This window comes from Acanthopagrus latus, chromosome 11 (genome assembly GCF_904848185.1).
Source record: "Acanthopagrus latus isolate v.2019 chromosome 11, fAcaLat1.1, whole genome shotgun sequence".
Lineage (NCBI taxonomy): Eukaryota > Metazoa > Chordata > Actinopteri > Spariformes > Sparidae > Acanthopagrus > Acanthopagrus latus.
The window spans coordinates 31,182,765-31,321,781 of NC_051049.1; the positions used below are offsets into that span (position 1 = coordinate 31,182,765).

The following is a 139,017-nucleotide window of genomic DNA, read 5'->3' on the forward strand; positions in this document are numbered from 1 at the left end:
ATACATTACCCCAGCAAATACTGTACTTCTTCAATTATAGACAATCTAATATAATAACTCGTGCCTAATTTGAATAGCAGAATTACTGAATACATTAGGACAGCCTTACCTCCTCAGAGGAAAACAGCGCAGGCCATCTCTCCTGGACCTCAGATACCATAGGTTGACACTCTACGACCTCTCTCCGCCTGAGGGAAAATGTCAGCGCCATCTTCTGCTGTATGACTGTCATGTTCTTTTGTTTCTTCTTCATTTCATCGACCAGAGCAACTCTTTCCTCTTCAAGAGTAGAATCATCGTGGTGTTGTGGATAATCTGGGACATGATTGACCTCTCCACGTTTGGGCTTTTTAAGGGTGAAAGGACTACCCTCTTCATCTCCCCCTTTTCTTTTCCTGTTTACATTTACCTCATTGCAACCTGCCTTACGAAGCTTTGATCTGTAGTTTCCAAGTTTGTGCTTGATACTTGCTTTCCATCCCTCGTAGCCTGTGATGCTACCTGGCTCCTTTAAACATGGATACTTGAGAACCAGTGCAGAAGCTACTGACTCAAGCTCATCTTTCTCGGGGTAGCCTTTAATTTCAAAAACTGCCTCTGCAATTTTATCCAAAATCTCAGTTTTCATGTCTCTTGTCACTGCAAGGCCCTTCTTAGATTTTTCATATGTCGCATTAGCCTTACACAATTTCAGTTCAACATCGTATGAAAACTTGGGGATAGGAAATGGAGAGGGCCACTCTGAGACACGCCTTAAGTTCATCTGGATAGAATCGGTCCAGCTAGGCCCAAAATCTTCAGAGTAAACACTTGCTGTGTCCTCGGAAAAGACTGAAGCAGAGGACACTGAAGAAGTGGATTGGTTAAGTGGAGATGAATCACAGTTCCACATTATATGCAGGACTGCACGCTCAGCTGGTAATTCAGATATTGCCGTCAGGTTGCATAGTGCATTTCCAAACTCTGGATCCTCAAACTGTAGTGAGAAATCACCTGGGAGTTCGAGCCTCTCTTATATCAATCAATTGCCCCACAGATGCTGGTACTTCAGGAAGCTGGACTCGCCGGGCTTCTCTGGAGGAGAGAACTACCCGAAGTAACAAAGTCTGAAAAGAGGAGAGAGAAAAGGTGGGAGAAAATGAAGTCAAACCTGATTAGAAGACAGTTGACACCTTTTTCCAGGTTAATCTGCTGATTACGTTTGATTTGCTAATGATTTAGTCTACAAATGTAAAAAAAATAAAAATAAATAAAGCTAAAGTCTATATCCAGGTTTTCATTTCCTTGAATCACTGTACTCAACTGGCCTATACTTGGGAAAGGCCTTCAATTCATTCAGCACAAAACTAATACTTAACGAGTAGAGAAGAAGCGAGAAGAAGAGTAGAGAAGGAGCGAGAGTGTGAGAGGAGAGAAAAGAGAGGAGTTGGTGAGGAGAGGAGAGACAGGGAGGGATGAGTGGGGAGAAGAGAGATAGTAAGGAGATAGTAAGATAGTAAGGAGAGGAAAGAAAAGCGTGGAGAAGAAAAGAAAGCAAGAGGAAAGGAGTGAGGAAGGGGAGCAGAGGACAATAGAGGAGAGGAGAGAGTTGGTAAGGAGAGGAGAGAAAGTGGGTGGATGAGAGTGGAGATGAGGAGACAGGGTGGAGGGGAGAGAACATACCATTTTTGAGTTGCTTTAATGGAGAAGGAAGTTGCTTTAATGGAGAAGGAATATCCTTGGGGTCACCATCAGCTTTCCACCAACTGTGTATGCTGTTAGAGGGTGGTAATCCGTCAGCACATCTGGATCCAGGGCAAGAAGATCTGCACAGGTGTCTTCAACAAGCTCATAAGATCTGAAATGTTCAATGTACCAGGAACTCAGTCTTTTACAAATGAATGTCACCTCCTCTGCATTGACAAGAATGGTCACAATCTTATGGAATTCTGGGAGGCCACTGCATTGCCCAGCAGATAAAATCATGCCCGCCACATACTGTGTCCCACACAGGTGAATCGTTTTAGACAGAGACACACTGTCTAGATGAGGGTACTTCTTCTGTATTTCACACTTGAGTGATGGATCCAATTCTGAAACCTTGACCACTTTCACATTTTCAACATAGAGTTTTGGCTTGAAAAGGTTCCCACTATCCAGATGGTATGCCATCATCTGCTGGTGTTTTGAGGAAAGAGTGAGCAGCACATTTTTCCAGTTGTGAGTGTCATGGACCACCTTTTTAAAGAAGCTATGTTTTGCTTCGAATCTCATCGTCCACAATTCCACTAAAGGCCCATAGCAACGTATAAGATGTGGGTAGTGGTCAATGAAGTGGTGTTTTGGCCTCAGTCTGAAGTCCGGAAAGGTACTGGTGAGCAACAGGCGATGATCCAGTAGTTTGCAAGATAAATAACACAATGCTTCCTCAGAGAGTCTGCTTGACACAACAATGTCAACAATTTCCTTGAGGTCCATTAAAATCTCCCATGCTGGCTCCTGTTCTGGTATCTTACATCCAATTATAAAAGGAAGTAAGCGCAACAGTGTCCAATTTTCATGTCCATTACCAGCCACTGTTCCTTTTTCAAAGCTTGCTTTTGGAATTTTTTGAGGCTTGTTTACTTTGTCTGAATATTTGTAGGGAAATGATTTTATGAAGTGGTTTAATGCATCAAATGTAATGAAACCTTTTGAGATCAGATTTTTCAAACATAAGGACAACTCCAAAGGGATGACGCCTTCAAAAAGGTCATGCAAAACATCTGGAGGAAATCCGGTTATTGGGTGAAAGAACAGTAGATGTTTGCCCAGTACACATTCCCTTTTTACTCCATTAACACTTTGGAGATTGTCAGTCTGCCTAAGCTCTTCCAGAAATGTATTGTGTTGATCAACACCCCTCAATTGGAAGTCATTAACTTCAGTGGTTGCAATTTGGTCCCGACTTATCAAACAAAAGCGACAGAACTTGTCAACAGTAAAACTTTCATGAAAGCCTGCCAGACCATGTGCACCAAGGTTATCAGCACTTACACAATATACAGTGCCCTAAACAAACTGACCCACAACTTCCACAAAAATTCCCTCTTGTTCTAGACACCTTATATCTTTAATCAATGGCTCAAAAAACTTTTCATAACCATACTGTTTGACATCCACACTTTTACCTAAGAGAGCTAGCTGAAGTGAACTGAGATCTGATCGGAATCTGGCCGGTAAATTTAAAACTACCCAATATACTGCAGTAATCTTATGAAGTTTTCTAGAGGTGCCCAGTGGGTTACAGACTTCAAAATTATCAATATATAATGCCAAACTGATACATAGGTTCTGCTGTCCCAGTAGCTTATTGTCCTTGTAATACTTGCCGTCTTGAAAAGACTTAAGGTGTCCAGATAAAGCTTCTTGATTAAATACAATTTGGTCCAAAAAATCTGCCCGTCTGAGTAAAGTCTCAAGTATCTTAGTGACAGATATATAAACAAAAGAGTTCTTATGAGCTGTGTTGTACAGATATTCTGTGGGTTCTACAACAGAAAAGTGGTCTTTGAAATATATATTTCTTCTGTGATCTGTAGATAGGGAACCTTTCTCCGATGTTGTTAAAAGGAGTGGATTTGTTTGAACTATAGCATTAGAAATTTCTTGCAAAACAGAATCATTTACTTCAATTTCATGTTTTGAAAGTATCTCTTTGACACTGTTGAGAGTATGAATGTTAGAGAAAGAGAGCAGGTTACGCAAATCCTCTACAATCTTTTGTGTTGCAGCTCGAGAAACATGCAACACTGTTTGCATACACAGAAAGAGAGAAGCCAATTTATGTTCAAGGGTCTCACCATCCACATCCTCTACATTCTCTTCAACTTCATCTGGTCTCACAATATTATAAGCTGATGTTCCAGCTTCACTATCAGATTGCTCACTTTCAATTATCTCATCTTCAGGAACAGTTCTTGCAATTGTTCGAAAATCCTCAAGTGTACAATTTTTATGGTTTCGACTTCTGTGAGAACTGAAGGTTGGGCGAATGTTTGTTTTAAAGGTACACCTTAGAAAGGTACATTGTACAGATTCTCGGTTCTTTAAATGATGTCCAAGATGGTTCCAAAAAGTTTTTTCACTGCAGATCTCCTTAAAATCACACAATTCACATTGAAATGTTGAATTTTTGTGGATTTTAACTATTGAGTGTGATCTTGAGAGGTGGGATCGTAATGCTCCAGGTGTTTTAAATACACATACACAGTCTGTGTGAATGCAAGGCCAATGTGCACCTTGTCCGTGATGAAGGCGAAAATGTTTCAGAAGAGTCTCTTGACTGGAGCTTGTGAATTTGCAAAATCTGCACTGCATGAAATCCACCCCTGAAACACAAGAGACACACAGGACACAATCAGTTTTGCTAAAAGCACTTTTACAACAGTCCCTGTAATTTGTAAACATAAAATCACAATACAGCTCTAATTCCCCAACTTGTGATGTTCCATGACTGGATAGGCAATATCCAGGGTGAATTTGTCATGCAGGGAGAAAAGGCCAATGTAATTTTCCTAACTTACCAGACTGTCCTTGCTGTTCTATTTTCCTTTAACCATTTAGTTGTTATATCCATATTACTGATGATTACTGATTTTAAAGTCTCATTATGTCCATAGTTTGTGAAAGCACCAACTGTCATCACTACAATATTGTTGCAATATTGATAAAAGTATTTGGTCAAAAACATTTTGATATATTCTGAATGTACTTATATGAAAACCTAAAAGTTTAAAGAGACTTTGAAGTATTACATATTAGACTATTAGATTAAACTTACTGTTGGGGTTGAAATCTCCTGATATGAAAAAAATATACTGTATATATCATGATAAGAATTTTATCAATATCGCCTGCAGCCCTACTTGCCTGAAATCTAATTGTAACAGCCATTATGGGATAAAACATCCATATATAACACACAGAAGGAATCCCTAGATGCAGGAGCTGAATACATAAACAAGCCAAAACCAGAGACAACACGAAAAAAGTATGTAGGGAATCATATTAACATATATATGACCACTCTTCTACTATATCTTCAACTATATCAGGCATATAATTGATAACATACATGGCATGTAACATAAATTCAAATGTGAATTCAAACATTTGTCTTTGCTACTATGATAAATATTCAATAACTATGAAAAAATTAATACTATCTGTAATGTGACATCAACAGCACAATTATTCTTCAAATATTCTGTCTCCTTTCCCATTATGTAAAAAGCTCTGAAAATGTAGCAATCTTATAACAGAGCATAAAGCACAACTTTAATCTGTAACTTGCACTATGTACAACATAGGCTCGTAAACATACTTATGGTGTATACTTGTATGGTGTTGTCCATGGAGTTTTTGATATACAGTATACAAACTTTTTACTGCACAGCACTGAACTGTACCATTTACCATTCTTCACTCTTTAGCTTTACCTTGTTCAGGTCTTGCTGTCCTGCAAAGCTGTGTGTGTGTTTCTACACAGAGATTAATGTAAATTGCAGTCTAATGACTTGTGTGTGTGTATACACGCATGGCCACTTAAGCAGATTGTGATTGTGAAGCTTTGTGTTTCCAGGCAGCTGATGTCGGTGTCTAACGCCTCCCTTGTTGTGGGTGCACATTATTCCCCTGTTCTCATGACTTTCATGCCATGGTCAGTCACATGGGTGGATGTCTCCACATAGTCCTCACACAGGCTATGAACGCGACTGTATAGGTTCCTGTGGTGGTCCTGTGATTGATTAGATAACTGTCTAGGGTGCCACAGAGCATGCTAGGACTGGCTACCATCCCCTTCACCCTGACAAAGGAGCAGACTGTCCCGCCTGAATGTGTGCTGAGCTGCATGTTTCTGTCAAGCCTCCCATGTACACTCCTTTTTATTTAACATGAATGCATCACCACTTTAACCAAGTATCCCTCGCTCTCATTCGCATCAAGAAACTACTATCAACAAAACAATACCGGAAGTTAAGGGATAGTAACTTAAGAATAAAACTGGCTGTTAACGTTCTGCTAGGCCAAAGTGTATTTTTCGTCTTAACTTCGCAATTAAATGAGGAGAGAACTGAATATTTGAGTGGTACCTTCTTCTGACTGACTGACTGATGTGACAGTGTCACTGTTGTTGGAGAAAAACAGGATCACGATGGAGGACATCCTTCAGTCCCCATGTTGCTCTTTCTATGTCTAATTTATTTTATATTATTACATAGGAACACATGTATGTAAAGAGGTAGATAAGACCGGCATGAATCATTTCTAAAATGATGTTTTGAAAATTCGACATTAAAGAAGGCTATCAACCAGAAATCGTGAATTAGGTTTTACAAATAGACATTTAAATGCTGGAATGTTTTTCATTTGATTTATAACGACGTGTATCCTAAATACAGTCAAATAATCTTGTTCCAGGTATTCATTGAGCTAAAAGTTTTGCAAACAAGTCTGTCGTAGCTGATTGTGATCAGTCATGTTTATCTCCGTTTGTCTACAGAATGCATCTCATTTCTAGGCTCTCCAACGCAGAAGCTCTTATTGTGAAAGTTATGAGCGGATGTGGTCTGGTTCACAGTTGGCACATTGACTGTGGTCTGGGAGGAGTGACTCGTTGACTGCGGCGATCGCAATTTCGGCAACATGGGAAACGTTGTGGGATTTATAGTGAACGGATTTTAAGAGCTGTCGGGAAAATGGCGGAGAGGTGAGTGTAACACGAGAAAGCTGTGTTTGTACTGTGATACAGCTCGCTGAGTGATATGATGCTTCACCTCGGAGCCGAGCCGAGCGGAGGGTGGCAGCAGCCCAGCGAAGAGGCTAACAGCGCTTCGGTTGGTCGCCGTGCTGTTAGCTAGCTCGCCACTTATTCGCTCACACGATTCAACAATTTTCATATTGAGGATGATATGTATGAATCCTGGCCTGCTCTCTGTCTGCTCACTGGGCTGGAGTTTAATGGCTCGGGCAATTTCCTCTGGACATTTGTCAAGGTGGAAGGAGCGATAGAGGAGGCTGAGCACGGCTGCATGATGGTGATGATGATGATGATGATGATGCCACTGCTGTTGCACCTGTCGGTCTAAATTGCCGTCTCTTCGCTGGAATGCAGCTAACCTGCACTTCTAGCTTGATGCTAGCAGAAAATCCAGCTGTAGAGCCATTGTCAGTGGGAGCTAACTCTCGGCCAGCCAGGATATCCAGAACCGTCCACGCAGCATCCCTCATCCTCATGATGGATGGAGGTACCTCCCATGAGAGGAAGCACTGGACATGGAGAAGTGTGCCAGCGTCCACATAGCTTTCTAACACCGTCTTATTTAGCCTTGTAGTTGTCAAGATGTTGAAATACCTCTTGTACAGGGTCCAAATGAGTGGATATGCGTCACGCGTAGAGAAAACGCATCGCCAAATCCCTTATACATATTTCACTTTCATGTTAACTAGCTTCCCGGCACATTCACATATTTCACGACACATAACCTAACAGCCGTTTTTGACAATGTGGTCCCCCATTAGAAATCCGGCATGAGTATAATCTATAAATGAAATAAATGATTGTAGTAAGATGTCCATTTTCAGAAGTGCTCCTCACTGTTCGACATGACCTCCCACTGAGATGGTGAACCAACTTGTTTTGGTTTAAGACTAACTTTGTTTATTGGATAATTCTCATATTCTGGAGGATAATTTTCCACCTTGTATACCAGACAGGTGAACTCGCCAATGATCACTGAAGCAATTAAGAAACATTTGAATTGGGTTTGGCATTACAGCAGCAAACTAAATCAGACGTTATCCTACCCAACCCTTCTGCAGCCACACAAAGCAGAGGATGGAGAAATGTCATTTTTAAAGTTTATTGACTGTAAAGTGAGGATGTCTGCTGCACCTTGAATATAGACAATAGCAACATGCATGTGTATATGACTGAGTTAATTATTGATGGCTGTTAAATTAGTATTGCAGGGGTCATTGGGCCTCAGTCCTGGTGAGAATCAGTCCTGCAAGTCTGGCCCGTGGCTTGTACAGCTTTATCTAAATCACAGCATGCTAGAGTCACATCAGAGGCTGTGCTCACTCATGACTGAAGAGACAGCTTAGGTCTTATTATCAGATGACATGTTTTAGAAAACTTTAGATGATAGATTTTGGATTATTTATGCATTTAACACACATTTTACACGATCAGAGAAGAAATTGTCACCTTTCAACGTCTTCCATGAGGTCATGTATATAGTGGTTGTTCTGAGACTACAGCAATAATCACAGTTCTTTGTGGTCAGTCAGTCTGACTGTGACCATACTGCTTGTGTCTGGGTTGAGGTTAGGTCATTGTATATTTAAACTGTTGTGTTGACCAGTCATGGTCAAGGTTTAGGAATTAACCAAATAAAGCTTTCTAGAGTTTCCTTAGTTCCCTTGTGTTAGCAGACAGAGCCACTGCACAGATTATGTTCACAGGCACTGAGGTGAAGGAAGCGCTGTGTGTGTGTATGTGCTCTGCACCATCTGTATTGAGATGGGTGGGGTGGAGGATGGAGGAACCTGTCACACTGTGCATCTTGACTTCTGTCTGTGGTTAGGTTGTCAAGTAGGGATCCCGATTTTTTACCCCGGTCCCAGTACCGAGTCCCGATCCGATACTCAGCCTTAATTAATATTTTCCTGGTTAATACAGCTGCATTAAGAAAAAAAGTCATCTGGCTCTTTCTTATTCGGCATATGCTATTCCAACATTGGCCTCCACCTTCCTTGTGTTAGCAGGTGAGTCTGTGATGCTGCACTGTGACAGCAGACCCTCGTGCACAGCCAGCTGAAGTGTGAGATCAGATGGTAGGGCATACTGGGGATTCAAAAACTCCAGGTGACAAAGAAAACCCTGATCCTCTACCACGGAGATGAGATGGGTATCCAGAGTGATTAATTTAATTACCGTCTCTGTAATATTTTATCGTACGAGCAGTATTAAATGCAACTGCTTTGTTTCCCCTCTGTGCAGAGGTCGTATTGCAGATGTTACATGTCACTGTTGGACTGCTTTTGCTTTCTAATTTAAGTTATTTCCACACTGCAGACATTTTATTCACAGGTTTGCCAGAGTAACGTTACGTGTGCGTCCTGCCACAATTTGTGCTGTGATGTAAAAAAAATAATCAGACTTGGGACCATGCTCAAAATTTCTGATCCTGATCAGTGGAAAAATGCCCATATCAACTCCGATCCCGCAGACCGGATCAGTACATCCCTGTTGTCAACGTTAGGTCTGATTATGTTTCAATAGATATTGTTTGTCTTGTGCACTGTAGACTGTTTCCTATATTCAACTAGAATGGCACATAGTTGAGTGCATACCTCTGCCAAAGCCCACTATTAGAACAGATGTGCCCAAATTAGGGTAGAGAATGGAATGGAAGTATTTGAGCCATTTATTCACATGATTAAAACAAAATGCAGTGGTTAAAATATTCATATCGACGTGCTCAAGCCACCAAGCTGCTGCCATATCTGTCACATATATTCATGTTGTATCCTGCTCGGGGACTTAAAGAGGCCAGGTATTCAATATGACTGTGTGCTGAGGGTGCGGGGGGCTGGGGACAGCCCAACAACAGTAACCTGGACACAGTTTCTTCCCTGACCCACCTGATCTCACTGACTGATGAGCCATTACTAACACTGTGACATTATATAAAGAGCAGTTATAATGGAGGAAATGATTGTGAAAGCAGCCTGCTGAAATATTTATAATACGTATGTCATTATAAGTATGTCATACAGAGCTTGTATATAATTATTGTTATGACTTTAAAACAAAGCCAGCTCACATTATGACCCCCAGTGCCAGGTATTTACATGTGATCTGCACCTAGATCATCAACATAATGATATGTGATTGAGGGCCTTTTCGCTACAAAGGGACATATGAACTTTAGTTTTCTAATAATGAGGAGTCCTCAACAACCCACTGAAAAAAGTCTGCTGTGGCTCTGAGGAGGTGACCCACATCAGTCTAACGCTGATGACATCATTCTAATCCTGGTGACTAGGGTCTGGTACTGTTCACATTCAAACCTATTCCTGTTTGGGAATTTTGAGTCTGCGTCCTGACCCCTTGAACTTGCTGTAGCTGCTCAGTGTTGAAGGTACAGCAGCAGATTGAGATAGTTATGTGAAGTCAACAGTTATTTGTTTCCATAGCATATTAATGTGAATTAAAACTTATTGTGTATAAATATAATTTTATGACAGCAATAACCTCTGCATTAATTGGAATTCCTATTATGGGTTTGAATTAGGGTTGGGCAACGTCTGCAGTGAATCATTGTGATGGGTGACGTCATCATTGTTATTGAATTTGAGGCAGTGTGTCCCCTCAGTGTTGCTGTAAGGCAGCAGTCACATATAAGCTCAGCAATGTAGCAGCTGCTGTTTCTAACCATTGCTCTGACATGAATCTCCAACTGTCTCATCATGCAGAGGAAACTGTCTCTCTTTTTCACCAACATACATCCCTGTGGCAGGTTTAAAAGTGTCCCCATCTCTTCGCACCACATGTCCGTCACTTAGCTTTGTTCAGCCTCATATGCATAAAACAGCGTTGGCCGACTAGCAAAGAAAGCTAAGCTAAAAAAACATGTATAAAAACGGCACGACTGAGAGAAACATCAGCCACAGGAACAAACACTGCTGCCACAAATTTGATTTAGTGTCTTGGGTTCTCCTAATTGAGCGGGTTTAATTGTTTGGTTGGTTGAGTGCTTGTTACATAAAATTGTTTTGGGACCCAAAAAAAGTCAATTTTGATAATTCCTAGTAGACAGTATGAGGTTCACATACTGTTGGTTTCATACTGAGGTTTCGACATATTAATAAACATGCTGTTTTAATAAACTTAACAGCATGTGGGTAAGGGATTTCAGATGCAATCACTAGCTGAGTTTTAGGGAGATGTCTCACTCTGTCTTTCTTTCTATAACATTACAGTAAAGATGCGCTCTCAGGTACTGAGTTCAACAAAGTTTCTGTCAGATTTGATGGCCCAAAGGCAGTAAGACATCATAAATGACAGCTGATCCGTGATCACTGTTGTTGGTTGAGTCTATAGGCAGGAACTTGATACCGGAACTCCATCTTTGTCTTCCTCTCTTCCCTGTCCGCTGAGCAGGAGCCTGTCTGCACAATATTCAGGTCCAGCCCTAATATACGAACATCTTAAGATTTAAAGTGCAGGTGTGAGATTATTGTGTAGTGTGACCTTCTTAAAGCTAATAAATTGACATTCACAGAGGCAAAGATTGCCAAACTCCAGTGTCACTGATGGCTCGCTTCTTTCTCTAGTTTATTTCCTACACACGTGTTTGAATGTATGAGTGCGTGTATTGCAGGCAGGCAGCACTTGATGTTTGTGCTGTGGAAAAGTCATTCAGTGAGCAGCAGCACACCAGGCTGTTGGCTTCATAAAATGTTGATTTGCAGCCCTCCACCAACCTGGTGGGGTGGGGAGCTGTTGAACTTGACTGGGGATATCGTCGGGTGATGGAAGGAATACTTCAAGGATCTCCTCAATCCCACTGACACGCCTTCCATAGAGGAAGCAGGGACTGGGGACTCAGAGGTGGATTCATTCATCACCCAAGCAGAAGTCACTGAGGTAGTTGGGAAGCTCCTCAGTGGCAAAGCACCGGGGGTGGATGAGATCCGCCCTGAGTACCTCAAGTCTCTGGATGTTGTGGGGCCGTCTTGGCTGACACGTCTCTGCAGCATCGCGTGGCAGTCGGGGACAGTGCCTCGGGATTGGCAGACCGGGGTGGTGGTCCCTCTATTCAAAAAGTGCATTCGGCCGTGTCCCCCGTGGCATTCTGTGGGAGGTGCTCCGGGAGTATGGGGTCGGAGGCCCTCTGCTAAGGGCTGTACGGTCCCTGTACGACCGGAGCAGGAGCCCGGTTCGCATTGCCGGCAGTAAGTCAGACCTGTTCCCGGTGCACGTTGGACTCCCGCAGGGCTGCCCTTTGTCACCGGTTCTGTTCATTATTTTTATAGACAGAATTTCTAGGTGCAGTCAGGGGCCGGAGGAGGTCTGGTTTGGGAGCCACTGGATTCCATCTCTGCTTTTTGCGGACAATGTTGTCTTGTTGGTTCCCTCGACCTCCAGCATGTTCTGGGGCGGTTTGCAGCCAAGTGTAAAGCAGCTTGTATGAAAATCAGCACCTCCAAGTCTGAGGCCATGGTTCTCAACCGGAAAAAGGTGGCTTGCTCCCTCCGGGTTGGGGCAGAGTTCTTGCCTCAAGTGGAAGAGTTCAAGTATCTTGTAGTTCATGAGTGAGGGAAGGATAGAGCATAAGACTGGCAGGTGGATCGGTGCAGTGGTTGCAGTAATGCGGTCGTTGTATCGGTCTGTCGTGGTGAAGAGAGATCAGAGCCGAAAGGCGAAGCTCTGGATTTACTGGTCAATCTACGTTCCTACCCTCACCTACGGTCATGAACTTTGGGTCATGACCGAAAGAACAAGATCCCGGATACAAGCGGCCGAAATGAGTTTCCTCTGCAGGGTGGCGGGGCACTCCCTTAGAGATAGGGTAAGGAGCTCTGTCACCCGGGAGGAGCTCGGGGTAGAGCCGCTGCTCCTCCACATCGAGAGGAGCCAGCTGAGGTGGCTCGGGCATCTATTTCGGATGCCACCTGGACCCAGGACACGCTAGAGTGACTATGTCACTCGGCTGGCCTGGGAACACCTTGGGATCCTCCTGGAGGAGCTAGGGGAAGTGTCTGGGGTGAGGGAAGTCTGGGTGTCCCTGCTCAGGCAGCTGCCCCCACGACCCGGCCCCGGATAGGCGGAAGAAAATGGATGGATGAATGGAAATATTCTGATGGGGTGAGAAATATGAAGCGTGCACTGAACAGACAAAAAACTCGACTAGAATGATCCTGATACCTACCTTATGTTGTTGCTGTTGTTGTGTACTCGCATAAGCCTAACTTATAATGCATGAGATGTCATTTGCAGTAAAGCTTCAACTGCTCCATCCATAAGAGTCAGTCCAGTGTGTTCCAGAGGTGTGAAGGTCATCTGTGGTCTCTGTGATTGGCCTGCTTATCTGACCTCTCTGCACTCATGAACAGAGAACCCAGAACAATGATAATGAGTGGCACTCAACCAGAACACACAGTCATTCTAAGAATATTTACCAGCTATGGCTCCCATTTCAGTCACAAAACTTCACACCCAGGGCTCTAGACTGCGACCAAAAGGACGCATTTTGTGGCCAAAATTTGAGACAGTACGACTAATGTGCGACCAGTGAATTTTAAATATTTGTTGTTATGTATTATTTTTTTTTACACTGCAATGTGGAAAGGGCGAATTAAAGTCTCTGGAATGACAGGTGACAGGCCAATGTGTGTGAGGGGCAGGGAATGGGGAATCGCACTGTAAGTGGCTAATGTGTGGAGGGGGTAGGGCTGTCAAAATTGCTCCAAAATGACGTTCAAATATTCGCTCTAAAAAAACCACATAGGTTCGAACCAATCAAATATCTATATTTGCGCATTATGGCAATAACAGGAGTACAAACCAATACAACGAGACATAACTATTTGTATAGGTATTTTTGGGATACGGTATCTCAGTTCCAATTCTTGACAAAACTCTCTGAAGCCCATGCCATCAGCGATACCGATTGGCCTCATGTCCTTGCATATGAACGAAGCCTCTTGTATTGCTACAGACAAAGAGCTTATGGTGGTTGGTGAAAAATCGTCGAGACGTGGCTTTTCAGTTGCAGTTCTAGACATCATGGCATGCTCATTTGGGTGCACATTTTCAAGATGTGCCCTCATGTTGCAAGTGGTGGAATGGTAAGCTAACTGTAGCTTACAAAGCTTGCATACAACTTTATTTTTTGGCTCCGCATTTTTGTCGTCTACTGACCAAAATCCGAAGTATTTTCAAACAGGGCTTTTTAGCCTAGCCACTCTCTCTGCTGCCGAGCTGGGCTCTGAACTCTCTGTTTTTAAGTTTTTCTCTCTGCCATCTGCAGCTGCCACAGTTTTTGTTGTGTCTCACTAGCCGTTTTTAGACAGAGCACCAAGCTGCCAATTTGCCCGCCCTTTTGGTGGCTCAGGCCGCGGTTTTAGACAGAGGGTGGCAAATTTGGGGTCTGTTTTGGTCCACTGATTTTCCGCCTTGGAGGGTACACTTATTTCCGCCTCACCTGCTATCTAAAAACGAGGCTTCAATGTGCCGGCCTATGCCTGAGGTGGGCGGAGGTGTCAATGACCTGCACTGTTGTGTGACCCACAGCTGGGAGTTTTAAAACCAAGAAACAGCTGATTGCAGCAGTCAGTCCATCACTTCATATGTGGACATTAAGATGAGCAACTGGACAGCCGCAGAGATCCAGGAGGTGCTAGCGTTTCCTCGGTCTCTGTAGCTGTTTGTGTTAGCTTGTTGTTGTGTCGGCAAGCTAAGGACGGTCGCTAAGAACCCAGTTCTAAACTCCAATGGGGTGCAATGTAAAGCTCTTATTTTGAAGACAAATTATATGTCACTGTTCACAGCCCAACTTCCAGCTTCACGTCACGTCACATGTTTACACCTACCCCAGAGGCGGCTTTTGGGAAAGGAGGAATATTACACCTCGGTTTTAGAAAGACAGGCCGGCACATTGCCGCCTTTACCTTGGAGCAACCGTGCAGCCTTTTCTATCTAAAAAGGGCTATTTTCAGCAGTGAGTGACACTGTGCAGGGGTAACTCCTATGACCTGTCCCTGACCTGTCATGCCGTGCACCCACTCACAAAGCAGCCACTGATGTGTTTTTTTTCCACAATCCAATATTAATTTTCACAATTGAATCTCCGTTTTTTGAAAATAGTCAAATATATATTAGAATTTAGAATATTCGTTGACAGTCCTAGGAGGGGGAGGGTCTTAAAGTTGTTCAGAGTGCGGCAGGAAAAGGTTTCACTTTCAGCCAAAAATGGTGAAATGAACTCTTGGCACTTACCCCAAGATTCCATTAGATACGTGTCCGCTGTGTTACTGATTCACTTTAGTCTTAACTTCCACCAGGTCCTCTGCGCTGCGTACGATAACAAACAACATATCATCCGGTTACTTTTCAAAATAAAACACTCTGTTGATGCCAGACTGTTGGGTTGCTGGATGGTGGACGGCAGAGCAAAACCAGATTAGAGCTGTAATGCAGCGGACATGTATCTGGTGGAATCTCTGGGTTATTTACTCCAGTAGTTCAGTAGTGTGCCAGAGTGAAATCCTAACTCAGAGGATGAGTCCGAGTCTGAAGACAGGTTTAACACAGCATTTTTCATTGCCAACCCTTTACCAAATATAAAGACCAACTCGACCTGCAAAGAAAGAACGGCATGAAACTGAAGTCAACATATAGAGCTGGATGCTCATTGACATGTCACAGAGGTCCTCAGATTGCACCACCTAATGTGAAATCAGTCTCATTCATTAAAGTGAAACTCTCGCCAAAATACAACAACAAATACAAGCTTTATTTGTGATTGAATATGCGTCAAACCTTTGTGAAAAAGCATAATTACAACAAAAGAGGCACTTTTAAGATTTACCGTAGTTTCGTTTTCGTTTTTGGGTCAAAGTCATTTTCAATGGGAGTGCTATGGGCAACTTTAGATTAGCATCAAAATTGCTATTTTTGAAACATTAAGTAGGTTCGACACAACATGAAACTTAGCTTGCAGTATCACCAGGGTCTCTACACATGAACACGAGCATTGAGAACACTGTTTGTGTACACAGAGTTTACTAAGAGAGTTTTTGAACAACTCTCCTTAGCAGATGCTTGTTCCGCTCGCAGCCGTCCTGCCAGTGGAGAAGTATCGATCTCTGAATGCGACTTAACTCGGGTACATTTACAAAAAAAGCCTAGGTTGCATTTAGGCGAGAGTTTCGTACAATACCTGTAAATAACAAAAATCCTTTAAAATTGCACACTAAATTCAAAATGGCTGACATGCTTTTGGGTTAAAGTCAGTTGGTCTCCTCTTCAGTGGATGTCTATCTTGTCCACAGCTGCACGTTTAAATATGCTCGGAGGATGGAGCTAACTGAATGCCGATCTGCAGTTACACATCAAATTTATTCCTATAGATCCCTTCACTTCATGTCATATTTTATGTGTCATTAGGGGTGTCACGATTCTCCAAATCCTTGATTCGATTACATTTTTGATTGTAAGGTCACAGTTAGATTAAATGATCTATTTTTACATTTATTATTTTTAAATCACAGGTTGCTATGCCATTGTTAGACTAGACTTTTATGCAATATAATATCTGACCTTTGTTTGCAATGTACCACACTACATTGTCAAATTTAAAACATTTATTAACAACTTCAGTGAAAGAGGAGGGGGTTCAAGTTCTGTCGATGGGTCTCCGGCATCTGCAGTTGCCATTGTTGTAAGAGTGCCGTCGCCCCTTTCAGGAATAGGGAGTGCCTAAGGTGTGTGTGCGTAAGGTGTGAATGAGCGAGTGAGAGGGAGCGTGCGTATGTGCAGACAGTAAATGAATGGGAGAGGAAGGAGAAGTGAAAGGAGTATCAGTAGTAACGACAGCAATAAAGTGTACGGTATAGGCTGCAGTTTGGCTGTGAATAAAGGCGACAGCTCCACCAGATACATTAAAGCTCCCTGGTATTATTTCCTGACCAGCTTAACACGTCAACATGGTTCAACCCGAAGGTAAACACAAACTTTGGCCCTGGAGGAAATCATCTCCCCTGTGCTTCCCGACCACGGTACAGGAGCCAAACAGGAATAGTGTAACACCGTGCTACCGTTTGACTGGCTGTAGCTAATGGCTACTGATTTAGCTAGTAGCTAAGTTAGAGGAGGTTTACTCAAAACACGGAAAAACGCAGCACTTCAACACAAGTGCTGCACACTACACACTACATTGTCAAATTTAGAAGCAGTCAGAGCAGCATGTTGCCTCTGTTACTTTGAGCCTGAACATGAATGTGACACAGTGTTGAGCTATCGAGCTTTCTGCTGCTATTGTTGGACACTGATTGCTCATGGCTGCAGAGAAGCCTGTTTGAATTAGAAAAGGAGAGAGAGCAGAGATAGCAGTGTATTGACTGACATTGGCAGTGGATGGAGGGGAAGAGGGAGGGTTGGGTGAGATAGAGGGAGTATTGATGGATGAAGGGAGCAAGCACTTTCTCCCCCTAATAGGATTATTGTGTGAATATGTTTGTCTGAAGGGCTGCCCCAAGAGGCTGTGTGTGTGTTAGGCATGTGTTTGCGTGTGTGTTAGGCATGTGTTTTTTGTGTGCGTGTGTGTGCGTGCGTGTTAGGTGTGTGTGTGTGTGTGTGTGTGTGTGTGTATTAGACGTATGTGTGTGTGTGTTAGGCGGTGTTTGTGTGTCTGTGTTAGGTGTGTGTGTGTGTGTGTGTGTGTGTGTGTTAGATGTTAAGTGTGTGTGTGGGCCCACTTGTTCTGTGTATAAAATTACATTTTGTATTGCCTTCTGTTCTTTGCACTTAGCTCAAAGCACCTTTGTGCATGACTACAGTCTCAGCCTCCAAAGTTAAACAAAAAACAACACAGCATAGTTTGCCATAGCCTGTAGTCGCACTTTTTGATTTGACACGAAAAGCTGTGACTGCATCGAGGTGGTGACCATTTGTCCTTTGTTTGCCTCTTTTTAACTTAATAACAACTTTGAAGGCTCTGAGAATTTTTGTTTGTGTGTTTTGTTGTGAATTAAACTGTTTGGGAATACTTCCCAGACATCAGGAGAACTCTATCGTGAAAAATGACAATGACACCACCATCATCGGCTGTATTATAAACCACACATCAGAGAACAATCAACAGCAGAATATCAACACAACCATGGACCAGATTTTTGATTTTAGAAAGGAGCTGAGATGGAGCAGGTGAATAGTTGTATGTTCCTAGGAATTACTATCACTAGGAAGGCTGAATTCTAGAGTAGAGGCCGACCGATAAAGGATTTTTATGGCCAATACTGATACAAATATTTGTATATTCCGATATATCGGACGATATGTATATAGAAAAACAAAAAAACTAAAAACAAATGCATAAAGAAAATCATAAACAGATTTCCGTTAATTATTTGTAGTTATTTGCGAGTCCTCACTGAAATAATATGATAATGCAGTTTGAAAATAACCTTGTTTGTTTTATTGTCACAACAGAACAGAGGAACATCAAAATATATTATAGGGTTTGTGGCGTTCTAAACATGAGTGTTGCCAACAGGGACGTTGTAGAGCAGGGATGCCCACACTGTTTTAGCTTGTGAGCTACTCTCCAACTGATCAGGTCAAAATGATCTACCTACAAAAAAAAAAAAATACTAAACATCTATTTATTTATACATACGCTGAGTATACTTGCAATCCATTGCAATGCCTAACTGATATTGAGAGAGTAATTTAACCCTTGGTATTACACATAAAAATTGACAGCAGTCATCGGTGGTCACTCGCACTCGAGTATGACTGTCCTCCTGATTGGTCCTTGTGGGTCTTCAGATGAGCAAAGACTTCTTATGCTTAATGATAGAGTGACTCACCTGTAATGATGCTTCAGTGGCGGCCTTTGCTTGTGAATTCCACTGTGTGAAAAATTACTGTTGTCTGATAACTGTGATTTTAGTTCCTCCACCTTTCTCAGCTCACTTTTCAGAGGGAAGTCAGGCGTCTTACACAGCAGCTAAGTGTACCAAAAATTCTAAAGTTTGGGAGCATTTTCGCCTGGATATTGAGAATAAAAATTTTACTTGCAAGGTTACACGCGGATATTCCTGACCACAGTGTTTCCACCAAGGGTTTCCACACTGTCCGGGCTGACAGGGACTGCACTCTGAGTGGTAAGCATAAAGGTGGGGGGCTTGCTGTTTATGTGAACAACAGGTGGTGCAATCCTGGTCACGTTACCATCAAAGACCGCATCTGCAGCCCAGATATTGAACTATTAGCTGTGGGCCTCCGTCTGTACTATTTACCCCGTGAGTTCTCGCATGCTAGAGCAGTGGCTGTGTATATTCCCCCGTCCGCTAACCCGACGGCAGGTGACGTCACCCACTCGACAATAGCCAGACTACAGACTGCACGCTCGAGCGCTCTCATTATAGTCTCGGGTGACTTCAACAATGTCTTCATTAAAAAGACAATCCTGAAATTCACCCAGTATGTGACCTGTAAAACTAGAGAGAAGACCCTGGACCTGCTGTATGCTAATGTGAAGGACGCATATATCGCCACCTCCCCGCTGGGAAGATCAGACCACAACTTGGTGCTTCTCACCACCTGCTATGTGCCTGTAGTGAAGAGGCTGCCTGTGACCACAAAGACAGTGAGGACATGGACAGAGGACTGCTATGAGGCACTGCAGGGTTGTTTTGAGGTGACAGACTAAAATGCACTCTGTGAGCTGCATGGAGAGGACATCGATGGGCTTACTGAATGCATTACAGACTACATAAATTTCTGTGTGGACGACATTGTCCCAGCAAGGACCGTGCATTGTTACCCAAACAACAAGCCTTGGGTAACTAATGACATCAAAGCCATTCTCAACTGGAAGAAGAGGGCCTTCAGAGACCAGACACTGTTTTCACCACTTCATGTAAGGAGACAACTGAGCAAACTTCCTGCCGGTAAGGCTGCAGGCCCTGATGGTGTCAGCCCACGGGTTCTCAGAGCCTGCACCGAACAGGAGTTGTTCACCATGTCTTCAACATGAGCCTGAGCCTCCAGAGGGTCCCTGTGATATGGAAGACGTCCTGCCTCGTTCCACTCCAAAAGATTCTGCAGCCTAGCGGTCTTTTGGACTACCGACCGGTGGGACTACGTCTCATATCATGAAGACGCTAGAGAGACTCGTCCTGGAGCAGCTCAGGCCTATGGTTAGTCCGCACCTGGATCCCCTCTAGTTCGCCTACCAGCCTGCTGATCTGTGTCTATGCCCACCTGGACAAGCCAGGGAGCACTGTGAGGGTCACGTTCTTTGACTTCTCCAGTGCTTTCCATACCATCAGGCCTGCTCTACTGGGTGACAAGCTGACAGCGATGCTGGTGGATCCTCCCCTTGTGTCCTGGATTGTGGATTACCTCACTGGCCGACCACGTTCGCCTGCGGCACTGTGTCAGATACAGTGATCAACAACACCGGAGCTCCACAAGGGACTGTCCTCTCTCCTTCAGAATCAGAATCAGAAATCCTTTAATGTCCCGCAGACGGGGAAATTTGCTTGCAACAGCAGCAACATAATATTACAATAAACAGAATCATATTACAGTAACAGGAACAATAGCAAAAATAAGCAATGAAATTAAAAAGGGAAGAATTAGACACATATTTAAATGATGTATTGCAAAATTAACAGCAGTTTTTGTTTTGTTTTTTGTTTTTGTTTTTAAACGTATATTTCAAATACAGATAATAAATATGGAAGAGAAATGAGAGTGTCCTGCAAGGGATGGGACTCCTACACCAGCAGCGATGACAGCTTGTCCATCATCCTGCTCTCTCCCACCACCTGCACTGAGTCAAGAGGGCATCCCAGGGTGGAGCTGGCCTTCTTGGAGTTTATCAAGTCTCCCCCTGTCTGCTGCCGAGATGCTGCTGCACCAGCAGACTACTCCATAGAAAATGGCTGATGCCACCACAGAGTCATAGAAAGAGGTCAGGGGTGCCCCCTGCACCCCAAAGGACCTGAGCCTCCTCAGCAGATAGAGTCTGCGCTGCAGTGTGGTCAGTCCAGTCCAGTTTATTGTTCAGGTGAACTCCCAGATACTTGTAAGATGTCACCATCTCAATGTCTGTTTCCAGGATGTTCACCTGTGTGTAGGGTTGTTTGTGCCTGCAGAAATCCACCACCAGCTCTTTGGTCTTCCCGGCATAGAACTGGAGGTGGTTCCGCTGGCACTAGTCCACAAAGTCCTGAAAAAGTTCTCTGTAGGCTTTGTTGTCCTCGTCCCTGTTGAGGCTGACGATAGCAGAGTCGTCAGAGAACTTCTGTAGATGGCAGTGAGGGGATTGGTGGTAGAAGTCTGCGGTGTACAGGGTGAACAGTGAAGGGGCCAGGACTGTTCTCTGTGGGGCCCCTGTAGTGCAGGTTATCGTGTCCAACACGTAGTCCCGAGTCTTCACATAATGTGGCCGGTTAGTGAGGTAATCCAGGATCCAGGATGTTAGGTGTTGGTTCACCCCTGCCGGCGTATAGTGTTGAAAGCACTGGAGAAATCAAAGAACATGATCCTCACAGTGCTTCCAGGTTTCTCCAGGTGAGACAGTGATCTCTCCAGTAGGAAGATAATGGCATCGTCCACTCTGATGCCGGGTTGGTATGCAAACTGGAGAAGGTCCATAAAAGGACCCACCAGAGGGTGGAGATGGATGAGGACCAGCCGCTCCAGGGTCTCCATCAGGTGTGAAGTGAGAGCAACTGGTCTGTAGCTGTTGAACAATTTAGGGTGAGGGATCTTTGGTACAGGTACCATGCAGGTTGAGGATATTCCACATTCCTGCACAGCTGATATGCACGGGACTTGAGGAGCCTCGAGCTGATCCCATCTGGACCTGTAGCCTTCTTCACCTTCATCTTCCTCAGCTCATTTCTCACCTGGAGAAACAAGAGGGACAGAGTGGAGTTGGGGGGCTGAGTGTCGGATGTTGGGGAGGGTGAATGTCAGGGGGGCTGTGGGGATAGTCTGTCACATGAAAGCCATGGAAAGGGAGGTAGAGGTGATGATGGGGCAGTAAACGGTGTGGGGGTGGAAGAGGTGGTGGTAAGCAGCAGAGATGACTCGGCTAGGGGAGGGGTGGGTGTCAGGTCAAACCTATTGAAAAACAGGTTCATGTCATTCACCCACGTCTGATCCCCCACAGCCTGGGAGTCTGGGGTCCTCGGCCCTGAGATGGTTTTAAGGCTTCTCCAGACTCCACTGACGTTTCTCTGCAGCTGGTTCTCCATCTTCCTCCTGTAGCTGTTCTTCCCCGCTCTGATCTTCCTCCTCAGTTCCTTCTGCACAGCCCTCAGCTCCTCCTTGTTTCCTGACATAAAGGCCCTCCTTTTCTCCTCAAGAAGGGCCTCTATGTCTTTATTAATCCAGGATTTGCTGTTAGAAAAACACTGTACAGTCCTGGTGGGTACAGTGTTATCAACACAGAAGTTAATGTAGTCCGTTATGCAGCTTGTTAAACTGTCAGTATCCTCCCCATGAGAAACACATAGTTCTTCCCACACAGTTGAGTCAAAGCAGTCCCAGCTACCAGACAGAGTCTTGCAATCTTCAGAAGTTTTCTGATGACTCTGCTGGTGTTGGATGTATCAGCAAGGGTGAGGAGGCTGAGTACAGAGCTATGGTGGACAACTTTGTTGTATTGAGCTGCAGGTAGTTCAACTCACACCATGAGACAAAGACCAAGGAGCTGGTGGTGGATCTGAGGAGAACCAGGATACCAGTGACCCCAGTTTCCATCCTGGGACATAACGTGGACATTGTTGAACATTAAAAATATCTGGGTGTGTACATTGACAATAAACTGGACTGGAATAAGTACACCGAAGTCCTTTACAAGAAGGGACAGAGCCGCCTCTATTTTCTGAGGCTCCACTCCTTTAACATCTGCCGGACGATGCTGAGGATATTTTATGAGTCTGTGGTGGCCAGTGCTATTCTGTTTGCTCTGGTGTGCTGGGGCAGCAGATTGAGAGCAGACGATACCAACAGACTCAATAAACTGATCAGAAAGGCCAGTGACGTTGTGGGGGTGGAGCTGGACACTTTTTCAGCAGTGTCAAACAGGAGGATGCTGTCAAAGTTGTGGGCGATACTGCAGCATGTCTTTCACCCTCTCCACAACGCTCTGGTCGAACAGAGGAGCACCTTCAGCCAGAGAGTGATTGCTCCTAAATGCACAACTGACCACCACAGGAAGTCATTCCTGCCTGTGGCCATCAACCTGTACAACTCCTCCCTCTGACGATCAGACTCATTTGGCTATTTATAAAACAAAACAAACAATATAACTATACATTCTCATTTAATTTATAACGCTACAACCATTTCATTGTGTATTGTAAATATTTCAGTTTGTATACTTTACTATTTTCTTATTTATTCGTATTTTATTGCCTACTTTGATATTTTATTTTATTTTAATGTCTAATATTTTATTTTATTTACATCTTCATCTTTAGGGCTTGTTTCCATTCATGCTATATTCCTACTTCTACTTTGCACAGAGCATTGGAACAAAAACAATTTCCCCCCGGGGATTAATAAAGTATTCTGAATCTGAATCTGAATGCATGAACGTTTAAAGAGAAATCACAGCGGACAGTTGAACGTAAGATTCAAGTAACATTCAAGCCAATACGTTTTGTTTTTGATGTACACTGTACGTTTTATAAGCGTATTTTCACTTTAAAATAGAGCTTTAACGTTATGCCTGACTGTGCCTGACAAAAGTACTTTAAATTAAATGCGTGCAGTCCGAAGATGAGAGCCACCATGGACCCCTTTCTGCAAAAGAAGCAGACGTGCACCCCGCAACAGGCGACTGCCCTCACTGAGTCAGTATTGCAGATGCTTATCTATGATATGAGGCCTGTGTATTCCTGCAATATCCACCCTAGCAGAGGAAATCTTCTCAGCAGCAGGGAATATCTGCTCCCAGAAGAGAGCAAGCCTCACACAAAACCATGTGGATATGCTGACTTTCCTTAGTATGAATAAACTGAACGACATAGCCTGAGCCTCATGTCTATTTTAAACCTGGTCTGTCCACCATGACAGGTTTGTGTCCAGGTTGTATTGCACAGTCCATGTTTACAACTTGAATTTGGACAACTCTGAATGCTTTATTTTCAGCTGTGTATCTACAAACGTCAGTCGTTAAAATCGTTGGATTTCAGACTGCGAATTGTAAAGTTCTTTTCCAACAGACTGTACAGTTGACCACTGATTGTCCTTCACAAAATGCACTTAATATTTGTTTGTTGCTACTAATGCTGCTAATGTGCCTGCCCTTGGTTTACAGGTCAAAATGTTTACTTGATTTTAATTTATTATTTATTTTTTACACATTTGCCTGTCCTTAAAAAATGGACAGAGGTTTATTTATTTATGGATTTATGTCTATACTGACCGAGCACTGTGCCTAATTGGTTTTAGATAGGACATTTTTATTTACTTTTTGTATGAACCGGCCTATCAGCAGCAAAGTTGAAAAGATGCATTTTTCATTTAAGTATCCATCTTTCTTGTGTTTATTATCATTTGCCACATAATTAAAGTTAAAAATTATCCAATTAGTCGACTAATCGTTTCAATAGTCGGTGACTAGTCGACTTATAAAATAGTTATACACTCATCACATGGTTCATTTTTCTGCCATTATAAATGATACCTATAGTTTGGAAAATGCCTAATATTGGCTGATGATATCGGCTTGTTGATAAATCGGTTGGGCTCTATTCTGGAGTTAGATTCTGGTCAACTTTTACAGAGGAGCAACAGAAAGCATCCTGACTAGAAACATCACAAACTGGCATGGTTCATCACAACACAAGTCTTAGAAAGTCTAAAATTTGACTCAGTCTAATTTTAGGCCTTAAAAAGTCTTAAATACGTCCATATTTTGCATATAGGTCTTAAATTACATTTAGATAGGTCTTAAACATTCAATTACCGCTTCTGTTGTCACCTTTATTTTCTCAAACAGAATTCAGTTGTTTAAAAGCCTTACCTCATAATGAATGAATGAATGAATTTAAAGCACAGTGTATACTCTGCAAGAGGACCCTCAGTTTGGGCACGCTTGGTGTGAAAGTGCTGGTGTCACACACAAAATCGGAAAAACGCCAATTAACTTCTAAAATTGTGAAGTCACACTATCACATACTTTTGTACGCCTTTGCCACCAGTTACCAGTCCAAGTTCATCCAGTTCTGCTCGACCCAAACTCTGCGCCACCTCTGCCATATCACAGTCAAGCGTCATTCAAACCATCTTTGGCATGCTTTGGATTTTGAACACCTTTTTGGTGTTATGTTGGCATAACATTTTGGCAACAGATTTGAAAGTTAAAAGTAGTACCCCTCTCTCCCCCAGTTTGATGTGAGGGGAGGTATATGACAGCCCCTCCTGTCGTTTTCTTTCCTGCAGCATCTCGTCTTGCACTGTTGAATAAACTGAGTGGAACACACACACACACACACACACACACACACACCCACACACCAGGGTTATGATAATTAAATTAAATTCCAAGATCAAAACTAAACTAAAACTACTTAATCACATGTTAAACTAATTAAAACTAAACTGAAATAAAGACAAACTGAAAAACTAAATTAAAATAAAAACTAATCAAATTTAAAAACTGTTTAACCCTGTCACACACTCATTCACTCCATTCTTCACTGTTTGAGTTGCTCTGTGAATGGCAATAAATTTGCTTATTTTTTAAAAATACTTTGTGTAGGTCTTAAATTTAGTTCAAAATGGTCTTAAAAAGTCTTAAATTTGACTTGTCCAAACCTGCAGAAACCCTGAGAAAGGCTCTACAACAGGTGATCAAACTCACCAGAACACCATCTACAGGGCATCAGTGACATCAGTGAAGTGAGATGTCTGCACAGAGCCCAAAGACAACACCCACCCAGCCACAGACTGTTCACCCTGCTGCCATCTGACAACACATACAGAAGTATCTCCTGACATACCAACAGGCTACATAACAGAGCTACAACTAACGATTACTTTGGTTGTCGATTAATTTATCAATTATTTTTTCAATTATTATTAATCGATTAGTCACAATTATTTTGGCAGCATCTGTTTCGACATTGGTTTTATCAGTAGCGTAACATCATGGTGATAGGCCCCGGTGCAAATATTTTTTTGTGCCTCTAAACCAGGCATGTCAAACTCAGTTTGGCTCTGGGGCTGGATCCAGACTTTCTGTTCTCAGGTGGGCTGGATCAGTAAAGGAATGTCAACTCCAAATATTTAGCTTTGTTTTTCAGTACTATGCTTTATCATTAAGCCTACATTTGTAGCCTACCCTACATATTATAATCACGGATGACAAGGGATCTTTTCTAAGCACAACACATTTGCAACCAATGTGTTAACAACTGGTTTATTTTAACAGTTGAGTGAATGCAGTTTTACACCTGAACCAACTCACCACACTAAACAAACTCAAGTGGGAGCTATGAAAAAAATATTTTTGCCTTAATTGTCATACTGCTTTGAAATAAATAAAAAAAGAAATAATAAATAAAAGTTTTATCAGTGCATGGGCAATAAGATTATACTACATCAGATCAAACTACTAGGCTGGGCCTACTGAAGCTGAGAATATACTGCACAATATTAATTGTCTTTAATATGAAAGCAGATTAATCTTATTTTTAATGATCTGTATTCATGAGTGCAAACAAATTTCGTGTCATCACACTTTTTTGGTCTATCTCACTGCACTCCTGCAGTCTACTTGCTGCTGCTGGCTCCTGAAACTTGGCATCTTTTTGCCTTCACAAGTGCATTGATATTAGGTGTCAAATCCTGAGTAGCAGCACATTTAACAATGTCATTCAAGTGTTTATTTGTTAACCTTGAGCGCTGTTTTGTTTTATTATTCATTATGGAGAACACTTGTTCACAAAGATAAGTAGTCCCAAACATGGATAGAACCTTTGCAGCCATGGCTGTTAATTTGGGGTAACCTGGCACGAGATATTGATAAAACGTATCCAATCCCACGGACCCAAATTTATCCTTCATAGTGGAATCGCACTGCAAGTCAATAAGCTTGAGTTGAATGTCAGCTGGCATATCAGAAGGCTTCACTGTAAATGGCGAGCGAAAAATGCCAAATTTGTTCTCAAGTTCACTGAATACCTAAAACCTCTGCTCAAACTCTCGCAGCAAATCTGTTATGTTGTCTTTATATTTATCCAAATAATTATCGGGACGGTCCAGTGCCTTCGGACGCACAGCTGTGAGACAAGAGAAATGCGCGGTGTCACCGTTGGATAGGTGCATCTCCCACAGTGACAGTTTCATCTTGAACGCACTTATGCTGTCGTAATATTGAGTGACAACTCTGTTACGGCCCTGCAATGTAGTCCATCCATCCATCCATCCATCTTCTTCCGCTTATCCAGAGCCGGGTCGCGGGGGCAGCTGTCTGAGCAGGGACACCCAGACTTCCCTCACCCCGGACACTTCCTCCAGCTCTTCTGGGAGGATCCCAAGGCGTTCCCAGGCCAGCTGGGCAACATAGTCACTCCAGCGTGTCCTGGGTCTTCCCCGGGGTCTCCTCCCAGCGGGACATGCCAGGAATACCTACCGAGGAAGGCGTCGCGGGGGCATCCGAAACAGATGCCCGAGCCACCTCAACTGGCTCCTCTCGATGTGGAGGAGCAACGGCTCTACTCCGAGCTCCTCCCGGGTGACAGAGCTCCTCACCCTATCTCTAAGGGAGTGCCCTGCCACCCTGCGGAGGAAACTCATTTCAGCCGCTTGTATCCGGGATCTTATTCTTTCGGTCATGACCCAAAGTTCATGACCATAGGTGAGGATAGGAACGTAGATTGACTGGTAAATCAAGAGCTTCGCCTTTCAACTCAGCTCTCTCTTCACCACGACAGACTGGTATAATGACCGCATTACTGCGGCTGCCGCACCGATCCACCTGTCAATCTCACGCTCCATCCTTCCCTCACTCGTGAACAAGACCCCAAGATACTTAAACTCCTCCACCTGAGGCAGTAGCTCTCCCCCAACCTGGAGGGGACAAGCCACCTTTTTCCGGTCGAGAACCATGGCCTCGGATTTGGAGGTGCTGATTCTCATCCCGGCCGCTTCACACTTGGCTACAAACCACCCCAGGACATGCTGGAGCACATCATCCGTGAAAAGCAGAGATGAAATCCTGTGGCTCCCGAACCAGATCCCCTCCTGCCCGTGGCTGCGCCTAGAAATTCTGTCCATAAAAATAATGAACAGAACCGGTGACAAAGGGCAGCCCTGCCGGAGTCCAACATGTACCGGGAACAGGTCTGACTTACTGCCGGCAATGCGAACCAAGCTCCTGCTCTGGTCGTACAGGGACCGTACGGCCCTTAACAGAGGGCCTCCGACCCCGTACTCCCGGAGCACCTCCCACAGAATGCCATGAGGGACACGGTCGAATGCCTTCTTCAAGTCCACAAAACACATGTGGACTGGTTGGGCAAACTCCCATGAACCCTCGAGCACCCTGCGGAGGGTATGGAGCTGGTCCAGTGTTCCGCGGCCTGGACGAAAACCGCATTGTTCCTCCTGGATCCAAGGTTTGACTATCGGCCGAATTCTCCTCTCCAGTACCCTGGAATAGACTTTCCCAGGGAGGCTGAGGAGTGTGATCCCCCGATAGTTGGAACACACCCTCCGGTCCCCCTTTTTAAATAGAGGGACCACCACCCTGGTCTGCCAGTCCAGAGGCACCGTCCCCGACTGCCATGCAATGTTGCAGAGACGTGTCATCCAAGACAGCCCTACAACATCCAGAGACTTGAGGTACTCAGGGCAGATCTCATCCACCCTTGGTGCTTTGCCACCGAGGAGCTTCCCGACTACCTCAGTGACTTCGGCTTGGGTGATGAATGAGTCAACCTCTGAGTCCCCAGCCTCTGCTTCCTCTATGGAAGACATGTCAGTGGGATTGAGGTGATCCTCGAAGTATTCCTTCCACCGCCCGACAATGTCCCCAGTCAAGGTCAACAGCTGCCCACCTCCACTGTAAACAGTGTTGGTGGAGGACTGCTTCCCCCTCCTGAGGCGCCGGATGGTTTGTCAGAATTTTCTCGAGGCTGACCGATAGTCCTCCTCCATGGCCTCTCCGAACTTTTCCCAGACCCGAGTTTTTGCTTCCACGACTGCCCATGCTGCCGCTCGCCTGGCCTGCCGGTACCCGTCAGCTGCTTCAGGAGTCCACCACCGGGTTCAGGGATTGCCGCCACGACAGGCACCAGAGACCTTACGGCCACAGCTCCGGAAAGCCACGTCAACAATAGAAGTGGAGAACATGGTCCATTTGGACTCAATGTCCCCAGCCTCCCTCGGGATCAGGTCCAAGCTCTCCTGGAGGTGAGAGTTAAAGACCTCTTTGACAGAGGCTTCTGCCAGACTTTCCCAGCAGACCCTCACAATACGTTTGGGTCTGCCAGGTCTGTCCAGCTTCCTCCCCTGCCAATGGATCCAACTCACCACCAGGTGGTGATCAGTTGACAGCTCAGCCCGTCTTTACCCGAGTGTCCAAGACATACGGCTGGAGGCCAGATGACACGTGTTACACCCGCAAACGTAATAACTGCCCACAAACGTAATAAACCACAAACGTAATACAAATCTGCAGCTTTGAATGTAATAATCCCGCAAATGTAATAAATTTCCCACAAACGTAATAAAATTTGCCTACTGCAAACGTAATACTGAATTTCCTGCAAATGTAATAACTATTACATTTGCAGGAAATTATTACATATGTGGGAAAGTGAAAATCTGTAAATGTAATAACTTCCCACAAATGTAATATGAGACAAAATAATGATCTTTGTGGTTGTTGTTGTTTATTTGTTTACTTATAAACCTGCCAATAGTGACTGAATGTTGACAAGCAACCCGCAGGTCAGGTGGGGCAGGTCAGAAAGTGACAGAGCAGTGTTCTAAGTTATTAATAACACACACACACACACACACACACACACACACACACACAGGTCATGCTCATAATTTTAAGGGCTATGGCTACAAGCCTATGCTGGTGGCTTATGAGAGCCAATGTTTGAACCATTTAAGCTAGAAGATCCCCGGTTCGCGTCCCGGTTAGGACGCCTGGGATCTTTCTGTGTGGAGTTTGCATGTTCTCCCTGTGCAGCGTAGGTTTTCACCGGGTACTCCGGCTTCCTCCCACAGTCCAAAAACATACTGAGGTTAATTGATTATTCTAAATTGTCCGTAGGTGTGAATGAGAGTGTGCCTGGTTGTTTGTCTCTATGTGTAGCCCTGTGATAGACTGGCGACCTGTCCAGGGTGTCCCCTGCCTTCGCCCTAAGTCAGCTGGGATACGCTCCAGCCCCCCCGCGACCCTGCAGAGGATTAAGCGGCGTACATATAATGTACAGATAATGGATGGATGGATGGATGGATATCAAAAGCCAAAAACTTGAATAGATAGTCCATTCTTTGAAGTAGGCCTAATGAAAACATTTGTCAAGATTTAAGACTGGTCCATGTTCTTTTTGATAGTAACATGGACCAAGACTGTCTGAACACTGACAATTAAAGACTTGCAAATAAATAATGACTGTAACTTAAATTAATCTACCATTGTGAATGCAGGAAAGTGAGCAGGCTCTAGGGGTGATTGCACTGTTCTTTTAAGGAGAAGTACTTTTGGTCAAGCAACTTTTTCCTATCGAGCGACAAATTCTTGGAACTCCACACCAAGTGCCTGATCTACCCACTATTGCTTCATTTTCCAAGCATCTTAAACTTTGGAAAATCAAACCTGTTGCCACTAATTGTGATCATTTTTAACTTGTCCACTGCTGCTGATTTGTTGTGTGTTATTATCTATTGTATATTATAAAGTTTAATTTTTACATGTCCACATAGTTGGGTACTCACAAATTATAACTGTTAATGAATTATTGTAGTATGTAATAAGTCTGCAATTCTATCATCTTTTATTCTTAGGCAGTATGTGCAATTCAACAAGCACTTTATATTTCTGTTCTAGTTCTCTCTGTATTATAAAATTACCATTGTTGGTATTTAATTATTGTAAAATGTATTGAGAATTGTGCAATTAAAATAGCACTTTATATCTAGTGTGCAATTGGGCAAGTTGCAATATAATATGCATTAAACACGTAACTTTGCATGAAAAAAATGCAACATCGACACGTTTGACAATCTAGCGGACTCAATTTTTAAGGTAGCGCAAAACCAGCGGTATTATATGAATCTTGAGATTTCAACGAATCCATTGACACCAAATACATCATGCTTGCTGACCGGGAAAGGAGTGAAAAGTTGTTGCTGTTTTACCGCGAAGTGACTATAGACCTTTATTTAAGCTGGCATGTGGTGCGGCTAATTATGTTGGCGTATCATGCTACATAAGAGGAAAAAAATACAAGAGGGACACTTTTGACAATATAGCGGACTGAGCTTTAAAACTACTGCGAAACCATCATATATCTTGAGATTTCAATGAATTCATCGATACAAAATACATCATGCTGACTTACCGGGAAAGGGGTGAAAAGTTCTGCCAAAGTTGTAGCCTGTCAGTGCGTCTTCTTTGTTCTGATTGGCAGAGTGGTGGTGCATACCCATTCATTCATTTATTTGCAGCAACAAATCATCGACAATTACATCACACTTAATTGAAAGGTCGTTTATTTAAAATAATGTAACATAATGTAACATTGGGAATTTTTCTGTTACTTACGGTAGCCTACATGGCAATTCTCACTTTCCTGCATTCACAATGGTAGATTAATTTAAGTTACAGTCATTATTTATTTGCAAGTCTTTAATTGTCAGTGTTCAGACAGTCTTGGTCCATGTTACTATCAAAAAGAACATGGACCAGTCTTAAATCTTGACAAATGTTTTCATTAGGCCTACTTCAAAGAATGGACTATCTATTCAAGTTTTTGGCTTTTGATATCCATCCATCCATCCATCCATTATCTGTACATTATATGTACGCCGCTTAATCCTCTGCAGGGTCGCGGGGGGGCTGGAGCGTATCCCAGCTGACTTAGGGCGAAGGCAGGGGACACCCTGGACAGGTCGCCAGTCTATCACAGGGCTACACATAGAGACAAACAACCAGGCACACTCTCATTCACACCTACGGACAATTTAGAATAATCAATTAACCTCAGTATGTTTTTGGACTGTGGGAGGAAGCCGGAGTACCCGGTGAAAACCTACGCTGCACAGGGAGAACATGCAAACTCCACACAGAAAGATCCCAGGCGTCCTAACCGGGACGCGAACCGGGGATCTTCTAGCTTAAATGGTTCAAACATTGGCTCTCATAAGCCACCAGCATAGGCTTGTAGCCGTAGCCCTTAAAATTATGAGCATGACCTGTGTGTGTGTGTGTGTGTGTGTTATTAATAACTTAGAACACTGCTCTGTCACTTTCTGACCTGCCCCACCTGACCTGCGGGTTGCTTGTCAACATTCAGTCACTATTGGCAGGTTTATAAGTAAACAAATAAACAACAACAACCACAAAGATCATTATTTTGTCTCATATTACATTTGTGGGAAGTTATTACATTTACAGATTTTCACTTTCCCACATATGTAATAATTTCCTGCAAATGTAATAGTTATTACATTTGCAGGAAATTCAGTATTACGTTTGCAGTAGGCAAATTTTATTACGTTTGTGGGAAATTTATTACATTTGCGGGATTATTACATTCAAAGCTGCAGATTTGTATTACGTTTGTGGTTTATTACGTTTGTGGGCAGTTATTACGTTTGCGGGTGTAACACCACGACCACAAAGTCGATCATTGACCTCCGACCTAAGGTGTCCTGGTGCCATGTGCACATATGGACACCCTTATGCTTGAACATGGTGTTCGTTATGGACAAACTGTGACTAGCACAGAAGTCCAGTAACAAAACACCACTCTGGTTCAGATCGGGGAGGCCGTTCCTCCCAATCACACCCCTCCAGGTAACACTGTCGCTGCCCACGTGAGTGTTGAAGTCCCCCAGAAGAACAAAGGAGTCCCCAGTTGGAGCACTCTCCAGTACCCCTCCCAGGGACTCCAAGAAGACCAGGTACTCTACACTGCTATTCGGCCCATAAGCCGAAACAACAGTGAGAGACCTATCCCTGACCCGAAGGCGCAGGGAAACGACCCTCTCGTTCATTGGGGTAAACTCCAACACATGGCGGCTGAGCCGAGGATCTATAAGCAAGCCCACACCAGCTCGCCGCCTCTCACCGCGGGCAACTCCAGAATAGAAGAGAGTCCAGCCTCTCTCAAGGAGTTCGGTTCCAGAGCCCAGACTGTGCGTAGAGGAGAGCCCGACTATCTCTAGCCGGTACCGCTCAACCTGTCGCACCGGCTCAGGCTCTTTCCCCCCCAGTGAGGTGACATTCGATGTCCCCATGGCTAGAGTCACCGTCCGGGGATTGGGTTGCTGGGGCCCCCGCCCACGACTGCCACCCAAATCACACTGCACCCGCCCCTTCTGAACCCTCCTGCGAGTGGTGAGCTCACTGGAGGGCGGGCCCACGTCGCTCCTTCGGGCTGCCAGCCCCAACCCCAGGCCTGGCTCCAGGGTGGGGCCCCGGTAACGCCAATCCGGGCGACGTAAGTGTCCTTGATTGATTGTCTGTTATTAGGGGCTATTGAACCGATCTTAGTCTGACCTGTCACCTAGGACCTTTTTGCCTTGGGAGAGCCTACCAGGGGCATTAAGCCCCGGACAACATAGCTCCCAGGATCATTCAGGTGCTCAAACTCCTCCACCACGATAAGGTGCCGGTTCAAGGAGGAGCTGCAATGTAGTGTTAAGTGTATTCAAGTGTTGTGTAATATCAACCATAAATGCAAGATCCTGCACCCATTCCTTGCATTTAAGTTCCTTTACTGGGCGTCCCTTCTTCTCCATGAACTGTCCAATTTCCCCTCGTAGCTCAAAGAAGCGCTTGAGTACTGCACCTCTGCTTAACCACCGCACGTCAGTGTGGTATGGTAGGCCAGCATGAATGTCATTATCACTGAGAAATGTGTCAAACTGACGGTGATTTAGACTGTGCGCTCTGATGAAATTGACAGTTTTCACAACCACACTCATAACATGGTCCATTTGGAGTGTTTTGCAACATAACGCCTTCTGATGCAAAATACAGTGAAAAGCCCAAAACTCTTGTCCTCCATTTGCGGTCTGTACTTTGTCACGGAATTTTGTGGCAACGCCTGCCTTTCTCACGACCATTGATGGCACACCGTCGGTAGCCAGACTCACGGCACGGGACCAGTCCGCTCCCACCTTGTCCAGCGCTCCAACGAGAGCGCTGAAAATGTCATCTGCTGTTGTGGTGTCATTCATGGGCACCAATTCAAGCAGCTCCTCGGTGATGGCCAAAGTTTCATCAACACCTCTAATGAATATGGCCAGTTGAGCAATATCTGTGACATCAGTGCTCTCATCTATTGCAATTGAAAATGCAATAAATGACTTGATTTTCTCTTTCATTTGGCTGCTCAAGTCACTTGAGATTTCTGTCACCCGATCTGCGACAGTGTTCCTTGTTAGATTAATATTGGCAAAGGCAGGTCGCTTTTCAGGGCACACGATTTCTGCAGCCTTCAGCATGCATGTTTTTACAAACTCCCCATCAGAAAATGGCTTGGATGCCTGCACCAGCTCGTTGGCAATAATGTAGCTGGCTCTTACAGCCCCATCAGCGATATCGCGGCTGCGCGTAAAAGCAGACTGCTGTTTCTTCAGACCAGCGACCAATTTGTTTATGTCGTCTTTCCTTATTTGTCCTTTCAAGTGGTCATACTTGTCTTTATGATGAGTCTCATAGTGGCGCAGAATATTAAACTCTTTGAACACTGCAACTTGCTGATTACATACCAAGCACACTGGTTTTGCATTCACTTCTGTGAATAAATAATTCTCAGTCCATTTTTCCTGGAAAACTCTGCACTCCGTGTCCACTTTTCTTTTTTTTGACAGTGCCATTTTGGGAAGGGTGTGTTGACCGATAACTTGTTTAGTAGTGGTGAATGGTGAAGCAAGATTGCCGGTTTATTTTTACTTGGACACATCACGTTGCGAATGTTTATTTCCTGTGACTAACTCGTGTCAGTGCCGCATGCTGGGCGTGAGCTCTTTTACACATTTACTGCCCTCTAGTGGCCGTAGGGAGCATTTGGTTTGTATTTATTTTAAAAAATCATAACTTTTGATAGAAATGAGCTAGAGACTCGCTTCTTTTTTAGACATACTCAGAAATTTATGCCAGGCCGGATTAAATCATCCAACGGGCCGGGTCCGGCCCGCGGGCCGTATGTTTGACATGCCTGCTCTAAACAAAAGCGCACGTTTGTGTGCACTGCATGCACACACATGCGCTCACACACGCTTAGATACACGCACATCCACTCTAGAGAACAGTTATTGGACTGGCCATCGGGAGTACCAGGATTTTTCCCGGAGGGCCGATTAATAATTGGCCGATGGACAGCGTTTTTTCTTATTTATTTATTTGTTTGTTTGTTTGTTTGTTTGTTGTGCCTAGACGTTTCTTTGTCGACGCAGTCAAGAACATGAGAGATTGGGGAAAAAATCTAACTGAGCCTCAGCGTCTGTGTTTGGCTGGTGGACTTTTCATGTGCCAGTGTTGCTGTTTGTATAATGATGAATTCAATCTTCAATCATGGTAAGACATGGATATGTTTATTAGGCCTGTGTTCCAGTTAGAGGTCGACCGACAGTAGACTTTTATAAGCCAATATAATAATGATAGTTTGGAGCAGGAAAAAGCTGCTAGCCGATTAACTGGAAGATAAAACTCAGTAATAAATACCAAAATAAATAAATAAATCTGTAACTGGATATTAAAGTAATAAATACCTAAATAAATAAATCTGGATAAGTGAACATCAGTCTCGGAGTAATAAACACCTAAGTGAATATATAAATCTGGATAAGTGAACATCAGTCTCGGAGTAATAAACACCTAAGTGAATATATAAATCTGGAACTGAATATCAAACTCAAAGTGATTAAGAAATACATCTGGAACTGAACATCAAACTAACAGTAAAGAATCTAGTACGTAAAAGAAAAAGTCAGTTGGAGTGGGAGCTATTTCTTTCCCTCAAAGTCAGTAATCCCAGTTGAGAAGCCTGATATTGTAATGGAGGAAACAGAGCTTGTCTGCATTCTCTCCAGAAAGGCGGCTCCTCCGCTTGTCGTAGAGGATCCCCACCTCACTGAACACTCACTCACTTGGGACGGTGGAGGGAGGGTGGCGGACAGAGATATTTTCTGGCCAGCACAGCAAGTCTTTTAAGTCTTTCCTCATTCTCTTCCACCACTTCGAAGGCTGGGTACTCCTCTCAACCACTGGCAATTTCGGGTAACACTCCAGCTCAGTGTCGAAGCTGGACTGGGCTGCATCTGTGTGGTGAGCTGTTCCAAGAAGTTTAGCATACAGACTCTCCACAAGAGTTGGAGGGGGATCGGTCTGGAGGCGCTGTCTTTTTGCTGGATCCTCTGCTTCACCAGTCTCTTCACTGTTTTTTTTCCATGTCATGTGCAGCTTCTTCTTTCAGCCAGTCTTTTGCTTTCTCTACTGTCTCTGAGGTGAAGGCCTTGTCCTTGTAATGGGGATCAAGGACAGTTGCCCACACCAAACACTTTGTGTCCTCTGCCTTTGAGAATCGCCTTGTCAGACTGTCAAGCATGGTCTTCCACAAGGTTCTGATGCCTGCTAAAGATGGACCCCCATGTTGCAGCATCAGTTTCAGAACAGATACACTGGGGATTACGCATGAGGCAGAAGACTCTGAGTGGCTCATTTCCAGTGTCACTTCCTCAAGTGGTTCCAGTGTCTCAATCAGGTTTGATACAATATCCCACTGTGCAGCAGATGGACAGCTGGTATGGCCATGGTCACTTACACATTCAGTGCACGCCGCTGCTCAAACATCCTCTGCAGCATGTGTAATGTTGAGCTCCAGTGAGTCTGAACAGCTTGGATGATGCTGTGTGTTGGGAGGCCAAGCTCCTCTTGAATTGCTCTCAGCTTTTGTTTGGCCAGTACGGAGTGACCGAAGTGACCTGCACAGCTCTTCGATGTGGCAATAATGTCCAGCACAGCTCTCTGACTGGAAAGGCCATCGTTGATTACTAGCTGTAGAGTGTGAGCAGTACAGCTTAAGTCTGGAAGCTCAGCTAGCTTCATTCCTTTTACCATGTTGGTTCCACCATCCCTTAGAACAAGAACTACACAGTCTGGGTTGATTTTCCAGGAGTCCAGCATTTCCAAAAATGTCTCTTGAATGTACCGTGCTCTATGTGATGAAGACATAGTCTTTACATTTAGGACAACCTGCTGTCTGTTCCAGTCCCTTTGGATAAAATGTCCTGTGCGGCTCATCAGTGATTCAGTAGTGCCTGACCAGCAGTCACTGGTGAAGGCCATGTATGGTGCCTCTTCTTGAGTGATCAGAGCCTTTACCTTTGTCACAACTTCAGCATGTGTTTCATCAAGCATCTGTGTACGGTAGAATTTCTCATCCTTAATATTGTAACGGGGCTCAGCAAGTCTCATAAGCCGCTGCAAACCAACGTCTGAGACCACTGTGAATGACTGGTTATCTGTAGCTATCATCTCTATAATCGCCTTGTCCATCTTCTTGGTCCTTGGGTCTGAAGATGTCCATTTTGCCTGTTGATCAAATAGTTGAATGACTGCGGCCTGTGTTTGAGACTTTTTTTTGATTGGCCAACTTTTTTTCCAAGGCGTCAGAATGGGCCTCTGGGTGGCAGTGCTTAAGGTGACTTGGAAGTGTTTTTTGCTTTGGCTATAGATGATCCCATACTTATAACTTTATCGCACACTCCACATTTTGCTTTTCCTGGGGCAATTTCGAGAAAATATTACCAAATAGGAACTTTGGATCCTCCAGCTGCCATCTGTAATGTAAGAAACAAGATGTGAATAAATGTAAATTAATTCAATATAGCTAATGTCATGTCATGTCATTATCCGTAACCGCTTATCCCTTTCCATGGGGTCGTGGGATGTTGTTGCTGGAGCCAATCCCAGCCTTGTCTCAGGGCGAGGGCAGGGTACTCCCTGGACAAGTCGCCAGTTCATCACAGGGCCCTTACTGATGAGCAATGTGGGGTTCAGTGTCTTGCTCAAAGACACTTCGACATCCAGCTCAGCCTTGCCCGGGATTTGAACCAGCAACCTTCCAATCACTAGTCGACCCGCTCTACCAGCTGAGCTACAGCCGCCCTCTATAGCTAATGTATAAAATATATTAATAGATAAAAAAAAACATATAGCTATTAGCTGTGTTATTATATGTCATTAATATGTAATTAATATATAATTGATATTGTACAATAATATATTTAATTTAAACGTGTATGTTCAATATCTATTAAAATCTACATGGATGATTTAAGTTGCACTTTGATATGGGGGATTTAAGTGATCCTTCACATTTTGTGAGTGATAAAAAATAATAATCACAAAATAACACTGGTTAAACAGGGAGTTTAGTGAAGGGATTTGAACTGTGATTTTCTCATCCTCCCATAGTCAGGCTTCATGGCAAACTATGATGAACAGACTACACACAGGCAGCTTTCATTTTAGCCTGTTCTTAACAAGCTGTTCATTGTTAGCTTAACAAGCACTGTGGTCGTGTAAAACGTGCCGGTGGAAATGTCACTGTTTATGCTGAAATATGATGCACATTATGCTTGTTGAACAAGTTGTACTTATTGCCTCCACCGAGAAGGTTATGTTTGTTGACTTTCAACTTGTGAAGGTTTTATTGCACTTACAATAACGCGTGTCACCGTCTCCACCTGGGTTGCTTCTCTCCTCTCTCTGCTGCCGCTGCACACGCCCCATCCTAATTTCCTAATGCTGTGTTATCATCAGTCCCAGTTCTGTGTCAGTGCCGCTGCTCACACTAAGCTCTGCCTGTCAGCCTGTCTGCTTCCACTTACCACAATCCTCTCACATGGATGGAAAAACAAAAGCGCTGCAAATATGCCATCCTTCATGTTCCAAATGGAATCACTGCATTTTTGTAAAGAGCTCTGAATACCTGAGTTAGTCTTGTAGATGTAACTGACAGGGTGCAGGTGCCAGTATTTTGTTGTTTTGGCAGTAATTGTAATATGTTGTCCACCTCAGTTACATATTAGTAAGCATATGTTTATAAATGCGTAAGTTGCTTTCGACGTAAGTATCTGCTAAATGCCCTAAATGAAAATGTGATGTAGATGTAGATGTAAATGTCAGGGATGCCTTACAATACACCCTCAAATATGACCTCCAGGGTATATCTTCATCTGTCTCACACAGTGTCAAGTAGATTAAGGCATGGTTAATATCATGATGTAGGACACCTTTATCACATTAAGATTTGTACCATTTTGATAATGATGATATGGTTACGTGGGCAAGCAGAGAGGCTGCTGGGGGACTTTTGGGGTGGGAACCACTTCCTGAGGCATCCCTGTCGAACACAAACACACTGATAAAAGTTCCCCACAGAGCTTCACAGCCAGTGCTGCACATGATTACATTTCAAACACAGTAAAACACTATCTATGTTTCTAGTAAGTCAGTGTGAAGAAAATGAGGCGATCTCTACATGTACATTAGGCAGTAATATGCAGGGTGTTGTGGGCTGATCCTCAGGCACAGATTATCTATTGAACAGGCTCAGTGTTTTATTTATTTAACACCACAGGGCAGTTGTGCTGCCGGTGGATGGTTATTGATTAGAACTGTTGGAGGGCTGATGATGTGTGGCATGAGGGGAAGTTGAATGTGACCTCAGCTACACACACACACACACACACACACACACACACACACACACACACGAAAGCTTAAATAGTAAAGTTCTGTGTTAATTTCTTAGCTGATAGTTGACTGGTAGGTCATCAGAGGATGCTGTCTGAACAGAGGGCATGCTTCTACAGGTCTGCTGTGTCTTATAGACTGAACATTTTGAATACAGCCCAATTCACTATTTTTACCTAATTTTAATGTCGAATGAATTAGACTGACAGGCCTGTCTTGGGGCTCCCCTGGAATCATTTCAGAGCTTTCTGTCATCATTCTAGTTTTTTCACTTCAACTGGAAACTTCCTAGTGAAATAAAGATGCAATACTGTTTATGTAGACGTGTTGGCTTTGCTAGTGACAATTTGTGAAATGACTGAATGAATGAGACAGACATGTTGTGTGATCAGCCTCTGCATTTGTGACAGGATGAATGAACCCTGAAGGAGGGGTTGTACACAAGCAGTAGGCAATTTTAATTAGCCATGCTGCTGCCAAAGAACTAATCAAGTTGATGCAGGGATCTCTCTCTCACACTCTCTGTTCCACACAGGCACACACTGGGCTTGTGGATTGTGGTTATATGGGGTGAGGGTGAATGGTGGGGGTACAAGCAATTAAATGAGACAGGACGATGGAGTTGACTCTCACTGTTTTTTATTAAACTGTGCATCATACTGTTCTTCCCTCCCTGTCATGGTGTGGGGGTAGCTGGCCCCAGAAACAAGCTCATTATGTGGATTCATGCAGACCGTGGCAGCAGGTATAATGCCCTATCAGCAGCAATCACACCATATTGTTTTGATATGTGATTGAATGCATCATTCTTGATCAGTCATTTGCATGATGACCAACAGCCTCAGATCAGAGGGCCGACGACTGCACCTCAATATCAGTCTGCAATGCAGTCTTATTTTTTGATTGATTAACTGATTGATTGATTGATTGATTGATGGAGGATGGAGCGTGAGATTGACAGGCGGATCAGTGCGGCGGCGGCAGTAATGCGGTCATTATACCAGTCTGTCGTGGTGAAGAGAGAGCTGAGTCGAAAGGCGAAGCTTTCGATTTACCGGTCAATCTACGTTCCTACCCTCACCTATGGTCATGAACTTTGGGTCATGACCGAAAGAATAAGATCCCGGATACAAGCGGCTGAAATGAGTTTCCTCCGCAGGGTGGCAGGGCGCTCCCTTAGAGATAGGGTGAGGAGCTCTGTCACCCGGGAGGAGCTCAGAGTAGAGCCGTTGCTCCTCCACATCGAGAGGAGCCAGTTGAGGTGGCTCGGGCATCTGTTTCGGATGCCCCCAGGACGCCTTCCTCGGGAGGTGTTCCTGGCATGTCCCGCTGGGAGGAGACCCCGGGGAAGACCCAGGACATGCTGGAGCGACCATGTCGCCCAGCTGGCCTGGGAACGCCTTGGGATCCTCCCAGAAGAGCTGGAGGAAGTGTCCGGGGTGAGGGAAGTCTGGGTGTCCCTTCTCAGACTGCTGTCCCCGCGACCTGGTACCGGATAAAGCGGAAGAAGATGGATGGATGGATGATTGATTGATTGATCTATCTCAGAATGTACATTACACTATGTCGTTCTTATGTTATTGTATATTAGTGTTTAATTTTCTAATTACATATTATATTTGATGCTAAATTGCTGAATTATCAGTGATGTTGACAGGTTTTCAATGTATAAATCACATTTCATAGATCAAGTCAATTTAATGTGCTTTACAGTTCAAAAGTACAGGCAGGCAATACAAGAGACATATAGCTTCAAAGTAATACAGTGCACTTCAAATCATGGGACAATAAAAGACGGAAAACACTGACTCCTCACAGATAGAGATTCACAGTTAAAGTTGAAAATGAATGGAGAGACAGTTTAAAAGCTAAGCGAAGAGAAATCATTTTTTCAGTCCTTACTAGTGAGAGTAGGCAGATGGAAAGTTTCTTCAAAGTCGAGGCTTTTTTCACATCAACAGGGAGGTTATGGGGGCGGCTGTAGCTCAGCGGGTAGAGTGGGCCGACTAGTGATCAAAAGGTCGCTAGTTCAAATCCTGGCTCTGGGCTGCATGTCGAAGTGTCTTTGAGCAAGATACTGAACCCCACATTGCTCATCAGTGAGGGCCCTGCGATGAGCTGGCGACTTGTCCAGGGAGTACCCTGCCCTCGCCCTGAGACAAAAGCTGGGATTGGCTCCAGCAGCAACACCCCGTGACCCCATGGAAAGGGATAAGCGGTTACGGACAATGACATGACATGACAGGGAGGTTATCATGCTCCCAGGTATTCTCAGAGTTCTCGGAGGTTTATACAGCACTAGCATGTCAAAGATGGCTTTCAGCCCAGAGCCATGGCGTAATCTGTAGAAGAGTCAATACTTTGAGTGACACGTGGCATGTGTAACAGGTGGAACACATTCTGCTAGTGTGCTGCATGGCAGCTGCGTTGCTCACGTGTGTGTTCACAAAGGCAGTGTTGCTCCTGCCATAGTTGTGTTGACATGTTGTCTTTGTGTCTGTGACGTATTCTACAGATACAGACATAAAAACCATAGTGAAACACTGCTGTGATGTTCATGTGAATAGTTCATGTCTATAGTTTATTTTCATTATATGTGTCTCTCGAATGGATATATTAAGAATGTATATATATGATTTAATATATTTAATGTAGTTATATAACTAAATTAAATTAAATTTCCAGATAAAAGCTTAACTAAAACTACTTAATTACTTGTTAAACTAATTCAAACTAAAGTGAAATAAAAAGCAAACTGAAAAACTCGATTACAGTAAAAACTAATGAAAATTTAAACTCATTCACTCCATTCTTCATTGTTTGAGTTGCTCCGTGAATGGCATTATATGTATGTATATGCATGTATATGTATATATATGTATGTATATATATATGTATATGTATATATACATGTATATGTACATGTATGTATATATGTATGTGTGCATATATATATGTGTGTGTGTATATATATATATATATATACACACACACACACACACACACACACACACACACACACACATACACAGGAGCAGCAACTAATCAGCATGCTCAAGGGTGAGTTCCCTTCTCTGAGCGGTGTTTAGAACCTGTATGAGTCTTGTGCAGTCGCGTCTACTTGTTTGTAGCACATAGGAGTGCTAGGCCATTGTGGCTCGTGAAGTCTATCCATTGCAGGTGAGCACAATTATTTCTGCAGACTGGAGTGCATCCTCCACCTCTCCTCTCATCTTATCAATGGTCTCATCATGGTGAATTTTTTTCTGCTCAGTATTTCATGCCTTGGTTCCAGTGTTTGTGGCATTTTGGCCTTAGTGTACACAGATGGAGGTCCTTGCAAACAACCCAGTGATGGACTTCGTAATACTGGCAGCCCTCGGGGACGAAAAAGGAAGTCCACCACTGCAGGTCGACATGCAGTGTTAGCATGAATTGCTTTCTTGAAGAGGAGATCAGGGTTGTGGCGTCAAATTGGCAGGGAAATCTGTTGAGAGAGCCTTATTTTGTCAATTAGAACATCGATATTTGGTGCCAGCGTATCAATAGTCATATCGCACATTGCCATATCAATATTTTGTCCCACCCCGATATCAATGGTAATGACATAGCACTAAAGATGTCACTGTTATGTCCTGATGAACAACCTTCTGAGAGTTACATTTCAGTGACAGCACTTTTCTTTCAGCATCCCTCACAAATGGTGATAACATTAGTCTATAATCACATTTTATGACATGGTGAATACATAAAACACACTACATTTAACTTTCCAGTGTGTTTTGCTTACATTCACTCCGTTAAATGCAATTTAACAAAGAAGCAGAAATTACAATAATGATTATTACTGATAATAATTTTAGTGTGGCGCAGGTTTTGTAAACACCTCAATAATAGATTAAAAGTGGTGGTGTTATGTAATATTGTGTTTTCAACAAGGTTTAGAACAGAAAAACTGTTGACTTGCATACGCCCTGAATGTTAGGTCTGAAACGCAATCATGTCTAAATGAAATCAAGACAAATATTTGTCAGCAGGCCAGGTCGTTCACAGGGCTGTGCACTGCGACAAGTGATGAAACGAACCACCCTATGTGATGACACCAGGGTTGAGACCGAGCTGTTTGTTTGTGTGAGAGGTGAATCGATGTGCATCACAGTCCTACTCTCTGTCTGACTGCTGCCAGGGGAGGAGTGACTGTGGAGCACTGCTGATTACTGTAGTGTAATGTGTATCAGTGTCACACGTTCTGCACTTGTTTACACTGTTCTTTGATTTTGGATCGTTGGACAATAAACTTAATCTATTATAATTTACTTATACCGTGTAATAAATAGGGCTGTCATTTTTTATTTGAAATTCGAATATTTGTTCGAAAGTGAAGGGAAAAGTTCGTATTCCAATGTAATGACCTGTTCGAAATCAAAATGTACGGTCTATGAGCGCAACAGACAGCTTGAAGTAATTCGCCTTGTGATCCAGCAGAGGGCGCCCTTAATTTAGCTTGACCTATTGCACGCCCTATTAACTCTTGACCTGTCAATTCAGCTTTTATGTTGTTTGCTACGAAAATGGAGGACACTAGTGAGCAAAGCCGTACTGCGACACCAAAGCATCTGAGATGTCTGACCCAGCTGTCTTACTCTACAACGACAACAAATCTGCGGACTTACCTGTTAGCTTACAACCACATAAGCTAACATTAGCAGTGGAGTATTCTCTTGTCTGACAGACTACTACTCGGCACACTCAGCTTCACTGGGGGGGAATTTATTCAAATTTATCAGAATAAATTGCGTGTCATTTCAAATTCATTCGAACTTGATTTTTGTGACAGCCCTAGTAATGATTAGATCCTGCAACTGATGCAACAATGTATGAGTAACAATTTACCAATTAAGTGGGACAAGTTTCAACCTTATACCTTATATACACTTTGACCAGTGGTTCCTATCCAAGGGCTTGGGCCCCTCCTATGGGTCAAAAGATAAATCTAGACGAATGAGGTAGGAATGAAGAGAATGCTATTACCCGAATATGAGTCATGTGAATTACTGGATCGTTTTGCTCCATTTAAACAGCAAGAAAACACACAAAGACTGTGATCAATATTATTCACTGTTCACTGTCTGTTCACAGATGGTGCAGCCCATTCTGTCCACCTAATCATGCTGCAGTGGTCTGTGTGCTGCTTCTGTAGAGCGGGCTGTAGGTGCAAGTTGTGTAGCCCAAATTGTGTAGCCCAAACGTCACATGACCAGAGGTGCCACTCTGTGATTTGTTCCACTTGTGCGGACCTTTAAACTGGCCTAGAGATGTCTGCTTCCATACAGACATTTGGAGTTGACTGCTGTGGAAACGGTGTGTGTGTGTGTTATGTTATCCAAGCTAACATAAAACCGGCTCACAAGCCAGAGAAGCTGTGAACCTCTGGTTGTGTATGACACCTCTGCTGCTAGCTACAGCTCCATCTGAGGGGAAACACTAGCCCTTTTTACACAGCGACGCCTCATCAACTCCAGAACGGTGGTTTGTCAATTCTCCAGTGATGGTGATTCACACTTAGCAAAGCATCTCCGCCTTTCCATGTGTAATTCACATAGCAAGCCGGTGCTGCAGCTCCTAAACAGGCGTGGTGGTACACATCATGATGATGACATTGGTGGGTTTTCAAGGTGTTTTCCCGGTGTCCCCCTGTCAGTCTAAACCCACTGACAGTTTATAATCATATGGATGCTGTTATAATGTGTTGTGATTGAGATCCTGACCCACCTAACATCCGGGAAAGTAACAAAGTTGCATTCTTCATGCTAAATTACATAATTAGGCTACACAATTGCCATCAGTAAACTGGAAGCTGTCTGACTCACTTGGGGTGATTGAGGCTGTTTTCTGAAATCTGAAGTCTAAGTCTGGAGGGCTAACCGTTGCAGTGAGTTATTTTCATCACAAACACTCCGTGAGTTAAACGTTTTTGCAGGTGACAGACACAGTTTTTCAGGCAGAAAAGTGACGACTGGCGGGAGGACGGGCAGGAGGACGGATGCTTCCCCACACACAGCTGTGGTAGTTTTTTCCTCATATAAGTTGCCAAAGACAGTAACAGTAACTACGTTACTTTTGTTTGGTCATGTAACCTTGCTTTGTCGGAAATTTCTCTGTATTAAGTTGAGTGAAGGACCTGTGTAGTTAGAAGACTGTCTGATCTACACGCCCCTGCTCTGCGCCGCTGGCTTATCCGTTCACAGTGATTCGGTTCACCAATAATGTGGCCCTGATACTAGCTCCACAGGCGGATTTCACCTCTCGCTGTATCTGAAACTCACAGAGAGGGGGATGCAGAGAATTGGCACAGGATCCCCACATGCAATGGCAGTGTGAAGGGGGCTACTGCAGCATCTGCCTCATCATTCAGGAAGGGTGTTTTTAGGGGTAAGCATGTTATACTTTAAAGACAACAATTCTGACTAGTGTGTAATCCTGGGACAAACGATCAATAAGTATAATTCAGAATAAAAACATAAAATTCACAATATGCTGCATGTGTCATAATTTTTAATTGATACAACAATATGTAATATGAACATTTGTTTGTAGCTTGGTAGGGCACTGTGTACACTGCCTCCTTGTCATTTAGTGTTTGTGCATGGTCACAGTTTATAAAACAATCAGGTAAAAATCCCTCTAACTTTAAATGATGAAACTATTGTAAACTGTGGCATGTGTGCTTCAAGCTAATGATGGACATTAATTAAGGTTTCAACTAGTGCTGGGCGGTATACCAGTTCATATCGAATACTGGTGTATATTTTCATTATGATATGAATGTTTAATATACCTCCATACTGGTGTATTTGATTACACAATGTTTGGAACGCTACGCTGTGCCACGCGACACTGTTTCAGACCGGACATTTTTCAATGTTGTGCTTCTAAATAGGCATGTGTGACTGCGAACCGTGGTGAGGGTAATCAGTAGTGCTCCGGTGTTACGTTACGATGGCTAAAAGACATTGCAGTTCAGGACTTCTCTCCTCGGTCTCTGTAGCTGTCAGCTTGTTGTTGTAGCGCCAAGCTACTAATGGAACCCAGTTCTAAACTCCAATGTAAAGCTTTTATTTTGAAGACAGGTTTGCTCTGCACACTTCCTTTAACAGTGGGGTTTAGGAGGTGAGAATATGTACCACAGGTCTATGATTAATTAAATCTATCAAGTGTTGCTACATTTCTTCCGATGCATGTTGTACGTCACTGTTCACGCCCAACTTTATGCTTCATGTCACATTAGAGTTCTCAACGGGCCTGAAAATTACAACCCGACCCGGATGCCGCCAGTTTTTAAGCAGCCCAACACACCAGCATGAATTATCTGCCCGAACCCGGCCCGAACCTGACCCCCCGCCTGCCTGCATTGTTTTCCTCATACACTTGTTATCATGATCAGACAGACAGCAGACAGAAACTCAATAGGTGTGAGAATGTCACGCAGCGGCGGCAGGTCTGTGTCTGCCCCTCCCCATGAAGCAGGCAGCCAGACTTACTCTTCACCACACTTGAACAGCCATGATTCACAACAAGCAATATATAATTTACAACCTGCAAGAAATGTGTTTTACGAAGTGTATTTAACCCTAACCCTACCCGGCTCATTTGTGTATTTTTTTCAGCCCGAACCCGGCCCAAACCTACGGGTCCGGTTGGGTTTGTCGGGTTAGACCCGTTGAGAAATCTACATCACATATTTATGCCTATCCCAGTGGTGGCTTCTTGGGAAAGAAGGAATATTTAAACTTTTAGATTGACAGGGTGGCAGAGTGCAGCTTTTACCTTGCAGCAAATGTGCTGCCTTGTCTGAAAGGGGCAAGTAATTCCTCTCTCAACCAGTAGAAAATGCTGTGAACACCTGATTATGCATGAAAAACCCACTGTGAAACTGTTAGAATTTTGAAAAATACTGTGATGCACATTTTTGGTCACACCGCATTAGCTTCAACAGCAAAATAAGTTTAATATCCATCAGTGATGCAGCTTATGAGTGAAAATGTTGAACTCACTGCTGGTGTCTCTCTGTCTTTCTCTATCCCAGATCCCCACTCCTCACTCAATAGGTATTACATATGTCTCAAGCATGCCTGCTGTCTGTCTGTCTGTCACGTCTGAATGACACAAAGCCATCCATTAGTGAAAGGATACACCAGGATAGCTGTGTCCTTCATGTCTGAACAGAGCTGTAGTTATGTCTCTCCTGGACACCCAAGGGTTGCTCCTCTTGCCACATCTCTTCTACCAGCCCCTCCAGGCCTTGGCCCGCTTTCATTCCATTAATGCCTCTGATTGGGTGATAACATATACGCAGAGGGTCACAGGTGTCCAAGCCACAAAGCCGCTTCAGATCAACTCCGACCATCAGTTGTGTGACAGGATAAGTGACTAACATTTGATTTGAGCACCTGCTGGTTGTTATAGCTGTAAAAACAATGTCAAACCTCCACACTGACTACTCATGTTGGACAAGAAGATCTGTAACACAGTCAGTGTTCAGTAGGGTTGAGGTCAGGGTCCTGTGCATGACGCCAGGAGACATCCTCCACACCAAGCTCTAGTAATGTCTCCATGGACCTCGCTTTGTGCTCCTCAGGAAGAATGAAGGTCCTTCCACAAGTTGAAGGAAATGTCAGCATGCACCAAAGCACCAAGAACACTCTTCCCTGGAACCTAACCCATACTCTGATACACAACCCCAGACCACGATGACTCTTTCACCAATCTTTACAGGAGACCCTAATAGGCCTGCTGTTGTAGCCCGTGTTTCTGGTGTTACATGGGGGTCAGGCATACCCTGCCTCCACCTTTATTTGCTTTTCTAAAAATCAATAATTACCAAATAACAGACACCATGTACTTGGTACATAGTCTACCAGTTCATGGTTCCACTTCACAATAATAGCACTTAACCCTTGAGTTCACTGAGAATGTCACTGTTATTTGGCGTGTGAGCTGCTGTTCTTTTCTTTCCTCCACATGACTTCATATCTCACTGGGAGTGTCTCAGAAGTGGAGTGTCATGCCTGCCTGATGTTGTTGACTTGCTCAGACTGTGTTTATTTTTTTGTTTCTCTCCTGTGGTTGAGTAGGCTACATAGTTAAATCCCTTAGTTATTTGTCTGTTGTAAGTGTGTGTATTCATTTTTGTGACTTCAGACTTCAGAATTTGCTTCAGAATGAGAGTCTTAACTGGATGTTTTATTTTGAGGATACATTATGCCATTCTGCTGTATGAATTCCTGTCTGACTTGATCTGCTCTGTGCTAATTGACGTTGCTGTGGTCAGCTTTTGCTGCTTCTGGGGTTGCTGAAATGTGACTTAGCACAGCTGGTGTAAGCACGCGCATTGTCTAGAATGACCAAGATCAGCTCCGGTGACCACATAGTGGCCCTGATGGGCCCAGGGGCAAGAATGTCCTGAACTGAATAGTGGCATTGGAGGTATTCAAAGACAGGGTCGCGGTCAAGGCTCTCAACAAACCATTACAATCCTAAATGCGATTATCCACACAGATTTCATGGCGATTGCTAGATTTTCTGCACCTGTTAACAATGGGTGTGGCTGTAACACTTGAACTCTTCATGCTAAATAGTATCTCAAATAAACCCCTCTGTAAATGATTCATTACCGTCCATTCATTTGAAGCTTGACTTACTGAGTCAGTCATGGAGGAAGATTTGCTGTTGTCTTTGAAAATATGTCAGTGACTTCTCCAGAGTTGAAGTGATGCAGATAGAGGATAGGTACACTCTGTGTTCATTCCATGTAAATGAAAGACCAAGTGGTTGGGAGACACAACCCTTGACACTGAAAGAGTCTAGTTTGATGTTGGTGATGATCCAAACACCAACATCCCCCAGTGAGCAAAACTCAAAGTATGTGCAGAGTCAGCTAATAGTATAGGATGGCTAGTGAAATACTTATACAAAGATATGAATAGCTGAAGAATGATGTCATGAGCGGAGCATGAGGTCACAGTGTGTCAGAAGTGTATGTGTGTGTGTGTGTGTGTGTGTGTGTGTGTGACTGACAGTTTGTATTATTACCTTCTGTGGCAGGTAGTCAGTTGTGCAGCATCCAGGTGTCGCAGAATTGTGAAGGCTGCGGTTGCTAGGAGACCAACTCCCCACGCTTTTGTTTTGAAGGGACTCCAGCAGTAACAACTGCAAACACACACACACACACACACACACACACACACACACACACACACAAAAGACTGTTTGAAGAGAGAACAGAGAAAGATGGCTGAAGAATGAGGTTTGTTGTTGTACAAAAGATGTAGTTAGTTCTTAGTACTAATCATAAATGTAACTTAACTCAATCATTAGGTCCTTAAGGACTGAATGATGACCATGCTGATTATTCTCTTGATGGATGGATGAATGAACTGTTTGGTTTCACTCAAAGGATGTCAGAAATAATAAATAATAATACTGTTAGTTACCCTCCACCATAGCTGCTAGGCTCAGCAATCTTTCAGGTTTATGTAGAAAATTGTGTATGTGTATTAATTAAACATGTCAAATATACTGAAATAGAATTAAGTATTTTAGTATGGGCATCAGATGGTGTGATGGATGGGTGTGTGGTCTTGTGGCTGGGTCAACAGACAGAAGAATGTGAGGATAACACATGCACACCTCGTCATTTTATAGGGAGGCTCTGTGTTCAATAGTGAACACACTGCTGCCACTGCTGCTTCTGTTGCTGCAGCTATTTTTAGTGTGTGGGTGTTGAGCAGTCCAGATCAGCCTAGCAGATCATGGAGGCTCTGCAGAGACTCCACTACCACCACTGGTGCAGGAACACACAGAGCACTAAATACCAGTATGGGTGGGGGTGGCAATCTGATGCAATGAAACAAAAAGTGGAACTGCATGTGCTCAACCCACAGAAACGTATGTGATTCCTCAATCAGTCTGCTGCAGAACATGACATTCTGTAGCTGCACACTGAAGTCTATATGGCTGATGGATTATTGATCTCTGATTGATTATACCAGGATACGGTCATAAATATTTTAATCATGGTGATTTGATTGGTGGGTTTAGAATGGTGTTGTCCTGCCAAATGCATCAGATGATAAAACACTTACGGTTGTAGGGCCATGTGTAATGTTTAGTTTGCAAGGGATAAGAGGAACTCAGTCCGATGTGACTCTGTTGTACTGATGCCTTTAGTGCTGTGGAAGTGTAAACTGTGTTGACCATATAAGGTCCTTAGGCACAGGTAATGTCACCTGACCTCAGTGTTCTTCACCCAGCCGTCATTCATTTGATACTGGCACTTATGTGAGAGTTTACAGAAGACTGATATTACAACTAGGGGTGGGTAAAATAAATCGCTGTGGTCAGCAGTAACCAGCAAGACCAGCGGACAACTGCAACTGTTAAACAAAGTCTGTTGTGAGGGAAATAACAGAAACTTTTACACAGTCTCTAACTATTTAGGAATAAGTGTTGTACAATGTGTTATCCATGACATCACTACGTTGCGTGAGTGACGCAGAAGGTCAGAGCGCAGCAGTCTTTGACCGTGACTACACGGAAATTAGCCGATCTCCTGAATAGAAAGAAAGACCTTTTGTTTTTGCTGTTTTATACTTGTAATTTGAACATTTTGATTTAGTAAATACTTTAAACTTTTAAAGAAGTCTCGCGTCATTGACTTAAGCTCAAGGAACTGGTCAAACAGGGAAATTTGTAGAAACTGCACCTACACAATGAGAACGAACAATTAGGTGATGCAGACTGGTCATCCACCACACAGTGTAGCTGTTGTGATGCCACTACCACTACAAGACTCTTGGAGAGTGTGTTAGTTATAGTAGGGCTGGGTGATATGAACTATGATTTATATTACTTTAATTTTTTGGTACTTTGTAGTGATGCCGTGATATCGCAGTATCACAAAAAAGGTAGACTCAACGTTTTTTAATTAAGAAAAAAAATGAAAAGGCTTCAACGAGTATTCAAATGAGGTACAAACAAGGAAATTTGAAGAAACTGCACCTACAATAGTCAAAGACTGTGCTCATGGATGCCTCATGGTGGAACACATGTTGCTTCTGGAGGAAAAAACGAAGTCTTCATCTATCCTGCAGCATTCTAAAAGGAAAGTAAACTAAACTGCATTGAAGTAGACTGTTCTACCGATCGTTTACTTGTATGGAATGTTGAAGACGAGGATTTACGCGGAAAGATGTCTAAATGCTAAGATGAACATGCTAACAAGAACATGCTAACTCCTGCTACTAGGCCATTGCAATAGCACTTCTGGAAGCCCGTTTGAGTAAGAAACCAGCTTTATTTGAATGTTTGATGCACTCTTTATGTGTCTTTTCACATGAGGATTTGTGAACATCTAGAAGACAGAGAAACTGTTGAAGTTCCAGTGAATTGAGATAGTTAATGTGCTCTAGCATACTTGTGGTACAATGGCTGATGATTCAGCAAGTGAAACGGTGGTTTCTGATAGCCAGAAGAGGGCGCCAAAGCCCACAGAAATAGCCGTAGAAGATAAATTGAACAGGCTGTGCAACAAGAGGCAAGGAAAATTGGCATTGCTCACTCGCAAGATGCATGATATTCAGCAAATGAAAGAAGTTGAAGATAATGTGGAAATAGTTGGAGTTGAATTGTCACATGGCTTTACTCGCATATTTAGTGAGTTTAAAGAAGCTAATGAAGAAATTGTTCAGAATTTATCAGAAACAGAAAGAGAAGATGACCAGTCAAATTGGTATAAGCCTAAATGTGAATCATTTGACAAGTTTATTCTTGAGACTGAAAAATGGGTCTTGGAAACACGTAAAGTGCCTAATGAAGATGATGTAAGTGAAGACATTATGCCACAGGACAGTGTGTCTGCAATCATAACACTGAGTGTTAGGAGTAGACGTGGCTCTGTAGCACAATCTACAACCAGCTCAGCACGACTTAAGGCCAAGGCAGAGCACGCAGCATTACTTGCGCGTGCAGATGCATTCAAGAAAAAGCAAGAATTAGATGTTGAGGAATTAAAGTTGAAGGCCAGACGTGAACATGCCGAGATGGAGGCAGTAATTGCAGCCTCTACTGCAAGACTGGAAATTCTTAGTGAACATAAGAGACCCGTTATGACATGAACAATTATTATCAGTCACACAAGAATGTTAAAGTGGAGCGCAATGCTGATTTTTTTGATTCCCCATTGAAAGAGGAAAGAAAACCTGCACTACCTCAGTCAAGGGCCTGGTAACAGGCACCTGATGTACGCAGTAAGACAGATGCATCAGTTAGAAGAATTCCTGACTCTGGTTACGCAGAGCAGGTTAGTGGTCCTGAGAAAGAACTTCATAAGATGATGCAACGCCAGAATGAAGTAACAGAGCTACTAGTCATGCAGTCTAGCCCAGCTTCCTCAAAGAGAGGTTCCGGTGTTTGCTGGAGATCCACTTACCTATAGATCGTTCATGAGAGCATTTGAAAGTGCAATAGAGAAGAAGACAAACAGTGATCAGGACAAGTTGTTCTACTTAGAGCAGTACACAAGTGGCGAACCAAGAGACCTTGTCCGCAGTTGTGAACATATGCGACCAGATAAACGGCTAAGAGAGGCTAAGAGATTGCTTCAGTACCATTATGGCAATGAACTGAAGATAGCCGCAGCTTATCTTGACAAAGCACTCAAGTGGCCACAGATCAAAGCGGAGGATGCGAAGGGTTTGAAGGCGTATTCACTGTTTCTCATTGGATGTAGGAATACTATGTCTGATGTCGAGTTTATGGAAGAGATGGACAATCCGAGCAATATGAGGACAGTGATCTCAAAACTTCCATATAAAGTGAGAGAACGGTGGAGGAACACTGCATTTGACCTTCAAGCACGTCACGGAAGATGAGCACGGTTCGAAGACCTGGTCAACTTGATTGATTGGTGTGCACAAGTTGTGAATGATCCACTCTTCGGTGACATTCAGGATGTGAGAGCGGAGGTAAAGGCCAAGCCCAAGCCAGTTGCAAAGAGTGCTAAGAAGAATGATATCAAAGGAGCCAACTTTGCCACAGGTGTTACCCCCATTGGGAAGGACGGCGCACAGCCTCTTAAGGAAAAGGAACAGCAGAATGCAGACAAGTCTACCGACGCTTCAGAAAAGGCTTGTTTGTACTGCGAGAAGGCACACACACTCAGCTTGTGTGACAAGATTAAAGGACAGGAGCATCCAGAAAGAATACAGTTCCTGAAAAGCAAAGGACTTTGCTTTGGATGTCTCAACAAAGGACACCCTAGTAAAGATTGTAAGAGAAGACTGACGTGTGCAGACTATGCTTTGAAGCATCCAACAATACTGCATAAGATGAAGGAAAATAGTGGTTCTGATGGGAATACCAGGGGCAGCGGTCCTACAGTGTCAAACGCTCTTCTGTCACTGGATCAGTAGTACCGGTAAAGGTGAAATCAAAGAGGAGTGACAAGAATGTAGAGACTTATGCATTTTTGGACCCAGGTAGCACCACTAGTTTTTGCACAGAGGATCTGATGCACAGACTTGATGTTCGAGGCAAGAAGACAGACTTCTTACTGTGTACTATGGGACAACAGAAGAAGACTCAAGGTCATGTCTTAACAGATTTGGAAGTGTGTGCATTAGAAGGAACCACGTACATTGATCTGCCAAGGGTGTTGACACAGGAACAAATTCCTGTGAAGAAAGGTAACATTCCTAAGCAACAAGATCTGAGTAAGTGACCGTATCTGTGTGACGTACGTCTACCGCACATTGAAGCAGACGTGGAACTGTTGATAGGTGTGAATGTCTATAAAGCGATGGAACCATGGAAAGTGGTGAACAGCAGACACGACGGACCATATGCTGTACAGACAGTACTAGGCTGGATTGTGAATGGCCCGAAGCAAGAAAGCACAAGTTTGAATCCTGACACTCTGCAAAGCTGCATAGCGAATCACATATCTGTGGAGACTATTGAAGACTTGTTGATTCAGCAGTTCAACACAGACTTTCCTGAAAGGCGATATGAGGATAAGACTGAAATGTCTCAAGAAGATCATCAATTCATGCTATCAGTGACAAAGTCGTTACAGTTCAAAGAGGGTCATTACCACATAGGATTGCCGCTGAAAGATGAGACAATTCAGGTGCCAAACAACAAATGCATAGCAATGCAGAGACTGTCGGGTCTGAAAAGGAAACTCATGAGAAATCCTCAGTTTCACAGTGATTACTCAGGATTTATGGACAGCATGCTTGACAAAGGATATGCTGAAAGAGTACCAGAGGATGAGTTGCAGACAGACAGAAGGGTGTGGTATATCCCTCACCACGGGGTTTACCGCCCCAAGAAGAATAAGATACGAGTGGTGTTCAACTGCAACGCGTCCTATCAAGGATCTTCCCTGAATGGTCAGTTACTTCAATGACCCAACCTCACAAACACTCTTCTTGGAGTGTTGAACAGGTTTCGCAGACAGCCAGTTGCCATCATGGCTGACATTGAATCAATGTTTTACCAAGTCCGAGTTCAAGAGAGGGATGCAGACCTCCTCAGATTTTTGTGGTGGCCTGAAGGCAGTCTGGAAGATGAGGCAGTCGATAACCGGATGTGTGTCCACATATTTGGTGCTACCTCTTCGCCAAGCTGCTCATGCTTTGCTCTTCGAAGAATAGTGGAGGATCGTCAGGATGAGACAACAGACATGGCAGCTCAGACACTCCTGACCAGTTTTTATGTGGATGATTGCTTGGCCTCAGTGGAAACAGATCAAGAAGCAATCATACTGGCCAAGGACCTGAAATCTCTCTGTAGCAAAGGAGGATTTAACTTGACGAAGTGGATGAGCAATTCAAGAGCCTTTCTGTTATCTGTTCCTGAGCAAGAGCGAGCCACAGAAGTCAAGACTCTAGACTTAGACAGTGGATTGTTGCCTATGGAGCGAGCCTTAGGGGTGACGTTGTGTACCGAAACGGACACATTCGTCTTCAATGTCAATGTGCAGAACAAACCCCCTACAAGAAGAGGAATCTTGTCAGTCGTTGGCTCTGTATATGATCCCCTCGGATTCTTGTCACCTTTTGTGTTGTCAGCGAAACTTCTCCTGAGAGACCTCTGTAAAGACAAGAAAGGATGGGACGAGGAGATCACAGAGAACCACCTGAAGCGATGGACCAGATGGACGATTGATCTGCAGAAGCTTTCCAGCTTTAGAGTCGAGAGATGTTTTAAGCCTGCAAACTTGTGATCCATCAAGACAGCACAGCTGCATAATTTTTCGGACGCCAGCGAAGACGGTTATGGGTCTGTGACCTATCTTGTGTTGACCAATGAGCATGATCAGAAGTCTTGTTCATTTGTAATGGCCAAGTCCAGAGTGGCACCACTCAAACCGTAACCGTACCCAGAATGGAACTCACAGCTGCAGCTGTGGCAGTCAAGATGGACCAAATATTAAAGCAGGAACTGGACATGCAGCTCGAGGAGTCCTTGTTTTGGACAGACAGCATGACCGTCTTGAAATACATTGAAAATGATGCTGCTCGATACAAGACGTTCGTAGCCAACCGAGTGTCACTGATAAGAGAGGCCTCCAAGCCGTCACAGTGGAGGTTTGTGAACTCATCAGAGAATCCCGCAGACCACGTCTCAAGAGGTTTGAAGGCAGAGAACCTTATGGGATCTGATGACTGGATCGAAGGACCCCCATTCCTGTTGAGACCATGTGACGAGTGGCCTGTCAGTACAGACCAGAGATTAAAGGAAATTCTGTGTCTTGTGTCGTCAGAACTGAAGAAGATGAAGATGCTATGGGCAAGCTCATTGCATATTATTCTGACTGGCAGCGCTTAAGGAAGGCAGTAGCATGGTTCACTCATCTCAGAAAGATCTTGCTGAACTTGAGCCACAAAAGAGCAGAACTGCAAAAGACCATCAGTGTTTCAGATGGCAAATGGGATGGACAGTTTGATGCCATAACTCAAGAAATGAAGAAATACAAAGACAGCCTGAAAGACTTCTCAGTTGGCATGTAAGAGTTGACAAATGCTGAACATGATCTGATTCGCTACAGTCAGCAGCTGAAATATGGAGAGGAGATCAAGACTCTAAAGGGAAAGAACCAAGTTAGAAAGAGCAGCCACATATACAAGCTGGATCCATACCTTGATGAAGGAGTGTTGAGAGTTGGAGGACGATTATGCAGGGCAGCAATGCCAGTGGAGGCTAAGCATCCAGCTGTCCTGCACAGAGACCTCAAGATTTCCACGCTTATTCTCCAACATACACATCATCAGGTCGGACACTGTGGGCGGAATCATGTTCTGGCACGGCTCAGACAGAAATATTGGATCCCGCAAGCAAATTCTGCCATAAGGAAGATACTGTCAGATTGCTACACCTTTTGCAGGCTATATGCAAAGACTGGCGAGCAAAATATGGCAGATTTGCCAGTGGAAAGACTGACACCAGACAACCCTCCCTTTACATTCACGGGTGTCGACTATCTTGGGCCGTTTCAAGTAAAAAGAGGACGAGCCATGGTGAAGAGATATGGCGTCTTGTTTACTTGTTTGACCATGAGAGCGGTTCATATAGAGGTTGCGCACTCTCTGGACACCGATGCATGCATCAACGCATTGCGCCGTTTCATCAGTAGAAGAGGACAGGTGTCTGTCATCAGATCGGACAATGGAACGAATTTCATTGGCGCAGAAAGGGAGTTGCGTGAAGCTATACAGAACCTGGATGACTCTAAGATCAAGGAAGAAATGCTAAAAGGAGGAATTGACTGGAACTTTAATCCACCTGGTGCCTCCCATCAAGGAGGTGTCTGGGAACGCCAGATTAGGACGGTGAGGAAGGTGCTTGGAGCTCTGCTGAAACAACAAGTTTTGGATGATGATGGCTTGCACACACTGTTGTGTGAAGTAGAGTCCATAATCAACAGCAGACCGTTAACAAAGATGTCAGAAGATCCAAATGATCTCGAAGCACTCACTCCAAATCATCTACTGCTGATGAAAGCAAAGCCTATAATACCACCAGGGGTTTTTGAGAAGAGTGATGTGTATGAGAGGAGACGTTGGAGACAAATACAGTACCTATCTGACCTGTTTTGGCGCAGATGGACCACAGAGTACTTACCCCTGCTACAAGAACGTCAGCGCTGGTCCAAGCTGAAAAGAAACTTTGCAGTGAACGACATTGTTCTGGTTGTGGATCCTTCAGGTCCAAGAAACTTGTGGATGATAGGACGCATCATCAAGACAATGCTGGATTCCAGGGGCAATGTTCGAAGTGTGCAAGTGCAGACGAAGAGCAGCGTCCTTGAAAGACCCGTAACAAAGTTATGTCTGTTGCAGGAAGCAGTATAAATGGACATTAAGGACTGTTGAAATTATTGTTCACAGTTAAAGATAAGCATTGTGAATATGTTGGTTGCTTGCTTAAGAAAGTGAATGGCTCTATTTGATTTGAGTAATTGATGTAGCCCCCATGCCTACACAATTAGGGGCCGAGCGTGTTAGAGCCATAATGAAAATAAGTAAATAATGTAAATGAATAATTTTATTTGTCATGTATAATGTTTATTTGAATATTAGAAAGGACTGACTTGCTTATTAGTGATGTTAGTTTAATATTGCTTAATTACTGTGTAGTAACATATCCATGACATCACTACGTTGAAGCAGTAGGCTGCGTGAGTGACGCAGAAGGTCAGAGCGCAGCAGTCTTTGACCGTGACTACATGGAAATTAGCCGATCTCCTGAATAGAAAGAAATACCTTTTATTTTTGCTGTTTTATACTTGTAATTTGAACATTTTGATTTAGTAAATACTTTAAACTTTTAAAGAAGTCTCGCATCATTGACTTAAGCTCAAGGAACTGGTCAAACAAGGAAATTTGAAGAAACTGCACCTACACAATGAGAACAAACAATTAGGTGATGCAGACTGGTCATCCACCACATTGTGTAGCTGTTGTGATGCCACTACCACTACAAGACTCTTGGAGAGTGTGTTAGTTATAGTAGGGCTGGGTGATATGAACTATGATTTATATTACTTTAATTTTTTGGTACTTTGTAGTGATGCCGTGATATGGCAGTATCACAAAAAAGGTAGACTCAACGTTTCTTAATTAAGAAAAAAAATGAAAAGGCTTCAAAGAGTATTCAAATTAGATATAGGCTTTCATGTGTAACGAGACAACTGGTAAAGTGGTTTGTGCACATAGGAGAGATTTCCATTCACTGATGGGTAGGGATGCAATTTTGGCAATTTCTAATTCATCTATTATTGATCAATCGTTAATAATATGTGAAATATGTTGGCTGTTCTTCCATTAGAACATTTTCTTAACCACTGAGTACCACTAACTTAATTTTTATTGAAATTTTGCACAACTGTGAATTTAGTAACTGTTTTTAATTTATTGTATGTTCCATCTACCTGTCCAGGGACTATGGGTGGAAAATAGCAACTTGCTAAAACCTGGTGCTCTCTCCTTGTGATATATAGGGTTAATGTTTAATTGTGCACTGTCCCTGTTCAAATAAAATAAAAGAAAGAAAGAAAGAAAGAAAGAAAGAAAGAAATGTTAATGCCTATACTGGGGCTACTAAATCACAAGAATTTAGTCATAACGGTTTGCCTAGAATGTTTTTTGCTAGCTTTTAAATTGCAAGCTACTATTTTAGTACTATTTAAGTACATTTTCTCATGCCAGTATTTTATATTTTTCTTTTAAAATCAAGTATCTTTAATATGTGATTTACAGATTTTCTTAAAACGTATTTTTTATTCATTTATGTCTATCTCTGTCCATTATTACATTTTATATTAGTTCAGTTCTTAATAAAGATTAATTGATTAAGGATTCATCATTAACATCCTTATTGTGGGGACATTTCCATCACAAACACAGCTGGTCTTTATGTATGCGTTACTGTAGTGTGTGCTTGAATGAGTTACTGTATATAACTCCAGTTCTGTGAGTATGGGCATTCTCTCTACCTGACTGTTAACACGGCCAAAGTAAAGCACATCTTTTTTATATTCTTTTTTTTTTTTTGATATATCAGTAATGAAAGGTTATGAAACAGGCACATCCATCTCACTCAGATGACATTAAGGGACTTCCATGTAGAATTTGATCACCAAACAACAAGAACTCAGATAACATGTCTCCACACAAAGTCCAGAAACATGTAAGAAAACATAAACAGATTCCCGTAACATTTATTTTTATATATTTATTTATGAGTCCTCACTGAAATAATATGATGATGCAGTTTAAAAATAACCTTGTTTGTTTTATTGTCACAACAGAACAGAGGAACATCAAAATATATTATAGGGGGTGTGGTGTTCTAAACACGAGTGTTGCCAACAGGGACATTGTAGACCAGGGATGCCCACACTGTTTTAGCTTGTGAGCTACTTTCAAAAAGACGAGGTCGAAAGGCTCTAGCAGCAAAAAACAAAACAAAAAACTAAACATCTATTTATTTATACACACACTAATTATACTTCATGTAACACAATGCATAAATGATATATAGAGAGTAATGTAACCCTTGGTAATGCACATTGCAAAGACAGCAGTAATGCAGATAGGTGACAAACAGCCATCAGTATTGCACACAGTTCACACACTGGGAGCTGATGGGTTTCTCCATAAAGTTTTTGAATGACTGAAAAATGTCCTCTCCCTGCATGTGTTCTTTCATGGGCAGTAATGTTAATAGCTCCTCTTCTCCAGTCATATCTGTAAACACCACCCGAATAAACACACAACTGGGCTGTATCTCTGGTGTCTGTAGACTCGTCTAACTCGCAGTCTGCAATGTCTCTCTGAAGCTGCTGTGTCAAATCCTCAGCTATTAGTTCACAGTGTTGTGTAACTGTACTTCTTGATAGCTGAAGAACTTTGATAGATGATAATATTTCTAGTTTTTTTTTTTTTTTTTTAAATCCTGAAACAAGGAGTCAGCTACCTCAGCGAAGACCTCATATCTTAGCTCTTAACAAAGTGGAACAAACAAAACAAAGACTAAATGGAGGACCTGTTCGTCCACGCGGAGGGAATAGCACAAACTTGCATCTGCAGGCTCCATGCACACAGCAAGGGCAATGCAGGAGACTAAGAGATCCAGTCACAGCAATGGAGCCTGGGGTGAGGTGACAGCTAAGGTTTCCTGCACTGAACGCCTGAAGACCCTGCTAGCAACGGCGGAGCAGCGACCATCCAACATCCTCTTGCATATCACCTGAAACGAGGCTTCGGTGTCAGCCTCAGCTCACTTTTTTGAGGGAAGTCAGTGTTGTACCTTTTTACGAACAGTCTGAAAGTGCCTCTCAACATTCCCCTTCTTCTGAATAGCAATGGTAGTTTGACGAACCAGACAAAGGCATATTTTTTAATCCCTTCTTTTGCTGATATCAGTGAAAGCTGCTAACCAGGATACTTAGCTTGCTTGTGTTTTGCAGTAGCTAGCGTGTTGGCGCATGCACGGTGGCTCGTGATACGTGACGCGTGACCCTACAAGAAGAGATTTAAGACTGGCTGTCCTGTACGTCAATCAGGTGGCATAGACTCGACCTGTTGTAGAGTGCTCTCTGGTGGACGCCAACATGGTTGAAGGGTGTTTTGTCCATTTTTATTTTATTTTATCAGTAATTAATTTATCGGCCATTATAAATGCTGAAACGGACAGTTTGGAAAATGCCTAATATTGGCAGATAATATTGGCCCGTTGATAAATCGCTTGGGCTCTAATCGGAACCTAAGTATGCTGTTAATAAGCATCCCCACTGTGGCATCCCCACGGTGACAGGACTTCTGCTGAAACTTGGGCCAGATATCCTACTACTACTACTTTTAATCTTTTCAGTCCTGCTCCCCTCTGTGTGTCCCCTGGGGAAGACTTGTCATGTGTGATCTGAAGTAATTACAGCCCCACAGTGACAGTAAATGATGATGAAAAGAGGCAAGAGTTTTCTTCTGTTGGCCTAAGAAGACAGTTGAGCCCTAGGGTATTGTTCACATTTGGTTTCAGTATGGGTACCAGGAATTTGATACCTCTTTTTAGTACTTTGTAAAAACAAAAAATGAGTTTTCAGTTGTAACCTGTTGAATCATTCACTTCAAGAGACAATATATCGTGAGCCTTATGTCCATTAACAATGCACATTAAATGTCAGCCAGTCTGTCTCAGGTTTATTTCAGTAACATCTTGATATACTGCATGTAAATCTGGTGAATAAAATATTTTATGAAGTAAACTGCTACATTTAGCTGTCCTTCCTCATAAACCTGGTGCGACAAAAATAAATATAATAGAGACCATCATGATGTCTATGTGCTGCCTTCTCCTGGCACAGTATTTCCACAAGCGATGGCTGAGTTTGAAACCGTCTCAACACTGTGACTGGGGGGAATTTGGAATTTGCTTTTTGACCCCATGAGCTTGCCGTAGCTGCGGAGTTGAGTTATTGTGATTGTGTCATTGTGATTGTGAGCCTCGAGCAGCCTGAATAAAGTGCAGAGGACAGTTGTGATATTCTTTGTATCATAACACTATCACAAAACGTCATGTTTCACCCTGGCCATGATGCTTTGGTTAATTGTTGTGTAATGACTTCTCACTTCTCGTTTGTTCAAAAGGTTTTTCAAAGATTCAAAAACTTCTATCTCAGAAGCACAGCTGCACATAGCAGTGCCTTGCCTTGCCTGACACCTATAACCCCTTCTCTCTTTCTTTGGTATTTAAAAAGAAAAAAAAAGAACAGGTGTTCTGTCCTCTCTGGCTGAAATTTTCACATTGTTGTCCTCAAAGGAATAATGTTTCTCCTTCAAATGTAAGTGGACAGCAGAGTCTTGACCTGATGAGTTAGTCCTCCTGTGTTGTGCCATTCATTTATGGAGAGGTTGTTTTGTCTCTCCAGTGTACACATCTGTGCAGTCCTGGCTGCACTAAACAGCATAAACTAACTTAATCTGTTTATGCCTGGGTGTTTATCCTTAGCATGCTTCAGCGTGTTGGTAGATTTGAAGTGAACCAGGATATGGTGTATATAAGCAATCTTTATGAGTTTCTCAGATATTCATATTCATTAGGAATGACGATGTTAGGTTTTCCTGTCTCCCTCTCTCTGTCTGCTCTGGATCTTTTTGAGCTTTGAAAAGGTCCAGTTTGGGTAGCCACAGGTTTAAAATGATCCCCTGATGTGCTTCTGTTTTTTCCCCTTCCCCTCTGTCATTTTGGGCACGAACAGCAAGTACTGACCTGTGTGTGCAGGTTTTCTGTACACCTCAACATTGAGGCTTCTGTCTTCTTCAGTGTGTACTGCACAGTCCAAGAAGGGCAGACTGTCTCCTCTTACATCTCCCTGTTCGAACCTGATGTTATTATCTACAGCATTTATATGTTCTGAGAGGATTTCTTTCCTTTGAAGTAGGGCTGGCCGGTATGGCCAAACTATTTAATCTCCAATTTTTTACACCAAACTTGATTTACAATTTTAATAGATTACAAATGACTAAGAAATTATTAAAAGCATTGCTTTTATTTTAATGCTTTTATTGTAAACAAAATTGCCCTGATATTGTAAACAGTGAACCTTCAACCTCACTTGAAAAGAATGTGTTCCTTTTTGATAAAATGCTTTTTATAAAAACAGATCAGTTTCCTCAATGGGAATGATAAAGTGTGAACATAACTTTCATCAAATACTTTTTAGCACTAAATTAAACATCTGCATGTATTGCATAGTAAACATGACATGTTGGTAGATGTACAGGACATGAGGTGTGTGCTTGCTGTCCATTTAACACATTTTTGGCCAGGAAGACGAGCCTGTCTACTACCTCTGCCTTGAGGCCCCGTTGTGGTTTCGTTAACACAAGCCTGGGGTTGAAAGTTTTTAGCATGTGGATGAACCTCCAGCTTTCCCACTGTATATAAGGGCACCATATCTTTAGCGATATGCAACATGGCTGCTTCAGTAAAAGCTGTCCACCAGGACCCTTTCTCGTCATACGGGACACAATGATTAAATGATTCTGCTAATGTTGGCTGCTTTACAATGGGTATTTGTGGGCTGCCACGGTCTTCTAGTAGTGAAAAACACTCTGATGCATACCTCTGTTTGAGGTGCTGAAATAAATGGGTCCGTCCGCTGCCTTTATTTGCAACAGCCTTTAAACAAACTCTGCAGTGGACCGTGGTTTGTTCGAGGTCTGACACTACAGAACCAAACTAGTGATGAGACAGTGCCTTTTAGTGAAAGAATTCTTGGCTTGCTGCTATGTTGTGTTTGTGTCTCTGTGGAAAGTAAATATGGGGGGTTAGGGTTATTTTCCCGATTTATAGCTCAGGCATACTTTCAGTACAACACACTCCGTTCCGTCATTTCTTGTTTTCACGTTTTCATGTTTTGCAGTACTGGCACGAGACTAGTTGTTATGTCCGTTCAGGACGAATTTACAGCCCACAACACGAGCGCCACCCGCTTATTGCATCTCGCGCAAGCACAGAACGTACATACTACTGTGCAGTAGGCAGCACGTCGAAGCGGTGTGTTTCAATGCAACTTTTCTGCTGAACGGGTCAGACAAGAGGCAACGGAGTGGTCGGAGAGTGGTTGGATAAGGCAGTTGGACGCCTGGGTGGTGTGTGGGGGCCTTTACAGCCAACAAGCTGGTTGAATGAAGGGAGCACGTGGTCTTAAAGGAGGGAATCACACCTTCAGAGCCCTTGGGTGGTGTTAGAAGTGCACACTCATGTCTGTAGTCTTCTCACAGTGTTTTCTTTAGTGCACATTTCAGCAGACTTAGAACTAAAGCAACTGATGTACAAAATATTACAAGATAGGATTCTTTCATGTCAAACTGAAACCTGATGGCCATGTGAAGTGTCACTGTCTGCAGTGTTGTAGTAGTGCTGACTTGCTTGTCAGTTACATCCTGCGCGAAGCAAAATACATGCTCACAGATTGAATTAATAGTTAAGTATCACAAATAATTTCTGATGGATTTGGAGTCCTTTAATCCTTGACATATTCCTAAAGTGATAATTTTCTGCCTTGGATTGTAGTTTTCAACATTACGAGAACCCGGGTATAGAACACAAGTTTATTACAAAGTGCTCATTTGTACAGCAGACCTTGTAAGATTAGTAACATTGAGAACAAGAGGAGGTCGACTAGTGATCGAAAGGTCGCTAGTTCAAATCCCGGCTCCGGGCAAGACTGAGCTGCATGTCAAAGTGTCCTTGAGCAAGATATTGAACCTCACATTGCTCATCAGTGAGGGCCCTGCAATGAGCTGGCGACCTGTCCAGGGAGTACCCTGCCCTCGCCCTGAGACAAGGCTGGGATTGGCTCCAGCAGCAACACCCCGTGACCCCATGGAAAGGGATAAGCGGTTACGGACAATGACATGACATGACATTTGTATTACAAAAATGAAAAGGTACATTTGGAAGAAACTGTCTCCAACACAGTCATTAGTGACAAACTTTACTGAACTCATGAGCATAACATCAGATGCTTAATTAAAATACCGTCTAGAACAGTGTTACACTGATTTAAAATACCATTAAGAACAGTGTAACGCTGATTTAAAATACCATCAAGAACAGTGTAACGCTGATTTAAAATACCATCTAGAACAGTGTAACAGTCAATCTTGAAAACAAGTCTTTTGCATGTGAACAATAACAGTGGCTGTGGAAAAAGAAAAGAGGGGGAGAAAGAAAGAGCGAATGAGTACTTAATGAAACAGACCCAATGAAACATCCAACAGTTCAATAATCATGCAGACAAAAAAAACACTGGACACAATTTTGGGAGATAAGCATAACTTTACCTGCTCTGTTGAAGTCCACATGGACTCCTCTGGCTGGAATGATATGATGGAGCTGTGCTTTCGAAAGTCAAGTTCAGGAATAGCTAGTTAGGTTACATATTGTCCCTCAAAAATGAGTAGTTTGAGGAGTTTGATCAGTAGAGAAGTGCTATCATTAAAATAGAAACACAATCATCAGTAAGATGCTGATGGATAATGACTGCACATGAGAAGGGATGTTAGCACAGGTTTCCACTGCTTGACAGAAAATACTGTTTGATGCTGTTAAATTACAGTTTCTTATTGTTAACTGAGCATTAACTGTTAATTTACATGTAAGCTTGAATATTTAATGGTATTTTATAATTATTTTAAAATACAGTAAGATACTGTTGTAATCTGCCATGAATTTTCAGCATGTCATCACAAATACTGTTTTATGCTGTTAAGTTACAGTTATATACTGTAATTGTTAAATGACTGACTTAAGTGTTAATTTACATGTGAGGGATGAATATTTAACAATATTTTACAATTACTATGAAATACAGTAGGATACTGCTGTAAATCCACCCTAAATACAGGAATTCGTTACAGTGTTTGTTTAATTGAAGTAAACTGTATTATCTGACTCTATATAGGATTCCCCTGGTGATATGGTTATGGAGTGTCGTCTCCATAACTATACTAACGTATTTAGCTGTTTTCCATTTTCTGAGCTAGACGGACCATGTAAATGTAGAGGCCCCAGAATGGAGCCCTGGGGTACTCTGCATGTCATTTTCATCTGCTCAGGTGCATAAACTATAGACCAAAATAGTCTTTATCATTTAGATAGGGTTCAAACCAATTTAGTGAGTGTTCCACACAGTTTTCCAGCTGGTCCAGTAGTATATTATGGTCAACCGCGTCAAACTCAGAACTGAGATCCAGTGATACAAAGACTGAAATTTTGCCATTGTCTCTGTTTAAATGAATTTAGGCCCTTGACGAGAGCAGTGCTGTGATGTGGTCCAAATCCTGATTGGAAAAAATCGAGACAGTCATTTATTATTATGAAATTGTTCAGTTGTTGGAAAACAGCTTTTTCAATGATTTTCTCAAAATTGGGAGGTTTGATATGGGCCTATAATTATTCAGGGCTCCAGACTACCGTTTTTTAGTGGGAGCACAGTGGCCCCTAACTGAAATTTTTCATGTAAATGTAAAATTCAGTTGCTCTGTCTCAAATTTTGGCCGCAAAATGCAACCATTTGGTTGCAGTCTGGAGCCCCGTTATTCATCACTGACGTGTCTAGATTTTTCTTCTTCAGGAGTGGTTTAATGATTGCTGTTTTCATGGCTCGGGGGAAGACAGCTGAGAGAGGAGACTTGTTCATAATGCATAGCAGATCTGGAGTCATGCAGTCTGCAACTTTTTTGAAGAACCCTGCTGGTAAAATATCAAAGCTGTCAGGCTTCACAAAATGGCAGGCGGGAACCCAATAGCACGACACAAAAGAAACAGTTCAGTTACAAAAGAATATCTTTAATTACAGGCGAGGGTCAAACCAGGTAGGCAGTCAGCGAGGCAAACAAATCCAGAGGGAGCAGGCAAGAGGGAGAGTCCAAAGTCCAAAGGCAGGTCAAATCACAAGCAGGCAGGATCAGATTCAGAAAATACGGAACGCTGGAGAGCTAGGTAAACACACTAGACAATCTGGCAAAGAACTGAGGGAACAGGCTCAGTATAAATACTGAGGGGGCTGATTAGCTGATGAGGAGCAGGTGAGTAAGGGGTGGAGCAGATCAGGTGGATCAAACCAACGGGTAATGCAGAGCAGGGGGGAGAGGCAGGGTCTGAAATGACATGAGAGTTAGTGAGGAGAAAACATGAAACAGACAGATGAAAAACTAAAGTCTGGCTGAAGTTGTGACAGAACCCCCCCTACAAGGGACGGCTCCTGACGTCCCACCAGGCTGGTCAGGATGGTCCCTATGGAAAGCTGAGATGAGGTCAGAGTCCAAGATGTTACGAGCTGGAACCCATGAGCGCTCCTCAGGGCCATAACCCTCCCAATCGACAAGGTATTGAAGACCCCTTCCCCGCCGTCGCGACTTGATGAGACGATGAACAGAGTAAGCAGGGCCCCCATCAATGAGCCGGGGGGGTGGTGGGGGTCTGGAGGAGGGCTGAAGTTGGCTCTCTTTAACAGGTTTGACCTTGGAGACATGGAAGGTGGGATGAATCCTCATGGAGCGAGGAAGGCGGAGACGGACTGCAGCAGGGTTAATGACCTTACTGATGGAGAACGGGCCTACAAACCTTGGGGCCAACTTCCTGGACTCTACCCGGAGTGGGAGATCATGTGTGGACAGCCAAACCCGCTGACCAGGAGTGTAGCGGGGTGCAGGGGTCCGACGGCGGTTGGCATTTTTCTGGTACCGGTTGGACGAACGCAGAAGAGCAGAACGGGCCCGTAACCAGGTGCGACGACAGCGCTGGATGAATGCCTGGACAGACGGGACACTGGCTTCTTGCTCCTGCTCAGGGAACAGTGGAGGTTGATATCCCCGCGAGCACTGGAAAGGAGAAAGCCCCGTTGCAGAGCTTGGAAGAGTATTGTGAGCATATTCAACCCACAGAAGCTGCTTGGACCAGGAGGATGGGTTCTGGGACGTGATGCAACGCAAGGCCATCTCCATTTCCTGATTCATCCGTTCAGTTTGCCCGTTAGATTGAGGATGGAAACCAGAGGATAGACTGACCGTGGCTCCCAACAGCTGACAAAACTCTGTCCAGAAACGAGAAGAGAACTGTGGCCCCCGGTCTGAGACAATGTCACAGGGGATGCCGTGCAGACGGAAAACATGATGCAACATAAGTTCGGCAGTTTATTTAGCAGATGGTAATTTGGGCAATGGAACAAACTGAGCAGATTTAGAAAATCTGTCCACAATAGTAAGAATGGTGGTGTTACCATCTGAGGGAGGCAGTCCAGTGACAAAGTCGAGTGAGATGTGGGACCATGGACGATGAGGAATAGGCAGTGGCTGAAGAAGGCCGAAAGGGGCATGGTGAGCGGTCTTGTGCTGAGAGCAAATCTGGCAGGCTGCGATAAACTCCTTGGTGTCTTCTTCCATGGAAGCCCACCAGAAACGCTGCTTCAGCAGAGCTAGGGTGCGCCTAACCCCTGGGTGACAGGCAAGGCAAGAAGAATGTCCCCACTGGAGGACCTGGGAGCGAAGATTTACAGGCACATACAGACGATTATCAGGGCAAGCACTGGGAGCTGGGTGATCAGCCTGAGATTTTTTTACCTTCTCCACAATGTCCCAGGTAACTGCGCCGATGACCACCTTCTTGGGGAGAATACTCTCAGGTTGTGTGGGATCGTTGTCAGACTGGAACTGACGGGACAGTGCATCAGGTTTGACGTTCCTCGAACCTGGGCGATAAAGTCAAAACAATTAAAGAACAATGCCCATCTGGCCTGACGGGAGTTCAACCGTTTGGCTGACCGGATGTACTCCAGGTTTTTGTGGTCTGTCCACACCACAAAAGGATGCTTCGCTCCCTCCAACCAGTGCCTCCACTCCTCGAGAGCCATCTTGACAGCCAATAACTCTCGATTTCCAACATCATAATTCCTTTCTGCTGGGGACAATTTGCGGGAGAAGAAAGCACACGGATGCAGCTTTTGATCCTCTACTGACCGCTGAGATAGGACTGCCCCCACCCCGGAGTCTGACGCATCCACTTCCACAACAAACTGGCACTCAGGATCTGGAAGGATGAGAATAGGAGCAGAAGAGAACCGTGATTTTAACTCTCTGAACGCCCTGTCTGCGGCAGGGGACCATTGAAAAGTTACCTTCTGAGAGGTGAGAGCTGTCAGGGGGGCTGCCACAGAACTATAATTGCGGATAAACCTGCGATAGAAATTAGCAAACCCCAGGAATTGTTGGAGTTTCTTCCGAGAGGTGGGCATTGGCCAATCCACCACCGCCTTAACCTTGGTGGGATCCATGTGAATACGTCTGACTGAAATGATGTATCCCAGGAATGACACCTCAGTGGTGTGGAACTCAGACTTCTCCGCCTTCACGAACAACTGGTTCTCTAGGAGTCTCTGGAGGACACTACGAACATGCTGCAGATGTTCCTGTTCGGACTTAGAAAAGATGAGGATGTCATCCAGATATACAAACACAAATATATTGAGGAAATCCCTGAGCACATCGTTCACCAAGGCCTGGAATACTGCCGGAGCATTCGTGAGTCCGAAAGGCATAACCAGGTACTCGTAGTGGCCCCTTGGGGTATTAAAGGCCGTTTTCCACTCATCACCCTCCCAAATGCGCACAAGGTGATAGGCGTTCCTCAGATCGAGCTTGGTGAACACAGAAGCCCCTTGCAACAGTTCGAATGCAGAAGAGATGAGTGGGAGGGGGTACCTGTTTTTGATGGTGATGTCATTCAGACCACGGTAATCAATGCAGGGCCGGAGAGATTTGTCCTTTTTGTCCACGAAGAAAAATCCAGCTCCAGCAGGAGACGAAGAGGGACGGATGATGCCTGCTGCCAGTGCGTTATTAATGTATTCATCCATCGCCTTGGTTTCAGGAGCTGACAGAGAGAAGAGTCTCCCCCTTGGTGGTGATGAGCCAGGGAGGAGGTCAATGGCACAATCATACGGGCGGTGTGGAGGAAGCGAGGTGGCCCGTACTTTGTTAAACACCTCCTTTAAGTCATGGTATTCGGATGGGACATTAGTGAGATCTGGGAACTCGTTAGCAGAAGAGGTGTTGAAGACAGGTAAAGAGGCAGATTTCAGACAGACCGCATGACAGTGTTCACTCCATTGTAGAATGGAACCAGTTCTCCAGTCAATATGTGGATTATGTTTTATTAACCAAGGAAACCCCAGGATGACTGGCTGCTGAGGAGCGTTTATCAGATGAAAGGTAAGTGATTCAGTGTGGTTACCTGATATGCCCAGATGAACAGGAACAGTGCGGTGGGTTACAGTGCAGAGGAGATGCCCATCCAGAGCAGTAGCCTTGATAGGCTCAACTAAGGGTTCCTGATTAATACCCAGCTGCATGGCAAGATCATGATCCAGAAGGTTAGTGTCAGCCCCGGAGTCAATGAGGACAGAGACTGTGTGCGATTGTCCATTCCAGTTGAGCTGGGCATGAAGCAGTGACCGAGAGGGCATTTCAAAGTTCCTGATGCGGCTCACCAGCGCCCTCTGGATTCCTGGTGAGCCCTGTCTTTTACTGGACAGGAAGACACGTAATGACCTCCCTGTCCACAGTACATGCAGCAGTTCTCCCTTTGCCGCCTCTGTCGTTCGGCAGCTGACAGCCTGGTTCGGCCAAGTTGCATGGGCTCAACTGGGTCGCTAGGGGCACTTGCAGGAGGAGAAGGCATTAAAGGTGAAGATGACGCTGGAGGCCGGGGAAGGCTTCTGGGAGTACGGGACAGTGCTCTCTCTCGTCTCCTCTCCTGGAAACGTCCATCGATGCGGATAGCCGTGGCGATGAGAGCGTCTAAATCTGTCGGAGGGTCCCGAGCTGCCAGCTCATCTTTGATGTCATCAGAGAGTCCGTTGTAGAAAGCATCAGCCAGGGAGGAAGAGTTCCAGTCACTCTCCGCAGCCAGTGTACGGAACTCAATGGAATAATCAGTCACTCTCCGGCTCCCTTGAACCAAGTTAAACAGTCCACGAGCAGCCTCTCGACCAGGAGTAGCATGGTCAAACACCTTCCGAAGACCCTCAGAGAAAGCAGTCACAGAGGAACAAAGAGCCGACTGCTTGTCCCACTCAGCGGTGCCCCACTCCCGAGCACGCCCGGTAAGCTGGGTAATCATAAATGCCACTCTTGACCTCTCAGTGGGATATGTGAGAGGCTGTAGTTCAAAAGTCAAAGAGCACAGAGTCAGAAAAGAGCGGCAGGTACCTGGGGCTCCTGAAAAGCGCTCGAGAGCGTTCAAACGGGGTTCTGGACCCGAAACAGCAGGAACAGAAGTACTGGTGGGTGGTGGAACAGCTGGCATTTGCCTGACCTGCATGAGGTGCTGGAGTTGACCAGTCAGAGTCTCCAGATGTTGATTGTGGCGTGCAGAAGACTCCTGGAGAGCCACCTCCATGGCAGTGAAGCGTTTCTCCTGCTGGTGTAGAGCAGCAGCTTGTGCTGCCAGTTCTTGCTTTATGTTCTCCGTGTCGGCTGGGTTCATTCTTTTGGCCAGATTGTTCTGTCAGGCTTCACAAAATGGCAGGCGGGAACCCAATAGCAACACACAAAAGAAACAGTTCAGTTACAAAAGAATATCTTTAATTACAGGCGAGGGTCAAACCAGGTAGGCAGTCAGCGAGGCAAACAAATCCAGAGGGAGCAGGCAAGAGGGAGAGTCCAAAGTCCAAAGGCAGGTCAAATCACAAGCAGGCAGGATCAGATTCAGAAAATACGGAACGCTGGAGAGCTAGGTAAACACACTAGACAATCTGGCAAAGAACTGAGGGAACAGGCTCAGTATAAATACTGAGGGGGCTGATTAGCTGATGAGGAGCAGGTGAGTAAGGGGTGGAGCAGATCAGGTGGATCAAACCAACGGGTAATGCAGAGCAGGGGGGAGAGGCAGGGTCTGAAATGACATGAGAGTTAGTGAGGAGAAAACATGAAACAGACAGATGAAAAACTAAAGTCTGGCTGAAGTTGTGACAAAAGCAGCAGGAGGAAGATTTCAAATGCTGTATAGCTGCAGGTTTTTGTCATTGATTGGATCAAATTGTGCCATGGTATTAAAGTTGGTTTTAGATAGGGTTAAACGACAACACACCCCCTGTATTTGGTACAGTGGAACTGACTGCTTGTCTAATTTTCTGAATTCTGTCAGTGAAGAAGGATGCAAATTCATTACAGGCCGTTGTAGACAGATGTTCAGAGGCTACTGGCACAGGAGGGTTTTCTAACCTTTCAACAGTAGCAAACAGGGCACGATTATCGTTTTTGGTGATAAATTAAAATAAAAAACAAAAGTCTCTCTTTATGAATGTCAAAATTAACCTGGAGATTTATTTTTCACCACCTGCTCTTTACTTTTCACATTCATTTTGTGGCAAATTGGCCACCAAATAAATTTTTCCTTACCAGAGACCACCTTCACTTTAGTGGGTGCAGTGGCTTCAATAACATTTGTAATTTTAGAACTGGAGTCTAGGATGTGAGCACTGTGTCACATGCTGAGTGAGTCCAAAGTTAAGTTAAGGACACAGCACAGTTCTTTGGCCCATCTGTCCTCGGGTTTGTCGACATCGAAATTAAAATCACCAACAATTAACCCAAATTCAAAGTTGGTGCAGATAAGAAACAGTAATTCAACAAGGTAATCAAAACAATCCATTGTAAGCTGCAGCTGCCACTGTGCCTTCAATGACTGACAGTGTTTGTGACCACAAAATATGCATTTGCATATTCATAGCAGAACATGATTTATCATTCACAAAGGCTCAGCCACTAGTCTAATCTGAAGACAAAACTGCCTTGACAAAGCTGTCTGTTTCTAGTCGGCATGCCAGCTATTTGAACACACATGGCCTTGCCCCAAAGTTTAGACAACGTCTATCAGAAAATCTTAATAAAGAAAGGTTAACCCTAACCCTTTTCATCGAAAATTGATGAAGCTACTGATCACAACATGGACATCATCAAATGCCCTTGTTCACCGTTTTGACGATGACCTGGCCAAAGTAACAACACAACATCTGTAATTAAATGACAGTGGCCATCATCAGTTTAGCAGTTCTTTAAGGTGATACATTTTACTGTATTTTCTTACTATCTTCAAATTGTAGCTTGACCAAAGGGTGCATGGAAACACACTGTCTATTGGCTACCAGAGATTCCTCAGGATCATATCAATAAACCCAGCCCCAAAACACACACACACACACACTCACAAACACACACATATGCAAATCACACACATGGCTGCAGTTACCTGAGGCCAGTCAGTGCCCTTCCTCCATTGTCTTTCTGTACATTGTACTGTTGCTGCTTCATTCATCTGCAAAAACTAGTTGCCTTCCTTCCCTCCCCCTACCCTCCATTTTACCCCATTCTCACCTAGTGTCTCCCTCAGCCTCGCTCAGCTCAATCACCTCTCCTCTGTGCTTCTTTCATCACTCACACCCTCTTCAAAGGCCTCTCTCTGACCCCTGTTGCCTCCTTCCCCACCTCATTCACTGCACGTCTACTGATACTCATACTTATGTGTGTGTGTGCACGGATGTATGTGTGCACCACAGCATCTCATCTCATCTACTTCCTGTCTACATATGTTGGTTAATGGCAGTACGATGGTCTAAATGTCTATCTGAGCTGGTTTACTGGTTTAGCCTTGATCACTGTGGTCTTAGGTTATGAGCTGAGAGCTGGGAGCAGGGGGCAGTACAGACGAGACAGTACACTCACGTGGATGGTCCCAATAACAAAGTCAAGATTACAGCATGCATGCTGGTGCATCTGTTTTTAGATAAAGTCTTTGTATGACTGTTGAGAACAGGGGCTGTCAAAGCAAAACTCTGTGGAAACTCTGACCCATACGTACGCGCATAAACTGGAGAAATGAAGCTGTGACTCGGATGTAGGGTTGCTCGATTATGGAAAAAAAAATCATAATCCCGATTATTTTGTTCAATATTGAAATAACAGTTATTTAAACAATTATTTTTGAGTTTGGAAACATGACACATTTATTGAGCATTTCTCTCCAGAAAAAAAACACTTGAAATTTCCCCTTAAAAAATACACAAAATGTTCAAATTGAAATTAATGTACAAATATGTGCCCAACTGTTCTGCAATTTTCAATTTTCTGTGGAAGATAACACATAGACTACATGAAACCTATCAGCTGGAACGCAGCAGACACGTATCTGGTTGGTAGTGCCAGTTGGCAGGGTCACGTTGAATGCTTTGGAGGAGGGACTGAATTGCATGTGAATGCATGTGCGTCTCTTTCAGAAAATCTCTAGGCCTACTTTACAACAAAAGATGCCAAATATATTGTTTCAACTCGATTATATTAGTTTGGAGATCGTTTGACCCAAAAATCGAAATCATGATCAAAAATCCATTAATTGCACAGCCCTACTCTGATGGCAGACATATTTAACAGCAGAAATGGTTTGAGCTTATGTTAGGCTATAAAACAGATATCATGGACACATGACTTAAATGTCACCACTACTAAGCGTCTTATTGCTTGTAAAGACAGACTAGTGAGTAAATGAGTCTCCGTGTTCACTGTGATGATGTTTAAGTCCCCAACAACCTCTGTAGAGTCATTCAGACACAATGATATAATCGCTCATGTTTAGTCTCTCCACCATCGCACCAGCATCAAAATGGCACCGAGCAGAATGCCACATTGTGTGAAATGTAAATATATTTATTATACTGAAATATCTATTATGAAATGTCCAACAGCTTGCACTGTTTTCATGTTGTAGGCTTGTCAATCACTGCAGCATTCGAGCTAGTGATTACTATGGACCACAAAATCATAATAGGTACTTTTAAATGCTTTTACTGGCTCCTAAAGCGTGAAATTGCCCCCCATACAATGCACTTTTAACAATGATTTAATGCAAGGCAATATGGAGCCACTCTAAACTCTACTACATCATGAATATGTTATAGGGCACTGCCCTCAGCCAGTTGCTGGCCTGTGTCAGACCGATTCTTTTTACTTTGAAAAGTAACTTCTTGAAAGCCCTGCGACACAACTTCCTACTCAATATGACGGATTAGCCAGTATTTACACAGCCTCACAAACTGATGGCAGGGATGTGACATCATGATCAGTAACATCAGTACAGCCTGCTACCTGAGCCAGCAGCATTCATACAGAATAGAGCAAAACAAGGACAACCTCACAGACAGACAGTGAAGGAGGGTTTTTGAACAGTTTTCACTTTCACATACTGCTTTTGAGTTTATCAATAAAACCTTGAAAAATAATTCCAAAACTAATGGCACTCACAGTCTATAGTTAAAGGTGTTCTGATTTAGATCAGAAACTACACTGAAGATCATCATTGCTCTTTGTAAAGTACTGTACCTCTGTGTGTGTGTGTGTGCGTGTCTGAGTCTGCACACAGAACAGAGGGTCAGTGAGCTAAGGAGAACTTAGTGGAGCTGATGGAGGTCCACAGATCTGTCCATGGTGTTTGCTATGCTTGAGCTGAGACTTCTGATGCCACATGTGGTTGATCTACCTTCAGCCTCTGTGCTGCCAGGAAAATACCTTTAATTGTCTCTGAGAGAGGCAGCAGGACTGAGCTGAGAGCTTCTGGTTGCTGAGTGCTGCTGGAGTGTGGATAGGTGGGGGGAGCCTTCAGGACAAGTAGGTTACAAAGCCGTTAAACAGCAAGTCTGCATCAATGCAGGCTTACAAGCCACACTCCTCTTAGGTGCAGCGTGATGGATTATTTTCACATCAGAATGCTCTGAAATGATTTGAGGTACATTATTAGGTTGTCTACTGTCAGTCTGAGGTGGAAACAAAGAAACTTGCTTATTAGTATCATTATCATATCAGTGTGACCTAATACGATGGCTGGAACTGCTTCTCCTTGGTGAGACATCGGATGTCAGGTGGCAGTGATGATGATGCTACTCTCAGCTGGTTGTCCAGGTTTGGGTCAGTCAGTCTTGAGCGGAGCCGAGTCTTTGCAAGAGTCAGTTTTGAAAAGAAAAACTGGAAATCTCTTTCAGAATCCTTCAATGATGTCTCAGTGTCTTGTACCATGTCAGTAATCCGATCTGCGACGGTTCTCTGACATAAACACTTTGGAACAGCTTGATTTTTTCCTGGCGCGAGCAGCTGTGGCGATCCACAAATTCACCCTCCGCATGACGTTTCAGCTTCTTAATAATTAGCTCTCTCACCACGAAGCTAGCCTGCATCATGTTGTCCTGGTCCGCTCGCAGTTTGGATAAAACTGCTTGCTGGCCAATCAAACTCCATCAGAGAGCAACAACTTTATCCACGGGCACTTGTCCTTTCAACACATCCAGTTTTGCATGTTTCACACTGTAATGACGCGCAAGGTTTGTCTTTTTCATTACTGCTACAGCGTCTTCACACACCAGGCACACGGACTTGCCTTTCACTTTCACAAAGAAGAATTCATTTGTCCATTTATCCTTGAAAGAGCAACACTCGGCATCAACATTTCTCTTCTTACTCGCCATCTTCCGTTTTAGCTAGTCTCCTCTTGTTGTTGTCACCTGTCAGTCACTGAGGACACGATGCGATGACAGTTACGCTGATGTTGTGTTCAGTGACCTTGGTCATGGCCCGGAAAGACAGACACCCGTCCCTGGGCATTTAATTGCAGATTTGAAATAATTTTCCTAAATTAATTTTTTGAGGGTGTACTTATGGATAATATGCCATGGATATGACCAAACAGTCGGAGGCTTCCCACCCCTGGTTTAGAGAAATAACATTACTCATGCTTCAGAAAGACAGCATGGCAAAAATCTTACACTGGGATATTTACAGTGATCTGCATGAGGCACTCGTCATTGTAATTTAGTTGAATTGATCAGAAATAGAACAATCAGGGCTTATGTTGTTGTTATTTTGAATGCACAATGTTGGTTATCTGGCTTCCTCTGTTACCGTGGATACAAGTCTGCTCAAGCACAGGGGCTTTGAAGGCAGGGCTGCAGTGCAGCAGAGGGGAAGGAGGATGGAACTGGGAGCTGTAAGTTCAAAGTTTCTGACTAAGTCCACTTTCCTCTCAAACTCCAGACTGCAGCTTTAATGACCCAGAAGGCACCATATGTCGCCAGAACACTTAATCTGATTCTTACACCAGCGTAGTTCATGTGGTGATTTCAGAGTTGTGAAGTCATCATGTCTTTATCCAAGAATTGAGAATTAATTACAGCCAGGAGGTCAAGTGGGATGTCCTGTGGCAATATAGCCGCAGCACTGACTGATCACCTTGGCCTCCTACAAAGCTTTTCTGGGAGGAATGTGTGGCGATGGTGCTCTGAGCAGGTACTGGGCGTGAAGGTTTTCAAGGTCAAACATTGTCACAGAAGGATTTAATGGTCATGAAGTAAAGGATGATGAATTCTTCACAGTGTTCTGTTTATTTACTTTGGAAAATAAATGCTGACTTTTGGCTTTTCATTAAAAGTGTGTTTCTGTGTTCTGTGTTTCACCTTTTCACAAATTGTTACAAACTGACCATGAATTAGAATCAGAAATGAACTACTTTTACCGATTGAAATTGAGCAATTGTGTGATGTTACAGCTGCTTCGTCCAAAAATAGAAATATGACAGCATAGAGAAATTATGAAACAATACATAAATACCAAATAGTCTATTAAGTACAGACAATAAGATAAATAAATATAAATATAATTAAAAGGATACAATGAAGATTTGTGTTTTATAATATTTATAATGATTCATACTACCTAGCCAAAAAGTCACCACCTAGATTCAGTGAAGCAAATAGGTAAGAGTTTGTTATTGAACCCTAACTGATGTGCAGTGGCCCTATTCTCCCATCATCAATGCAAGATCTTCAACACGAAACTTTAGGGACAGTGTCCTGTTAAGTGATGGTGATTATGTTATCATGTAATCTAAAGAGAAAACATAACTTTGTCACTTTCCACACATGATCGGAGTCAGAATCAGAATTCCTTTATTTGTCCCTGAAACAGGGACATTTCTGTGTTGCAGCAGCCAAAAGACAGTAATATTACAATCAACAACAGTAATAGTAAAAAATAAACAATACCTCTCCTGCACACACTTGGACTTGTGATACCTCTCCTTCACACACTTAGACCTGTGATACCTCTCCTGCACACACTTGGACCTGCGATACCTCTCCTTCACACACTTGGACCTGCGACACCTCTCCTGCACACACTTTTGGACCTGCGGTACCTCTCCTTCACACACTTGGACCTGCTGTACCTCTCCTGCACACACTTGGACCTGCGGTGCCTCTCCTTCACACACTTGGACCTGCGGTACCTCTCCTTCACACACGGGCCTGCGGTACCTCTCCTTCACACACTTGGACCTGTGATACCTCTTCTTCACACATTTGGAACTGTGATACCTCTCCTTCGCACATTTGGACCTGTGATACCTCTCCTGCACACACTTGGACCTGCGGTACCTCTCCTTCACACATTTGGAACTGTGATACCTCTCCTTCACACATTTGGACCTGTGATACCTCTCCTTCCTTATAACTGCATCCATATTATTATAAACAGTCAGTGGGTATATGTTTAACTTACATGGCTAGTATTTTCAGCCAAGTATACTGGCACATTGCTGCATATCGGTGTGGAACTTAAGATATCCTCAAGTGAGATCAGGTAAACATTCTTTATGTCTCAGTTTGTAGTAAGGAAGTTGCTCTAGATGAACAGACTTGTAGTTTACTTAAATGAAAAGAAAAACTGAAGTTGCAGATATCCTTAGTTGAGGTATTGGCATGAGGGTCAGGAGAGCTCGTGTCTGATGTTTGTCTTTAGTAGACCAGTGTTCAGGTCCTACCTCCTTTCTCTTATACGAACACACACACACACACGCACACACACACACACACACACACACACACACACACTGTTTAATCATGATTAAAATCAGAGTGTTGGACTGCTGAACACAGCAGAAGAGAGAGATGAAGGGAAGAATAGACACAGATACAGGCTCGAATAGCTTCTTTACATCTAAAGGTGTAGTACATTGAATTCAAACAACCCTTAATTGCTGCTAACCTGACTCTTTACATGAGCCCAGCTGCTGTTAGCTATTTATCTCAGTTAGCTGCGCAGCTAGCTGGACTCCCAAGTTATTTACTTTACGCTGCTAATTAACTATGTCTATTAGTTAACCCTGCAAACAACATGAAAATGAAGCAAATTATTACAGAGCTGTGACCAACCAGACCAGACAACATTGGTTAGATCCCTTAACCTACAAGAGGTTGCTTAAAACTGGGAATTTAGATAGGGATTTCCTAAGCTGAGGAGCCTCGCCTAGCTTCTAAATGCCTGAATCTGAACATCTACCCTGCTTCCTCTGGTTTGGCACCTGACATGAATAGCCCTTGAGTCAGCTACGGCCACCAGCCATGCCCATTATAGCAGCTCTCCTCTAAATGATCTGTGCACTTGGTATGGTGCTAGGTTGGATTTTAAGGGCTTTTGGTAAACCCTAAGGGACTGTTTCAATTTGGTAGGCTAGAATAACCTTTAAGAACCTTTAAGATATTATGCACACTTAACACCTAACTTTTACGTCCATCTAAGAGACATAAAATCAATGTCCACAACTTTAACTACATTACGTAGGTTTTATTGCATAGACTTTAGCAAGGGCAAAGCATACAGCACAATACCACAATTACGATCTGTCATTATCAAAAAATACTTATTGATAAATCACAATACTTGTAATCCACAATAATCCACAGCATGATATCAAAAATGGGGTAATCCGTGGTGCTCTTAAGTCCATGGTCTGTTTCTGCTGAAGATTTCTTGAAGACCTTTCTGCTCACATTCTCCATCTCAGGTGTTGCTTCAAGACTTGAGTGAGTGGAAGAACGAACTTTAGTCCGTGCTCCTCGGCAGTGCCAGCCCTGAGTAATTTGGTGCCCGAGGCAAGATTTTAGCCAGCGCCCTCTTGGATCGCAGTCAGTTTCGCAATCAATTTTCATACACTGACACAGAAACTGCATGTATATATTCAAGATTTTATTTCTTCTAACCCAAAAATATCACACCAAAGAACCAAAGAAACAAGTGATACAAATACAATATAAATAAGGCATTGCGCAAACATATTATCTCTCAGCCTCAGAGTGCCATCTCTCTCTTATCTATTGTCAACCACTTTGCAAAACGACCTCCAACTCCTTCCATGTTGCCATGTAGGTATTGTGATCCTGGCTATCCTCATGAACCTTCAGCAAGTGGCTTGCATTTTTCCAGTCCTTTAGTCTTACGTTATTTAGTCTGGATTCTTTTGAAGAAAACATTTAGCAGCAGAGGCAGTGCAAGCTATCATTTCTGTTTGAGTACATCAGCCAGCTTCTTTGGATTTTTTCAGCATTGACTAAGACTGTGTTACAAAAGTCATGTTGACACTCTCCCATCCTTGTTTTTGGGAAATGTGTAACTGCTTTTTTATTTGAAATGGTCCTCTGTGAACTAACTCTCATCTCACTTTGTCAGTTAGAACAGATGTCCAGTCAGTCTTTAGTCCTGATGCTGTGTCACTCTGCTGTGCTGAGGTAGAGGGACAGGAGCACTTGATGCTGTGTCACTGGGGTGATGCTGAAATATTTTAAAATTGCATCTGAAGAGCTCATCATCACATTGATGTTACTGTACCTGTATCTTCTTCACATCATCCTCTTCTTTCCTTCTTTTCCTTCACTGGGTGCTGGATGGACTCAGTGTTTTGGACTTTGTATTCCACTACAGTATCAGTAAATTTCTCACCTGGTCTTGGGGTCTCGGCCGGTCAGATTCAGGCAGCTCGTCTCTCGACCCGCCCCCCTCACAGAGGACAGGTACAGTGCACCGAGCCAGGAACACAGAAAAAAAGTCCTCTCCGTTATTTAATAGTCTTTGCTTTGACGTTATGTTGCTGTGGGCCAAGGGCTGGCTCTGCTCCTCAGGTTATATACACTCTTGCTTCGGACACTGGCTTGGTTTTGTGTCCTTATTAGGACATTTTTTCTGCATCTCTCCACTCACTGGTTGATGACCCCTTGATTAAGATTTTATAACACTTCTCTCTTGCTTTGGACAGTGGCAGGGTTTTATGTCCTTATTATGTCCTTATAATGATCTAACATGCCTTGGCCACAATCTGTGCCCGTGCCCAAAACATGATCAGATTTTGACACTTCCTTTTTGCCTCATGTTGACCTGATCAGTTCTTTAACACTTTCTCATGACCTCAGCTCAACACCATTTCTTTACTGATTTTCATTAGATCTCTAAACTTCAATACATTGGTTACAACTTACACACCCTTTTACTTTGCAAAGATAATACTTAATTCTCATTCTGATCCTTAGAGACAAAGTGACAGACAAAACTTTGAGTGGAGTTCCTCTTTTTCACACACACACAGTTTTGCCGTTTCCTCTTCACTTCCTATTTCAACACACCTTTAATGTAATGGTTTAACACTTTTCATTGAATTTTTGGCAAACACAATGCAGCAAGCAAAGCTTTGATATGTTTCAGAATTATTTCAGGAATATGTATAATGTCCATCTTGTATTTGTGTGTGGCAGGAGTGTATGAATCTCAACTTTTCCATGTGTGTACATACTGGTATTTATATTTGATTGGAGTAAATGGATCTCAACTATTTTGACAAACTACAACCAGTGTCCTCCAACTTCTCATTGGATACTGCACAGCAGGGTGGGCCTATTAAACACTGGAAACACAACTTTCCCTAGACTGGCTCATCAGCTAAGGAACCACCAGCATCTTTCACTTCAAACACTGGTGACGTTTAACTGGGCTTATGGACCATCCAGTATGGCATACTTGGTTGATGTTACGTACGTGTGTCGAATGTATTTGGTCTATTCACTGTTTGAATGACAACATGACCACTTTATAGTCAGATTATTGGTAGTTGGCCCTGGTGCACTGCTAACTTAATGTTATGTTCCATACAGACTCAGGGCCTTTGCATGTAACTAACCATCTTCTCTAACCTGGCGCCACGTCACACACTCTAGAGAATAACAACCTGAACAAAGTACAGGATGAGTGTGTTTTAGGATGTATACATTTATCCATCCATCCATCCATCCATTTTCTTCCACTTATCCAGGGCTGGGTCGCAGGGGCAGCTGCCTGAGCAGGGACACCCAGATTTCCCTCTCCCTGGCTCTTCCGGGAGGATCCCAAGGCGTTCCCAGGCCAGACCAAGGGATCTTCCTCGGGTTCTCCTCCCAGCGGGACATGCCAGGAACACCTCCTGAGGGAGCCATCTCAGGGGCATCCGAAACAGATGCACGAGCCACCTCAGCTGGCTCCTCTCGATGTGGAGGAGCAGCGACTCTACTCCGAGCTCCCCCCGGGTGACAGAGCTCTTCACCCTTTCTCTAAGGGAGCATCATTTCAGCCGCTTGTATCCGGGATCTTATTCTTTCGGTCATGACCCAAAGTTCATAGCCATAGGTGAGGGTAGCAACGTAGATTGACCAGTAAATCGAGAGCTTTGCCTTTCGGCTCAGCTCTCTCTTCACCATGACAGACCGATACAATGACCGCATTACTGCGGCTGCTGCAACGATCTGCCTGTCTATCTCACGCTCCCTCCTTCCCTCACTCGTGAACAAGACCCCAAGATACTTAAACTCCTCCACTTGAGGCAGGAGCTCTCCCCCAACCTGGAGGGAGCCGGCCACCTGCTTCACACTCAGCTGCAAACCACCCCAGGACATTCTGGAGGTCCTCATCATCTTCAAAAAGCAGAGATGAGATCCAGCTCCACCTCCACTGTAAACAGTGTTGGTGGAGAACTGCTTCCCCCTCCTGAGGCGCCAGATGGTTTGCCAGAATTTCTTCAAGGCCTACCGGAAGTCCTCCTCCGTGGCCTCTCCAAACTTTTCCCAGACCCGTGTTTTTGCCTCCGCAACCACCCGTGCTGCCGCACGCTTGGCCTGCCGGTATACGTCAGCTGCCTCAGGAGTCCCCCGAGCCAGCCAGGCTCGATAGGACTCCTTCTTCAGCTTGACAGCATCCCTTACTTCCACAGTCCATCACTGGGTTCGGGGATTGCCACCACGACAGGCACTGAAGACCTTATGGCCACAGCTCTGGACAGTCATGTCAGCAATGGAAGTGGACAACATGGTCCATTCAGACTCGATGTCCCCAGCCTCCCTTGGGATCTGGTCAAAGCTCTCCCGGAGGGGGGAGTTGAAAACCTCCTTGACAGAGGGGTTAGCCAGACGTTCCCAGCAGACCCCCATGATGTGTTTGGGTCTGTCCAGCTTCCTCCCCTGCCAGCGGATCCAACTCACCACCAGGTGGTAAACAGTTGACAGCTCAGCCCCTCTCTTCTACTGAGTGTTCAAGACATACAGCCGGAGGTCAGATGACACGACTACAAAGTCAATCATTGACCTCCGTCCTAGGGCATCCTGGTGCCAATTGCACATATGGACACCCTTATGGTTGAACATGGTGTTTGTTATGGACAAACTGTGACTAGCACAGAAGTCCAGGAACAAAACACCACTCGGGTTGAGATCGGGGAGGACGTTCCTCCCAGTCACACCCCTCCAGGTAACATTGTCTCTGCCCATGTAAGCATTGAAGTCCCCCAGTAGAACAACGGAGTCCCCGGTTGGAGCACTCTCCAGGACCCCTCCCAGGGCCTCCAAGAATGCCAGGTACTCTGCACTGCTGTTCGGCCCATAAGCTGCAACAACAGTGAAAGACCTATCCCTGACCCAAAGGCGCAGGGAGACGACCCTCTCGTTCACTGGGGTGAACTCCAGCACATGGCAGCTGAGCTATAAGCAAACCCACACCAACTCTCCGCCTCTCACCACGGGCAACTCCAGAATAGAATCCAGACTGTGCATGGAGGTGATCCCGACTATCTCTAGCCGGTACTGCACAACCTCCCGCACTAGCTCAGGCTCTTTCCCCCCAAGCGAGGTGACATTCCATGTCCCCATGGCTAGCATCACCATCCAAGGATTGGGTTGTCAGGGTCCCCGCCCACGACTGCCACCCAAATCACACTGCCCCCTCTGAACCCTCCTGCGGGTGGTGAGCCTACTGGAGGGCAGGCCCAGGTTGCTTGTTAGGGCTGCGCCCAGCTGAGTCCCATGGGCAAAGACCTGGCCACCAGGTGCCTACGAGCTCCTACCCCAGGCCTGGCTCTAAGGTGGGGCCCTGGTGACACCATTCCGGGCAACGTACACTTCCTTGTTGTATACATTTTTGCAGGTAGAAATGTTGAAGTTTGGGCATGTGTTTGCATAATTGACAGAGCGTCAGCCTATCAGTGCTGTGGTAGCTGCAGCCAGTTTTGAGTCAAACTTCCTCATATTTACATTTACATTTACATTACATATACATATACATTTAGGGCACTTACCAGACGCTTTGAATGATGGAGTAAAAGAAATATAGAAACAATTGTCAAGCCCTCATCTGAGGATCATAACTGCTATTTGTCAAAAATTCTTTAAGTGCATAAGTGCTATGATAGAAGTGCTAACGATACAAACATACAAGTGCATACAATTTTATTTTTTTCTTTTTGGGGGGGTTGGGAGGGAGTCATGCTATGCAGGGTCGAGGTGAAGTCTGAACACATGATGTAAACAGTTTTAGGGTGCTCAAATGCTTGGGATAGCTTTGGACATGGAGACTTAACTTTATATGAAGTATTTGTGACAGTTTGATAGAGGATAGTGTGTGACAACTGTTAGATGTCACTCTCAGCCTTGTATGATTGCTTGGTGGTTGCAGATGAACTGACATTTTTATAGTTTGTTTTCTCTTCAGTTTTTCCTGTGTTTGTTCTGACTGCAGCCAGCATGGTGCTGAGCTCAGTCGCCTCATAGTAAGAAGGTTTTAGTGTTGAATCTGATCCACTCTCATCCATCAGTGTCTGCCAGGATCATCACTGATATGATCATAGAGAGAGGCATAAGCAGGACAGTGTGGCGAGACAGAGGAGGTCTCAGGTTGAAGCCTCAGGACAGGACAGCACATTAACTCCACAGCTTCTCTCAGAGGAACCACCTCAGTGTGCGACTCTAAGGACATGGTGTGCTGCTGTAAACTGAGCAAAAACAGTTCCCCCATCCTTTGTTCTAATGTTGTTTCCCCTCATGTGATGAAGCATGTACAAAGTACACGCAAAATTGTGTGTGTGTGTGTGTGTGTGTGTGTGTGTGTGTGTGTGTGTGTGTATTGTGATGATGGAGATGGAGGCAGAGGGCTATAGTCTGAAGGTGCAGATTAGATGATACAGTCAGATTGAAGGAAGCTGTGATGTGACTGTTCGTAAAACTTCAGTTCAGCTGTCATCTATTACTCTTACTACTCCTGCAAGCACACAGGATTTTCCAGATTACAAATCAGAATGTCTGCCATGAAGAATCTCTACGTATTTCACCAGTGTGCCACACTTACGTCCTACATTACATTAATTTCTCACTGTAAAGTGGATGATTGTCAGTTGTTTTGTCCCCCTTGACCCAGTGTTTCAGCTAACCTTGTGAATGTTTCATCCTGCCTATCAGACATAAAGTGCCGGATATCACAGAACATTAATAGCCTAGCAGTTTAGCTATTAGTCAACTAAAAAACAAGGTGACATATACAGTCCCCTCTAAACTACTGGATCAGTGAGGCCAATTCCTTTATTTTTGCTGTACACTGAAAACATCTTGGTTTGACACCAAAAGATGAATATGAGACAAGAGATCATCATTTCAGCTCCCATTCCCATGTATTTCCTGATCTGTTACAAAACTTAGAGGATAACAACATTTGTTTGAACCCATCCATTTGTCAAGTTATTGGAGCATGTGACCGACAGGTGTTTTTTTGCTACCCAGGTGTGTCCTATTGCATTGATTATTCAAACTATAAATAGCGTTTAATGTCAGCTCCAGATTTTGCGTGACATCACAAACGACCTCCAGAGAGCAGGAGTGAAGGTATCACAATCCAATGTTCGCAGATGACTTTGGGAACAAAGGTACAGAGGCCACACCAGAAGATGCAAACCCATCATTAGCAATAAGAACAGAAAGGTCAGATTAGAATTTGCCAAAAAGTATGGAGATGAGGCTCAAAACTTCTGGGACAAAATTTTATGAACTGATGAGACAAAGATGAACCTTTACCAAAGTGATGGAAATGCTAATGTGTGGAGAAAAAAGATCCTTCATCGTGCAGCATCACTGGGTCACAGGCTTATTGCAACTGAATTTTAAGCATTATTTACTCTAATCTATTTTAAGTCTACCTGTTCCTATACTTTTGCTCACCTAAAAAAATTGGAGTCCTGGTTTGCTACTCCTTTGTTTATGGAGATGCTAACTGAGGATCTCAGGCTCAGTGACCTCTTTTAAATACTGTCCATATCAAAAAAATATTTTTATATGTAAGCTATCTTATATGAACATTTAATAACTCGTTGTATATCTGTTGTACTTTCAGGCACTATTTCTTTCAGTGTTTTTGCTTGTATTTGTTATCAATTGATATAGAAACATACTGCGTAACCCTGTTTTTATTTCCAATTTGTCTTGTTGGTAAAGCACTTTGTGGTGAATAATTTGAGGATCATTTGTCCTTCTGTGTGTTTCCAGGACCCTCATCCTATTCATACCTTATAAAAGTGTTGTTAGACTGCTCAGTAGTCTCCCAGCAACAGTGTTGCAGTGATTTCAGTGAGAGAAATACCCTGGCAGAAGAAATGCAAACGGTGCAGCCTGACCTATTGAAGAGGAGGCTAAGGAAACCATTAGCAATGCCAGGATCAGGGCTTCCCTCCTGGTTTGGATGCTGCTTTATTGCAGTGGAGGTGTCAGAGTGGCTCAAATCTATTGTAATCTCTGCTGTCTTTTCTAACAAATGGACTGAAGCAATCTCACTTAAATGTTTAAATTAAATTTGTATTAATTTAACATGGGACAAGGGGAGTTTTTTTGTTGTTGTTGCGGGCAAAAATCCTGGATTTTTCCTGGCACATTTTCTTAAAAAATGCGATGGAATATGCAACATATTTATGCAGTTTTATGCAATGAAATTGTGGTAAGAAGTTGTGGTAAATTGCAAAAACTACGGTTTGATGAAAAAGAGAAAAAAAAGTGATTCCCCCAACACCCTGTTCTCACTAGGCGACATTGCACACCCTTGAACCACGCAATAGCCATGTTGAAACTCTCAGTTTGATCCTGATCTGCAGAGATATTTGAGGCACACATACACAGACAGAGAGACGGACAGACAGAGATTCCTTTCTTTTAGAGAGATGTTGCTTCAAACTGCATTGTTGTTGTTTTATGTTAATGATTGTTGATGAGAGCGTAGAATAGGGCATTTTAAATGAAAGGTTTAGAAATGAATTTGACGTTGGGGCTCAAGCTTGTTTTCATGGATCACTTCAATGTTATGTGTTCTTCAATGGTGCTCAACACGTGGGACATTATACAGCCGCAGGCCTTGGAGTTGAAACAAAAGCAATGTGAAGACACAACGTCTATAGCTATAAGAAAGTAGGTTGATAAAAAGTTTGATAGTTTCACAAGTATGGATTAAATGCAAACAAACTTCACATAGTGAATATGCCCTGGATCAGGGTTATATCCCTTGATAACGGTGCATGCTACAAGTGACATGCGGACAGCCAATCATTTATGAGGTGTGTAGATCTGTTGCGCCATCGCTATGTGACTGGGTTTCAGCAGAACAACAGAAGAGGCGTTACTATAGACCACAGTCCTCACAAGCCCAGAGCCAGCTCTGCTGTTGAGTAAGTGTTTTACAAACCAACCGTGAGAAAAATACAAGCAAAAACCATTAACACAAGGGGGAGAACATTAGTACTTGAGGGAGAGGAAATTGTGAATATAAAAGAGCAGGTGAGCTCGTCGGTGTGGCAGTATTTATATATATTTGGGTGATTTTATTTGTGTGTTATTCATTGTTGTGTTAATGTAAATTATAAGCTGTGTGCCTTGATGAAGAGGTAACATTAAAAAAATGTTCATGTTCAATGTCACACAGAACTAGTCGCATGACCCTGAACTGGATCAAAGAAGATGAGAGATGACTTGTTACATGTTGAGATTTAAAGGTGCTCATAGGTAGATTTAGTCACCAGGCTGTTTCCCTATTTACAGCGTGTGTGCTAAACTAAACTAACCTACTACTGGGTGTAGCCTCACACTCATCATTCAGAAACATATAATCTAACTCTGTTTGTATGAAGATTAAATAAAGATTACTGATTTTGTTCATAATGTTTTTTTATTATTATTTTCAAAACTACATTTTTAGGGGACACAGTTAATTTTTTCATTTTTTCATTTTTTTTTTTTTACAAAAGAGTTACTGCAGTTACTGTTTTAATTTGAGCCTGTAAAGTATGTCAATAATCATCTTTGACACCAACAACAAATAAGCACGAATGCATACAAGATAAGATAAGATAAATGTGTTTGAATTTCACAAAATTCTACATTGTGACTTGGATTGTTGTTGAGGGAGACTTGCATTTCATATTTATATTATTGTAATATTTTTATCAAGACTAGATTATATTTCACATGTTCACAAGTTGGAATAAGAAGTGTAGGTGTGTAGGGTCATTAGCCTGTTTTGTAAACTGTGTTCTGTCATCTGGTGGATGCCTTCCTTAATTGGATCATACAACAGATACTGTATATTGTAGTGTGCTTCCCCCTGTATGTTTCCCATAGATTATAAAGCTGCTACTAAGGTCTGGCACTAATGAGAGCATTAGCCTGGTGGATTTTCAACATCTCTGTTAGTTTCCTTTATTGACTCCACAGACTGAGACAAAGACAAAGTTGTCCTGTTATTGGAGGTATGACTCTTTAACAGAGTTTACAGCTATTGTGACTGTGGACCTGATTAAGAAGCTGACACAGATTAGTTAAGTGGATTTGTAATCTATACCTAGTTGGAGTGTTGGTACAAATATGTTGGTCTAATATATGACAAAATAGGAGAGAAACACTGGGGATTGTGTAAATAAGGACAGCACACTGGGCTGCTAACAGTATTTTGTATTATTCACTATTACTAAAATATGAAGCACTCGTGTGCTTGTTAAGTGTTCAGTCAACCTAAATAGCTGTCTTATAGTGTCTATGCAGGGACACTGAGGAAGGTCGCCAGCTAAACTGGGTCATTTGGAACTCTAACACATCAACCAATAATGGCCAATTAATCCTACTCTCTCCGCTCTGGATCTTTCTATTTAACTGGGCTGTTTTGCTCCATTTGACAAGTATTCACTCTGACACCTGATGGACCATTTCTTCCTCTCCCTCACACCCAGGCCAAGACAATAGCTAGCAAGAACCAGGGCTGCCCCAGTGCTCAACAAGGCCCTTCAGCTTAAAGAGTAGGGTTGTTTCACACTGGCAGAGACTCTACAGTGATTGAATCATATGGAAACTGCCAAGAAAACTAATATCAAGAAGGGTTATGTTCAGTCCAATGCATTCAAAGGATAAATCAGTCTTATTGTTGTATTTTGATCATTATGTCCATACATAACATTATACTGGCAAGTTAATAGCTGGGATCAGGAAGCACTACAGCACCGATAAAGTTAAGTCTGACAGATGAAGAAACATGAGCAGTCAGATTAAAACCAACTTTGAGGTAAGACAGACAATACTTGGAGGAGGAAACGGCCAAATTATGAACCACACAGACTGACCCCATGTGCCAACTTTGACCTACTGTGCTGCCATTGTTTCCCTTGCCATTATATTGGTGACACTTTGTTTAAAGGTTGTCATAGTACAGCATTGACACAAATGGATACATTACCCCATCCCTATGCTGCAAACAGCTGAATTTACAAACAATTGCTTTTAAAAAAGAATGCACACATTACCCAGATCAAGCTCTTAGCAATTCAAGGACGTGGTGCTCACACCACTTGAACTGTCATGAAATAAAAGTTCCTTGTAGTCACTTTATACTACATGTTAAAGGGATATTCTGGTGTAAGTTGGTCTAAGTATATGGGTCCAAGTATAAATCGCCATCAAAAAGTTTATCTTTTCTGACAAAGCAAGCAATGATATCAAATGTTTGATGCCGCGAAATATGTGCTGGGACTCTGTTTCTAATGTTGCTGAAGTTTGGTGCTGGTTTATTTGTGGCTTTTTGATGCCGATTTATACTTGGACCCATTTACTGCAGTGTATTGTTGTGCGGTCGTTTCTGAGGATGCTAAAACTACGTAAGCTAGTGGTCTGCAAACTTTATCTCTCGAGGGGGGGGCGGAATATCCCTTTAAAACTAAATCTAAATGTCAAAACTAAATGTTAAATCTAAATCTACCAATTTCCCCAATTTTAAGCATTGTAATTGACCACAAGCTCTTTGGTTCTGCTGATATTCATCTTTGGTCCATTGTCTGGTTCTGTTGATACTGATCATGATAGTGGTCATTGCAACATGTGATGAAGAGCTTTATTACTCCTCTGTACTCCTCACTTAATTAGTCTCTAAATATCTAAATATGTACCATAACAAAAGGTTACAAAACTCTGTACCTGTGATAATCATTCCTCAACACTGGAAACAGGTGATGGGAGTTTTTACATTTCTCTGCTGTCATATCAGTTCTAATGTACACTGGAGGCATTTTAGTAGCCAAAATTGATGAGTTCATACAACAATCAGTCAGGAATTTTCGCTACTTAATGCAAATAAGGCTGCAATCTGCCGCAATACTCCACCTCTGTAAACGCCTGTAGAACTAACAAAACTGACTCTTGTCAAGTTAAAATGAATACACACTCTGCAGCTGAATGGATTTTTTCTCACATAAATGTCCACAGAAATGCCTTTGCTGAGCTGTGTTTCTAATATTAGAGAAGGCTTCCCTCCTTCCAAGTTGTTATGTCAGTCCAGTTTGATCCCAGATCATTGTCCGATGATGTCACCTGTTTTGGTGAAGCGTGCAGAGCTGGGTAGCGTTGCCTGCTCTTAACACAACACCCCTGTGGACACGACCATCAGAGCACAGCTGACCAACCAAAACTGGCTCCCTGTTAACCAGATGTATTTAATTATGTTAAATAAGTTGCATTAGGCTCTATACGTGTTTTTATCAAGTGCAGGAGGAGGACTGGGACTGGGACCTGCTCCCGGAGGATGTCATTGAGGAGATCCAACACTTGAAAAAGGCTGAGAGCCACTGCTTTAGATATCTCAGTCCAGTGTTGCCTGACTGTCAGCTAGTTGTGTTTCTGTTGTTACACTGTATTTGTAGATAAAACACCATGTTCTCAAATCTCAGGAATGGGCTTTGTGAATACAAAGTACTAACAACTGATGGAAACACTTATTAAAAATTATTATTAAATGTATCCTTTAAAGCATCTGTGAGGCACCTCAGTGTGGTGCTGTCCTCTGATTTGCTCCTTCCAAATAACACAATAACTCTAATACAATGGTACAGAGACCAGCAGCTAGCATATAACTTGCATTTAGATAACTGATTGTCTTTTAGTAGCGGGTGCATCATGTATATTGAAAAGGATTGTTCCCTCTGATACATGAGCTCTCAGGATTGTGGTCCATGCTGGGCCTCTTCCTCATCCAGAGGAAGAGGAGAGGATATAGCCAGTAAACTATGCTGTCAGTGCTGGTCAGGTCTGACTGGATCAGCAGATTTAGATGCACTTCACCCACACCTAAGTCACTGATCTGTGTGTCTGGAGCATTGGTTGCGGTGCAGGGGCAGTATGAGAATGTGACGGGGTCAGAGGTCAGTAGTCATATCAGCAGCAACCATAATGTTGTGAGAATAAAATCTGCTCATCACCTGAGTGTGTGCTGCTTCTGGGACATTTTCCAACAAGCTGCCAGATGAATGGTATTAAAGTGTTGGTCAGCAGCCCCTCGTCCTCTGCTAAACTCAGATGAACTGACACAGCCGCCCACTCTCTGCCTGCTCAACAGTTATTAATTGACCTCTTACCCCTTGGCAACTGGTCTCAAGGCTCACAGCAGCACGAAGGTGGCTAGCACACAGGCTGCGTTGTTTCAAACTGCACTTATAGTGTTCATTGGTTTACCACATTTGTGTTTGAGTGGTAGTCTGTGTGTGTGTGGGTGTTTTGGCAAAGCTATGAATCTATGTTTTGCTGTGTAGGTGTGTGTGAGTCATGTTAAAGCCTTCCTTCCGCCTCTAGTTTACAACAGCAACAGTAGAGCTAAAGACATATGAGAAGGTGTGTGTGTATGCAGGCGTGTGAGTGTGTGTGTGTGTGTCTGTGCAGGCATGTTTATGTTTGTGTGTGGCCGTGTGTGCAGGAGCAGACTGCTATGGCTTCCATTTTACTTTTCATAATACGGGGTAGCTCTGTATAATCCTTTGTAATTTTGCACACATGTTGCATTAACGAGCTGACATGTACTTGTATCTTCTGTTGCTTAAGTTACTGAACAAAACATGTTCTATTGGACCTTGGTGTATAATTGTAAATGCAAATGCTGGCTGAAACAAGTGATGTTTGCAGTAAAATAAAATGTCCAAAAAGAAGAAGATGCTGTAGCACATGAAGTGATGTATTTTATCTTCGTATACAACAGTGAAGTAGTGCCAGTGCTGTATGTTGTATGTTCATGATCCTACTAAAACCAGCTACAAGGTACTCTCATGTTGTGTTGATTATTGCACCCCCTGGTGACACAAGCAGTATGAGCAGCACCACATCATGTGCTAATGATCTGGCTAAAGATATTTAGGGCCCTAGCAGATCTTGACATACAGATGTACAGTTATGTAGGAATTAATTGGGCTCTGTAAATTTAGAACAGTGTTTTGCTCATGTACACTTTAGGTAGGTGGGCTGCCCAAGTATGTAACAACCACCAGTGGTTTAGGGTTAAGTGTATTTGGTGACCCATTTTAACACTTTTAACTTTTCTTTGTTTTTAATCTGTCCGAGAAGATGACATGATCCACAAAAGATTAAGTAATGGACAATAAATCTATGGCGAATCACACATGTTCTGGAGAGAGAGAGAGAGATGGTCTCTGGTGTTTCCTCCCTCCTGTAAACACACTAATTGTCATGCACCCTCTCCTATTTAATGTAGACCTACTTATGCTGTTGTTTTGTAGAAAGTTGTATGTGTTCCTGGTTGTTGGGTCATTCAGTGCATGTTGGTTTTGATTGGCTACATGATTAACAAAAGCTTACTCCACTGATGCTCTGTAGAAGGTACCTGTGATGTTCTGGTGGTTTTAATCACCCGCTGTAGAGCCTTCCGGTCATGAGTTGTGATGAAACATGCCATTTTGTGATGTTTCCAGTTAGGATGCTTTCTATTGCTCCTCTGTCAAAGTTGAATTTAGCTTTCCTAAGGTTCCATTGGAAGTAGAGACTTCTCAGTGCTTTTTCGATCATGTGTGATGCCCTTGCGAGGTTGTGACATGTTAGCTAATGACTAGTCAGTCTGGGCATGTAGTGAGCTGTAGCTAGTCTCACCGAGATGGACCTCCAGCAGATTTCAGTCAGTTTACTAAAAGTGTCATTCTGAATTGTGTTCCTGCAGGTTGGAATGGGTGGAGATCATTGAGCCACGCACACGGGAGCGTATGTACGCCAACCTGCTGACAGGAGAGTGTGTGTGGGATCCTCCTCAGGGTGTGTGCATCAAGCGGACCGGTGAAAACCAATGGTGGGAGCTGTTTGATCCCAACACCTCACGCTTCTATTACTATAATGCCTCCACCCAGCGCACTGTATGGCACCGGCCACAGGGCTGCGACATCATCCCCCTGGCCAAGTTGCAGACTCTCAAGCAACACACCGACACCACCAACCCCCGTCCTGCAGGAGGAGGCAGAGCTTCAGCGGACAACAGCCCGGGACGTAATAGTGGGGTCAGCCGGGAGGGAAGCACCTCCTCCTCCCTTGATCAGGAGCTCTCTGATAAACAGGGCAGCAGAGAGGAGGCAGACAGGTAAGATGATGATGAGTGACCTGACAGGGACTGGGAGAGAGAAACCTGCCAAACCCTCTGAGAGGTCACAAGTCTTAACTTACATGGTGAACTCATAAATGGAACAGATATAAGATAATCTAAAGTTGCACTCTCTCTCTCACACACACAATTGCAGTGCAAAGCTTTGCTTTTAAATACTGTGTTATCTTACTGTGAGTTTTTGGTATTAACTAACCCTTGTGCCATTTCCTCTCCATCTTTTCCTGTTGATCTCTCATCTCATCACCCTATCCCATCCTTAAGTTTTCCGCTACTTTCCATTAATTGTTATACTCTCTCACCTTCAGAGCCTCTAACCTTTGTTAACACTCACTTTATCTCTCTCTGTCACCTCAGCTCTCTCCTATCAGTCCCCCTCCCCCTCTGTCTTACCAGTCTTTGTTGCTGGTTTGCTGTAATCTGCTGCAGTCTTCAGTGATTGGTAGATATGTCTGGCAGGGGTCACAGTGTCCTGTAAATTTTTTTTTTTTTACTTCATCAAGAAGACACACTCACACTAACACACACACACACACACACACAGAGTACACAGTAGCCGTTTTTAGACAGAGCACCAAGCGCCCGCGGTTTTAGACAGAGGCCGGGAAATTGGGGGTCTCTTTTTGTCCGCCGATTTTCCGCCTCGGAGGGTACACTTATTTCCGCCTCACCTGCTATCTAAAACTGAGGCGGAAATGTGCCGACCTCTGCGTGAGGTGGGTGGAGGTGTCAATGACCTGCACTGTTGTGCGACCCACAGCCGGGGAGTTTTAAAACCAGGAAACAGCTGATCACAGCAGTCAGTCCATCACTTCATCTGCGGACATTAAGATGAACAACTGGACAGCCACAGAGATCCAGGAGATGCAGCGTCTCCTCGGTCTCTGTAGCTGTTTGGTTGTGTTAGATTGTTGTTGTGTCGGCAAGCTAAGGACTGTTACTATTGTCAAATTAAAAGCCCCCCACTAAGAACCCAGTTCTAAACTCTTATGGGGTGCAATGTAAAGCTCTTATTTTGAAGATAAATTCTATGTTACTGTTCACAGCCTAACTTCGAGCTTCACGTCACATCACGTCACATGTTTACACCTACCTCAGAGGCGACTTTTGGAAAAGGAGGAATATTACGCCTTGGTTTTAGAAAGACAGGCCGGCACATTGCCACCCTTACCTTGGAGCAAATGTGCTGCCTTTTCTATCTAATAAGGGCTTGTGAGTGAGTGTCCTAGCTGTGTTCGAGCCAGTGATCACATGGTATACAGAAGAACAGCAAAACACTTACCTTAAAGACAATTAGAAAACATTTATCTTTGTTTGTGGGTGTTTGTTTGTGTGTGTGTGTGTGTGTGTGTGTGTGTGTGTGTGTGTGTGTGTGTGAAGGACATGTACTGTATAATGACAGTTTTGTTGGACCAATACAACCATTTTATTAACAACACTTTGACACAATGGACCGGCGGGTCTGGTAAACTGTTGGATCATCATGTATGTTTCAGCAGCCCTGCCTCGCGGCATTAGTTTTGTCTGTCCCATTCTCGTGAATGTGATATCTCAGGAACACCTTGAGCGATTTTTTGGGAACGAGAGTTTTGCATACAACCATGAGGCCATCATTCTAGTTAAAACCATATTGTTTTGCTTCTAACTGACTCTCCGGGGTTTTGAGTTAACAGAAGTTTCATGTTTACATTCAGGTTTGTACGTACAGATATCAGCCGTATTTTATTCTTTACTGATTGCTTTCAGCTACACTGTACCCTAGCACACAAACCACACACTTCCTGTTGCTCCTCGCCGTCAGCCGGGGGGGCGTCTCTTTTTGTAACGAGAAGACCGTGGCAGCCCAAAACACCCGCTATAAAGCAGTTAACATTGAAAATGACTATAGTGGCGCTGAGCTAGCAGTATAGCGGCGCAGCACCATTGTTCCTCCGTTTGTGGAGAACCCTGCAGATTCTTAGTCTGCATTTACACCTAATCCAAAGTTACAGGTTGGTGCAATGGTGTGGGAATGGCACTCCATGGTCATGTGTGTGACATGTTGGGAACCTCCGTTGATCAGTTTGCCAAAGGACAAAGCTGCTATGTTTTTTTATGCTACTAGCATTCTGTACCTACTAGTGATTGTTTGTTCACATTGACTAGAATAAACATAACAGTAAGCAACTATGACTAGGCAGATCATCACTGTTGTGGCCTGATCCGACAGATTTGCCCTTTGCAACATCCGCAGGTTCTGGTCTTTCCTCACAATGGACACAATGCAACACCTGGTCCAAGCGCTGGTCATCTCCCAGCTTCTCTGACTAAACCGCTGCAATATATCCAGAACGCTGCAGTGCGTCTCGTTTACAATCTACCCAAATCCTCCCATGTGACCCCCCTCCTCTTTGATCTCCACTGACTTCCTGTTGCAGCCCGCATACAATCCAAGACAGTGGTGCTGGCCTTCAAGGCTATCAATGGAACTGCACCATCTACCTCCAAACAGTGGTTAGACCACATGCCCCAGCAAGAGCACTTCGCTCCATTACATCAGCAAGCTGGCTGATAGCACCATCACTGAGAGCAAACAAAGCCTGCTCAGCGAAGTCCCAACTTTTCTCTCATTTGCTCAGACTTCACCTCAACCCCGCATAGCATGACTCATGAATGATCCTCCAGCGGAGGTATTAACAGAGCAGCTACACATCCAGTACATACAGTCCGAAGCCATCCGGTAATAAGTGATGAATGAGAGGGTTACACTTTCATTTGATTTTAGGAAATTCCTTCCAACAGGTCTCCTCTGGTCACTAATGAAATATAATTTTAATATTACTTCATTAGAACTAGAGGGGGAATGTAGTTCCATTTTTGTACGGCGGTCAATGAGGACAAACATGCTGCAATTTAATTAAAAAATTGACATAATTATGACAACACATGCGCAGTGGACAAAGTTGCAATTTCATACAACAAATAAAAAGACACAAACCATTAAAACCGCCAAAAAAGTTTGATTTGAGGTCCAGGACAACAAAAAATGTACTAGGGCAAACAGACCCCATTTGCTTAGCAAATAGACTGCTTAAACCAAGATGACACCGCAAATCCATACTGAAACTGACAGGAGGAGAGCTAGTTAGCTGTAAGCAGAGTCCTACTGTGTTTTTGGCAGCTAACCGCTGGAAGAGGTAATAGCTTACAGCAGAGCTAAACACAAAGGAGGCTTAAAAGGTTCTGCTCAGAGTGACATAAAGTGTTCTGTTAACAGTATAAAGTCTTGGTTCTTGCAGTCTGTCAGGAACACTCCCCCTAGAGGCCTGGAACACTTCCTCGTGGGGACTGGTTTCTGTATTTGCATGTTTTTCCAATGGTTGTGTTTTGAGCTGTTGCAATGTTTTTGTGTATTTGGTTGTATTGTGTGTGTGTTCACTGTGTTAGCACTTGTTAGTAAAAAGCTTACATCATGGAACAGCCTCCACTTGCAGTTAATGGGAAGGTACAATAACGGCGTAGTTTAAAAATACTGCCTGATGCTGATGATGCAGCATATCTGAAGCTGCATGTCCACATCAACTCCACAGTATCTGTTCGTAATAAATCTTCCAGTTTGATTCAAATGGCATGGCATTGTTTTGTCACACTGGCTCAGCATTAGCGATAGCAGTTAGCATTGTATTAAGCATGGAGGCTCAGTGTCAGGCTGAAGATGGTCTTGGGAGAGGGTGAATGCCGTGAAGGAGAGCAGGACAGTTTGTCATAGACCACACAGCACTCTTTGTCACAGCTATTGACCTCTACACAACTCTACCTCCTCACACCACTTAGAGGAGGGAGGGAGGTGGAGGGGACAAATATAAATGCAGATAAAGAGGGAGAGGATAGAAGAGGACAGAGATCAGGGTGGACATAAATGTGGTCACACTGCCTGTCCTCAGTGTCTGAAAATTGACTTGGCAATCAGCACAGAAAACAGCTTTAACATGCTTTAATACTACTGGTGAATACATGCCGCAAAGACCCGTATACACACACACACACACACACACACACACACACACACACACACACACACACACAAATACATCAAGCAGATGCAGAATGGAACCGATGGCTAAGGTTCCACTGATTGAGATCATTCAGATATTGAGTAGACTGCATGTGCTCTGAAACGGGAGCAGCTCTTCAGCTGTATACAGATACTTCATGTTAACTTCTTTCCACTGCTGCTTGACCAATATTTATAGCCTAGTTGTAAAACCTTACTAAAGAGTAACCTCAACCTTTTAAGCACATCACATTTCATCTTTATTTTCTATATAAATGGAAATGCTAAAGTCCAGTTAAAGAGGTGGCAGTGATGACACTCCCCTCACCTCTCTGCCAGACTTTAACACTGGTTGGCCTTAAACCACATGACCATATAACCAATGGTTTGAAGGAGGATTAAAGGAATGACAACCATTCACACCTGGGCTCACCTAGCCATAGCTGGTTGAGTCTGTGAACCACAAGTGGCCCATAAGGCTACCACACACCACCCAGACTGAAACTGCCTTTATCCGACCACTCTGTTGTCTCTCGTCTGACCCGTTCAGCGGAAAAGTTGCATTGAACACACTGCTTCGACTTGCTGCCAGCTCCACAGTAGCATGTACATTCTGCGCTTGCACGAGATGCAATAAGCAGGTGGTGCTAGTTTATAAAAACAACGCTGGATGAGAGGTTTATGCATGCAACTCTCTTTACTTTCAATCAAAGGGAAACTCAACTATTTCAAACAGCTGCATACTAAACATGCAGCAAGGAATTACCAAATGAACACAGATTAATTCATCCTGAATGGACATAACAGCTAGTCTCGTACCAGTACTCCAAAACACGAAAACAAGAAATGACGGAATGGAGTGCATAGAAAAACAAAGCGCACGCAGTATTCCACCCCTCCCATGCACCGCGCTGATTCACTAGCTTACCACCAATCAGAATGGCCATTCAGCTGGCACACAACCAATCAGAGAGTCCAATAGCTCAGACGGCCAACAGCCAACCTCCTCAGACATCGCATGTTGAATTGGAGCAGACAACATACACGCGGCTCCAAAAGCTGAACACAGCTGAACACACTGCCCAGATTTCTTCCCAACCTCGTCCGAGTCTCCCCAAACACTTCAGAAGTCCAACGGTTGGCCGGTTCCTGCCTTAACAGCTCTGAAACTCCGAGCTCACATGTGTTCTTAACAACTCTGCAAGGACACTCCCACACAGAGTTTAAAAGCCTGCAACTCCCCTCCAGTTAGTTAGAACTGAAGAACGCTCTTGGATGAGAGGTGAAACAACTTCAATAAAACTGAAAAAAAGTCCAGTTGCCCTGGATACAGCACTTAGGAAAATGCTTTGGTAGACTTATTCTCAACTCAGCCTGGAGAACTACTGAGTTTTATTGTTGTGTTATTTTCATTCTAAGCCCTGCCCTTTTTGGGTATATTTTGATCTATAGCAGCCATGTTTTTAGACTGATCTTGCTCATTTGTGATTGAAATGTCTAACTCTGTCCCACAATGCTATACACAGTGACAGATAGATGCCAGGACAGCCCTGTAATGCCTCATCCTGCCCCCTTTTTTCCTCTTTCTCTCACACACATGCATATTAGCATCCACAAGCACACACACTCACACTGCCTCTATTGAGCATCAGTGTGTGGATGTGTTTGGACGCCAATAGTGGCCAATGCCACAATTGATGTCACACTCAATTCTCTCGCCCAGTTTACCCCTTGTTTTATATCCCACACCACTCTCCCTCCATCCTCTTTCTCCATCTTGTTGTTTGACAAGTGTCAGATGACCAGTCATCCTGGAATATTTTTTCATCGCTTTCATGTTGGAAAGAGTTTCACTATAGCCAAATTGACCGCAATTCAGCAACATCTCCTCTCCTTTCCTTTCTTCTTCTCTCCTCTCCTCTCAGGACGTCTCCCTTCAGGTGGAACACTGGCACGAAGGAGCGGATGCTGATCAAGGTGACGGACAGAGAGCCCAGTTTCTTGGCCCACCAGGGAAATGGTTACTCCCCCTGCGACCCCCCCACCCCTGGTCCTCCTTCTGGAGGGGGCACTACCTCCAGAACCCGGCATTCCTCCGGAGGAAACCCACCTTCAGAACCTGACGGCTCCCCTGTTCTATACACTGACCGCCGCCAGTCTCCCTTCCTGAAGCGGGCTGAGTTGGGCAGCACAGGCACCCACCGCCGCTCCTCTGCCGATTCGCAGCCTCCCTCGCCCCGCTACGCCTATGAGCCCCCTCTATATGAGGAGCCGCCGTCAGAGTACCAGCCCCCACCCATCTACGAGGAGCCTCCCACTGACATGCACCTCTCTGACTCCTCCTCCTTCTTTAGCACCGGCAAGTCACCCGCTCGCAAGGCTTCGGCCCCCCTCTATCACTCCCCCAAACAGGGCCAGTCGCCCTATGGCCAGCTGGTTCTGACCAGGCAGAAATGTCCAGAAAAGACCCAGAGTCTGGAGTACAGTCCTGTAGGGAAGGAGTACGTCAAGCAGCTGGTGTATGTGGAGCAGTCGTCTTCCAGCCCTCGCTTCAAGACTGCCGACCGTCTGGTGCGTTATGGCACTACGGGGGGCTATGGTGGCTCATATGGAGGGTCCTATACTCTGCAGCATAGCCAGTCTCTGATCAGGGACCCCCGCCTGCTGCTGGACTACAGTGGGGAGGGTGGAGAGGGAGGCCAGAGGTTGCTTTATGAGGACTCCATATCCTGGACATCTAGCCAGACACATTCCCTTTCCTCCTCCTCCACAGGTGGTCCCGGGGCTTTCTCTCCTGGAGGTAACCGTAAACGTAAGAGTCGCAAGCCATCTCTCCCACAGGAGCTGGCACGATGTGCAGGGCTGGAGGGGGAGCTGGCAGGCACAGCATCCGAGGCAATGTTGGCCCAAGCCAGGCTGGCATGGGAGGCCCAGCAGGTGATGAAACAGAGGAGCAGTTGGGACTCCGGGCAGGGAGTGGGAGCCACCCAGGGCGGCAGCTCCAAAGATGGCTACGAGAGCGATGGGGCAGTGCCTCTGCCATTACCGGGACCGGTGCAGAGGGCGTTCAGTGAGGATGAAGCACTGGCCCAGAGTGATGGTCACCACTGGAAACGCAGCACCTTTGATCGGCTGGGCTTCCCCCAAGCACTGCTGGAGAAGAGTCTCTCAGTCCAGACCAACCTGGCCTCCCCAGAGCCTTACCTCCATCCTTCACAGGTAGTGATGTTCGGACTCACTTTATTACATTTCTATCAGGTTACAGCCTGTCTGTATGTCTGACTGCTCATGATGTCACTATGTTTCCAGATTTCAGTGCTCACTTCAATGAGTAAAATATTATTATAACAGATAGAGTTTTGATAAATTGCAAATTTATACCCATCACTTTACCATGAAGGGGTTTCAACTATCTGGTTAATTAGCTGATCAGCTGTCTTAGGTCTAAAAATGTGACATTCAATTAAAACATTAATTTGCAAAGAATTCAAAAGTCACTGGAGATGTGTTATGTAAGATCTTCAAAACTAAGATGACTAGTGATGAAGACAGACGATACTGTGACACATCATCATATGTCCCACCTGGCTCCAAACCTGCACGTTGTCAGATAACATCACCGTGGTGGTGGCTTCACATGTGTTTGATCCTATCTGGAATGAAGCCATCACTCTCACACATACGCACGCACACACACACACACACACACACACACACACACAATCAGTGTCTGATATGGTCCCGTTAGCCCCCCCACACATCATTACATAATAGACCTAGTACAGGGAACACTTCAGTTCTTTTTTATATCACAGGAGCGCCATCAACAAATGGACTAGCACAGTTGTTGTGGAGATATAGATGTTCAGACTTAAAGTGCTCAACTAAAATGGAGATGAACATCTTATATACCCATGTCTGCTGACTGAAGGTCATGTAGTACAGTACGATTAAAATCCTAAAAGACTGTTGAGGTGAGAACTCTTGTGAACTGTCCATATGTTTATGTGTTTACCACTGAGTATTGAAGAATAGTAGTAGCTGTGAATCAACACAAGCCCGCCCTCTCTGTGACAAATACTATACATTGTAGCTCCAGTAGAGGCTTAACAATAGAAGTCTGCAGCATGTTTACCAGTCGGGAGCTTTAAATGTGATGCAGCAGCAGGAAATGATTCAGTCTGCAGTAACTTTAAACTGGCTGATATCTGAAAGTAAAAACATCAATTCAGAGCAGTGAGGGCAGACAGACGCAATCTTGCTGATTTATAGAGCTGAAAACTTAGATATTCCAATTGAAGCACTGAACATGGGAACAAGATGACTCTCTGGGTAGTTCATCGAAGATGTGTCTTCATCAGAGTTAAAGAGTTCACTCTGTAGATGCACTCGTTAAATTCTATGTCCTTTTGCTGATTAAATCATTTGGAATATTTCTGTATGCCAGACTGAGTGATGTAATGAACGTTTAATAGCCTGTTCATACCTGCTGTCACCGTCTATCCCGAGTGACTGATCACAGTGTTCAGCTCTCAGTTCACAGCTGACATTAACCTGTGTTCGAGTGACCACATGTGATCAGATGTCACTTCCTGCTGTAACCACAGGGCTCTCACACCGCTCTTCTCCATGGTGAAGAACAGACTTGATGTTTTCTTGTAGCTGTGGTGTTCGTGGCCATTTTTGAAGAATTTGCCTTGTTTTTTGTTTGTTGATTCTCAGCTGTTTCTTTAGGTTGTTGTTACAATCAAGGCAGAGAGGGGTAAATGGACTCTTTGTTGGTCTGAAGAAGGCATGTGGTTTTGACGTATTAACACGTCAGTATTAATCCCAGTCAGCCCCCTCTGAGCAGCTCCCTCTGTCTGGGAACTTCTGCAGCAGTTGCACAGGATGGTTAAGATTTCCTGCTTCACATCTCCTTGTCTGTGTCTTCTCCCATCAGTCGGAGGACCTCGGAGCCTGTGCCCAGTTTGAAGCTAGTCGAAATGCCAGGAATATGATGCCAAGTGCCAGCTGCGGCATTTTCCCTGAATTCACCCTGAGAAAGCCCTCTTCAGAAACTGACATCGAGAACTGGGCATCCAAGCACTTCAACAAACACACCCAGGTATTCAGAGGATGTGTGCATTTCACTGTGAATGTATTTTGTGAGACATCATGCACATCACAAAGTGGCTGTCTCTGTTTCATCAGTGATTCTAACACCAGGCAATCCTTTGTTGATATTTCTGTCTATACTATTTTTAAAATGATCTCAAATTGTTGTAGAGCAGTGTTGGTCTTCAAATCACTCCAGTCTCATGTGTCAGTGTAAAGTGAAGAACACGCTCGTGTCACTTTGATCTCAGCACTTGACTTTCAACATTTCAGCGTCATTGCATCATTTGCACCTTTAAACATACGATTTAAAAAAAATGCCCTACTACACCCATTCTACAAGGTAGTGACCTGCATATGAAAAGTGATACAGTAAGTCAGAAGTGTGACATATTGTGTGACACACATTGACACATGAATTCTCTCTTAGACACTTACTATACTACAGACTGTGTTTATGACTGGCTGCCATACATGGATGAATCCCTTTATATTGCCATGTTGTTGCTATATACAACCATATTCTATTGTGATTATTTTGTACACTGTTCACATTGGCTCGTAAAAACACTGACGTTGAACTGAATTGTATACAAACAAATTAATCTTAATTGTCTCTAAATTGATCAGATGTCACCTGTCTGTCATACATGTAATGATAGTTTGGTTCATTTGATGTTCTGTCAGATTAAACTGTGCACTTCTTTAATACAGTACATTTCACAAGGAAATTAACAGGTGTAAGTCCTCTCACCATCTCTGTCTTGCTTGTGTCCTCAGGGTCTGTTCAGGAGAAAGGTGTCCATTGCTAACATGCTGGCCTGGAGCAGTGAACCCATCAAGAAGCCCATGATTGTGACCTCTGACCGCACTGTGAAGAGGGAAGCAGTGGACATCTTTAAGCTCATCCAGACCTACATGGGTGACCGTCGCACCAAGGCCGACCCCATCTCTGTGGCTCTGGAGGTCTGTCCTGGAGCTCTCCCCTCCTCAAACTTATTCACTCATGCGCAGTAACTCCTTCATGGAATAGTCAAGAATAGCTACATTACGACTCCAAGTCTAGACAGTAGCAATGTCTTTACTGGAAAATAACCAGTATGAAACCTGTACAGAAGGGCTGTGCATCCCCCACCCCCCCAGCATAGCAGGAGGCCTCATGCTGTGTTTCCTCATTCACAGTGTGAAATTGAGGGGAAGCTTTTAATGCCTAATTTAGAAACTATTCCAAATGTATAGCTTCGCACAAAAGACAGGGATAGTCATTTATGAAACAATGTGCATGCACACTTTTTAAACATCAAGCTATAAATGGCATGCTCACACAGACACACTGCTGGCCCGTGTGTTTCTGAGTCACATGATATATAACTAAAGTTTGATATGAACTTAAATACAATGTGTTCACTACTTCACCATCTGCATCACCAGTTCATTGTCTCCTCCATGTTTGTGTGCTGGCTCACTGTTTCTTCCAGCACGTTTGTTTTTGCAAACTAAAACATCTTCATGTGAGTTGTCATACACATTTTTTCAAGCCATGTTTTGTGCTATAGTAACAGATGAGGCCCAGGGCATTTTCAGACTTCTGTCTGCTTTCTCTCCAATACTGTCAAAAAAACATAAGCACGGAGCAACAGGCAGACCCTGCTGAGACTCCAGCAAGAAAAACACCCAGACATTTTCTTTCTAAATAGAGAGTGAATATGTTGAATCATGTCTCCAGATTAACGTAACAGTTCACTCAAAAAGTTAATTCAGTTGTTATCTCCTTATTCCCATGCTGATGGAAAGTCAGATGAAGTTTCATAGTCCACAAAACATTTCTCCATCTGATTCAGGATGGACCCACCTAATGTCATGTGAGGCCGTGAGCCTCAGCAGTGAACTTAAATTCATACTAAGTTTATCTTTTAACAACTCGTTTATTTCAAGCCTTTCAACTGATAAGACCTCCAACAACAAAAGTTGATTTGGCCAGAGATTCTCGTTTCGTATTCTCAAAGGTTTACTGTATTCCTCTAAACCTGAATGAAGATTCATTCAGATCAGATGTCAGAGCAGTTCACACACTGGTGCTTGGTGTTTCAATTGCCAGCAGTCCTCTGTTAGCCACAGTAGGCCACAGGCCAAGACACAATCACTGTGGATCAATTGGGTCCACGTTATGAGTGTACAACACCTCCTATGGTTTCTGTAGGTGAAGCTGATCACTGATACTATTCAGTCTTTCCACAATCATGAATCATGACTGAATATTAAAATCAGCTCTATGTATGACATCATAAATTTCTACAAACTGATCACATCTAATCAAAAACTGCAGGGAGGACTTTTCATCCATAGAGACACAGTCATGAAGTGGAGAAGAACAGTTCCCACTCACCTGTTTCTCTGTGACTGTATCTGTCAGGTGGTGGTGCGCGGGTGGAGTAATCAGGGTCTGCGTGATGAGCTCTACATCCAGCTGTGTCGTCAGACCACAGAGAACTTCCGCTATGACAGCCTGGAGCGAGGCTGGGAGCTGATGGCCATCTGTCTGGCCTTCTTCCCCCCCACACCTCGCTTCCACACCTACCTGGAGGGCTACATCTACAGACACATGGACCCTCTGAATGACACCAAAGGTGAGGGTTCTAGAGCCTTTCTTCATTTTGTGTCTTTCAGTTGTTTCTTATTCTTCCAGTTTGTTAAATGATCTAGTCCTGTCTGTGAATTTTACATATGGTAGAGTTTTAGTATGTCTCCTTAACACAGGCGGTATGTCCAGGTAACCGTGACGCAGGTTGTGGACAGTTTTGGCCTTCTCACCTTTTCAGCCTTGTCTTCTCCTCATGCTAATCTCAGCTGCTCAGCATGTTTGACATTATTCTTGACTTGAGTTTAAAACATTATCAGTGTCCCATCATCTCAGTGCAGATTTTGTGGCTTTTTTGAACAAAAGCACTGTGAATTTTCAGTCATTATTCTGTGCTTAAGCTGCCACACCACAATAATTTTGAAGATGTGCAGAAAGAACAAAGAGTGGTTGGGATTATTATTATGGGAGGTTACTGATATGAGCTATGCTGATGAAAGGGTAAAATATCAGATGAGTGGGAAACCAATACAGATATATACAGTCCCACAGATATCTTCAGTCCAGTTATTTTTATAGTTTTAATCACTTGCTCGGTATATAGTATGTGGATAACATGTCAGCTACATAATAACATCCCACTGTCATCCATGGGTGAAAGATGTCAACAAGTCCAGCTGTACTGGTGTTCTGCTGCCCCCTACTGGCAGACACAAAAAATAGCGTCTGTCATCAGCAGATCACTTTTGGCGCACATTGTTCTTCATGCAGCTACATTCTCTTAAATTTCTCTTATATTTTCTATTAATTCATTTTTTTTAACTCAGGGCATAACCTTGGTCACAGATGTTCCATTTTTATAAAATGGAGTTTTGTAAAAATTAAAGGATAATTTCAGTTGATTTCAACATGCAGCTTTATTGCTCAAGCTACCCTTGACTTGCCAGTACCGAAGACATGAACATTTTTGGTTCAACCCTTACAGGGTTCCTTAAACGTTGCTAACTCTCCGTACAAGGAGCCCTGTAAGGGTTGGACAAAAAATGTTCGCGTCTTCGGTACTGGCAAGTCAAGGGTAGCTTGAGTAATGACGCTACATGTTGAAATCGACCGAAATTATCCTTTAAAGGGTGGTTTGGTGGTTTTTAGAATTACAAATCATTTACCAATCAGCCACCCATCTCCACGAGCTCCAGTGCCAGCATCCCCAGGGAACTATTCTGCAGCACAAAGGACTCGCATGCTCCCGTTGGCCAACAGGCCACAACATTCAGAAGGTGGTACTTTACATCTGATATTATTTGGAAGTTAATAGAGTGATACAGCTTTCAGTTGCGAAATGCAAATGGATCTGGAAAGGGCGCTTTGATCCATATATCTGTGCGGTCCACAGCACAATTACATTTGGAGCTACCGCGTTCTTAATCTCTACCTGCTGGTTAGCATTATACGGGAACGATATGTACTGGGGCATGAACGGCATTATTGCTTTCAAGCTCAAAGAGGAAATGCCTGACCTGTCTCCTAGCGTGGGGGCATGGGATTTGACCATCTAAATTGAGGCTCCAGGTTTTTGCACAAATCCCAGAGCAGTGTTTGTGGTAGTCTGAAAGGATTCAGCAGCCATTCATTCAATTTTCTCTTACTAAAGAGAAGCGAGAAAATAAGAACACATTGGTGAATCCCATTAATCAATGGATTCTACAAAAACTTTGATATAAAACAAAAATGAGAGAACATTTGTTTGTATGTAATTTATTTGATGAGTCCACTTTGTGCTCAGCTTGAGTAATGGTGAACCATAACCATTCAGTGTCATTTATATTTTGTTTTGTCATGAATCTTTTACTTTTGATTCCAATTTTCAGCACAAAATATCAAATTGCTGGTTTAGTAAAACAATCTTAACTCCTGATCCCCTCACTGGCAGTTTGTCTAAGGTGGATTACTCAGCTAAAGTCCTGTGGAAATATTCAATATGTTTGATCTGTTGCTGCAGGAGTGGCCATTAGCAGCTACGCTAAATACTGCTACAGGAAACTAACGAAAGCTGCGTTGACTGGAGCCAAGAAGGTAAGCAGCTCTGTCTTCTTGTTTCTGCTCATGTCAGCCCACACTACTGTTCAGTCTGCTCTTATGCTAAATGTTCTTAATGTTCTTTGTCCTCGCTGCCGTGGCCCTGGGTTCAAGTCTCGGCCTGGGGCCCTTTGCTGTGTGTCACTCCCCCTCTCTCTCAACCTGTTTCCTGTCATCTCTTAAGCTATTCTATGAATAGAGCCATATAAAAGCCAAAAACATACTTAAAATATATACAATGTTATATACAAATATAGTGTATAGTTTCAGTATTTCCTGTTTCCTCAAACAGCTTGAGGATGTAGTTTTTAGTACAAACTCAGACAGGAGGAAATGTGTGTGTGTGTGTGTGTGTGTGTGTGTGTGTGTGTGTGTGTGTGTGTGTGTGTGTGTGTGGTAACAACTGTGTTAGATAGTTTACTGGAGCTCTATGGCACAAAGGAGGAAGATGAATCAGGCTGGGATACAAACACAGTACTTGTTGGGACAAACATTCATTGTTGGTTTGGTCTGAGAAATACAGAATATTAGCAGACTGTTCCTTTAGAAGAATGAAAATGTGCTCATACATCCGTTACCCATCAGTTGTGTGGGCTGTGACAGTGTCCAGACATGCCGGACTGACTGTCTCCTGTGTGCACTGATGATGCTCATGGAATCTTATTCTGAAAGTTTCATCTTGTTCCTGCCCTTTCGTCAACATTTTTTCTTTAACTCTACAACCTTTTAGCGATCTTTGGAAAGATTGATTGATGAGTATCTGGACATGAACTTATTTTTCAGATCTGGACCTTTCGAAGGGTCATTTATGCACGCCCAGACTACAACCAGCATTGCTCCCAGTGGACCTGACTGTGCACTGTGCATTACAACTCTACTGAACTCATTCATCTGGCCATTTTTTAAATACCCATATTTGTTATTTGTAAATACCAATTCACTGCCACACTATTTATAATTACATGTTAATTTGATACAGTACTATGTGCAAATGCATATATGAGTCTATTCTATTTCCTACCTTTTAATTATATTTTTATTTTTGAACTATTGTTATTGTTTTTTTTATAATATAATACCACTGTCCTCTGGCTGCTGTGGCAAACACATTTCCCTGTTGTGGCACATGGAAATAAAGGAATACTGATTCTGATTCAGTATTTTTCAACCTAGACACTATTACTAATATTAATGTCTCAGTTATTCATGAAGACATACATGGTTATGATAATAAATAATAGTAGCAAAGTTCCCCTTGCAGGCACTGCACAGAGACTGCAGTCACAGTGATGTGGATCTGCTCTGTGCTGGACCATAACAGTCAGAGCAGCACATTAAGGCCCATGGTTTTGGCTTCACTTGTCACATACTAGTGCATGTTTAATGTGTGTGTGTGTGTGTGTGTGTGTGTGTGTGTGTGTGTGTGTGTGTGTGTGTGTGTGTGTTGGCAGGCTGTGAGCAGCTTGGCTCAGGGCAGACTGTCAGCAGGCCACTGACAGAGATCATTTGTCACTCCACAGTGTCCACAATGTTTGTCTGGTGTTAACCTGCTCACCTGCAGCAGCACCTTCATAAGCTGTGTGTCTGTCTCTATATTTACCTGTCATCTCATGCTGACCCACATCCTTCAAGGACCCCAGCTGCCCTTCATCTGCCCTGCTCTATTAAAATCAACTCCCGTGTGTGTGTGTGTGTGTGTCCAGGGCCTGCAGAAGCCCTGTCCGGAGGAAATCAACCATGCCAGGAATGCCATCTTCAGCCCCTCAATGTTTGGTTCATCCCTGGAGGAGGTAATGGCGCTGCAGAAAGAGAGGTATCCAGACAGCCAGCTGCCCTGGGTACAGACTCGCCTCTCAGAAGAGGTTCTGGGTCTCAATGGAGACCAGACAGAGGGCATCTTCAGGTGAGAGAGACGGGGGGACAGAGAGGGTTGCAGAGTATCAAGATATGGCAGGTCTTTAATGTATAATCACATTTGTTCAGACTTGTGAGGTAATAATATGAAGGTAGAGGAGTGTATTCTGGTCACTCACTCTCACTTTACAAACCCTTCATGTGACCTCTGTAGGCAGACTGAGTCACTGTTGTCCTGTCCAGGCTGTGACTGCGTAGAAAGTACAGCATAAAGAAGTGAGACTGGACAGATGAACAGGAATATAACCAGCCTATGACCTCTGACCTCCAGGGTACCAGGGGACATAGATGAAGTCAATGCCCTCAAGCTGCAAGTGGATCAATGGAAAATCCCCACAGGACTGGAAGACCCACACATCCCAGGTACACACACACACAGGCACTGAGATTAGTTGCCTCAGTGATGCATATGTAGTTGTAGCAGAGAAGGTGTTCAATGTGCCTTCTTTGAGGTGTCCTCCCATCTGTCTGTCTGTATATGTGCAGCGTCTCTGCTGAAGCTCTGGTACAGGGAGCTGGAGGAGCCACTGATCCCTCATGAGTTTTATGAGGAGTGTATCAGTCACTATGACAACCCAGAGGCAGCTGTCAATGTGGTGCTTGGTCTGCCACACATCAACAAACTGGTGCTCTGCTACCTCATCCGCTTCCTACAGGTACACACACACACACACACACACACACACACACACACACACACACACACACACACACACACACACACAAACAGGTTAGGAACTAACAGTAACCTAACTTCAAATGTAATGTGATTTATGATAAAATGTAATGTGATTTATAATAAATTTGGTATTTTGTGTAATATTTTAGTTTCAGTCTGCTATGCTGTCATGTTATGTGCACACAATGCATCCATGTTCAGTGACAAGCCAAACTTAAACTGGGGCGGCAGGATGGTTAGTGCACTCCCTAGTGTCTGAAAAATGTCTCTACATCACATTTAAAATAGATCTGATACAAATATTTCTTGTAAAAAATACATACACTACTAAATTGGTTGGGGATATTTGGATTCGGGTTTAATGTATTTGTTGCTTCTGAGCAGGAGTGCCACCAGGCTTTGGCTCGTAGCCAGACAGGAAGCCAGCAAATTGATGTTGCTCATGAATTTCAAGTGTCATTAGCAAACTGGTCTCCTGACATCGGAACACCGGCTCATTGTGTGAAAGACAAACACCCTACATACACTACTGTAGGCTCACATAGGGTGTTTGTCTTTCACATATGATACTCATGATATACATGTTGTGTGTGTGAAGGTATTTGCCCAGCCTGCCAATGTGACCATCACCAAGATGGATGTGAACAACCTGGCCATGGTCATGGCTCCCAACTGTCTGCGCTGCCAGTCCGATGACCCAAGGGTGATCTTTGAGAACACCCGCAAGGAGATGTCCTTCATCCGGGTGCTCATCCAGCGGCTGGACACCAGCTTCATGGATGGGATCCTATAGCCCCCCCCACCCCCCCACCCCACACACACACCTCCATACTTTACTCCCAGCCTCCCCTCTGCTCCCTTTAACCCCTCCATGGCTGCCCCCCCAAACTCCCCAGCACACACAGTGTTGCTGCTGTGTGAACACGTCACCTCTCCAACATGTTTACTTTAAGTCAGACAGGATGAGCACAGACTGCCTTGTTTTCTTCAGTTTGTCCATGCTACACTGTCTTTTCTATTTCTGTAGACATAGTCCTTTAAAAACGCAAGTATTAGAGTTCCATGCTTTTCATATGATAACTGTACTGTATGTGCCTTCACATACATTAACACAGTATACACATACAGTCTGAAGTATCAGCAGGGATCTCATTGTTACGATGGAGCACACCAAGTGTCAGGACCTCAGAGGGCACCTGAAATCTTTATATGAACTGTTTTTTCTCTTTGTTTTCCCTGCTTAAAACACACACACACACACACACACACATCTTATTGAGAGGAATGATGAGATCATTTGGGCATACATTACTCATACAGGTGTTCAATCAATCACACATACACTCAACGACATGATGCAAACATGCTGGGGGCTCAGCACCAGATCTTCACAAGATACAGAGCCTGCCTGCACCACTGCATCACACTGATCCTGCCTCAGACAGCAGCTGTGTCGATATTGTTTTACACTGCCACAACTCAACACAGAGGCTCTTCACACCTGCATTTGTGATCTGAACTTGTGCTGTCTCAACAGGACAGAAACCTCTACTGTCTCAGCCAGATGTTGCCTGTTAGCCGTCAAGTGAGGAGAACTTGGACACTAAATCAACTTAAAGGCTCCACCACTTCTTAGTTCTTACTACATTGTAGAAGTATGATGTCTGAGCACTTTTTATCATCAAAGTGGGCTGTCACCAAAATCTGGGGTATCTGCAGAACTTGAAAAGTCACTGAATTTAGTTCCCTTCAGAAATGCCTTAGGAGGTAGTCTTAAATGATATTTACAGAAGTCAAATATTTTCTCTCAACAGTTCTGATGTCCGTCCGGAAGTGTTTTTTTCTGTCTGACTGCAGCTGTCTGTCTGGAGACATCACACACACACAGAAACTAAAGTAGGATTGTTGCATGACTGCAGGAGGGTTTCTGTCAGCAGCAAACACTGTCACCACAGCTAGCCTCAGTAGCTAGGTGTTGGTTTTAACTGTTAAATCTATCTATTGGTTCATTAGACTTCATTATTTATTGCTGGGAAATAGTAACTAACATGTGACACAATAGTGAATATTTTCCTCACTGATTTTTGATCGTCCATCCACACTTTCGATGTGATATCAATTAAAAGTATGCAGTTGGTGAGGCCCGCATAAACCCTGGTCATAAATGTTGTGTACACACTAACCTACAACACATACTACAGGTACATATATATAGGCCTACACACGTGTTCGCAGACACCACAGAATGTGAAGTCCTAGCATGAGGGCTAAAGCTTAGTTACGTATGTCTCTAAGAATAATTTGGAGTGGGTATCGCCTACATTGTGAAAAGAACTTGAAAAGTGTTGGAAAAGTTGGCAGGTGCATCTGAATAAAATCCACCATTAACATTACACTTGTTAACACAGTGTGACAGCACTTGTGACTACATGGCTAGCGCTGATGGAATAACACTCTAAATCACAATAACGGGATCTTTTCCTCTGTTTTTCTTGTTCATTAATATACTGCCTTACAGGAGAAACATGGCCTATACAAGTTGTCACATGATACACACGGGCTGTAAAAGACTTTGACTGTCACACATTCACCCTCACAATTAAATCATGTTAGCATCCTTCAGATATGTGGAGGGGTAACAGGAAGTTAGTGGACTCATCTGGTGGAAGTCTCTAGTGTGCGTGTTTTTTGGGCACCACACTGTGGAAGATCCAATTTAATGCACCACAGTACAGCTTTCATTGGAATGAACAGGGCTCTGTATCTGTGTGTACAGAGGGATTCTTCCCCTCATTTTGTCTGTGGGCTCACCAGTTTGATGAAGGTCTAGATGAGACCACACTAGGTACCTCCACCAGTGGGCAGCATGTTCACTGGGGCTGGTGTTGGGCCAGACGTTGTCGCTCGTGTACCTGTGTGACCATATTTCTGCCCTTTAAGTTGCTACTATGCTAACTCTTGAAGTGAACAGCTTCCACCGGGGCTACAAGTGACATTTTTGGGGTGATGGCACATGGTTCAAGACAGGTTGACAGTGACACAAATGGGGGAGAGTCATGAAGTTACTGAGTGTTCCAATAATGTCATGTATACAGAAAAATATATCTTAAGTTAATATCGTTCTCTTTTACATTGTTAGCTAATGTTAGCCATCATAAACTAAGTGACAGTGTAGCAGACTGCCCTGAGTGTGATTTAGTCTGCAGCACTGGAGCATCAGTGTCCATGTTCTAATCACTTAACTTCCACTGGGTGGACCGTCATATGACTTAGGAGACCAGTTTAGCTGTCAGCCGGTGGTCCTGCCTTGGTTTCTGCTTCGGTCTAATGGGGAAACTGATCTGACACCGGTGATGTCTCCTTCAGCATCAGCTCATCTGTTTGTCCACCTGCCACACACAGTATTTGGTGCTGTCCTATCACTTGAGCTGTTGACCAAAGCCCAGCTGAAGCCGTGAGCAACAGCTACAGTCATATGGATGATGGCAGCACATCATCCATCATGCTTAAACACAGCACATCATGTTTATCCCTCCACCACCCAAGCCTCCACCCAGCCCGACCGGCTTTCTGCCTCCTCATGGTTTGTAAATGTGTCCACCTGCGTTTTCGTCTGTCTGTCTGTCTGTCTGTCTGTCTCTCATCATTTACAAATTGTGGATACATGGTGTCTGTCTCTGAGCCAGTACTGTTGCTGTATTTAACAGACTTTGTTTTTAACCCATTCTTTTTCTATAATTTAATTTATTGATATTTATTTGAGGATACTTTCTTATTGCCTTCTTGAGATATTGTATTGTAGGCTTCAGTGTGTGTGTGTGTGTGTGTGTGTGTAGTTTTCAGTATGGTGGGGCACATGTGTTGAAGTACGATCCTGTCAGTCATCAATCCTGCTGTACGAGTTTGATTAATTTGGGTTTGTGTGACACCACTGAAAGGAATGTGAATGCTCCATGGACACATGGACACATGGACACACACACACACACACACACACACACACACACACACACACACACACAGTACTGGACAGACACTTACTGAAATTCCAGATAACACTCAGTGTCACCGTGAACCTTTTTCTTTGTGAAGAGACTGATGAGTGTGTGTCTGTGTGTGTGTGTGTGTGTGTGTGTGGGGTGTGCACTCTGACATAAACACTCAACATAGACAACATGTACATTGACACTGTACAGACAATGTAAAAATAAGTATATAAAGAAATGTGAGAGGAACAAGCACCATATGTAACAGTGGAACCTTGCTGTGGACGTTCATGTAACAGGGTGGGGTTTTTTTTTTAAATGTTGTTGAAGTGTAACTCCTGCTCACATTGATAGAAGTCCAAAAGTGGCAATTTAAAGCCATCTCCTAACACATATTTAAATGTTTTAAGCCCTAATATCTCTAAGTGTAGGTGTGATTCATACCTCAACAGGAAGTGCAGTGTGCAGATGGAAACTTTCCTTCATGCAACATCCAGATTGTGAGTTGCAGAAGTCAGCTTGAATCGACATTGGCTGTATAACTATCAATCACTAATCCATGGTTGAGACAGCTGAGGACTGTACAGTACGACCAGCTGACAGAGAGACCCTTCTTTGAATCAAAATGGCTGCTGAATGGAAGAAAACATCCTGGCAGTGAACAGACCTGAGCCAGGGTATTATGTCTCTTTACACAAAGTGTGACAATAAAAAGATTTTAAAAAAGACTCATGATATGATCAGAGTGATTCTTCTGTTTTTACAGGACAAAGTTTGCCAACAGTCTCCAGGTTGAAGCAAATGAAATGCTGACTACGTTCAGAGTGTTCAAGGGCCCCACAGAGGTACCATGGGGAGAGGCAAACGAGGCAAATGCAAATGCATTTGATCAGAGAGGCCCCTGATGGCCAATCATATGTGCACATTTGGACCCATAAAGGCTCTACACTGTGTTTATGATCATTGGCCTTATGATGTGGCTTACTTCCAGTGTTGTCAGATCACCGTTCAGGTGGCAATCATTTTCTACATTTAAAATATTTATTGATATTACCATTGGAATTTTAAACATGGGTTTGGTTTTGGTTCATTTTTCACTCATATATTATCTATAACACAATGGAGGTGGATGCTGGCTGGAGGGGCACTGACTCACCGCTTGCCTTTGAAGTTTGTTGACTTAGTTGTTGTGGTGTGTCCTGCACTGTTGACAATAGTCAGCTTTTATTTGTAGCCTTTTCAGCATGTTTAATCGGCAGCTCACTCTGATAGGCTGTTCAGTTCAGCAAATTTAAAAAAGCAGAAATAGAAAGGGAAAGACCCTTGAACCCATCCCTTTAGTCTCCATGATTTCACCCATTTAGTGCAGCTTCTCCTTCTTCTCCCTCCTCCTCAGCAGTGACATTCCACTGACTACTATTCATTACATTGTTCAGAGTGGTGTGAGAAAAACACTGCTTCATGAGAAAAGCTTGTGTATCTGCAGTGCTGAGTCTTCTGGCTTTCCACTGACAGACACAGACACAGGATCTCCTGTGTCCTCTGTGGCCTGCGACACTCAAATCTCTCACAACACACTCACCTTTCAAGTGACACTCGACTTCTTGCTGAGGTATGATTATAGCCAGATTTTTAAATTTTATTTCCTTCAAAGCAGGAAGAATGAGAAGCCTTGGAGATATGATGAATGGCAATGTGTATGAATGTGTATGTGCTGTGTGTTTTTGAGAGTGTCTTTGTTTTTCTGTCAGAGATGGTTGTGGATAGACCCAGCAAATCAACCAGTTAGCATGCAGACATACTGTAGGGTCTTCACTCTCTTCAACTTGAACTTATTAAAATATGAAAATGTATGCGGAAAACAAAGTGAATTTACATAAAAAAAGTGTGACAGTATTTAACTTTGAAAGATCCACCAAGAAAAGATGAATCTCTTTTTAATCCATTTTTCTGATTGTTTTTTCTACTTGGTTCCTACTAATGATGAATTGGTAGTCAGTGTCGATGCTGTTCGCCTAATGTAAAGAAAAAGACAATGAAGAGAAAGTGTGGGACTCATCACCTTCACATCAATCCTTAAGGTTTTTCAGTTGTATCTTAATGTCCACTGTCACTCACACTCTGTCCAAGGGAAGACTTTGAAGTGTAACGTACATTGGTTTAATAAACAATTCAAATGTCAAAAGAACACATGAGGCTCTTTTATTTCCCTACTGAGGATACAAGTTCAGCTTCACATTTGATGTGCAAAATGATGACACATACATACAGGAATGATAATTGTACTGTTTTCTTTTTCCAATCCACGGCACTGGATGCTACTGTTAGGCCTTGGCTAAAGAGGACTCAGATGCAGAGTAAATTCGAAATTCAGCAGTATTTTTATTCTGAAATTCCAATGCTCCAAGTGACAAACCAAAAGGGGTTAGGGTGGGGTTAGGGTTAGGGTTAGGGTTAGGGGGTTAGGGTTAGGTGAAGGGGAGGGTTAGGAAACAAAGGTTTGCCCTGTCCTCCGTAGCTACGGAAGACAGGTGGTGCACTCCCCTTCCCTCCAAAGCTTCCCCCCCAGCGCCCCCGGGAGTTATTTCCCACATTGAAGGTGCGTGGTGCTTGAAACGTAGGGTTACGGAGGCGTCCACGCCTGCCTCCGGAACCCACGACAGTCCAACCGTCATCCTGCTGGACAGGCATGACGGGATTTGTTGTTTTTAACTCTATTTATTTATGAATGAATTTATTTATGTATGTATGTATGTGTTTACTTATTTATTTATGTATTTATTATTTATTAAGCAAGTTATGAATTAAAAGGAAATGAACAAAACGGAAACCAAAAAACCAGGAAAAAAGAAAGAACAAAACTGTTTTTAACTTAGAATATGCTTGTAACTTAAATATAATATCCACTTAAGTGTGCCTTTTGCGCGACGTTTCGATCCTTTATGGATCTTCTTCAGGCCAAAGGCACACTAAAAGAAAAAACTGTCCTCTCAAGCTGGCAAACAATGTTCCCTCTAGGAGAGTTGGTGACAGAGTGAGGAGAGGAGGTGTGACTCCAAATTTATAGACTCTCCTCCTGTGGGCGTAGGAGAGGCCCGCCCTGTACGTACGTCTTCCCTGAAGGCCCATGAGGTAAGATCTGTTGTTTTTAGTGTTTGAACTGAAATGAATTATAAAGTAAATGAAGTGTAATTATATATGAATTGATTATATTATTTTTATAAGTCATAATTTATTTTGTTTTTATGCTTATTTATGAAATGACCCAATTGATAGAAATATGATTATGAGCCATTTCGTATTATTATTTATTTCTATTTATAATCTTATGTGATTAATAAAGAATTAGTTATGATATTTATGTATGTATGTGTTAACTTATTTATTTATTTATATATTTATTTATTTATTATTTATTAAGCAAGTTATGAATTAAATTGAGAATAGTTTAGAAGGTATATAAATAATGATTGTATATGGATTGATGATAATGTGTTTATAGGTCATTAGTTATTTATTTCTTTTAATCCTCCTGTATGAAATGATATAATCTATAGAGATATGAATAAACCCATTTTTTTATTCTTGTTTATTCCTATTTATAATATTGTATTGTTGATACAGAATTAGTTGTAATTAATTGAGAATAGTTCCGAATGTATACCTTAATTATATCTTCATAAATCAGTATGCATTTCTTGAATTGATTAGGGTTTATTTAAATTAGGGTCAGATTGTTTAGGGTTAGGCATTTTTGGTTAGGGTTAGGTGCGGGGAACTGAGCCCGTGCCGGAAATGGCCGGGAAGGTGCACTGTCCTTCCCCCACCCTGCCTCTGTCACGCGATCCCAGCCGGGATCATAGGTACGTCTCCCCCCGCGTCTGTACCTCACTTCTCTCCACACACCGTCCATGTGGAAAAGGTATCCTCACGGTGTATGTAAGTAATAACTAGTTTTTATGTTTATATTTATAATATCTAAGAAGGTATATGTTAATCTATGTGTTTTCACACTGTATGTTTTAATTAGTTTTCTAAGTTTATATTTATTTATAGTGAAGATATCCAAGAAAAAAAGAAAACCCCGTGAAAACAACCCAGAAGAGTAAAGAAAAGCAAAGAAAAGGCAAAAGAAAGCAAATGTCTTTCAAAAGAAAAAACACTGCACTTGAGCTGCAGAAAGGTGAGTGAAAGTGTGCTAAACGGCGACGTTTCGACCAGGATTCTGGTCTTCTTCAGGCCTAGCACACTGATTAATTGTAAAGAGAGCTTGTTGTTTTGTCTTTGCTGACAGAGATCCTTCTCATTCCTAGGTCAGAGTAGGTATGACCGGCTCTGCTCCTCCGGCCTCCTTTTATCTCCTCCCCCGGATCCTCTACGGAAGCAAGCCCTCCCCCTGGCTACGGCACCTCCGTACGGGCTCCCTACGTGTCTGGGCCTTCCTCTAACTGAACTCTGCTGTTTTCTTGTTGTTTGCTGCTCAAATGTTGCCAAAAAATCAAAATAAAGTGTCCAACTGAACTTAAGAAGTAACAAACCAAAAGTGAAACTTAACAGAATGTAAACAAAGTAGCCAAGATGGCTGCCCCCAGAGATCTACAGGTCGACAGACATGATCTTATTTTCTTCCTTTTTCCAGGTGTTCCAGGTAGGTATGCTTGTTTTACAGGTGTTCCAGGTAAGTATTTTTGTTTTACAGGTGTTCCAGGTAAGTCTTTTTGTTCTTTTTTCTCTCCTTTTTTCCACAGGTGGTCCAGGTAGGTATAATGTTGGTGTAGGTATGTGTTTTAGGTAGTTTTAGGTAAGTATATTCAGTCATTTCAGGTCCAGGTAAGTATGTCTGTGTGTTGTGTTCTTTCTAGGTGAGTTTTGTCATGTGTTTTTGCTTAGCAGGTCCTAATTTTGTGTGTACTGTGCTCTAAATGTAGTTATCCTATGTGTATTTATGTGTCTGGTAAGTATTTTATGTGTAAATGCCCTTTAAATGTAAATAACTAATGTGTGTTTATGTTTTCAGTAAGTATTTTAGGTGTAAGCGTCCTTTAATTGTGAATATCCCATGTGTATTTATGTGTCAGGTAAGTAGGTATGGTGTAAGTGTCCTTTTAAATTTGAAACTATGTGTGTGTTGTTATTAACGAGCCAATTGTGCCTGAAATGACCAAATAAACTGAGTGTATCCAATTGTCTGTCTCCTTCTTGAAGAATTATTTATTTATATACTGTATTGTCAATGTATTTATTTATTTATTTATGTATTAAGTTATTTATTCTTCTATTAGCAGCCTTAAGGCTGTATGAATTAATCTATCTATGCTAAACTATTATCTGTATAATTAATGAAATAATGAATTAAATAATGATCTCTGAGGGTTAGGGTTAGGGTTAGGGATACGAAAGTTAGGTGCGGGGAACTGAGCCCGTGCCGAAAATGGACGGGAAGGTGCACTGTCCTTCCCCCACTGTGTCTCTGTCACGTGATCCCAGCCGGGATCATAGGCGCGTTGCCCTCTGCGCTTGTGACTAACCTTCTTCCATACACCGTCCATCTGGAAAAGTTTGTCCTCACGGTGTATTTAATTAATTACTAGTTTATATGTTTTATATTTGTGGTTTTTATAGGTAGGTATGTTTTAATTTATGTGCTTATGCACTGTATGTTTTAATCAGAGTTCTAAGTTATATTTAAGTTTAGTGAGGATATTTATTAATAAAAGAAAAGGAAACAAACAAGTGAAAAAATAAAGAAAAGAATGGAAAAACGCAAAACAAAGACAAGGTTTTCAAAGAAAAAAAGCTCCGCACTTGAGCTGCTGCAGAATATAAAGAAAGTGTGCTAAGTGGCGACGTTTCGACCAATGCTATGGTCTTCCTCAGGCCTAGCACACTTCAAAATGGACAAAAGATAGCTGTTGTGTATCTGGCTGACAGAGATCCTTCTCCCTCCAGGGTCAGAGCAGGTATGACTGCCTCTGCTCCTGCTGCCTCCTTATATCTCCTCCCCCGGACCCTCTACGCAAGTAAGCCCTCCCCCTTGCTACGTCTCCTCTGTGAAGGCTTCCAACATGTCTGGGCATCTACCGACTGAACTCTGTGTGTTTCCACCGTTTTTTATTGCTCAAATGTTAAAAAAATAAAAATATATAAAAAATAAAGTGTCTTGCTTAACTTAGAAAATGTATAAATGAACATAAACGTGTAAACCGATTAAAAAAGTGCTGGAAATAAACTGGTTTTAAAGCTGTGTCCCTCAGAGATCCTATTTATTTCTAGACAAATATATTCTTTAATAATCTTTACAGGTGCTTCAGGTAAGTATTTAGGTTAGGTTTAGTTAGTCCAGGTAAGTATTTAGTTAGATATATAGTTAGGCTGTGTTCGTCATTCAGGTAAGTATGTACAGGTAAGTATTTAGTTAGGTTTTTTCCTTTACAGGTGAGTATTTTAATGTTTTTTTCTTTTTCAGGTAAGTATTAAATGTGTAAGTGTCCTTTAAAGGTAAGTATTGTAATGTATTTTTTCTTTTCAGGTAAGTATGCTATGTGTAACTGTCCTTTAAATGTGAATATACTATGTGTGTGTATGTTTCAGGTAAGTATGTTTGGTGTAATGGTCCTTTAAATTTGAATCTGCATATGTGTTGTTTTTAATGAGCCAATTGTGTATGAAATGATCAAATAAAGTGAGTGTGTCCGATTGTGTCTCTATGAATTATTCATTTATATAATTATCTATTTATTTATGTATTAATGAATTAATATGTGTGTCAGGTAAGTATTTTTGGTGTAATGGTCCTTTAAAGGTGAGCATATAGTGTGTGTTTTTCTTTGTCAGGTAAGTATTTTGAGTGTTATGGTCCTTTAAAGGTGAGTGTTGATGTGTGTGTTGTTTTTAATGATCCAATTGTGTAGGAAATGCCTAAACTAACTATGAATTCCCAATTATCTATTTATTCATCTATTAATTATTTATTTATATAATTAGTCCTATACTAACAGCCTTAAGGCTGTATGAATTAATCTCTTTTTAACTAAAATTTATAGAATTAATTAACTAATTAATGATCTCTGAGGGGTATATAATAAGTAGGTATCTATATATAATGAATTGTATGATATGATATTTCTAGGGGGGTTTAAGAGTGGTTGGGGTTAGGCGAAGGCTAGACTGAGGTTGAGGTCAGGGGTCACCTCAGGGTGAGGTTAGAATAGAAGGAAAAGATCAAAGGTTGAGGTTAGGCGTGAACAATGAAAAATGAAAGATGAAATGAAGTCAGAAATGGCATCTATGTGCCTCCACTGTTCCTCTCTCTCTATACTCCCCTCCAAATGCAATTATCGCAAAGGCCGGCCACCCAGACGGATGCCAGATCGTGGACTTCTGTCCGTTCTGAGCTCTTTTGTCCTCTGTCTGAGCCTTTTGCGTTCTGTATTGATGCGACTAAGTACTCTAGCCTGCTGTGGAGTGAGTGTGGGAGTCAGGCTGTCTCCTGAATCTCCATCCTGGTGTCTGAGCGCTCTTTCGCTCTCAACTGTTTTCTCCCCCTGGGCCACATTTGAGGCCACAGGGACCGGTGTCAAGATTGTTGACCCATGCCTGTTTCCGTCTGCTGACTTCTTCCTGGCAATCTCCCTATCTACCAGCAGAGGGCTCCGGACTGCCTCCTGTGAGTCTTCCACCTGAGGACTCTCCTCCTCCCTGTCCAGAGGAATACCCCTAACTGCCAGCAGAGGGCTCCAGTCTGCATCTCCTTCTTCCTCCCTCTGAGGACTCTTTTTCATCCCACAACCCCTTGCTTCTCCCTTTCCAGCTCCTCGTGGGTGCTCCCGGGGTGGAAGGCTCCGCTCGGGCCTAGAAGGCTTCTCCACCCTGCTGGGCGTGCTACGTGTGTCCCTCCCCCGTGGAGCCCGTGGCTGCTGTGGGATCAGCGGTCGTGGCACTGGTGTCTGCCTAATGGCTGGCGTCTGCTGAGGGGCTGGTGTCTGATGTGTGACTGGTGCGTGCTTGGTGACTGGTGGCTGGTGCGGGACAGCCGTCTCTGCGACCAGCTCACCTCTGGCTGCGATCAGCGCCTCTGCCTCATCTAAAGCAGCTCTTGTGATATGAGGCAGGTTCCTCCTGGCCCACCTCGTGGCTACCTCAAAGGCCGGTTGCCAGTTCCGTACCATGCTTGCGGAAAGGTCATCTAACACCCTGTCAAGCTCTGCTTGGTAGTGCTCTACCAGAATTAACAGTGTGTTGTGGCCCCAGTTCTTGGCATTTCCCCGAATTAGATCCGTGGTACGGGTCGAGGGGGCTGCGGGTTTAATCAGTGCTGTAAGCACATTCACCATCCTGGAGATCATGCGTGGCTCCGGCTGGTCCGGCTTGATGGCCACCTTCTGCAGGTGGTGCACAATCTTAATTGCAGCATGCATTTTACGCACGAGCTGCCCAAACTGTGGGTCAGCAGGCCGTCTTCTCATGTCTGCTGCTGCTGCGGACGTTTTTGCAGGGGCACCTTCGTTGCGAGACAGCAGTGGAGGAGGCACTGGCCTGTTAGGTGCGGGGAACTGAGCCCGTGCCGAAAATGGACGGGAAGGTGCACTGTCCTTCCCCCACTGTGTCTCTGTCACGTGATCCCAGCCGGGATCATAGGCGCGTTGCCCTCTGCGCTTGTGACTAACCTTCTTCCATACACCGTCCATCTGGAAAAGTTTGTCCTCACGGTGTATTTAATTAATTACTAGTTTATATGTTTTATATTTGTGGTTTTTATAGGTAGGTATGTTTTAATTTATGTGCTTATGCACTGTATGTTTTAATCAGAGTTCTAAGTTATATTTAAGTTTAGTGAGGATATTTATTAATAAAAGAAAAGGAAACAAACAAGTGAAAAAATAAAGAAAAGAATGGAAAAACGCAAAACAAAGACAAGGTTTTCAAAGAAAAAAGCTCCGCACTTGAGCTGCTGCAGAATATAAAGAAAGTGTGCTAAGTGGCGACGTTTCGACCAATGCTATGGTCTTCCTCAGGCCTAGCACACTTCAAAATGGACAAAAGATAGCTGTTGTGTATCTGGCTGACAGAGATCCTTCTCCCTCCAGGGTCAGAGCAGGTATGACTGCCTCTGCTCCTGCTGCCTCCTTATATCTCCTCCCCCGGACCCTCTACGCAAGTAAGCCCTCCCCCTTGCTACGTCTCCTCTGTGAAGGCTTCCAACATGTCTGGGCATCTACCGACTGAACTCTGTGTGTTTCCACCGTTTTTTATTGCTCAAATGTTAAAAAAATAAAAATATATAAAAAATAAAGTGTCTTGCTTAACTTAGAAAATGTATAAATGAACATAAACGTGTAAACCGATTAAAAAAGTGCTGGAAATAAACTGGTTTTAAAGCTGTGTCCCTCAGAGATCCTATTTATTTCTAGACAAATATATTCTTTAATAATCTTTACAGGTGCTTCAGGTAAGTATTTAGGTTAGGTTTAGTTAGTCCAGGTAAGTATTTAGTTAGATATATAGTTAGGCTGTGTTCGTCATTCAGGTAAGTATGTACAGGTAAGTATTTAGTTAGGTTTTTTCCTTTACAGGTGAGTATTTTAATGTTTTTTTCTTTTTCAGGTAAGTATTAAATGTGTAAGTGTCCTTTAAAGGTAAGTATTGTAATGTATTTTTTCTTTTCAGGTAAGTATGCTATGTGTAACTGTCCTTTAAATGTGAATATACTATGTGTGTGTATGTTTCAGGTAAGTATGTTTGGTGTAATGGTCCTTTAAATTTGAATCTGCATATGTGTTGTTTTTAATGAGCCAATTGTGTATGAAATGATCAAATAAAGTGAGTGTGTCCGATTGTGTCTCTATGAATTATTCATTTATATAATTATCTATTTATTTATGTATTAATGAATTAATATGTGTGTCAGGTAAGTATTTTTGGTGTAATGGTCCTTTAAAGGTGAGCATATAGTGTGTGTTTTTCTTTGTCAGGTAAGTATTTTGAGTGTTATGGTCCTTTAAAGGTGAGTGTTGATGTGTGTGTTGTTTTTAATGATCCAATTGTGTAGGAAATGCCTAAACTAACTATGAATTCCCAATTATCTATTTATTCATCTATTAATTATTTATTTATATAATTAGTCCTATACTAACAGCCTTAAGGCTGTATGAATTAATCTCTTTTTAACTAAAATTTATAGAATTAATTAACTAATTAATGATCTCTGAGGGGTATATAATAAGTAGGTATCTATATATAATGAATTGTATGATATGATATTTCTAGGGGGGTTTAAGAGTGGTTGGGGTTAGGCGAAGGCTAGACTGAGGTTGAGGTCAGGGGTCACCTCAGGGTGAGGTTAGAATAGAAGGAAAAGATCAAAGGTTGAGGTTAGGCGTGAACAATGAAAAATGAAAGATGAAATGAAGTCAGAAATGGCATCTATGTGCCTCCACTGTTCCTCTCTCTCTATACTCCCCTCCAAATGCAATTATCGCAAAGGCCGGCCACCCAGACGGATGCCAGATCGTGGACTTCTGTCCGTTCTGAGCTCTTTTGTCCTCTGTCTGAGCCTTTTGCGTTCTGTATTGATGCGACTAAGTACTCTAGCCTGCTGTGGAGTGAGTGTGGGAGTCAGGCTGTCTCCTGAATCTCCATCCTGGTGTCTGAGCGCTCTTTCGCTCTCAACTGTTTTCTCCCCCTGGGCCACATTTGAGGCCACAGGGACCGGTGTCAAGATTGTTGACCCATGCCTGTTTCCGTCTGCTGACTTCTTCCTGGCAATCTCCCTATCTACCAGCAGAGGGCTCCGGACTGCCTCCTGTGAGTCTTCCACCTGAGGACTCTCCTCCTCCCTGTCCAGAGGAATACCCCTAACTGCCAGCAGAGGGCTCCAGTCTGCATCTCCTTCTTCCTCCCTCTGAGGACTCTTTTTCATCCCACAACCCCTTGCTTCTCCCTTTCCAGCTCCTCGTGGGTGCTCCCGGGGTGGAAGGCTCCGCTCGGGCCTAGAAGGCTTCTCCACCCTGCTGGGCGTGCTACGTGTGTCCCTCCCCCGTGGAGCCCGTGGCTGCTGTGGGATCAGCGGTCGTGGCACTGGTGTCTGCCTAATGGCTGGCGTCTGCTGAGGGGCTGGTGTCTGATGTGTGACTGGTGCGTGCTTGGTGACTGGTGGCTGGTGCGGGACAGCCGTCTCTGCGACCAGCTCACCTCTGGCTGCGATCAGCGCCTCTGCCTCATCTAAAGCAGCTCTTGTGATATGAGGCAGGTTCCTCCTGGCCCACCTCGTGGCTACCTCAAAGGCCGGTTGCCAGTTCCGTACCATGCTTGCGGAAAGGTCATCTAACACCCTGTCAAGCTCTGCTTGGTAGTGCTCTACCAGAATTAACAGTGTGTTGTGGCCCCAGTTCTTGGCATTTCCCCGAATTAGATCCGTGGTACGGGTCGAGGGGGCTGCGGGTTTAATCAGTGCTGTAAGCACATTCACCATCCTGGAGATCATGCGTGGCTCCGGCTGGTCCGGCTTGATGGCCACCTTCTGCAGGTGGTGCACAATCTTAATTGCAGCATGCATTTTACGCACGAGCTGCCCAAACTGTGGGTCAGCAGGCCGTCTTCTCATGTCTGCTGCTGCTGCGGACGTTTTTGCAGGGGCACCTTCGTTGCGAGACAGCAGTGGAGGAGGCACTGGCCTGTTAGGTGCGGGGAACTGAGCCCGTGCCGAAAATGGACGGGAAGGTGCACTGTCCTTCCCCCACTGTGTCTCTGTCACGTGATCCCAGCCGGGATCATAGGCGCGTTGCCCTCTGCGCTTGTGACTAACCTTCTTCCATACACCGTCCATCTGGAAAAGTTTGTCCTCACGGTGTATTTAATTAATTACTAGTTTATATGTTTTATATTTGTGGTTTTTATAGGTAGGTATGTTTTAATTTATGTGCTTATGCACTGTATGTTTTAATCAGAGTTCTAAGTTATATTTAAGTTTAGTGAGGATATTTATTAATAAAAGAAAAGGAAACAAACAAGTGAAAAAATAAAGAAAAGAATGGAAAAACGCAAAACAAAGACAAGGTTTTCAAAGAAAAAAGCTCCGCACTTGAGCTGCTGCAGAATATAAAGAAAGTGTGCTAAGTGGCGACGTTTCGACCAATGCTATGGTCTTCCTCAGGCCTAGCACACTTCAAAATGGACAAAAGATAGCTGTTGTGTATCTGGCTGACAGAGATCCTTCTCCCTCCAGGGTCAGAGCAGGTATGACTGCCTCTGCTCCTGCTGCCTCCTTATATCTCCTCCCCCGGACCCTCTACGCAAGTAAGCCCTCCCCCTTGCTACGTCTCCTCTGTGAAGGCTTCCAACATGTCTGGGCATCTACCGACTGAACTCTGTGTGTTTCCACCGTTTTTTATTGCTCAAATGTTAAAAAAATAAAAATATATAAAAAATAAAGTGTCTTGCTTAACTTAGAAAATGTATAAATGAACATAAACGTGTAAACCGATTAAAAAAGTGCTGGAAATAAACTGGTTTTAAAGCTGTGTCCCTCAGAGATCCTATTTATTTCTAGACAAATATATTCTTTAATAATCTTTACAGGTGCTTCAGGTAAGTATTTAGGTTAGGTTTAGTTAGTCCAGGTAAGTATTTAGTTAGATATATAGTTAGGCTGTGTTCGTCATTCAGGTAAGTATGTACAGGTAAGTATTTAGTTAGGTTTTTTCCTTTACAGGTGAGTATTTTAATGTTTTTTTCTTTTTCAGGTAAGTATTAAATGTGTAAGTGTCCTTTAAAGGTAAGTATTGTAATGTATTTTTTCTTTTCAGGTAAGTATGCTATGTGTAACTGTCCTTTAAATGTGAATATACTATGTGTGTGTATGTTTCAGGTAAGTATGTTTGGTGTAATGGTCCTTTAAATTTGAATCTGCATATGTGTTGTTTTTAATGAGCCAATTGTGTATGAAATGATCAAATAAAGTGAGTGTGTCCGATTGTGTCTCTATGAATTATTCATTTATATAATTATCTATTTATTTATGTATTAATGAATTAATATGTGTGTCAGGTAAGTATTTTTGGTGTAATGGTCCTTTAAAGGTGAGCATATAGTGTGTGTTTTTCTTTGTCAGGTAAGTATTTTGAGTGTTATGGTCCTTTAAAGGTGAGTGTTGATGTGTGTGTTGTTTTTAATGATCCAATTGTGTAGGAAATGCCTAAACTAACTATGAATTCCCAATTATCTATTTATTCATCTATTAATTATTTATTTATATAATTAGTCCTATACTAACAGCCTTAAGGCTGTATGAATTAATCTCTTTTTAACTAAAATTTATAGAATTAATTAACTAATGAATGATCTCTGAGGGGTATATAATAAGTAGGTATCTATATATAATGAATTGTATGATATGATATTTCTAGGGGGGTTTAAGAGTGGTTGGGGTTAGGCGAAGGCTAGACTGAGGTTGAGGTCAGGGGCGGGGAACTGAGCCCGTGCCGAAAATGGCCGGGAAGGTGCACTGTCCTTCCCCCACTGTGCCTCTCTCACGTGATCCCAGCCGGGATCCTGGGTACGTCGCCCTCTGCGCCCGTAGCTGACACTCCTCCATACACCGTCCATTGGGCAAAGTTATCCTCACGGTGTATTTAAGTAATCACTAATTGTTATGTTTTAAAGTTTTATTTTCTAAAGAGATATGTTTTAATATATGTGCTTTATGCACTGTATGTTTTAATGAAATTTCTAGATTTATATTTAGTTCCAGTGAAGATATATGGAAAAGAAAAGAGAAAAACAAGTGAAAAAAGGAAAGAAAAGAAAAGGCCAAACAAAGCAAATGTTTCTCAAAAGAAAAAAACTCTATACTTGAGCTGCTAGAAAAAGGGACTGATCGTGTGCTAACCGGCGACGTTTCGACCAAAGTTATGGTCTTCTTCAGGCCTAGCACACTTCTAAAGGGACAAAAAAGAGAGCTGTGATTTTATCTGGCTGACAGAGATCCTTCTCCTTCGTGAGTCAGAGCAGGTGTGACTGACTCTGCTGCTGCTGCTTCCTTTTATCTCCTCCCCCGGACCCTCTACGGAACTAAGCCCTCCCCCCTGCTACGGCTCCTCCGTGCAGGCCTCCAACATGTCTGGGCATGCACTGACTGAACCCTATTTGTTTCAACTTCTTTTGTTGCTCAAATGGTCCAAAAAAGATAAAAAATAAAGTGTCTGACTGAACTTAAAAAGTGAATAAAGGAAAGTGAAACCTAACTTAGTATAAAAATGTGCTAAAAAAATGTGTTTAAAGCTGCTTCCCCCCGAGATCTTATACTTAAGGTAGACAGGTAGGATGTGTTCTTTTCTTTTTCAGGTTTTCCCGGTAAGTATTTCTCTTTTTCTCAGGTGTTCCAGGTAAGTATTTTTCTCTTTCAGGTGTTCCAGGTAAGTGTTTTTTCTTTTACAGGTGTTCCAGGTCAGTCTTTTTCTTTGACAGGTGTTCCAGGTAGGTATTTTTCTCTTACAGGTGTTCCAGGTAAGTATTTTTTCTTTTGCAGGTGCTCCAGGTAAGTATAATTTAGTGTAGGTCGGTGTTTTTGTATGTGTATTGGTAAGTATACTTAGTCATTCCAGGTCCAGGTAAATATTTATGTGTGTTTTCTTCTTTTCAGGTGAGTTTTGTAATGTGTTTTTGCTTTTCAGGTTCTGATTTTATGTGTAACTGTCCCTTAAATGTAACCATACTATGTGTATTTGTGTTTCAGGTAAGTATTTTAGGTGTAAGTGTCCTTTAATTGTAAATATCCTATGTGTGTCTGTGTGTCAGGTAAGTATGTGGTGTAATTGCCCTTTAAATGTGAATCTATGTGTGTGTTGTTGTTGTTAATTGCCAATTGTGCCTGAAATGACTAAATAAACTGGGTGTGTCCAATTCTCTGTCTCCTTCTATGAATTATTTATTTATTTATATCATGAATTATCTATTTATTTATTTATTTATTTATTAATCTAACTAATCCTATATTAGCAGCTTTAAGGCTGTATGAATTAATCCATTTTTTTAAGCTAATATTTATATAATGAAGTAAATACTGCTCTCTGAGGGTTCTATGATATCATTTAATCTCTCTATATATAATCTATAGGTATTTATAATAATATATTCTTTCTAGGGGGTTAAGAGTGGTTGGGGTTAGGCCCAAACTAGAATGAGGTTGGGGTCAGGGGTCACCTCAGGGTGAGGTTAGAAAAGAAAAGAAAGGTCAAAGGTTGGGGTTAGGCATTAAGGCCAGAGACTTTGGGTTTAGGCACCTCATCAGAGGCTCTGGATCTAGGCCTCTAATGGCCTCCCTACTCCCCGTGGATCCTTCCAGGTAAGTCCTGACCTCGATCTCAAAGCTTGTTTTTGTTTTCTAGCTCCCTCCAGTTGTGCTCCGGTAGGAGGAAGCCTCCAATCTGCTTTCTTACGTCCAGTGTTGATGTGTCTCGTTGCCCTGCGAAGCTGCGGGCTGGGTGTAAAAGTCAGGCTTTCCTCCTGCACGATTGTTGTCTCCCCCTGTGCGGCTGGCTGAGCCGCGGGAACCGGCGTCAAAATTGTTGAGCCGTGCCTGCTTTCTTCCCCTGAGACATCCATAGCCACTAAAGGAGGACTCCAGCCTGTCTCCTGCTCCTTCTGAGCCTCTTCCTCCTCCTCCTCTACTACGTCTAACAGGCGGCTGTCCTGTGACATCACACAACCCCTTGTCCCTCCCTGATTAGCTCCCCGTGGGTGCTGCTGGGGTGGCAGGCCCGGCTCGGGCCTAAGAGGCTTCTCCACCCTATTTGGCGTGCTATGTGTGCCTCCCCCCCGTTGTTGACCCCGTGGCCGCTGTGGGAGCTGTGGTTGTGGAGCTGGTGTCTGTCTGGTGGCTGGTGCTTGTGTGGGGACTGGTGTCTGTCTCGTGACTGGTGCTTGTGTGGGGACTGGTGGCTGTTGCGGGACAGCCGTCTCCGCTTCCAGCTCACCTGTGGCTGCTATCAGCGCCTCTGCATGCTCCAAGGTGTCCTGTGTGACATGTGGCAGGTTCCTCCGGGCCCACCTCGTGGCTACCTGGAAGGCTGGCTGCCAGTCACGTACCATCATTTCGGTAAGCTCATCTAACACTTTGTCCAGAGCTGTTTTGTAGTGCTCCTCCAAAATTAACAAAGTGTTGTAGCCCCAGTTGTTGGCATTTCCCCAAATCAGATCCATGGTACGTGCTGTGGGGGCTGCTGGCTTAATCATTGTGGCCAGCACCTTCTCCATTCTGGAGATCATGCGCGGCTCCGGCTTGTGTGGCTTGAGTGTAACATTTTGCAGGTGGTGCACGAGCTTAATCGCCACGTGCATCTTCCTCACCAGCTGCCCAAACTGTGGGTCAGCAGGCTGTCTCTGAATCTCCTCTGTCTGTACAGGTTCTGGGTTCTGGAATCCAGAAGTTCTCGCAGGGGCACCCTCGTTGCGAGACAGCAGTGGAGGAGGCACTGGCCTGTTAGGTGCGGGGAACTGAGCCCGTGCCGAAAATGGCCGGGAAGGTGCACTGTCCTTCCCCCACTGTGCCTCTCTCACGTGATCCCAGCCGGGATCCTGGGTACGTCGCCCTCTGCGCCCGTAGCTGACACTCCTCCATACACCGTCCATTGGGCAAAGTTATCCTCACGGTGTATTTAAGTAATCACTAATTGTTATGTTTTAAAGTTTTATTTTCTAAAGAGATATGTTTTAATATATGTGCTTTATGCACTGTATGTTTTAATGAAATTTCTAGATTTATATTTAGTTCCAGTGAAGATATATGGAAAAGAAAAGAGAAAAACAAGTGAAAAAAGGAAAGAAAAGAAAAGGCCAAACAAAGCAAATGTTTCTCAAAAGAAAAAAACTCTATACTTGAGCTGCTAGAAAAAGGGACTGATCGTGTGCTAACCGGCGACGTTTCGACCAAAGTTATGGTCTTCTTCAGGCCTAGCACACTTCTAAAGGGACAAAAAAGAGAGCTGTGATTTTATCTGGCTGACAGAGATCCTTCTCCTTCGTGAGTCAGAGCAGGTGTGACTGACTCTGCTGCTGCTGCTTCCTTTTATCTCCTCCCCCGGACCCTCTACGGAACTAAGCCCTCCCCCCTGCTACGGCTCCTCCGTGCAGGCCTCCAACATGTCTGGGCATGCACTGACTGAACCCTATTTGTTTCAACTTCTTTTGTTGCTCAAATGGTCCAAAAAAGATAAAAAATAAAGTGTCTGACTGAACTTAAAAAGTGAATAAAGGAAAGTGAAACCTAACTTAGTATAAAAATGTGCTAAAAAAATGTGTTTAAAGCTGCTTCCCCCCGAGATCTTATACTTAAGGTAGACAGGTAGGATGTGTTCTTTTCTTTTTCAGGTTTTCCCGGTAAGTATTTCTCTTTTTCTCAGGTGTTCCAGGTAAGTATTTTTCTCTTTCAGGTGTTCCAGGTAAGTGTTTTTTCTTTTACAGGTGTTCCAGGTCAGTCTTTTTCTTTGACAGGTGTTCCAGGTAGGTATTTTTCTCTTACAGGTGTTCCAGGTAAGTATTTTTTCTTTTGCAGGTGCTCCAGGTAAGTATAATTTAGTGTAGGTCGGTGTTTTTGTATGTGTATTGGTAAGTATACTTAGTCATTCCAGGTCCAGGTAAATATTTATGTGTGTTTTCTTCTTTTCAGGTGAGTTTTGTAATGTGTTTTTGCTTTTCAGGTTCTGATTTTATGTGTAACTGTCCCTTAAATGTAACCATACTATGTGTATTTGTGTTTCAGGTAAGTATTTTAGGTGTAAGTGTCCTTTAATTGTAAATATCCTATGTGTGTCTGTGTGTCAGGTAAGTATGTGGTGTAATTGCCCTTTAAATGTGAATCTATGTGTGTGTTGTTGTTGTTAATTGCCAATTGTGCCTGAAATGACTAAATAAACTGGGTGTGTCCAATTCTCTGTCTCCTTCTATGAATTATTTATTTATTTATATCATGAATTATCTATTTATTTATTTATTTATTTATTAATCTAACTAATCCTATATTAGCAGCTTTAAGGCTGTATGAATTAATCCATTTTTTTAAGCTAATATTTATATAATGAAGTAAATACTGCTCTCTGAGGGTTCTATGATATCATTTAATCTCTCTATATATAATCTATAGGTATTTATAATAATATATTCTTTCTAGGGGGTTAAGAGTGGTTGGGGTTAGGCCCAAACTAGAATGAGGTTGGGGTCAGGGGTCACCTCAGGGTGAGGTTAGAAAAGAAAAGAAAGGTCAAAGGTTGGGGTTAGGCATTAAGGCCAGAGACTTTGGGTTTAGGCACCTCATCAGAGGCTCTGGATCTAGGCCTCTAATGGCCTCCCTACTCCCCGTGGATCCTTCCAGGTAAGTCCTGACCTCGATCTCAAAGCTTGTTTTTGTTTTCTAGCTCCCTCCAGTTGTGCTCCGGTAGGAGGAAGCCTCCAATCTGCTTTCTTACGTCCAGTGTTGATGTGTCTCGTTGCCCTGCGAAGCTGCGGGCTGGGTGTAAAAGTCAGGCTTTCCTCCTGCACGATTGTTGTCTCCCCTGTGCGGCTGGCTGAGCCGCGGGAACCGGCGTCAAAATTGTTGAGCCGTGCCTGCTTTCTTCCCCTGAGACATCCATAGCCACTAAAGGAGGACTCCAGCCTGTCTCCTGCTCCTTCTGAGCCTCTTCCTCCTCCTCCTCTACTACGTCTAACAGGCGGCTGTCCTGTGACATCACACAACCCCTTGTCCCTCCCTGATTAGCTCCCCGTGGGTGCTGCTGGGGTGGCAGGCCCGGCTCGGGCCTAAGAGGCTTCTCCACCCTATTTGGCGTGCTATGTGTGCCTCCCCCCCGTTGTTGACCCCGTGGCCGCTGTGGGAGCTGTGGTTGTGGAGCTGGTGTCTGTCTGGTGGCTGGTGCTTGTGTGGGGACTGGTGTCTGTCTCGTGACTGGTGCTTGTGTGGGGACTGGTGGCTGTTGCGGGACAGCCGTCTCCGCTTCCAGCTCACCTGTGGCTGCTATCAGCGCCTCTGCATGCTCCAAGGTGTCCTGTGTGACATGTGGCAGGTTCCTCCGGGCCCACCTCGTGGCTACCTGGAAGGCTGGCTGCCAGTCACGTACCATCATTTCGGTAAGCTCATCTAACACTTTGTCCAGAGCTGTTTTGTAGTGCTCCTCCAAAATTAACAAAGTGTTGTAGCCCCAGTTGTTGGCATTTCCCCAAATCAGATCCATGGTACGTGTTGTGGGAGATGCTGGTTTAATCATTGTGGCCAGCACCTTCTCCATTCTGGAGATCATGCGCGGCTCCGGCTTGTGTGGCTTGAGTGTAACATTTTGCAGGTGGTGCACGAGCTTAATCGCCACGTGCATCTTCCTCACCAGCTGCCCAAACTGTGGGTCAGCAGGCTGTCTCTGAATCTCCTCTGTCTGTACAGGTTCTGGGTTCTGGAATCCAGAAGTTCTCGCAGGGGCACCCTCGTTGCGAGACAGCAGTGGAGGAGGCACTGGCCTGTTAGGTGCGGGGAACTGAGCCCGTGCCGAAAATGGCCGGGAAGGTGCACTGTCCTTCCCCCACTGTGCCTCTCTCACGTGATCCCAGCCGGGATCCTGGGTACGTCGCCCTCTGCGCCCGTAGCTGACACTCCTCCATACACCGTCCATTGGGCAAAGTTATCCTCACGGTGTATTTAAGTAATCACTAATTGTTATGTTTTAAAGTTTTATTTTCTAAAGAGATATGTTTTAATATATGTGCTTTATGCACTGTATGTTTTAATGAAATTTCTAGATTTATATTTAGTTCCAGTGAAGATATATGGAAAAGAAAAGAGAAAAACAAGTGAAAAAAGGAAAGAAAAGAAAAGGCCAAACAAAGCAAATGTTTCTCAAAAGAAAAAAACTCTATACTTGAGCTGCTAGAAAAAGGGACTGATCGTGTGCTAACCGGCGACGTTTCGACCAAAGTTATGGTCTTCTTCAGGCCTAGCACACTTCTAAAGGGACAAAAAAGAGAGCTGTGATTTTATCTGGCTGACAGAGATCCTTCTCCTTCGTGAGTCAGAGCAGGTGTGACTGACTCTGCTGCTGCTGCTTCCTTTTATCTCCTCCCCCGGACCCTCTACGGAACTAAGCCCCTCCCCCCTGCTACGGCTCCTCCGTGCAGGCCTCCAACATGTCTGGGCATGCACTGACTGACCCTATTTGTTTCAACTTCTTTTGGTGCTCAAATGGTCCAACAAAGATAAAAAATAAAGTGTCTGACTGAACTTAAAAAGTGAATACAGGAAAGTGAAACCTAACTTAGTATAAAAATGTGCTAAAAAAATGTGTTTAAAGCTGCTTCCCCCCGAGATCTTATACTTAAGGTAGACAGGTAGGATGTGTTCTTTTCTTTTTCAGGTTTTCCCGGTAAGTATTTCTCTTTTTCTCAGGTGTTCCAGGTAAGTATTTTTCTCTTTCAGGTGTTCCAGGTAAGTGTTTTTTCTTTTACAGGTGTTCCAGGTCAGTCTTTTTCTTTGACAGGTGTTCCAGGTAGGTATTTTTCTCTTACAGGTGTTCCAGGTAAGTATTTTTTCTTTTGCAGGTGCTCCAGGTAAGTATAATTTAGTGTAGGTCGGTGTTTTTTGTATGTGTATTGGTAAGTATACTTAGTCATTCAGGTCCAGGTAAATATTTATGTGTGTTTTCTTCTTTCAGGTGAGTTTTGTAATGTGTTTTTGCTTTTCAGGTTCTGATTTTATGTGTAACTGTCCCTTAAATGTAACCATACTATGTGTATTTGTGTTTCAGGTAAGTATTTTAGGTGTAAGTGTCCTTTAATTGTAAATATCCTATGTGTGTCTGTGTGTCAGGTAAGTATGTGGTGTAATTGCCCTTTAAATGTGAATCTATGTGTGTGTTGTTGTTGTTAATTGCCAATTGTGCCTGAAATGACTAAATAAACTGGGTGTGTCCAATTCTCTGTCTCCTTCTATGAATTATTTATTTATTTATATCATGAATTATCTATTTATTTATTTATTTATTTATTAATCTAACTAATCCTATATTAGCAGCTTTAAGGCTGTATGAATTAATCCATTTTTTTAAGCTAATATTTATATAATGAAGTAAATACTGCTCTCTGAGGGTTCTATGATATCATTTAATCTCTCTATATATAATCTATAGGTATTTATAATAATATATTCTTTCTAGGGGGTTAAGAGTGGTTGGGGTTAGGCCCAAACTAGAATGAGGTTGGGGTCAGGGGTCACCTCAGGGTGAGGTTAGAAAAGAAAAGAAAGGTCAAAGGTTGGGGTTAGGCATTAAGGCCAGAGACTTTGGGTTTAGGCACCTCATCAGAGGCTCTGGATCTAGGCCTCTAAATGGCCTCCCTACTCCCCGTGGATCCTTCCAGGTAAGTCCTGACCTCGATCTCAAAGCTTGTTTTTGTTTTCTAGCTCCCTCCAGTTGTGCTCCGGTAGGAGGAAGCCTCCAATCTGCTTTCTTACGTCCAGTGTTGATGTGTCTCGTTGCCCTGCGAAGCTGCGGGCTGGGTGTAAAAGTCAGGCTTTCCTCCTGCACGATTGTTGTCTCCCCCTGTGCGGCTGGCTGAGCCATGGAATCGGCGTCAAAATTGTTGAGCCGTGCCTGCTTTCCTCCCCTGAGACATCCATATCCCCTAAAGGAGGACTCCAGCCTGTCTCCTGCTCCTTCTGAGCCTCTTCCTCCTCCTCCTCCACTATGTCTAACAGGCGGCTGTCCTTAGGAATCCCACAACCCTGTGTCTCTCCCTGGCTGGCTCCCCGTGGGTGCTGTCGGGGTGGCAGGCCCGGCTCGGGCCTAAGAGCTTCTTCACCCTATTTGGCGTGCTATGTGTGCCTCCCCCCCCGTTGTTGACCCCGTGGCCGCTGTGGGAGCTGTGGTTGTGGAGCTGGTGTCTGTCTGGTGGCTGGTGCTTGTGTGGGGACTGGTGTCTGTCTCATGACTGGTGCTTGTGTGGGGACTGGTGGCTGTTGCGGGACAGCCGTCTCCGCTTCCAGCACACCTGTGGCTGCTATCAGCGCCTCTGCATGCTCCAAGGTGTCCTGTGTGACATGTGGCAGGTTCCTCCGGGCCCACCTCGTGGCTACCTGGAAGGCTGGCTGCCAGTCACGTACCATGACTGTGGAAAGCTCATCTAACACTTTGTCTAATTCTGTCTGGTAGTGCTCCTCCAAAATCAGCAAAGTGTTGTAGCCCAGTTCTTGGCATTTCCCCAGATTAAATCCCTGGTACGTGTTGTGGGGGCTGCTGGCTTTATCATTGTGGCCAGCACCTTCTCCATTCTGGAGATCATTGCGCGGCTCCGGCTTGTGTGGCTTGAGTCTAACATTGTGCAGGTGGTGCACGAGCTTAATTGCCACGTGCATCTTCCGCACCAGCTGCCCAAACTGTGGGTCAGCAGGCTGTCTCTGAATCTCCTCTGTCTGTACAGGTTCTGGGTTCTGGAATCCAGAAGTTCTCGCAGGGGCACCCTCGTTGCGAGACAGCAGTGGAGGAGGCACTGGCCTGTTAGGTGCGGGGAACTGAGCCCGTGCCGAAAATGGCCGGGAAGGTGCACTGTCCTTCCCCCACTGTGCCTCTCTCACGTGATCCCAGCCGGGATCATGGGTACGTCGCCCTCTGCGCCCGTAGCTGACACTCCTCCATACACCGTCCATTGTGCAAAGTTATCCTCACGGTGTCTTTAAGTAATCACTAATTGTTATGTTTTAAAGTTTATTTCTAAAGAGATATGTTTTAATATATGTGCTTTATGCACTGTATGTTTTAATCAAGTCCTAAAGTTATATTTAAGTTTAATGAGGATATTTATTAATAAAAGAAAAACAAAAAAGTGAAAAACAAAGAAAAGAACTGAAAAGGGCAAAACAAAAAGAATGTTTTTAAGAAAAAAGCTCTGCACTTGAGCTCCTGCAGAAAAAAGAGAGATAGTGTGCTAAGTGGCGACATTTCGACCAAAGTTATGGTCTTCTTCAGGCCTAGCACACTTCTAAAGGGACAAAAGAGAGCTGTTTTTATTCAGAGTGACAGACATCCTTCTCCTTCTCAAGTCAGAGTAGGTATGACTGCCTCTGCTCCTGCGGCTTCCTTTTATCTCCTCCCCCGGACCCTCTACAGAACTAAGCCCTCCCCCTTGCTACGGTTCCTCCGTACAGGCTTCTGATATGTCCGGGCATGCACAAACTGAACTCTATTTGTTTTCACTGTTTTGTTGCTCAAACGGTCCTAAAAACAAAAATAAAAATAAAGTGTCTGACTGAACTTACAAAGTGAATAAAGGAAAATGAAACAGAACTCAGTCTAAAAAAGTGCTAAAAAAATGTGTTTAAAGCTGCTTCCCCCAGAGATCCTATGTTTAAGGTAGACCGGTATGCTGTATTCTTTTCTTTTTCAGGTGTTCCAGGTAAGTATTTTTCTGTTACAGGTGTTCCAGGTAAGTATTGTTCTTTTACAGGTGTTCCAGGTAAGTATTATTCTTTTACAGGTGTTCCAGGTAAGAATTCTGTTCTTTCTTTCTGTCCACAAGTGCTCCAGGTAAGTATTTTCTTTGCACAGGTGTTCCAGGTTAGTATAATTAGTTCAGTAGGTGTTTTGATGTGTATTGGTAAGTATGTTTAGTCATTTCAGGCCCAGGTAAGTGTTTTATGTGTGTTTTTCTTCTTTTCAGGTAAGAATTGTAATGTGTTTTTGCTTTTCAGGGCCTAATTTTATGTGTAACTGTCCCTTAAATGTAACTATAATAAGTGTATTTGTGTTTCAGGTAAGTATTTTAGGTGTAAGTGTCCTTTAATTGTAAATATCCTAGGTGTGTCTGTGTGTCAGGTAAGTATGTGGTGTAATTGCCCTTTAAATGTGAATCTATGTGTGTGTTGTTGTTGTTAATTGCCAATTGTGCCTGAAATGACTAAATAAACTGGGTGTGTCCAATTCTTCTGTCTCCTTCTATGAATTATTTATTTATATCATGAATTATCTATTTATGTATTTATTTATTTATTTATTTATTTATTAATCTAACTAATCCTATATTAGCAGCTTAAGGCTGTATGAATTAATCCCATTTTTTAAGCTAATATTTATATAAATGAAGTAAATACTGCTCTCTGAGGGTTCTATGATATCATTTAATCTCTATATATATAATCTATAGGTATTTATAATAATATATTCT

The 139,017-nt window shown here is 43.4% G+C and overlaps 1 protein-coding gene and 1 long non-coding RNA gene across 2 annotated transcripts; both read left to right on the forward strand.

Moving 5' to 3' along the window:
• The first annotated feature begins 6,603 nt into the window (after positions 1 to 6,603).
• Positions 6,604 to 113,504, forward strand: arhgap39 (Rho GTPase activating protein 39). The gene is made up of 11 exons (XM_037115347.1): positions 6,604 to 6,730; positions 94,037 to 94,447; positions 100,427 to 101,720; positions 103,444 to 103,608; positions 104,379 to 104,564; positions 106,012 to 106,225; positions 108,176 to 108,249; positions 109,956 to 110,155; positions 110,438 to 110,529; positions 110,653 to 110,822; positions 111,444 to 113,504. The coding sequence occupies exons 1-11, from the start codon at positions 6,720 to 6,722 to the stop codon at positions 111,636 to 111,638; spliced, it is 3,012 nt and encodes a 1,003-aa protein (XP_036971242.1). The 5' UTR covers positions 6,604 to 6,719; the 3' UTR covers positions 111,639 to 113,504.
• A 5,447-nt stretch (positions 113,505 to 118,951) lies between these two features.
• Positions 118,952 to 119,357, forward strand: LOC119028857. Its single transcript, XR_005077827.1, has 2 exons — positions 118,952 to 119,014; positions 119,145 to 119,357. It is a non-coding gene; the product is annotated as an uncharacterized LOC119028857 (long non-coding RNA).
• Positions 119,358 to 139,017: the final 19,660 nt, after the last annotated feature.

Coding starts and splice junctions, on each gene's coding strand:
- arhgap39 (XM_037115347.1), top strand. Junction 104,565..106,011: donor CCATCTCTGTGGCTCTGGAG/GTCTGTCCTGGA, acceptor TGTATCTGTCAG/GTGGTGGTGCGCGGGTGGAG. Junction 108,250..109,955: donor CGTTGACTGGAGCCAAGAAG/GTAAGCAGCTCT, acceptor GTGTGTGTCCAG/GGCCTGCAGAAGCCCTGTCC.